Below are 128,181 nucleotides of genomic sequence, written 5' to 3'. Positions count from 1 at the left end.
TTCCTTCCTTATGTCGAAGGAACAAGTTGGTGTTCCATCACCTCTGCAAAGTGCTTTCTGATGCTGTCATAATAAGAGCATGTGATGTCCTCTGTGAGCCAGGTTTCAGAAGCTGGGCGGGAAGCAGACACCAGCTTGTCTAAGGGAAAGCAGGATATCACTCAGGGTATCTGGGAACAAGAATGAGACAGGAGATGGAGGACAAAATGTACAAAAGCACATGAGACAGATTTGTTCTTAGGAATAGAAAAAGCCAGAAGAGCACAAATCTGAGGGAGACAAGAGGTCCTGCCCACAGCTTAGATGGGATAAATGGGTTTGAATAGAGATTTAGTAGGTGGTGAGCCTAGTCAGAAATTAGTGGTGACCTTGGCCAAAGTCATTTCATTTGTTGGAGTCCTGATTTCTTGATCTATAAAATAAAAGGGTTGGACTTGATTATCCCTGAAGTCTCTCTTTAGCTCTGCCATTCTGTAATTCTAAAGAAGGGAATGAGGAAGTTAGAGGAGACTTCTCTTGTGCACCCCAGTGCATCTCTTTACAAGACACACCCTCAGATTTCACTTTTTGCATTGAATTCAACATGGTACCTAGAATCAGAAGGCCTTGGACTTAAATCTATCCTTAAATTCTTACCTATTTCCTTATAAATTTCCTCAATTTCCTTATATAATGGAAATAAAAATAGCACTCAGTTCCCAGGGATACTGCAAAATCTAAGTGAGATAATATTTATAAAATGCTTTGCAAACATTAAAGCTCTATGTAAATGTCAACCATTATTATTATTTTTGTGAACTTTTATCATCTGTATCCTAAGATATATTCTCATATGGGAAGAAGGGTACTGCAAAAATATAGCACATATATAAATAACTATAATAAAAGGTAGAGAAAGATTAAGGTGCTCCAGGAAAATCTGAGGAGTGAGCCAATGCTAATACTTGAGGGGATCATGGAGAACTTTAAGAGGAGATGGCATCTTGGTGAGGCCTTTTAGGAAAAGCTTCTGAAAGAAATAGAGAGGAAAGGAGTGTGTTTCTGTCTTGATAAGCAACCATAGTGAATGAATGGGAAGCAGTGGATATAATGGTCATTTTAGAAAGAAAAACTGAAAGCCCTAGTTGGCTATAATAGATAGAAAGTGAAAAGGAGTAATGTGAAATAGGGTTGGAAAAGTAGGATAGAACAAATCATAAAAGGCCTTAAACACTCAGAGAAAGAGTTTGTATTTGATTCTATAGACAATAGGAAACCATTGAAGGTTTCTGAGCAGGATAAGCTGCCAGGAACAAAGACTCAAACCCAAGCCTTCTGAGTTTCACTCCAGTTTTCTTTCCAATACACTGGACTGTTTAGTCTATTCCTTCAGGACTGTTTTGAGAATTAAATGAGATCATTTAGAAGAGGATTTGAAAAAGTATAAAGTGCTATACAAGGGTAAAGATTTTTTTGTTTTGGGAGTTTTGTTTTATTTTTTTACTTTTACCAGAGGCTTGGCAAATACTTATGGGCTATTTATTTGCCTTACTAACTAAAACTACCTCTTCATAAGTCTGAAAGTCCACCTGTCAGATTGTCTAGAATGACAAGGAAAAATAAAATGGAGGGGATGTGGGAAACCTGGGACACTGATACATTGTTGGTGGAATTGTGAATACATCCAGCCATTCTGGAGAGTGATTTGGAACTATGCTCAAAAAGTTATCAAACTGTACATACCTTTTGATCCAGCAGTGCTACTACTGAACTTATATCCTAAAGAGATCTTAAAGAAGAGAAAGGGATCTGTATGTGCAAGAATGTTTGCGGCAGCCCTCTTGGTAGTGGCCAGAAACTGGAAACTGAGTGGATGCCCATCAATTGGAGAATGGCTGAATAAACTGTGATATATGAATATTATGGAATATTATTGTTCTGTAAGAAATGACCAGCAAGATGATTTCAGAAAGGCCTGGAGAGACTTACATGAACTCATGCTGAGTGAAATGAGCAGTTCCAGGAGATCATTATATACTTCAACAATACTATATTGATCATCAGATCAATTCTGATGGGCACAGCCCTCTTCAACAATGAGATGAACCAAATCAGTTCCAATAGAACAGTAATGAATTGAACCAGTTACACCCAGCGAAAGAACTACGGGAGATGGCTATGAACAACTACATAGAATTCCCAATCCCTCTATTTTTGTTTGCCTGCATTTTTGATTTCCTTCACAGGTTAATTGTACACTATTTCAAAGTCCGATTCTTTTTTGTACAACAAAATAAGTATGGACATGTATACATATATTGTATTTAACTTATGTTTTAACATATTTAACATGTATTGATCAACCTGCCATCTGGGAGAGGGGGTGAGGGGAAGGAGGGGAAAAGTTGTAACAAAGGGTTTTGCAATTGTCAATGCTGAAAAATTATCCATACATATATATCTTGTAAATAAAAAAAAAATAAGTCTGAGAGTTCTTCCTTACTCACATTCAGCTTGCCATTACCATTTGCAGAATTGTCTTCTATTCTGAAAAACAATTTATGGAAAGAGGATATGGTGCTTCTGTATTGACCAGTGCTGAAATCTTGACCTTCAGTGGAGATTTCAAAATTTATTTTGATATCCCTTTAAACACCTAAATCTCTCAGAAGTTTATATCTCGGACACCAAAGGACATAGCCACACCTTAGACATCAAAAGTCATCCAAAACTATTCTACATTCATTATCTCAAACTCTAAAATTCTTTTTTCTAAAATGAGTCTATTGTCTTTCCATCTTTCCCTTTGCCTCATTCATTCTAAATCTATTTTTCATTCTCAGAATAACTTACTCTCTCCTCTTCTCTGCCAGTCTATCAGTTATCCCTTTTTCTTATTTTCCTCCTTTCAGTCATGACTTTGTAGTTAACTAGTTAAACTAAACATTGTTCTCTACAAATGAATTCATTGTCTCTTTACCTTTATTTTAATTACGAGCTGCTGATTCTTAAACTTGGATCATTCTTATTACCAAGCTTTTGAACATTATTAAAGGAAACAATGCTAAATAAATTCTTTACAAATTGATATTATCTAAGATTACCAGTATCCTAATTACTATAAGCCATTTTTAAATTCTTTTCTTATGCTCTTTTAAAAAAAGTTTTATAGATTCCTTTAAAAAAAAATCACTGTTCTTTTTTCCATGATCCCCTCCATTCCTTAAACAAATTTGTAAGAAATGTGTATATCAAACAATATGTTGATCACATGTGAAAATATGTACCTCATTCTGCATCTACTGTCTACCACCTTCTGCCCAAAGACCACAAAGCATGATTTCAACAACTTCAGTCCTCTGGACTCATGATTGAAGACTACATCAATCAGAGGTCTGAAATCTTTCAATATTATTTTCCTTTATATTACTGATGCCATTATATATATTGTGGCTCTAGAGCACTTCCTTGCCACTCTAGGCTTGTTTCTTTATCTATAAAGTGAGGTGAATGGACTGGCTTTCTAAAGTATCTTTAACTCTAATATTCTTATTCCATCCGCTATGTGTGTATCCTGCCCCCTGCGCAATGCAGATATACCTAAATCCTTTCAGAGAAGATTTTATGTGATGCTCTGCTAATGAAACCTGGAGTCTCGTTCTATTGAAGTCTTCTTCAGGAAGAAATTGCTAGTGTTTCTACTGGGCTTATACCCCAAGGAAATACTAAAGAAGGGAAAGGGACCTGTATGTGCCAAAATGTTTGTGGCAGTCCTGTTTGTAGTGGCTAGAAACTGGAAATTGAATGGATGCCCATCGATTGGAGAATGACTTGGTAAATTGTGGTGTATGAATGTTATGGAATATTATTGTTCTGTGGGAAATGACCAGCAGAATGAATACAGAGAGGCTTGGAGAGACTTACATGAACTGATGCTAAGTGAAATGAGCAGAACCAGAAGATCATTATACACTTTGACAATGATATTGTATGAGGATATATTCTGATGGAAGTGGATTTCTTTGACAAAGAGATCTAACTCAGTTTCAATTGATAAATGATGGACAGAAGCAGCTACACCCAAAGAAAGAACACTGGGAAACGAATGTGAACTATTTGCATTTTTGTTTTTCTTCCCGGGTTATTTCTACCTTCTGAATCCAATTCTCCCTGTGCAACAAGAGAACTGTTCGGTTCTGCAAATATATATTGTATCTAGGATATACTGCAACATATCTAACATATATAGGACTGCTTGCCATCTAGGGGAGGGGGTGGAGGGAGGGAGGGGAAAAATCGGAACAGAAGCGAGTGCAAGGGATAATGTTGTAAAAAAATTACCCTGGCATGGATTCTATCAATATAAAGTTATTATAAAATAAAATAAAATATGAAAAGAAAAAAAAAGGAAGAAATTGCTACTCAAAGAAGTGAAATGTATTTTCCAAGATCACACAACAAATTAATAGCAAAGGCAAGATTAGAACTCAGGCCTAATTCAGTGATCCATTTCTCTAAAAGTATGCCAGAAGATGAATTGAGGACTATTTGAGGCCTCACTCTAATTCAAGAAAATTCTCAGCTGGTGTCCTCCAGCTCTTGTCACAAAATAGGAAAGGGGGAGAGAGAAAGACTTTGGGAAGCTCATTCCTTCCCACAGCTGCAAGATATAGGGTTATGTATGCACCCCGCTCCTCAGCCCAACCCTCTCCCCTGAATCAGCACCGGCCCTTGTCAATCAACAGAAGAAAACTGCAACTCAGCAAGTCAGAGACAGAGAAATGATCAAGACAGATGAGAGAGAAACCAGGGAATGGGGAGGGGTAGCTGGATATATACTCCAAATGTTGTAGGGCAAATGGGTGACAAGTTGCCAGGACAAAGGAAGGAAGAAGCAGAGAAAAGGAGATAGATTTAATAAGCTGGAGGAGAAAGGAAAGATGGAATTTAGACCAAGAAAACAAGAGGTAAAGAGGTCGTTCAGGCTAGTTCCTAGGAAAAGCTCAAAGATTCTAATGTATTTTACATAATGGTATCTCACAAAGTATTGTTTGAGGGAATGTTTGGCAAAGGGAAGATATGCCTTGGGCGACGGAGTTGCTATTGAACAGTCCAGTCAGCAAAGTCCTCTGTATGAATATAACTATTGACATGAACTCACCCACAAGACTTACCAGTTTCAAGAAAGACCAAGTATTTCAGAAACTGGCAGTAGTTTTTCATAATAGAAAAGGCAGCCTTCATCTTTAAAATGACATGGTGGTATTAGATAATTTTCCTGTTCTTCACACTAAAAAATCAAGTGGAACTTGTAGGTTAGGTCACTACAAAAAGGCAACCCTGGGCTCAAGTGGGACTAATTTGAATCTTGGAAGCATCGCAATATTTCAGATTCTTGAGGATTTGTATTTATCCCCATTTGGAAATGTTTGAGAAAGTGCAGGAGAGATGAGGTACAAGGGAGCAAGCATGAGAGAGACTATGAAAATGAAATGCAAAAGAGAAATGGAATTGGGGATATAGAGAAAGGATAAATAACAGAAACAGACACACACACACACACACACACACACACACAGCATGATTTCATCAATTTCAGTCCTCTTCACTCACAACTGGAGACATCAACCAGAGTTCTGAAATCTTTCAATATTGGTTTCCTTTATATTACTAATGTCATTATATACATTGTGACTCTAAGGCTTGTCCTTGCCTCTCCTGGCTTCAATTTCTTTTTCTATAAAATGAAGTGAGCTTTAACTCTAAAATTCTTATTCCATCATTTATGTGTGTATCCTCCCCTTGCCCAAAGCAGATATATTTAAATTCTTTAAGAGAAGATTTTATGTGATGACAAAGTGACAGAGAAACAGAGACAGACTCTAAGAAAGAGTTTAAAATAAAGATCAAGTGTGTGACAACAGACACAATGTGTGTGACAAGGAGATTGAGCATATAACAGAAGGAAGAACATGAGAGAGACAGAAGATACAATAGGGAGATAGCACATGACAGATAGTGAAAAAATATGTGTGTGTGTATATAAGTATATTTGACAGGGAAATTGAGCATGTGAGAAGGAGACAGAGAGACAATTTATGATGAATTGTATGTCAGAGAGACTGTGAGAGATTGAGTATAAATAAGAAAGCTGGAGTATGTGACCAAAAGGCTGAGCTTGTGAGACACAAAATGACTGAGAAATTGCATGACTGAGATTCAGAATATGCAACAGTAAAATACTGTGATAAAGAGAGACAGTATGATAAGGAAATACTATGTGTGATAGAAATTATATACAACAGAAACATATGAGAAGGAAAGAGTTTTTACTCCAGAAAGATGGAGCAAAAGACTTTCTATAATCTAAAAATAATGTATGACAAAAGGATCATGTATGACAGAGGCAGTATATATGACTGAATTTGTGACAGAATAAGTGTATGACAGAAGGACAATTGTAAGAGTATGTATGAGAAGTAGTGTATGTAACAGAACCTATTGTGACAGACTATGACAAAGTCAATGTGTGTGAGACAGTGACAGAGACAGTAAGTGGTTTGATAATAAATGACAAAGTATGAGACAATGTATCTCAGGTGTGTGGTAGAAAATTCAACTGGAAAACTGTGTTAAGACAATATAAATGACAGACACTGCACATGACAGAGAAAATATGTGCAAGAAAGTATATCACAGATATTGCTTGTGACAGAGATAATGTATATAGCAGAGCTAGTATACAGTGGGCAATATATACAAAAGAGAATGTGTACAACAGATTAGAGATGGTATATGAAAGTGACAAAGACATTTTATAACAGAGGCAATTATGTAAAAGTGAGATGGTACAGCAAAGACGATGTGTGTGATGATGTATGACTTTGTGAAAGAGTATATGGCTGACTGACAATAAAAGGCACATGAAAAAGATAGCATGTGACTGATTGTGCAACAGAGTATGAAAGACAATGTGAGAAACAGTATATGATAGACTGAAACAGTGTATGAGACATGTGAGTGAAAAAATGGTAATATGAGAGAGTAGGGGACAGTATATAAGAGATATGAGTGAAACACTGTGACAATGTATGATACATGGGAGTGACAAAGATGGAATATGACAGACTATAAGACAATGTATGAGAGACTATAAATGACAGACTGGGACTATGGATAAGAGACTGAGATTATGTATGAGTGACATGAGTGAGAAACTGTATTATGACAGACTGGGACAGTGTATGAGAAACTGTGAGACATGAGTGAGACTGTATATGAGACTAGGACAGTGTAGAACACTGACAATGTATAAGAAACATGAGTGAGACACTATATATGATAGATTATGAGACAATGTATGAGATACTGTAAGACAATATATGAGAGACCCAAGTGACAGAAATAGAATATAACAGACTGTAGGACAGCATATGAGTGTATGAGATGGATGTGACAGAAACAGTCTATGCGACACACTGTGGGAAAGTGCATTAGACTGAGAGACAATGTATAAGAGACATGAGGGAGAGACTGTATGGCAGACTGGGACAGTATATGAGACTGAAATAATGTATAACAGACATGAGTGGGAAACTATGAGATAGACTAGGGCAGTGTGTGAGAAACTGTGACAATGTATAAGAGACATGAGGGAGAGTCTGTATGGCAGACTGGGACAGTGTATGAGACTGAAACAATGTATAACACATGAGTGAGAAACTATGAGATAGACTAGGGCAGTGTGTGAGAAACTGTGACAATGTATAAGAACATGAGGGAGAGTCTGTATGGCAGACTGGGACAGTGTATGAGACTGAAACAATGTATAACACATGAGTGAGAAACTATGAGATAGACTAGGGCAGTGTGTGAGAAACTGTGACAATGTATAAGAGACATGAGGGAGAGACTGTATGGCAGACTGGGACAGTGTATGAGACTGAAACAATGTATAACACATGAGTGAGAAACTATGAGATAGACTAGGGCAGTGTGTGAGAAACTGTGACAATGTATAAGAGACATGAGGGAGAGTCTGTATGGCAGACTGGGACAGTGTATGAGACTGAAACAATGTATAACAGACATGAGTGAGAAACTATGAGATAGACTAGGGCAGTGGGTGAGAAACTGTGACAATGTATAAGAAACATGAGGGAGAGTCTGTATGGCAGACTGTGAGACAATGTATGAGACTGAAACAATGTATAACAGACATGAGTGAGAAACTATGAGATAGACTAGGGCAGTGTGTGAGAAACGGTGACAATGTATAAGAAACATGAGGGAGAGTCTGTATGGCAGACTGGGACAGTGTATGAGACTGAAACAATGTATAACACATGAGTGAGAAACTATGAGATAGACTAGGGCAGTGTGTGAGAAACTGTGACAATGTATAAGAGACATGAGGGAGAGTCTGTATGGCAGACTGGGACAGTGTATGAGACTGAAACAATGTATAACACATGAGTGAGAAACTATGAGATAGACTAGGGCAGTGTGTGAGAAACTGTGACAATGTATAAGAGACATGAGGGAGAGTCTGTATGGCAGACTGGGACAGTGTATGAGACTGAAACAATGTATAACACATGAGTGAGAAACTATGAGATAGACTAGGGCAGTGTGTGAGAAACTGTGACAATGTATAAGAGACATGAGGGAGAGTCTGTATGGCAGACTGGGACAGTGTATGAGACTGAAACAATGTATAACACATGAGTGAGAAACTATGAGATAGACTAGGGCAGTGTGTGAGAAACTGTGACAATGTATAAGAGACATGAGGGAGAGTCTGTATGGCAGACTGTGAGACAATGTATGAGACTGAAACAATGTATAACAGACATGAGTGAGAAACTATGAGATAGACTAGGGCAGTGTGTGAGAAACGGTGACAATGTATAAGAGACATGAGGGAGAGTCTGTATGGCAGACTGTGAGACAATGTATGAGACTGAAACAATGTATAACAGACATGAGTGAGAAACTATGAGATAGACTAGGGCAGTGTGTGAGAAACTGTGACAATGTATAAGAGACATGAGGGAGAGTCTGTATGGCAGACTGTGAGACAATGTATGAGACTGAAACAATGTATAACAGACATGAGTGAGAAACTATGAGATAGACTAGGGCAGTGTGTGAGAAACTGTGACAATGTATAAGAAACATGAGGGAGAGTCTGTATGGCAGACTGTGAGACAATGTATGAGACTGAAACAATGTATAACAGACATGAGTGAGAAACTATGAGATAGACTAGGGCAGTGTGTGAGAAACTGTGACAATGTATAAGAACATGAGGGAGAGTCTGTATGGCAGACTGTGAGACAATGTATGAGACTGAAACAATGTATAACAGACATGAGTGAGAAACTATGAGATAGACTAGGCAGTGTGTGAGAAACGGTGACAATGTATAAGAGACATGAGGGAGAGTCTGTATGGCAGACTGGGACAGTGTATGAGACTGAAACAATGTATAACAGACATGAGTGAGAAACTATGAGATAGACTAGGGCAGTGTGTGAGAAACTGTGACAATGTATAAGAGACATGAGGGAGAGTCTGTATGGCAGACTGGGACAGTGTATGAGACTGAAACAATGTATAACACATGAGTGAGAAACTATGAGATAGACTAGGGCAGTGTATGAGACTGAAACAATGTATAACAGACATGAGTGAGAAACTATGAGATAGACTAGGGCAGTGTGTGAGAAACGGTGACAATGTATAAGAGACATGAGGGAGAGTCTGTATGGCAGACTGGGACAGTGTATGAGACTGAAACAATGTATAACAGACATGAGTGAGAAACTATGAGATAGACTAGGGCAGTGTGTGAGAAACTGTGACAATGTATAAGAGACATGAGGAGAGTCTGTATGGCAGACTGGGACAGTGTATGAGACTGAAACAATGTATAACACATGAGTGAGAAACTATGAGATAGACTAGGGCAGTGTATGAGACTGAAACAATGTATAACACATGAGTGAGAAACTATGAGATAGACTAGGGCAGTGTGTGAGAAACTGTGACAATGTATAAGAACATGAGGGAGAGACTGTATGGCAGACTGGGACAGTGTATGAGATTGAAACAATGTATAACACATGAGTGAGAAACTATGAGATAGACTAGGGCAGTGTGTGAGAAACTGTGACAATGTATAAGAGACATGAGGGAGAGTCTGTATGGCAGACTGGGACAGTGTATGAGACTGAAACAATGTATAACACATGAGTGAGAAACTATGAGATAGACTAGGGCAGTGTGTGAGAAACTGTGACAATGTATAAGAGACATGAGGGAGAGTCTGTATGGCAGACTGGGACAGTGTATGAGATTGAAACAATGTATAACACATGAGTGAGAAACTATGAGATAGACTAGGGCAGTGTGTGAGAAACTGTGACAATGTATAAGAAACATGAGGGAGAGTCTGTATGGCAGATTGGGACAGTGTATGAGACTGAAACAATGTATAACAGACATGAGTGGGAAACTATGAGATAGACTAGGGCAGTGTGTGAGAAACTGTGACAATGTATAAGAAACATGAGGGAGAGTCTGTATGGCAGACTGGGACAGTGTATGAGACTGAAACAATGTATAACACATGAGTGAAACTATGAGATAGACTAGGGCAGTGTGTGAGAAACTGTGACAATGTATAAGAGACATGAGGGAGAGTCTGTATGGCAGACTGGGACAGTGTATGAGACTGAAACAATGTATAACACATGAGTGAGAAACTATGAGATAGACTAGGGCAGTGTGTGAGAAACTGTGACAATGTATAAGAGACATGAGGGAGAGACTGTATGGCAGACTGTGAGACAATGTATGAGAGACTGAGAGACGATGTATGAGAGACATGAGTGACAGAGACAGAATATGACAGACTGTGGGACAATATATGAAAGACGAGTGAGAGGCAGTATAGGACAGACTTTGTATGAAACATATGAGTGACAGTCTACACGACAGACTGTGGGACAGTGTATGAGAGACGTGTACGACAAAGTGTGAGAGACATCGCGCTCGCGTTAGTACAGGGCGGGGTAGGGGTGTGTGTGTGTGTGCTTGCCTGTGAGTGAGTGCGAGCGCACATGGGACGGGAGGGGGAGTTAGGAAGAGAGAGGGGGGAAGAGGGAGACGGAGAGGCGTGACAGACTCTCAGGATGCGCGCGCGCCCAAGGCCGAGGCTGCTTACGCGCCCACGTGCACGTCCCCCCACCCCTCCCTGCAGGGTCTCTCCGGGCAGTCGGACCAATAGAAACGAAGCTCTGCTTTGATCCTGCCAATTAGAAAGGAGCAGCGCCACCGCGGGGTGGGGCTCGGAGCGCAGAATGGGGCCTGAAGCCTTTTCCTTTTCTTCCTGGAGTTGCGTCCCAAGCTCTGAAGGCCCCCTGGCGCCAGGCTCAGGAACTTCCCGGACAGTCTAGGAGAGCAACCCCGCCCCCAAGCGGTTTACCTGCTGCCGGCATGCAGACGGCCAGATCTGGGGAGTACAAAAGAGGAAAGGCAGGGCTGTTGGGTCGCCCGACCTTCAAGACTTCCACTATAGCATTCAGACTTTTTTTTTCCTTTTAATTTTCATTTCCTCATTAAACAGACCCCTTTCCTTCCAGCACTCATCTTTGTCCTCTGCCCATCTGGGCCTCCTGAATCCAAGCCGGCTCAAATCCAGCCTCCTCCTCCATGAAGCCTTCCATGACTATTCCAGTCCACAATACTCTCTCCTCCCTGTGATCCTATTTGCACCTCTTATTTGGCAATGAATTTACAGTTTCCCACTCAAAAGCTTCCCAGGCTAGACCTGAGTACTTCATTTCTCTCATTTTACCTAGAACATGCCAAGAGTCCAATAAATATTTGCATATTGACTATAATGTCCTTAGAATTGGAATCCCTCTCCTTCCCATCCACTTCTCCACACATAAAAGATTAGCCACCCACCACCTGGCCTGGGTGGAAGATGAGGCTCCTAACCGCCACCAGCCCATCTCAGGGCAGAAAGTCAGCAGGAGGCAAAGGCTCTAAAAAACAAAGTACAAACTTTATTTTGTATCTTTACAAAGGCACAGTGGCCTTGGTTTTTTTTTTTCCCATTTCTTAACAAAATATAATAGCTTCTCCCCGAACACAAAGACCTCAAAATTGTAAAAAAAAACAACAACAGACAAAACCAAGAAAGGAAGGAAGGAAAGGAAGGAAGGAAGAGGGAGAAAAAGAAAGAAAAAAAGAGAAAGAAAGAAAAGGACAAAGACAGCTGTGGCTGGAGGAGGGGGTAAACCTAGGGGGAAAGGTTGAGGGGGGTAAAGAATAACAGCTAATTCTAGTGCTGAGCCAGGTGGAAAGGGAGGAGGGGGCATGACAAAACCCCAAACTAAGAAGCAACATACACACCCCACCCCCACCCAGGCCCCCAAACAGCCCCAGCCCAGCCAGACCCACAGCCCCCAAATCCATTTAAGTGCTTAAAGGGGAAAGAGGAAAAAACAAGAGGGAGGGAGGAGGAAGAGGAAGGGGGAGAGAGAAAGGAGGGGAACAAGTGGTAGATTAGAGGGGATAGTCACTGTGCCAGGGCTGGCTTCTAAGAGGAGGGAAGAAATATTGGCATATTTTTCCCCTTTAAAATTAAATGCAAAATGGTTTGGTGGAGAGGGTCCAGGGAGGTCCCTGACTTCTTCCCCAGCCTCTTCTAGCCTGCCCTGGCCCCCTGGTACCACCTGAGTTCCAGCTTTGTCCTCCATCCTTCCCCAGCCTCCTCCAAAGTTGGATGTGTTGGCTTTGTTAAAGAATTACAGTATTGAAAAGAGGTCATAAAAGAGACCCAAATGACATTGTAATTTTGTAAAAATCTCGAGTGTTTCTCCCCACTATTGCCCTTGCCCCCTTGCCCCCCTGAGGGTGGAGGAAGAGGAGGGCTATGGGGGGGGTCAGGGGAGATCCCCATCCCCTGCTGGGTCCTCCTTGCTCTGGTCCATAGCATCACTGTCGGAGGCCTCTGAGTCTGAAGCTGTGTCAGAGGCAGGGGCCCCCGGGCAGGCCCGGACTGGTGGCTTCACAATCACTGCCCGCCGCTGCTCTTCTTGTTCCTGTTCCTCCTGCTCTTGTGTGCCTTCGATGTGCTGAATTGCCTAAGAAGAGGTGGGAGGTAAGAGCAAGAACACTGATCAGGCCTCCAGTTCATGAGCTCCCTAGGCGGGCCCATGACCCCCCTTCCAAAAAACCCAGACTTAAGAGATCTTCCCAAACCCTCCCTTCTCCTCTAAATCTCTCACTTGGAGGCCAAGGCCTCTCCACTTTGGTCAATCTAGATGGGATATACTTAGGAACAGGTCAGGGCAAAGGTGGCCATCTATTCGACCTCCCACCCTCCTCACCCTCATACCTACAACACAGTTAAATATGCTTTCAGGAAAACTGACAGGTAAGACCTAACTCACTAAAGAGAAGTTGAATGGGATTTAGAAAACAATGAAGTTGGTTTAAAAAGTGCTTTTACTGACCTAGGGAAGTTTTGTTAACAGACCAGGCTAGCTATTTTTCAAAGGAAAGTTTTCAGTTTTTTTTTTTTTTTAACCTCACTCCCTATTAACTCAATAAAGGTTATTTGTAACTTCTCTATCAAAACTAAAAGTCTTTCAGATTTCTTCATTTCACTCCCAAAGCTTAAGCAACTATGTAAGGAAAACCCAAATCTCTGATCAATCAAGCTTTCTCTTATATAGCAGAGCACATCTAATGCCAGCCCACTTCCTCTGGCCCTGTGGACCACCAGATGACCATGAGTGAGAAAGAAAAAAAAAAAAAAAAAAAAAAAAAAAAAAAAGCAGGCCCAGAAATCAAAGGGACCCTAAAGTAACCCCAGCACTGTTAAGTCAGCATGGACACATTCTGTTCTCACCTCCTCAAGGCCAGGAGCCGGCTAGGATCAGATCTCTCAGCTCTCCCCCCAACCTCCCCAGCATTTCCAAATTCTCTGTTTGACTCCTCAGTAGAGGGCTTTGTGTACATCCACTATCTCTGATCTTCCCAACAGATCTCTAAGACACTCAAATATTATTCTCACTTTACTGATGAGGAAGCTCAGAGAAGTATCACACTAGTGAAAATGGAGATTTATGGCCATCCTCAGCAATGAGATGAACCCAATCAGTTCCAATGGAGCAGTAATGAACTGAACCAGCTACGCCCAGCGAAAGAACTCTGGGAGATGACTAAGAACCATTACATTGACTTCCCAATCCCTATATTTTTGTCTGCCTGCATTTTTGATTTCCTTCACAGGCTAATTGTACAATATTTCAGAGTCCGATTCTTTTTGTACAGCAAAATAACGGTTTGGTCATGTATACTTATTGTGTTTCTAATTTATACTTTAATATATTTAACATCTACTAGTCATCCTGCCATCTGGGGGAGGGGGTGGGGGGAAGGAGGAGAAAAAGTGGAACAAGAGGTTTGGCAATTGTCAATGCTGTAAAGTTACCCATATATATAACCTGTAAATAAAAAGCTATTAAAATAAAATTTTTTTAAAAAGAAGAAAATGGAGATTTAATTTTCTTGCCCCAACCAAATTTACAGACCCTGTGGACCCCTGGTTAGGTCTCTCTCTCTACCTCACTCTTCCTAAAATGACAGCACCCTCACTAATCTCTCAGAGCACACCTTGTCCCTCCTTTCTTTACCTGCACGATGGTGTCCAGGTTTTGCCGGGATGTGGAGACTGAGTTGATGACTGATGAAGGACCCATGGTGACTACATTGACATGGTGTGAGGGTGGGGGTTGAGGAGCAGGCACAATCACTGTCGGATGGTGGGTGGGAGCTGGTGGAGGCCCATGATGGGGCAAGAGCTACAAAATAGAGAGAAGACAAGAATTGGCCTTAAGATACAGGCTCTGTTCCCCACCAGGGATTATTTCCCCTTCCTTTGTTCCTGACATGCAATCTCCTGCCAACTCTTCCTACAAAAATCTCTCACATCCATGAATATTTTCCATTATGAACTGCTCATGCCCCTAGTCTAAATTCTTTTTGTATCATTTCTGGCACCTCCTAATTGATCTGATCATTCTGAGACCTGGAACATGCTAAGAACTGGAAAGTAAAATTCAAACTCCTTCCTTAGCCTGACATTCAAGGCCCTCCACAATTTGTCCACCTTCTCCAGTAAGCCTTTGACAACACCAGTCCCCTGCACCTACCCCTAACATTCTAAGATGTTCTCCTCACTGTTTCTACAATCGGATATGGTGACTACCATTTCTATGCTTCTATGGTGTGTCCCTCCCAGACAGAAATCCCTTCTCTGGGACTCTCCAAATTCTAATCATCTCGAAATTGCCCAAATCCTTCAGGGAGCGTTCTCTGAACTCTTAAGACCTAAAAATCTATCCTTTAAGTGGTTTCTATCCTTCAAGTATAAAGACCTCTTTTTAAGGGGAAAAAAAATGAGGAACCCAACCCCACCTGAAACTGTCTTACTGGCTGAAAAAGGAGAATGATAGCATTTATAAAAAGTGTTTTAAATTGCAGAAAGCACTTTCTTCACAATGCTGTGAGACAACTAGTATCATTACTGCCCCAATTCTGTGGATGAGGAAAAATGAGGCTCTAAGAGGTTAATGGCTTGTCTACAGCTAGTAACTGTCTCAAGTGGGATTGCAGCCAAATTTTCCTGTCCCCATATCCAGCATTCTTCTCACTGCCTCTCAATATGTACAGTGACAATGACAGCTCACAAATCCCCTTTAATAATTCCACAACCCCCAAGGGGTCCATAATCCATAGGATGGGAACTACTGGTCTACACCACTACTAAATTAGGCCATTACAAACTGCCTTAACTTGCTCTCTAATTCTTGCATGTATGAATGCCCTGTATATATCCCAAATGCCCTGTAAATCCTGTAAGGGTATCTTTTCATCTCACTAACAAAATCACCAGTATAGAGCAGAGTTTGTAAGAGGCATCAGTAACGGCTCCCTGACTGCCAGACGGAAGCACAGGTCAGAATCAATGTAGGAAAGGACTAGATCATCTGGTCCAACCTTCTCAATATAGAGAGAAGAGATATCTGAGGCCTAGAATGGAAATCACTCAGAAGCCAGGTTGCTTAACTTCTGGCCACAGATTTCTCCATTCTGCCAGGACCTCTCTCTACAGCTGGCCAAACTTCCAAAGCTGGCCTTGCCTGGTCAGGACGGTCACAGTGACACAGACACGCACACACTCGCAGACAAGCATCTGCCACACTCACCTGTGTGCGGAGCTGCTGTTGCTGCTGCTCACGCTCCAGCTTCTCTTGGTGCAGCAATCTCACCTGCTCCTGTTGTTGCTGTAGCTGGACTTGCTGGGCAATCACCTTCAGCTTCTCAGGGTACATGTGAGCCTCCAGAGAACGTACCTGTGGGTAGGGCTGGCTCAGGAGACTAGGCTTGGGATCTTTCCTACCCCATCATCAGCTTGAGATCAAAGGACTAAGAGAACAACCCTCTCACTGAAACCCCCTGAAGTCCAAAGTTCATCTACCCTCAACCTCCAGAATATGGAATGCTACAATTGAAAAGTACTTAGAACATAGCATGGCAGAGCTAGAAAAGTCCCCAGAACAGACAACTTAGAATGTCAGAGGTAGGAAAGACCTTAGAACAATAGAACATTTAAGAGCTAGAAGAGACATGGAACGTAATACAAAGAATGCTCAAAATGGAAGGGACTGTGGAACATAGGCTATAAGAGCTTTAAGGGTACCTCAGAAGATAGAATATAAACTATCAAAGCTGGGAGAGACCTTAGAAGTCATTCAGTCCTGCCCCTTCATTATACAAGTAAGGAAACTGAGGTCCAAGAAAACATAAGTAACCTATATGACTTCAGTCAGGTGCTCTTCACTACTCCACAGCTATCTTGGGGACAATCAGATTTTTAAATGTCCCAAGCACGCTGTACAAAGTAGACAGACACTAATGCTTTTTAAGCACGAGAAGGTTGACTGACTTTGAATAATGACAACTAACCAGGTCACTGTGCCTTACCCAGCACTTAGTAGGAAAACTAACCAAGGCTCAATGTTTCTTACCTAAAGCTCTGCCCACCATAGTAAGAGGAATAACATCCTAAGAGGGGAACCCCTTGTCACCAGACCACAAAACAGAGAGGGGGGTTGGATCCCTTCACCTCCACCAGGGGGCATAAAAGGTCTACACTAGGAGGTTAGTAATCCCAGGTGGGAGCCCAGGGCTGCCCATGCCCTCCCAACTCACCTGCTCCTCCAGCATCATTCGGACTGAACGCTCCTTGTCCAGCTGCTGCCTCAACTCGATCATCTCTCGCCTCAGATCTTCAGCCTTCTCATCCTCCCAGATGTCTGGCGAGCCAATGCCCTCGTCCTTATCCTCTGCCCTCCGCCGTTTGGGAGATGAGCCACTCAATTCCTGGGCACCCCGAGGGGGAGGGGGAGGGAGTCAGTGGCCAATGCATCCCACCCAGGGAAGGATGTATGGCTGGTCCGGAGCCCCGTGGGAAGGGCTGGAGAAAGACACGCCAGCCCCCATCCAAGCTGGGGACAATCAATGTATTGGCAGTCAAATGCAGGTGACCCTGATGCTAAGCAAACCCACTACATGAAAATCCAACTTAACCTACAAGCTTTTCACCATAGGATTCCTTAAATAGCTAGCTCCCCTAGTAGAACAGTATGGTATCACAAAAAGAAGGCTGGTGGAGGATTTAGGAGAATTGGATTCTAATCCCAGATCAGCAAATAACAATGACCTCCTTACTAGAGGTAGCTAGGTGGCTCAATGGCTAGATCACTAGGCCTGAATCAAAGACAGCCTCAGCCATGTACTAGCTGAATGATACTGAGCAGGTCACTTAACCTGTTTGCTTTAATCCTCTGGAGAAGGAAATGACAAATCACTCTAGTATTTTTATTTTTTGACTAAGAAAATCCCATGGATGGTATGGTCCTTGAGGTCATGAAGAGTTGGACACAAAAGCTTCACAATAACTTGATCCTAGAATCCTAGTTCTAGGGGTAAAACGAGCCTTAGGAATCACCTAAACTAAACTGTTAATTTTTTTGTAAAATGATGAAAAAAACACACTCTCCTTTTCCACGTTCCCCCACACATCTTATTTTTCCTACATCAAAACAAACAGTATCTTCAATAATGCCTGGAAAGAGATCTACCTAATGCAATATAGTAGCAATATTTACAAAAATCTGATTTATACAACTTCATGGGAATATAGCTCTCAGAGATAAACAATTGAGGCACTCAACAACCCACCTCCTCCCCACACCCACATCCACACACCCAGAACCAGGTCTCTGATTTACGTAGCCATTTGGGCTATGCTTCTCACTTAGGACCCTGCTTCAGAGGACTCAGCACGGCATCCATTCACATGCAGGGGCCAATGTTCTTTGTAGAGACAGGAGAATGGGTCAAGCTTAAGCTTCACCTTCTTCAGGAAATCTCCTGAATCTTCCACTCTAATTTCATCTTCCCCTTCTCTGATCAGCCTCAACTCAATCCACTTAACTAAGTTGATCGAGTGCTTCAGATATGAACCACTTTCCTGGGACTGCTGCTTTCCCTAACTTCAACAGAAGCTCCATGAAGGAGAAAACTGAGACCCAGGAAAAAAAGAAGGGACAAAGTGACTAATGTCAGGGTCAAAAAAAAAAAAAAAAAAAAAAAACCCAATCTCCTGACTTTCAGGTGAATCTCCCTAGCTTGTTGATGAACTTTTATATCCCTGATCAAACTTGGTCCCAACTAGCCAGGGCATATACTCTATCATATGAAAAGCAACTCCTTTGCTGTCCAGTTATGGGCAGGCTGATCTGCCAGCCAAGTGAAACTTATTCCTCCTTCTGAGGTGTTCCCAAACTAGTAGCAATTGTGCCCTTGTAAAGTAGAACCATCCAGGATGCTTTTAGCCTATGAAGGATGGTGACATGTCCAGAAGAAACATTCCCATTATTCAGGAACATAGTGGATGAACCAGCAAGGACTTGAGGTGGAAGCCACATGCCCAAAGTGCATCTTACCTGGATGAAGCGTTTGAGTTGTGTGTTCTGTTGTAAGAGCCTTGTTTTTTCCTGCTCCAGGGAAAAGATGTATTCTGCTGTCTGTTGAAGAATGGCTGCCTGCCAAGAAAGGAGGAAAAAGAGGGTGCAAAAGGTTAGAATTTCCATCCTATCCTGGTCAAAACCAATCCACAAGTATTGATTAAGCCTTTACTAAGGTCAGGCACTAGGGAGCCAGAATAAGCACTCTCAAGGAGACTATATTCAAATGGGGAAAAGGTCACACAAATAAATTGGTACAAACAAGATCTATTCAGTCAATGGAAAAGTGGCTTTGGAGAGCTTCTCGGCTGTTTGCTCCCTTTTCAGCCCCACAAGTTCCCAGGAACCAAGACCCATTACACCAAACTGAGCTTCTTACTTTGAGATTTAGAGTCATTTCACAGCATCATAAGATTTAAGGGTTAATAATAATGAGTGATACTCTTAAAGACTATCTCTAGTCCAAATCCAAACCCATTCTTTTTTTTTCCCCCTGAGGCAGTTGTGATTAAGTGACTTGTCCAAGGTCCCACAGCTAGGAAATGTTAAGTGTCTGAGACCAGATTCGGGAAATTTTGAAAAAAGAAAATTGATCTGCCCTTCTTGTTGTCTCCTGCACACACACACACACACACACACACACACACACACACACACTCACTCACTCACTCTCATCTCCTACCTTTGTTCACCCTATCTCTGCCACTTAAAATACTTCTCCCTTCCTCCCTTTCTCTTGGAATCCTAAGACTTTAAAGACCAAGTTCATCTTGCCTCCTCCTCCAGGCCATCACCATTGCCCACCCCTGGTCTTCCCCCTTATACTAGACTACTATGGCCTTCCTGCCTTTATAAACATTTTCTAGGAGAGAGGCCGAGTCGCTTTCTTTATTCCTCCCCATGTCGTCATGCACAAGACTGGGCAGACAATAAGCGAATAGACCAATACGAGTGCTGAAAACCCATTTGCTTGCCCTCCATTCATTACAAAGATGGGGTACTACAAGGGCCAAATACTATTAATGCTGTAAGAGACTACCCCTATAATGATTAGGTGGTTTTACTTGCTTCTTACAACCTTTGTTACAGGGGGATAATTTGCTAGCAAGAGATTGGGGAGTTCTGGAAACAGATGTGAGATAAAAACAAAAGGCATCAATAAAAATTAAACTTTTTTTTTAACATAAGAAAACCCATTTACTGGTCATTCAGACTGAACAATTTTAACAAGCTAAAAAATTAACTACCTGTTATGGGCAACACACTGTGCAAGGTGCTGTAGAGCAAAGACACTGAAACCTATCCTACTATCAAGAAGCTTATAGTTTAACACTCAAGAATCATAAAAATCAGATTAACAGCAACAAAAGTTTTCATTACCACCTCCCTTCTCCCTGTTCCTTCTCTTCCTTGTCCAAAGAAAAAAAAGAAAACTAGTCAACAGACTTAAAAAGAATTACATTTTGAAAAACATTTGACAAAACTGGCATTGATTCCCCTTCATTTCTGGCCATATTTTAATAAAGGATTCAGGAACCTCAAGTATCTTTCTTCTCCTCCTCCTCTTCCAAGTTGGCTCCTACTCACCTTGCTGAGTTTCTCTCCATCTGTGTGTGGGATGAGGGTTTTCAGGGATTGGAACCCCGCATTAATGCTCTGCATTCGCCTTCTCTCATTGCTGTTGGCAATCTCCCGACGTATTCGACGCTCCTGGTCCCTCTGGGTCTCTGGGGTCAATGGAATGTTGGCCAGGCTGCAAGGGGAAAGAAGTCCATCTGTCAATTAGCAAGAGACTTTCCAGGGGGAAGGAGAGAGGGACATAAACTGATACATCTCCTTTAGCATTCCCATTTCTGTCAGGCCTCCTTAAATAGCTCTCCTTCCCCTTTCCTTACATATTTCCATCGAAAAGGAGAGGAGGACTAAGAGAAGAACACAAAATCCCACTTCCTGTCACTAATACATTCCAGAGACATAAACATAAACCCATCATCCATTTCCATCTGACACCGAGGCAAGACAGCCAAGCTGACCCAGTACCCACTTCTACTTCTGGTGTGTCCTCTGATCCAAAGAAGACCCAAACCCAGAAGTTCTGGCCACAACTCTTAAGTCATTTACAATATCAGACACTTAGAAGGATCAGGTCTCTGAAAAGAGACTGAAAGACAATTCCCAGTAAAACCACAGTTACTGTCACAGGTTGGAAACTGGCTTCAAAACCCTCTCTGAGTCATCTGGGATTGATGTTTTTATAAACCTGTTCTTATGTCTAACTTGTACTTCAATCATAGAATTTAAGTAGAAAGGGCCTTAAAGATCAATTAGTCCAACCCCCACCCTTTTACAGATGAGAAAACAAAGAAAGTGAGTTGAACTACACATGAGGAGGCCCCCAAAAGAACACCAGCTCTCCTATAGTTCAAATCTGACTTCTGAGAAATACTAATCATATGATCTTGGCCAAGTGACTTTTACCTGCTCGGGATAATGAAGGTTCTAGATTAGGAGGACTCTGAGAATCATAAATCTATGATATAAGGTCACAAAGCGTGTCAATGGGAGGTAGGAACTAAAACTTCACGATCCTGGTTATTAAGTGAATTGATGTAGACAGAGAATGTCCCAAAAGTCTTAGTGCAATGAAGTTATTCAAAGCTTTGGACTGCATTGAAACTTTCTGCATACCCAATATATACTCCTGATTTCTTTGTCCTAAAACATCTTGCTTCCAGTTTCAAAGGAAGGAGGGTCCTCAGTCAAGAATCTGGGGACTTAGTAATCCACCTTAAGTCTTCCATAGTTCTATATATTTTCCTTAAATCTGGTATTTCCAGAATAAAACTGTCTTGTTCTATGTCTAGTTAGCCCACCCCCACATCCATTTCTTCCTTCCCAACTATCTCACATCATTCAATCATCCCAGAACAGCAGTCACCCTCCTCCTCAAAGGGGATTTCCTCTCTGCTCTAATTCCCAGGGAACCCACTGTATCATCTCAGAGTCATATCCTGCTGTACCAGCTTATTGTAGGACAGGACCCCCAGCATCCTTTGGGGTTCTCCTCACTGTTAAAGAATAGACAGCAGAGCCCAATGGGGGAGGACAATGAGACTTTGGGTGAAGGAGAAGAATGTTGGTCATAAGAAGCTGGGGGATAGGAGGAATAGAAGAGAAAATTTAACAAGCAAAGGGGACAGATGGACAGAGTCTGCGTAACGAATGCCACCACTCCCAAGGGGCCTGTGTGTGTGGCCTAGAATGAGAAGTATCCCCCCCCAGTTCCTCTTCTGGGTCCTTTCCCCCCTTCTCCCCTAAAATAATGGCTTCCAGATGCTGGGATCCCAGCAGAGGCCAGCTGGCCCCACCCAAAACCACAGCTCCTGCCTGCTTCCTGCCAAGCCCCCTCCTTAGGCGACCTGCCCCAGGGACAGGAGAGTGGGCCCCAGTCCCCCTCTTTTCTCACAGTATCCTCCCTCAAACCTTCAGCCAGGAGAATCAACGGCAATCCTGTTGCCTCCAATCCCATCCCTGGGAAATTCTACTGAATAAAGAGGCTGGGGGGGAAAGCAGGTCCTAAGAAATCCTCAAAGGAGGAGATGAATCTAACCCTAAAGTCATTTTCTCCATTAAAGAGCCCTCAGAAATCTATCACTTACCTCCTCACATATACAATAATAGGAAACCCAACATAGTTCTTTAACTTAGCATGAGTTAAAAAAAAGAATCATCCCTGGCTCCTTTCCCCATTCTAATTCAGAAAGAAAAAAAAAAAGAAAGAAAAAGAGGGAAGGGGGGACTTATCACCAAAACCCAGAAAACAAATACAACATCTAGAATAGTTTGCTCCTGTGACAAAGAAGAAAAAACTGATGATAACATTCAAAAAGTACCAGATGCACCACTATCTCATTTGGTGACTCCAGCCAGTACAGTTTTGGTTTTCCTCTACTGTCAAATGAGAAAAATCATCCCTACTCTTTATGAAATAATTTCCCTCCTAAACGACCTCATATGTGTATATTATATTTACTAACTGTTTACATACACATATATATATTATACACACATATGCTATTTTTGCATCTTTGTTGCTTCCCCCATTAGAACATAAACATCTTATAAATAAAAATTATCTGATGATTATAACTGATAATAATAGTAAGTTTACAGAGTGTTTTAAAGTTTGCAAAGTACTTTGCATACATACATTACGTGATTTGAGCCTCCAAACAAATTCTGTAAGCTAAGTACTACAGATATCCCTATTTTGTAGATGAAGGAAACTGAAGCTCAAAATGGTTCAGTAATTTATCCATGGTCACACTAACCTATTGAATGTAAGAAGAAGGATTCTAATACAATTTCAAGTCTATACCACAGCATCCACTGTTTATAATCCCAGGAAAGAAGTCAACATTTACAAGTTTCAAGCTATTTCTCACCCAATAAAAGCACATACAATCACACATATACAGATATGCTCAATTCTCTCTCTCCTCACTGAAGACACTGTACCACAGATAGCATAGAAAATGACAAGATGAATTTCTTTCTAGAGCCTGACAACTAAACAGTCTATTTATCCCCAAAAGTTGGAAGTTAAATCTTGACTTCAGGTATAGTTCTAGAACAAGATAGTCCTCCTCCAAGAAGGACAGGATCAGGTCCAAATTTTCTAGACACAGGACATCAGAACCAGAAGGAACACCAACTCATTCATTTTGCAAATGAGGAAAAGGAAGCCTAGATGATGAGCGACTTGATTTTCACTTCTGTCTTTGTAGTCCCAGGGACCAGCACATAGCAAGTAATAAAACATATGCTTGTTAAATGAATGAATGAACATTGATTTAGATTTGCTGAACTGAATCCCCCAAGGGCACATAATAAATCAGTGGTATTGTTGGTACCACTGGGTTTGTAATCGTATCTCTCCTGTTTCCCAGTCCACTTCACCATAAATGAATATTTTGTCTTAATGGGGAGGAAGGGGGGAGGTGGGGGGAAAGAGACAGAGACAGAGAGAGAGAGAGAGACAGAGACAGAGACAGAGAGAGAGAGACAGAGAGAGACAGAGACAGAGAGAGACAGAGACAGAGAGAGAGAGAGAGACAGAGAGAGAGAGAGACAGAGAGAGAGGTTTTTGATGGGAAGGCCATAAATGGGAAGCTATGGATCCTTGACCAAAGTCAGTCATAAGATGATAGTAGAAGCACAATGACCTGAATGGATGAAAAGCAATGGATTTTGGAGTCAGAAGGCCTGGATTCAAATCTACCTCTCTCTAGTTGTACAACTTTAGGCAACCCTCCCCTCTCCAAGCCTCAGGGAAATCATCCGTTGGATCCGTTGTAGATCTTTCCTTCCAGCTCCAAATTCTTTGTTCCAAAGACTCTTCAGGGTGTCAGCCCCACCCCCCAGCCCTTTCAGGAATAGCTACAATCTCGAAACAAATCTTGGCCCTTCAACTACCATTAGCTGAGGTTCGGATACAAAATTTTCTAAGGACTCCTAAGGCAGGAGAGTAATAATGGAATAGACCTAAACTTCTTTGGCAGCCTCTGAGATCATTTGATAGTAGGAAGTCAACACCTTAAGAGGATAGTTTTGGGAAAGGTCAAAGCCCAGACAGCTGATCAGAGCCAACGGCAGGGCTGGGGAGGTCAAGGGCAAGAAAAACGCTTTTTGATTCACAATTAGCATGTTCCTTACCCCCAGGAAGTCCAGATATTTCCTTCGCCTGGGTTCTAGTACAAGCTCCATTACATTTTAGGGACTGTTTCCCCAAGTGAGAAATCAAATGGGGAGAATCTCAGAGCAAGTGCTCTGAAAATCATAAAGCTGACAAAATATGCTGTAAAGAGACCTGGCCCCAGATTTGAATCTCTGACATTTACTGGCAATGGGAGAGGACTGATCTTTTCTTTAGTCCTAAATCCAAATCAAAAGGACTTGAGTTCAAATTCCACCCCTATTGCTTACTACCTACTTGACATTGAGCAGATTAGTTCTCCTCTTAGGACTTCAGTTTCAAAGGGGAAAGCATTCTGGAACCCTTAAACCCTGGAACCCCTGTATAAATGTAGGTTGTGATTATTTTCAGATCCATTCTCTCACTGATCCTTCTAAAACTGCCAGGAAGGCAACAGTTGGGGTTGGGATTATTCCCTCCATTTAATAGATGAAAAAGCTGAGGGGGGAGGAGGAGAAGAGTCAAACAATCTATCCAAGACCAACAAATGAAGTTGAAAAAGAAAGACCTTTCTGCATGCCCAGTACTTAGCACAGTTCTGGGCACAAACATAGTAAGAGCTTAGAAAATATTTTTTGAACAATAATACTCCTTCCTGCCCTTCAGTCCCAAATGATTTTTCTGAAGCTAGGTGTGTAACTTCTATCCTGACCCCTTAAATCTGGGGTCCTTCAAAGCTCATAGATAAAAAGGAGAAGCTAGTGTGATTTGTGGCTATTCCCAAATTTCTTCCCCTCAGGAAGGGGTCAGGACCAACCTCAATGCTTCTTAAATTTTTATTGGTTATCAGGAAAAAGATCTTGGGACAGTTTTGTAATCACAATAATAACCCCAGTCTTGAGAGAGGTTAGGGGAATAAGTTTCCCTGGAATCACATCAAAATTTAGAAAACAAGACAGAAGACCAACAATGATTCCCATCTTAGGAGCTACTGTGATTTGTTCCATTCAAATCCCCTTCCACCCCTATACTTTCCTACCACTTCTGCTCTCACACTATTTCCCTATCATTTCTCAGCCAGGCTTAATAGAAACACTGAATTGGAGCTAAGAGAGCTAGACTCAAAGCTAAGCTCTGCACTTTATAAACTGTGTGACTCTGGATAAGTGACTTCCTTTCTCACGGGAAGTAGTGGACAGAATATCAGACTCCAAAAGCCAGAAGACTCACTCCTCAGGTGCTCACATTATCAATGTAATCATGAGGCAATTCACTGAATGTCTCTCTGCCTCTCAGTTTCCTTCCTGGTAAAATGAGGATAATAATAACACTTATGAGGTTTTTGTGAAAATAACATGAATAGATATAAAGTCATTACAAATAGTAAAGCTATATAAATATAAGTTCATTAAAATGAAAGAGTGGAACTAGATGTTTTCTTTAGTCCTTTCTAACTCTAAAGTCCCTAGAGCCCCTTCCAGCTCTGGCTGATGGAGCATTTTGATTTCTATGATCCTCACCTAACTCCATCATGGGAGCATGATGAGGTAGGGGTAAAAAGGTAAGGCTACAATCTAGCTAATTACATTTTTTGGGGGGGGGGGAGGGGATTCTCAGAAATCTAATTGAAACACAGAAATAACTCCTGCTTCTTAAAGGTCATGACAAATGCTGATAAGTTTTATTGCTCAATCATCAAACATACTTTAAATGCCTACTGTGTTCCAGGCTAAAGATACAAATATATTGAAACCATTTCCTAAGGCATGAAAGAACTATGAGCCAAAGAAGTGGAGAAAATCCATAGATGAACTGCAGATCCTTGAATCATCAAAGACGTTTCTATGTGTCCCTTTCAAAGGAATTAGAGCACAATGCAATGTGCCATATTGGACTGAACATGGCCTGTCCTCAAATACAAGCTGGATAACTCTAAAATGAAATATTTTTGAAAGAAAAAAAAAATAGCTACGTATACCATTTAATGATCACACTCAGGTTTTAAATAAGGCAGATAACAAAGGGAGTGGGGAGAGAAGGAGGGACCATCCCTCTATTCAGTCAATACAACACAACTCCATCAAATCCAACAACAACAAAGCTCCATCAAGACCAATTTAATTTTTCTTTTATGATTCATAAGGCACTTGAGGACTTTACTTTGCCCAGGGAGATCAACATTGTGAGCAACAATTATCACAGTCCTTTAAATGGACCAGAATACTGGTCGCTATACAGAATATCAGATAGTAGCTTGAAGCACAGTGCCAAAAAAAAAAGCTACCTTTGGTACTTACATGACCAACATTAAATCTGTGTGGAAATATATTCATGGAAATATATTTTGTTTTAAAGTTGGGAAAAGGTAGAGGGTGCTATGGAAACACAGCCTGCCTGGTGAGATGGAACAATAGGAACTGTGGTCAGTTTCCCCAGACTTCAGTTCTTAACAAAACGAAAGGTATGGTATAGTGTGGTATAGTGGATAGTGCTTGACTCGATTGAGAAAATAGTCTGCCTCTGATATAATTAATTTCTCTAAGTCATTCAACTTTTCTGAGCCTTAATTTCCACATCTGCAAAATAAGGATAATAATACATTTAGTACCTTATTTTATAAGTACTAAATGTATTATTATCCTTATTTTACAAGATTGCTTGGGAGACTCAAGAGACATAAGGTATAAAAAGTCCTCTGTCAGACTTTAAAGTGCGACAGAAACAGAAGATAGTATACTGGAGACAGCTTCAGGGAGCCAATTAAAATCTTTTAGTGTGAGAATTTACACTTCAGAAATTGGCAAACCCTAAATCAGGGCTTGATTTATTGTTTTATTGATTGTCAAGACTTAAGAAAGTGATGAAGAATGTTAATAATGAAGATTAAACTAGAAGTGTCGGAGAGAGCCAACTGTTAAACATTTACCAGCATATCCCTGGATATAAATGTCAGTTAATAGCATCTTTCCCTCTAATTAATCACAATAATCCTGGTAGGCAGATGGTGTATTATTCTGCATTTTACAAATGAGGAAACCAAGGCTCGGGAAAGGCCATATTCACAAAAGAAAATAAATCCAGATATTTTGATTTCACAAGTGTCTTCAAACACCAATTCTTATTTATTTATTTATTTTTATTTATTTGTTTTGCTGAGGCAGATGGGGTTAAGTGACTTTCCCAGGGTCACACATCTGGGAAGTGTGAAGTATCTGAGACCAAATTTGAACTCAGGTCCTCCTGACTTCAGGGTTGGTGCTCTATCCACTATCCCACCTGCCCTCAAGTCTTTTTTTTTAATCACCAATTCTTTGAAAAACAAATAATTCACAAGCATTTATTAAGGACTTACTAGGTGAGCACTATATTAATGCTGGAAATAGAAACTGATGGTGGACAATACGTATCCCGCTGAGTAAATATTAATTTACTCAATTGTAAAATGGGGACAAATCTTGCCCTATCTATAGCACAGGTGTGGCTCAAGTGAAGGAAAAAAAATTATAAATGCATTTTTGCCAATTACAAATCATCATACAATACAAAGGATCATCATTATTTAGCAGATTCTTAGGGGGCAAGAGTAACTACCTACACCAAGCAAAACATGAGACACAAAATTAATACTGTTTAGCTTTATCACAAAAGACTTGGTTTCTACTCTTTTTTTTTACCATACAACAGTCTCTGAAACTCTGAAACCTTCTCTTCCAGGACATTTCCTAGGTGCTAGTAGTGTCAGAAGCTTGAAGACCCAAGGGAATGTGGAAGCTTCTAAATTTTAGCTTCACCAAGACTTCATCTTATAAAGGATGCTATATCCAAAATCTCTGTCCTGAGTTTCTTAGCTTCTACATTTATATTTGGGATTACAGAATTAGTCCAAATCTCTAACAGAATGAAATGAGATAATTATAATGTAAAACACTTTGCAAAACCAAATGCTATCTAAATGCTGGATTTATTATTTTACAGAAGAGAATATATAAGGCCTAAGGAAATTATGTTACTTGCTCCAAAACACATACAGTTAAGTAAATAGTATCCATATCCAAGGAGTCTCAGAACATGACTCATATCAACCTGAATCAAAAAAAAATCACTTATTGTCTATGTGGATATGGGAAAAATCAGATGTATTTTGAACCTAATTCCCTTTCATCAAATGAGACCAGCATAAGCTGGAAATGTATTGGAATAGGAAAACTCAATGCTATTTATTTTGTAATTTTTCAAAGGCTTATCTGAGCAATTCACATCCAGAGTTGATTCTACTTCCCAATAAGGAGCAACCCAATATTTCCCAGATGAAGAAGATACTGCTTACTATAATCAAAAGTCAAAGAGCATTACTGCTAGAAGGGATTTTAAAGATTCATTTCCAAATTCTTAAGCCTGACTTTCAAGACCTTTTCTTGGGCATATGACTTAACTTCTGCTTGCCTCAGTTTCCTCCACTGTAAAATGTGGATAATAATATTGCATCTACCTCAATGGATAACTTTAGTAACAACATTAGTAAAGTACTTAGCACATGTGTAACAAATAGTAGATACTTAATACTTATTCCCTTCCTTTTCCAAAACCTTTCCCCACCTAATCACTTAACAATGATTAAAAATATATATGTTTATACAGTGCTTCTAAGGTTTACAAGAAGGTTTCCACTTATGTTTTCCACCCATGCTATTAGTAGTATAAGAATTATCCCTCTTTTACAGATGAGGAAATTGAGTCTCTGAGGTGGATAGATGATCCCTTCAAATATCGTACAGAGCAGAGAGTTGAAATTGAGGATCTGAAACCCAGTCTCCATTCCAAAATTGGTGCTTTCCCCCCCCCCAACCTCACTCTTAACTTCCCCTTAACAGGGTTCTGATCTGGTTGGGCCATGGTATTAGAGGCCAGATGATACATAGTAGAAAGAATACTGAACTTGGAACCAGAGCAAACTTGGGCCCACATTTACTAGTTGTGTAGCCACATATTAGTTAGTGTATCTGTCTTGAGTCTCAATTTTCTAAATCTGTGAAACTGAAAGAATAGCTAAAACATCTATCTCAAAGGGCTGTTGTAAGGACCAAATGAAAAATCATGTATATAAATTCCTTATAAACCTGAAAGCACTATATAAACCCCAGCCCTATTATTATTCCAGAAACACACTTAACCAATTCCTATACAAAAGAAGATTCCCACCATATCCTCTCTACATTTCCAAATCTTACCCTTTCTAGAAGTCTTCCTTCAAAATTGGTGTAGTAACCACAGCCCTAAGCTAAAAGCAAAAAAATCTGAGTTCTAAAGATCCATTCTGCCATAAACTCATTGTATATCATCAGCTAAGACATTTTTCCACTCTGGGTCTGTTTCCTATAAAATGACAAAATTGGACTCGATCAGAGGTTAAGATTACAACTTAATTTGTAGTCCACTACTTAATATTGCAATAACTGCATTTCAATATAATTTTCCTTTACAAACCTTGCTATTTTATTTTATGTATTTAAAAGCATAATTTTGAGAAGGCTTCTTCACCAGACTGCCAAAAGGATCCACAAAACAAACCAAAAAAGGGTTAAATAAGACCAATTCTAGCTTGGACATTCATTATTTCTCTGACCACGATTTTCTCCCTATTGGTAAGTATCAGCATACCACCACAATTTCCTTCTGTATTCCAAACCTATCATCAAAAGTTTTTCCTTGCACCTGGCCTAAATCCTCTTTGCTACAGTTCATGCCCATTCCTCGATGTCAAGGACAGGTTTTGCACCTGCTTTCATAGGATACACAGGTTAGACAGAGACTGGGTTTACATAAATTCAGGGGTATGTTCTGACCCATAAGACACTGAAATGTAAGAGTCAGGTCACAAGCTCATACCAGGTGGGCAAACAGCTGTTCTGGACTGGTGTTTCTGCCGTATCTCACCTTTTCAAAAATTAGTATAAGGAAGGTATCCCTTATTTAAGATTAGAACAGACACTTTTAAGAGTACCTGCCAGCACAAACAAGGATTCCAACAGGCCCGTAAAAGCTTCAGACCCTGGGTTTCAATTTGGTAAAATGCCCAGGAGCCTCATAGGGAAAGGACTGCCAAGTGGTCAAAACAAAATTCCTGGGAATCCCATTCTCCACATGCTCAGCCCTGGCTGACTGGACAGCAGCTGCCTCCTGGCTGATTCTGCTTCCTTTCCTAAATCTCCCTCCATATTCCTCCTTTCCTATTAGTTTGGCTTGGATGCTTGGAATGCCCTCTATAGTTTTATCAATGCATACTTAAATCATTCTTCCGGGACCAACTTAAAACCCCCCTTTTCTCTTCCCCTGAAAAGTATACAACTTTCTCAGACCCTACTGATTATCTTCCTATATCTTTACTCAAGTATACTCCTGATTTAGCTCCCAAAGTTCAAATAAAATCGATGGCTAGAACTTCAATAGTATTTGATCACTTTACAAAACACTTCCCTCAATAATCTCAAGAGACACATAAAAATCCAAATTCTCATTTGACATCTAAGGAAGCTGAGGCTAAGAGATGGGTTAAGTGATTTGCCCAAGATCATTACGTCTGTAGCTTAATCGAGTACAGGTCTCCCGACTTTTAATCATTACTCTTTTCGATAATTCTGACTCAGAACTGAAGGGTTGTTTGACCTTAATATATCCCTTTCATTTTAGACTGAGATAAAGATAGTGGGAGAAGTACTTTGCTTAAAGTCACTTGTCATACAGTATCTTTTCAGATCTAAATGTTAATCCTATTTTGTAGACAAGTTTTTTGAGGGAAGCCATCAAGTTTACTCATATTAACTATATGCTTACATTTTTTAAACTTTCAGATGTTTCTTCAAACTTGTGAAGTAGATAATTCAAAGGTTTCTATCACCATTTCACAGAGAAGGGGGCAGCTAGGTGGTTAAGTAGAAAGAGTATAGAATCTAGATTCATCTTCCTGAGGACAAATTGGCTTAAAAAAATATTAGCTGTGTGACATTGGGCAAGTCACTTAACCCTGTTTGCTTCAGTTTCCTCATCTGTAAACTGAGCTGGAGAAGGAAAAGGCAAACTATTCTAGTATCTCTGTGCAAAAAACAAAAACAAAAACAAAAAACCACCATGGGTCCCAAAGAATAGAAGAGACTGAACAACACAGATAAGGAAAGAGGCTCAGAGAGAACTAAAATAATATCACCAAGGTCAAACGACTTATTAAGAGGTCTTCTTCTAAAGTCCACATCCACTTCCACTACACTATGAGGATCTTCTATCCACCCCCAATGTCAGTTCTGGGAAAGTTTATCACATGACATTAGCATTGAGACCTCTGAGACCAACTGGTTATAAGCCCTTTATTTTACTTACTGATTGTGATCGACAGAGCTGGACAAACAACATGAATGGAAGAAAGCTAGCGACAGTGAGTTTGGAGTGCAGATACAAGACAAGAACTGATTAAAGTTCCCTCATTTCCTTTGCTCTCAAGACCCCCTCCCCATTACCCAACCGATCTTAGTTCCCTAAATAAAAGTTCCTTTACCCGTATACCTTTCCACTACCGGACTCCTGAGAGAAATCGGGGTATGTAGGGTTACACTACAACTCTGCAAAGGTAAGTTAGTGGGGGGGTCTGGATGTGCAAGGGCAGAAGAATCCAGAAAAATCTCCCCACTGATCATAAGGAAGTGAAGAAATAGGGTTCACATGCCATTTCTTTTAAATCGTGGTCAGTCAATTTATCCCACTAAGCCCCTAGAGTTTTTTGGGGGGAGTCTGGGTTGGCTGCTCCTAAACAGCCACCTGCCCAGATACATGGCATCTGTGAATCATGAAGTCTTATTGGGGCAGGCGGGAGAGCAGTCTAACACCCCCAAAACCAATCGCAGAAAGTTAAGGGCAAACTTCCCCATCCCCAAATGGGGGGGGGGGGGGTAGTTAGGGCCAACCCTACACAAACACAAAGTGCTTGGAAACTAAATTCTTTCACTTTCTGCCTGGGGGTTGGGGGGTTGGCGGACGTGCTGTCTGGGAGTTTGTGGCAGAGACCCACGTGGAAAGGCACAGAACGAAACCGGAGACGAGAGGGGGGAAGGTGGCCCCCAGACTGGGATGGGGGGTGGGGAGAAAGTAGGCCTACCCCGCAACTCGTGGTAAATCTGTCCGTCCGGAGCTCCCCGCCCCTCCCCCTCCCGCGTGGACCATGCTTTGTGCATGGAAAGCGTGGCCAGGGCAGCGCCTACAGCTCCCACAATCCCGCACATGAGGGGCCCGCGAGAACTACATCTCCCAGGAGACGGCGGGCGGAGATCCGCCTACTCCAAGAGGGCTGCAGAGTCACGTCCAGGCCTCGCTGGTAAACAGCGCCCCAGCGCTGGCGAGCCGCCCCCAACGTGCCCAGGGGTCAGCGGTGGCTCCATCCCGGGAGACTCGCTCCAAAGCGCCCGGCTCCCAAAGCCCCAAACCTACATGCACACACAACAGATACATGCACTCGCACCACTCACCCCCCACACACACATCTCCACATACATACATACACACAGAAGGACACCCCCATTCCTACCCGGCTGTTTGCAAACACGCACACTGCCTCCCTTCTTTCCCCACCCCCACCCGACCGGAGCAGCTCGGAGGAGCAGCATGGCTGCATTGTAACCACCGCTGCCTGCAACCTGGCCCCGTGCACGCCCCAGCCCCGCAAGCCAGCACCCCGCGGAGTCCCGTCCCTCTCTCCCTCCCCCCCAGCCAAAAAAGGGGGAAAAAAGAGCCCATCTCAGCGCCAAGCGAGAGCCAGAGTGAAGGGGAGGAGGGAAAGGAAGCCGCGGCGGGAGAGGGGGAGGAGGAGGAAGAGGGGGAGAAAGCGACCAGCATGGCCGGGACTGCTGCAGAACCACGTGGGTCTGTTTGCAATTTACAAACGTCGCGACTCGCTCGCCTGCACCAGACAAAAGTAGCTGGGGCGCGCTCAGGGGCTGCTTGGGGTCCCGGCGCTCTAAAGGAGAAGCCCCTGTGAACCTCCGCACGCGGTGCAGCAGCCCCTCAGCTCCCGGCGGCGCCTAAGAAAGGAGTCGGGCCGGTGCCATGCCATGCACACACATGCGCTGAGGGCAGGCTGGCCAGGGGTTGCATTAGGAAAAAAAGAGAGAGAGAGAGTGGTACACACCTACAGAGCCCTCCTATCACTTCTTTCTCTGTTTTCCTGAAATGTTGCAAAGAGGGCACCTTCTGAGCGGGCACCATGAAATACTCCATAGCGATCGGGCCCCCCCTCCTCTGCAAAAGCCAAGTCCGTGGTCCCGATCCGCAGGAGAATGCAAAATGGAAATCCGAATCAAAGGGCAGCGTCGGAGGTGCTGGCTCTCCCGGTCCCAGATGCTGGCGGCAAGGGGGGGTGGGGGGGAAGGAGGGAGGGGGAAGTCTCTCCGGCCTGCCTCCCCGTGCGTGTGTGTGAGTGTGTGTGTATGTGTGTTTGCAGCTGATCAGATGTCTGTTTCAAGGCGGGAAACAGCTGGTGAAAACTCAGCACTCCCCCAGCCTCCTTCCGCGGAGTAAGGAATTGCATGTAAACAAAGGACTATTTGCAGCGCCCCCCCGGGCTGGCGGGAGACTGGGGCGAGAGGGGAGCGGAACCCTGGGGATAGCCTTTGGCTAGGGGCCGGCACCACTTCTTTTCCGCCAAGGGGGTGTTGGGGGGGTGCGGTGGGCAGGCTGGGAAGGACTGTGTGAATGAAGCAAACTGTCTGAGCTTCATGCGCCACTATGGGTGATGAGGTCCATCAGCTGACAGGTTGGCAAGCATTGCAAAAAAAAAAAAAAAAAAAAAAAAAAAAACCCACCCCAGCAAATGAGAGAAACGCAGCTCGCCCCCGGCAGTCTGGCCCCGAACCTGCATTAGGTGCTGGAGGGCTGTGCATCCCCACCCCTCTACGCGGTAAGGGGAGAAGAGGAAGAGAAAGGGGATTAGAGGTTGGAAAGCTTTGCAGCAAGCAGCAGCAGCTGGAGCGAAGAAACTAGCTCTTGGGTACGTGGTGTGTTGGGCAGTTTTCCTCTTCTTTTCACATTGCAACTGCACGAAGTCCAGCCCGCTCCGGAGAGCTCCCTCGTAGTGAAGGGGCCCCTGAAAACTTGCGTCACTCAACCACCACTTCCCACATGTAACTTCGGGCTTACTTCAGAGGCCGGTTGGTTGTCCCAGCCTGCTGGCTGGCTGGCTCTGCCACCAGAACTCCTCCCCTCCCGCGGCTCTGGGCGCTACCTGCGCCGCCGCGGCTTCTGCGGCTGCTGTCCTGGGAATCCCAGCCTTGCAGCTGGGAGAAAGGAGCTTCTCAGCTGGAGAAAGATACAGTGTGGCTTTGGATTCCGAACCCATCCATAGGGAAGCTGAGCCTGAGCTAGGCAGACAAGACCGGAGTGGTCTGGGAATGGGAAGTGAATGGAGGCTGCAGACCAGCTATATATCCCTGGCGAGGAGAAAGCAGCCTAATATATCCCGCACATGCAGTCTTATCTCTCACACTTACCTCTAGGGTGCCGTGTCCGGCTTCCTTCTGCTTGAGTGGCCGGCCCTTCATTCGTATAAGCGTTTCATTAGGAAGTTCTTAGAAGAGCGAAGACTGAACCAGTCAAGTTAAAGACTAACTCTTATCTCAGTGCGGATTTGTAAAGAACAGAGGGAGGAAGGAATCCTGTTTGCTCTGTAGTGAGCAATTGAAATTGTCGCCTCTAGTATTTCAACATTAACTATGTGCTCTATTCAGGAATAATCAATCAAGAGGCATTTATATTAAGTACCTACCTCCCGTGTCCCAAAGCGCGGTATGTGTACAAAGAATTGAAACGATCTCTACTTTCAATGACCTTACACGTGGATGGGGAAGACAAGAACATGATAGAATTTCTGCAGCATACATTACTAGGTCTGTATCCCAAAGAAATCATAAAAGAGAGAAAAGGACCCATATGTGCAAAAATGTTTCTAGGAACTCTTTCTTTATGGAGCAAAGAATTGGAAAACGAGTAGATGCCCATCAGTTGGGGAATGGCTAAATAAGTTATGGTATATGAAAGTCATAGAATATTATTGTTCTATTAAAAAAAAATGAACAGGCTGATTTTCGAAAGGCCTGGAAAGATTTACATGTACTGATGCTGAGTGAAACAAGCAGAACCAGGAAAACATTGTACACACCAACAGCAAGGTAGTGCTATGAACAACTATGACAGACTTGGTTCTTCTCAGTGGTTCAGTGATCCAAGGCAATCCCAATAGAACTTTGGATGGAAAACCCCATCTGCATTCAGAGAGAACTATAGAGTGAATAAATCAACACATGCTATGTTCTATTTTTCTTTTCCATTTTTTCCTCTCCTGATTTTCTTTTTTTATTCTGATTTTTCTCTCTCAACATGATTCATAAGGAAATAGGTTTTAAAAATGTATGTATATATATATATATATATATATAACAAAAATATATTTTACATATAACTGGGGAAAATAAAAAATTTTTTAATTTTCTGTAAAAATTTCTGCAGCATAAATACTAAGGTAAATATTTATAAAATAAAGTTTGTAGGGGAAGACATTACTGGGGGAAGACACTAGATGTTTGAGGGCATCAAGAAAGGATTCATACAGATAGTATCTGAGCTGAATTGTTAAGGCTGAGAGGAACTCTGAGAAGGGAATGAATTCCAGGCATGAAGGATGCCAATATATAGGCACTGAAATGGAAAATGAGAGTGACCAAAATGAGGAAGAGGCCAGTTTGGATTACAGAATTCAAGAGGAGGAGTAATGTCTACTGATGGCTTGGGACCAGGTCCACATAGTACCCAGAAACACATCTACTCATTTTTATCTTTACCACTTTAAATGTGCTGACTCCCCTTTTCATCTCTTAGCCTTAATTCATTTTCATAACCCCAAATCCACCTCCTCGAAATTTAATATATAGGCTGCACTATTTATTTCATGCTTCTGTGAATATTGCTTTAAAACTGCTTTCTAATTCTTCTCCCCTCTTCTCAGTTTGATCTCCCTAAAAAGATTTCAAGTCCCAAGAGGGCAGGGACCCGTGCCTATTTCTTGTGTCCCCCTCAGTAAGTACTCATTATTTAGGACATGTTGAGTACTTCAGAATGTTTATTGAGTTGAAATCATTGGAGCAAAGTAATTCGGTCTCTCTAAGGCCTTGAAGACTTGGAAACGTGATGAGCTGAGCATCTGGAGAGCCTTGTCCAATACCTTCATTGAGAAGCAGCAACCTCTCTAATAAAAGTGAAAGAATCGACTGTGGACTGTGATGCTCAAGTTCACACAGTGCCCAGTTTTGTAGTAGAGTGTAATGTAGGTGAATAACATAAATCCCTATGATAATTGGTAGGGGGGGGCGAGAAGAGTCTCCATGGAAATTCCATTCCTACTTTGGTCAGGGTTAAAAAGGGCACCTATTCATTGACTTCTGATCAACCTTAGGAAGCTTCACAGATGAGGCAGAATTTAAAAGCTATTTGAATAAGGGGGAGGGGAGGAATGGGAGAAGAAAGAAAAAGAGATAAGCTCCAATTTCCTGGAAGCTATGTCCAGACCCAAAATAACCTTGACCTCTCTACCCTCAGTACTCCTGGCATGTTCCCCATGGGATTGAGAATTTTGTCACTCATCAAAACTGGGACAAACTTGATTCTAATAACTTCCTTTCTGTTTCAGACAGTGATCCTTATCTTTTTCTGTGATATCCCTCCCCTTTAAGAACAGCACTTCAACACAACACTGGGGAATATGAAAAAAATGTATAAGACCTCATAGAGTTCATGGTCTCATTGATCTGTCAGAATACTCAGTAAGCAGGTTAACAATAATAACAGTGCATAGTTAAGTGCCAGATAGGTGCTATAAGTTCATCAATCAATCAGTAAACATTTATTCAGCACCTACTATGTGCTACATATTGTGCTAAGAGATCCTCAAAGAGAGATCAGATAGTAACAGTAAGAAGTGGGAGTCTTGAATTAGGCCTTAATTGAAGGGTAAGATTTGGTGGGTAGAAGAGAGAGAGAAGGTACTTTAGATAGGAAGAATTGATTCTTCACATTGTCCTAGCCTATTCCCTTTTTAGGTATCTTTACAGCCACTGCCCTAATCTAAGTGCTTTGTCATTTGTTACCTGGACTATTGCAACTTCATTCTCCCTAGATACACCTTTTTTAGGCTCTTCATAACACTATTGCTAGATCAACTCCTCCTCCCATCAGACACACACCTTGAAAGCCTTAATTTGGCTTTAAAAACAATAACAATGTAAATGGAAAGAACAACTATCAAAAAATTGAAGGTAAATGTAACAAAATGACAAAGAACAAACATGGCCCCAATTAAGAGATATGAGAAGATACCTTCATACACACCCACACACACACTTTTTACAGAGGTGAGAGGTCCACAGTGAAATACTGCAAATATTTTTAGATTTTCTTTTTGATGTATTAATAGGTTATGCTGGGATTTTTTTCCTCTTCTTTTTTTGTTTTAAATGTTCTCTTTTTAAAAATGGCTTTCTGATTGAGTGGATGCCCATCACTTCCATCAGTGGAATAAGTTATGGTATATGAATGTAACAAAATAAGAAATGATCAGCAGACTGATTTCTGAAAGGCCTGGAGAAATTTACATGAAATTTACATGCTCAGTGAAGTAAGTAGAACTAAGCGAACATTGTACAGCAACAACAAGTTATATGATCAATTGTGATGGACTTGGTGATTCATCTCAGTTCCTTGTGATGGAAAGAGCCATCTGCATCCAGCAAGAGGACTATCAGGACTAAATATGAATCACAACATAATATTTTAACTTTTTTTGTTATAGTTTGCTTGCTTGTTTTTTCTCTCATTTTTTCTCCTTTTGATATGATTTTTCTTATGCAGCATGATAAATATGAAATTATGTTTAAAAGAATTTCACATGTTTAACCTATATTAGATTACTTGCTATCTAAAGGAATAGGAAAGGTGGAGAGGAAAGAAGGGAGAAAACATGAAACACAAGGTTTTGCAAGGATGAATGTTAAAAACTGTCTTTGCATGTATTTTGAAAAATAAAAAGCTATTATTATTTTTAAAAAATAAATAAAGGTAGAGGTCCTCTCCCCCCCAAAATTGCTTTTTGGATGGGAAAGAAGGTGGGATGGAGAGGGATATAAAAGGCATGTAAAAAGGAAGAATATCAAGCAAAATTTATTTTTAAAAAATTCTAAAATAGTGACCTACATTATTTCTTAAATGTATGTGAATGGTAAACTTAAGAATGAATTCTTTTCATACTGAATAGGGGAAATTGTTTTCTGAAGGCCAAGGAATAGAAGGGCTAAAAAAGTTAGGAATCTCATTCTAAATAAAGAGAGGAACTATATAGAGGAAGAAAAACTGGTTTTAGATTCAAATTACCTAATTTCAAACCCTAACTCTATTATTAACCATCTTCCTATACTATATCTCAATTTCTTCATCTGTAAAATTAGGAGGAATCTGACTATTTGAAATTTACATTAGAGGGATAAGGGTAGAATACAAGATGTAAATAGAATTTGAGGATAGAGAATTTCCTAAGAGGTGAATCTTGAAAGAAGTTATCCTTTTTTTAATAGTATTTTATTTTCCCAAATATATCTTTACATATATTTTACATATATATTACATATATTCAACATTTATCTTTGCAAAACCTCATGTTTCAAATTTTTCTCCCTCCCTTCTCCCTTTCCCACTCCCCAAGACAGCAATATTCAACATATGCAATTCTTCTAAATACATTTCCATGTTTGTCATGCTGTAAAAGAAAAATCAAATCAAGAGGGGGAAAACTAATAAAAAGACAAAACCAACAACAAAAAGATGAAAATACTATGTTTTGAACATTCGATCTCCATAGTTCTCTCTGGGTGGGGATGACGCTTCCTATCCCAAATTTATTGGAATTGCCATCTCATTGTTGAAAAGAGCCAAGTCCATCACAGTTGATCATCACATAATCTTGTTGTGTGTACAATGTTTTCTTGGTTGTGCTCACCAGAAGTTAGGTGAAAATAAGTTTTCAGACATGAAAGTAAGTTAGGAGCACATTCCAAGAATGCAAAGGTATAAGGTATGCAAGGACATGGACAAGGGAAATAAATTGCAAAATATCAGACAAACAATATTAGTTTGTCCAAAATATGATGTGAGTGCATTTAAGAAGAGAAATGTTCAGAAACAGACCCCACCTGGAGTCAAGGAGACATGATTTGAAATCTGAACTTAAACAGTATAAGAAGGGCAGGGGTCCTCAGACTTTTTATATAGGGGGCCAGTTCACTGTCCCTCAGACTGTTGGAGGGCCAGACTATAGAAAAACAAAAACTTTGTTTTGTGGGCCTTTAAATAAAGAAACTTCATATCCTTGGGTAAGGGGGATAAATGTCCTCAGCTGCCGAATCTGGCCCAAGGGCCGTAGTTTGAGGACCCCTGGAAAGTGTATGAGTATTTACTGAGTTACTTAACTGGGTATGTGGATCTAGTCAAGTCACTTCTGTTTGCCCCAGTTTTCTAAATGTACTGTGTCTGGCACTTAGTAGGTGTAATATATGTTGGCTATTAATATTATTATTAAAGAGATAGGCTAGAGTCAGATTGTGAAAGGCTTTAAATGTCAAGCTGTGGTATTTGTATTTATTCTAGAGTCAATAGGAAGAATTTTCCCTAGAATTTCTTTAGAGAAGAGGAATAATGTGATCAGACTTGCCCTTTAAGAATATCATCTGGTCAGTTCTATGGAGGATGGATAAGGAGGGATGCCAGACTGGAAGCAGAAAAACCAGCAAGAAAGTTATTATGAAACTCTGAGTAAGCTATAATGAGATAGGGGCTAGAGACTTCACATTTTATTAGGTTCCTTCCAATTCTACACCTCATGATATTGTCATAGCTAGGCTTTTTATGCTTTTTCCCAAAGAATTCCTAGGCCTTTGCCTCAGGCACACTTCCTAATTCTTTCATTCCATTAATTTCTTTGGGGCAGGAATACCATAACTATCACTTATATTTTAAACTGTTTCTTTGTCCATTTATTCCACTTTACTTGCTCTAGAGGGCAAACTCTACTCCTCAGGGTGGGAATCATATCCAACATCCACTGCAATTATTTACTGATAGTGTCCCTTATACTGTCAAATGTAATTAAATGTAGTCTTTGGTTACCACTAATTAGCTAGGAAGTCTGTGACTGACTCAGATTTTATTTTCCTAGAAAGTACATTTTCTTTGGATATCACCTAGTATGAGGTCAAGAGCAATTTTTTACATCACTAATCCTCACTTAGAATGATGGTGAGAACAGTATCACAGGGTATAATGGAGAGAGATCCCTCCTAAATCAGAAGGTCATTTAGCAGTCTATTATAGCCTTCTTGGTTTGGGCAGTGAGATGCTTCCACTTACATGTTTAGAGTTTTTCTGGCAGAAGCAGGGCCTGAGATGATCCAGGAGGTGGAGACAGAATCTAAGCCAGTCAATGTTACCATTAAGGATCCAATCCCTGCCATTTGCCAGTTTACCAGCCACCTTCAACACCAGAAAAATAACAATAGGAAAGAGATCAGTCAGAAACAATTTATAGCAGGCCTACTATGCACAAAGTACTATTGGGACTATAAGGTTTGGCTGGGAAGAGGAAAGAGGAAAAAGATACAAAAGATCCTGCCCTGTCAAAGCTTATACTCTGATCCAGAAAATAGAACATACATACACAAACACAACAGATTTAATGTTTATGAAGCATTGATTCCCTTTCTATAAATATAGATATATGTATACAAATGTATATCATACATAAATATATTTGTATAAATATATATACATAATATATATGTATATGTATATGTGTGCACCATCACAGAGTGATTCTAAGGATACAAAGACACTCTTTAGACACTTACATTCTATTGAGAGGAAATGTAACATGCATCCAGAAAGTAAATGTAAGTGATTTAGAAGAAAAGAACATTAAAATCTTTGGGAATCAGGGTAAACTTTTTGGAGGAAGTGTCCTCAAGGTATGACAGGGATTGGGGGAGGTAGAGTTCTTGATTGGGAGGAGAAGGAGGGTAGGAGAACATTCTGGCTACAGTAATAGGTAATGGGGTTTGTACACATGCATGGAATAAGGAAATGGGGAATATACAGCTAGCTGTCCAATTTGGCTACCACATAGAAAACTGTGAAATAAGCTTTGTCCTGGATTATGGAGTGTCTTAAACAACAGCTTGAGAAATTTGTGTTTTATCATAGAGGTACCTAGGAGATATTGTGATGTTCAACACAGTTGGACCTTTACTTTAGGAAAATAATTCAGAAGTAATTGCATGAAAATGTCCATTTAAAAAACATTGATCAAACATGTTGTCAGAAGGTAACATAGAAGAAGAATCACACCTGCACATTAAGTAGAACTCAACACACTTTCTTTAGGCAATGGGCATGTTTTTGGAAAGTTATATGAATAATACTCTTACTTTAAAAGCCCAAGAGAGCTTATCATTCAAAGGAACCATACAATTAATTCCTTTCTTAAGTGAAAAACTCCTTTGTAAATCAAATAATCATACATACCCCTAGTTGATCTATTTCATAAATCTGACAGGCTGTATTCTAAAGTTAGCAGTTGGAAGTATCATTGTCCTGATAATATATATAGTAAGTGGAAAATAGAACTAAAATTAGAGGGACAAGGTATTTGCTTCTCATCAATCTAAGGATGTTGGTATTGATCATACTTTTGCCAATAGTGACGATCATGATGGTGCTAATAGTGGTAGTCCTGACATCGATGATAATAGTGGCCATGATCACAATACTGTGGTGGTCACAGTGGCATAATTCATTATTGTGATCATGATGATTATGGTGATGATAATATAGATGGTAGTAGTCAAGTAGTACAAATTTGGAAGTTATAGGCCAAATGTATTGAAATTTAAAAGTATTTAAAAAGAAAAGTAAGCTGTGTATAATAGATTCACAATTAAATAAATAATATTTTTCTGTTCTACTTTATAGAAATGTACATTTTATTCAATATTTGTTGAGCTCAGAATTTTAAAAATATTTTAATTGTAGTAGAGAAGATTTGCTAAGTAAGAAAATGAACTACTAGAAGGGATATAAAATATTCTTTCCCAAAGGTATCAGAATATATATTAGATTAGATACTTGTCTAGAATGAGATTTCATAGTTTTATTCAGTATTTATAGTTGTTTAGTTCTTTGCATTTTTACAAAATGCTTTAAAATATATTAACTTATTTGATTCTCCAATTCTCCCTGTGCAACAAGAGAACTGTTCGGTTCTTCAAACATATATTGTATCTAGGATATACTGCAACATATCTAACATATATAGGACTGCTTGCCATCTAGGGGAGGGGGTGGAGGGAGGGAGGGGAAAAATCGGAACAGAAGTGAGTGCAAGGGATAATGTTGCAAAAAAAAAAATTACCCTGGCATGGATTCTGTCAATATAAAGTTATTATAAAATCAAATAAAATTAATTTTAAAAAAACTTATTTGATTCTCTCAACAGTCCTGTGGGAGAAGCAGGGCATCTATTGTCCCCAAATGGTGAAAATGAAGCCCAGACATGCCAGAGAATCTTGTCTAATTAGTGATAGAGCCAATTCTTTAAACCAAGTAAGAAAATGAACTACTAGAAGGGATATAAAATATTCTGCTTCCTACTTTGGCGCTTTTCATGGGAAAAACAAAAACCAACTTGAAGGCAAGGAAATGGGCAAATGATCCCATAAGTCTTTGGGATGGTCAGAAACTAAATCCAGATTTACTTTAGAAACAATGATATAGGTAACATGGGCCTATGTTTTGGATGGGCTTAAAAAGCCAAAGAATCTAAGTCTTGCAGAAGTGCAAAAGAGCATTAGGTTCCAGTCTGGATCTGTTACCATCAACAGGTATTTACTAAGCACCTAATTTGTGCCAACCACTACACTTAGGCACTAGGGTACATACAAAAAAGTCAAATGGATACTACCCTCAAGGAGCTACAATCTTATAGAAGAATACAGCACAGAGAAGTCAGTAAAGGAAGTAAAGTCTGAGCAGGTAGGGATTGGGAGTAAAGCTGCAGTAGATGAACATAACCTTTCCATAGATGATCCTAGGTACTGATTTGATTGTTATATAATCTGCCTAGGGCAACTAAGTGGCACCATAGTGCACAGAGCATGGAGTCTGGAGTCCAGAAAACTAATCTTCCCAAGTTCAAATCTGACCTCAGACATTTATTAATTGTGTCACCCATTTAATCTTATTTGCTTTAGTTTCTTCATCTATAAAATGGACTGGAGGAGGAAATGGCAAACTACTCTAGTATTTTTGCCAAGAAAACCCCAAATGGAGTCATAAAGAGTCAGAATAATTGAAAAATGACTAAGCAACAACACAACCTTTGTAACTTTGGGCAAAACACTTTACCTCATTAGGCCTCAGTTTCTCCATCTGTAAAGTAAGGCTATTAGGCCAGATGATTTTGAAGACCCATTCTTCTTTAATAATCTATGATTCTTGGAATAAACATTAATATAATGAAAAATCTCAACTCTGTTTCCTGCCAAAATTGACCCAGGAACAAGAAATAGAATTCCTCATGGCTCTAGGATACAGCGACTTTTATAGCTCCATAGAGATCCAGGATATGACCCAGATCTTACCCTATTTTTCTTTCTCCCTCTCCTCCTACAGCCAACTCTTTTTAAATAGGGTTCAGGTCCTACATGGTTGGGACTTCCCCCAGCCACTAGGGGGCCCCTGTTGCATGTATGATGATTTGGGGGCAAATTGGGGTCCAAATTTTTGTTAAATGAATGAATGAATGAATGCCCATGATCTCAACTACAACTTCCTTGAGTGCCCCACACTGGAGCAGGAAGTTTGAGGTAGCACAAGGATTATTTAATGCCCATGCAGTTAACCCTCCATGGGCAAGCTAAAGTATCTAGCAATGGAACTACTAACTCTAGTTCAACTCTTAATTGACTGAGCAGGGGCAAATCTTCTGGTTTCAGTTTTTCTGTCCTGAAAATGGGAGTGCTGAGCTTGAAAGTGATGAAAGACAACCTTTAGGTGAAAACTCCCATAAACTGCTTCCCAGAAAAACTTAGATAAAGGAAAGAGAGAGAAAAAGAAATAGAGACACAGAGATTGGAACTGGAAAGGGCAACAGGAATTAATCAATGACCTTGTCAAGATAATAGAGACCTGAAGGTAGAGAAGATATCTGTACAACAGGTGAAATTGAGGTTGTTCTATGGAGAAAAAAGGGGAATAGACAAAGAAGTTCTATCTTTCACTAAATAAGAGGAGGAGCCCAGCATAATCCGGCTAGGTTTCCCCCTTCCTTGAGACTGCTTAGAAAGCATACTTTGATAGATAGATAAATAGGGACTAGGCCCTTCTAAACCGGCTTCTGAATTAATTCTACAAACCTAGAATAGGCTACAAGGAATTGTAGGAATGGACTGTATTAGTTCCTGTTTAAATTTGTATCAGCCACTTATTGGACTATAACCTCCAAGAAGACAGGGACTGTATCTTATTTCATCTTTGTGCTTCCCTGACAACTGAACCTAGTGCTTTATATACAGTAGCTGCTAAATAACCATTGATTGAAATTAGAGAATGATATAACTATTGCCAAGTCATTGAGTATAGTCACTAAGTGTCTACTTTGTAGCCAGCACTATGCTTGATACAATGATGTACAAATTAACTGGGACAGACTAAAAATAATTAAATTTATTGTCATATAATACATCTTTTAAAAAAAACTTTTAATATGTGATATATCCTTATATAGTCATTTGTTTTACACAATTTAGTAGTGATTTCACAAGATTTTGATGCATATTTTAAACTTCTTTTTCATGAAATCACACTTTTATCACATCAGATATTAAGCCTCTCTTTGGGGAAAAAAAAGTCTTTTTCTAAATATAGCCTTGATTATAACCTTTAGTTTTTCAATGAACTTTAAATCAGGTGAGTTCCCAGGTCACTGAAGAATGTTTATCTTCATCTCTTTGACACATTTCTTAACTTTTCATAATGTATGAGGTTATATTGTAGGATTCCATTTCCATTTGGGATTTCCAAAATTCTGGAAGGATTGTCCTTCTCAGTATGTCACTATACTTACAAGAGTTAATTATCTGAATCCAATTCTCCCTGTGCAACAGGAGAACTGTTCGGTTCTGCAAATATGTATTGTATCTAGGATATACTGCAACATATTTAACATATATAGATAGGACTGCTTGCCATCTTGGGGGGGGGGGTGGAGGGAAGGAGGGGAAAAACCAAAACATAAGCGAGTGCAAGGGATAATGTTGTAAAAAATTATCCTGGCATGGATTCTGTCAATACAAAGTTATTATTAAAGAAAATAAATTTTTTTTTAAAAAAGAGTTAATTACCTTAAAAGGATAGTTTCAGTCATTCAAATAAAAAGCAAAGCACTTTTGGGCTGTGTGTGAATATTTTGCAGGCTGATAAGGATATCCAGATCTTGTAGAATCACTAGGACTTCTTGAAAACAGTTTTGGTAAAGCTTTGAACAAAAAAGTGAATTTTACTAGCAAAAATCACTTTTTTCCTTTCTTTATTATTTTCACATTTTTATTGTTTTGCCCATGGTAAACATTTTTTGTTTATAGCAATGATTTGTAGCTGGGTTTTTTGGAGTTGGTGGGTTTTTTGTTTTAGTTTTCTTGTCACTCTACTAGCTTTAAGAATCACTATGGAAGCACTATAAAAGAATTGAGAACTACCTCTTCAGCTACTAGATCCCTTTAAAGAAAGCTCACTGATTGTTATTGACAATAATTTGTCAGTTCTTGGTGGTGTTTTTTCACTTTCTCCTGAACTTTGCACTTTTGTGTGACATTTCATTTTGAGCTTGAATAATTTTCATACCAATAACAATTTCAATATCTCTAACAGCTATTGAAGTGTGTTCTTTAAGAGCTAAAATTTAGGCATATTTCCTTGAAGTAGTATTTTATCTTAAAAAACACAAAATTAAAAACACAACCAAAGAAAGCAATAAAGCATATGTGTATAGTCTGAAATCCAGCATTCAACTGATGGAATAGTATAATAAAAGTAGGGAAACAGAGTCAAATTTGGTTTTATCAAATTGGAAGTTAGTATGGCAGAAACTAGGCATTGATTGACCCCTACCTAACATGATACATCAAGATAAGGTCGAAATGGGTTCATTATTTAGACATAAAAAGTGATACTATAAGCAAATTAGAAGAATAAAGGATAGTCTACTCAGATCTGTGGAGAAGGAGGGAATATGTGGCCAGTGAAGAACTAGAATACATTACGGAATGAAAAATGGATAATTTTGATTATATTAAATTAAAAGGTTTTTGTACAAACAAAACCAATACAGACAAGATTAGAAGGGAAGCAGTAAACTGGGAAAAAATTTTACATCTAAGGGTTCTGATAAAGGCCTAATTTCTAAAATATATAGAAAATTGACTCAAACTTACATGAACTGATGCTGAGTGAAATGAGCAGAACCAGGAGATCATTATATACTTCAACAACAATACTATATGATGATCAATTCTGATGGACGTGGTCATCTCCAGCAATGAGATGAACCAAATCAGTTCCAATAGAGCAGTAATGAATTGAACCAGTTACACCCAGAGAAAGAACTCTGGGAAATGAGTATGAACCACTACATAGAAATCCCAATCCCTATATTTTTGTCCACCTGCATTTTTTATTTCCTTCACAGGCTAATAGTATACTATTTCAAAGTCTGATTCTTTTTGTACAGCAAAATAACTGTTTGGGCATATATTGTATTTAATTTATACTTTAACATATTTAACATGTATTGGTCAACCTGCTATCTGAGGGAGGGGATGGGGGGAAGGAGGGGAAAAATTGGAACAAAAGGTTTTGCAATTATCAATGCTGTAAAATCAATGCTGTAAAATTACTCATGCATATAACTTGTAAATAAAAAGGTATAATAAAAAAAAAAGAAAATTGACTCAAATTTATAAGAATACAAGCCATTCTCTAATTGATAAATGGTCAAAGGACGAAGATAAAGAAATTTAAACCATTTGTAGTCATATGAAAAAAGGCTGTAAATCACTATTGATCAAAGAAGTACAAACTAAGACAACTCTGAAGTACCACTATATACCTTTCAGATTGGCTAAGATGATAGGGAAAGATAATGATGAATGTTGGAGGGGATGTGGGAAAACTGGGACACTGATACATTGTTGGTGGAACTGTGAACTGATCCAACCATTCTAGAGAACAATTTGGAACTATGCCCAAAAGGCTATCAAACTGTGCACACCCATTGAGCCAACAGTATCCCAAAAAGGTCATATAAAAGGGAAAAGGACCCACATGTGCAAAAATGTTTGTGGCAGTCCTTTTGTAGTGGCAAGGAACTGGAATCTAAATGGAAGTCCATCAGTTGGGGGATAGCTGAATTAAGTTATGATATATGAATGTTATGGAATATTGTTGTTCTATAAGAAATGATCAGCAGGATGATTTCAGAGAGGCCTGGAGAGACTTAACATACACTGATGCTAAATGAAGTGAGTAGAATCCTGAGAACATTGTACACAGCAACAAGATTATGTGATGATCAACTGAGAAAGTTGGCTCTTTTCAACAGCAAGATGATTCAGGCCAGTTCCAATGTTTCTGTGATGGAGAGAATCATCTGCACCCAGAGAGAGGACTATGGGGACTGAGTGTGGGTTACAACACAGTATTTTCACTTTTTTATTGTTGTTGTTTGCTTGCATTTTGTTCTCTTTTTCATTTTTTTCTTTTTGATCTGATTTTTCTAGTGCAGCAGGATAATTGTGGAAAGATGTATAGAAGAATGGCACATGTTTAACATATTTTGAATTACTTGCTATTTAGGGGAGGGAGTGAGGGAAAAAGAGGGAGAAAAAAAATTGGGACACAAGGTTTTACAAGGGTAAATGTTGAAAACTATGCATATATTTTGAAAATAAAAAATAAAAACAAAAACAACAACAACAAATTTGGTTTCATTTGCTCAAAATTAGATATCCTGAATCAGCTTAGTATAAATAGAGGCACACAGGCTTTTGTGACCATCGCTATCACAGAATGAAACCACATCAAAATGATTGCCTATTCTGAATAATATGAGTAATAATATAAAAGGTTTGGGAGATGCAGAAGAGGAAATAGAAATAGTCCTTGCCCTCAAGTGGTTTGCTATCATGTAGTAGGAAGTAAAACTTTTCAACATGACTTGGTAATGTAGTGTTAAGGAAAACTACTGCACTGGTAGGCTTGAAACCTGGATTCAAGTTTGAGTTCCACTACTTACGAAGTCATGTAACCTCGGATGAGGAATTTCCTTTAATAGGACCTCAGTTTCAGAACAAGATGATTAGGTGATTTGTAAAGTCTTTCCCTCTCTCTGTTCTAAGGTTCCTTCAAACTCTATGGTTGAGTTCTATGTCCAGGGTCAACATGGAAGAAGTAAAATGAAGACTAAGTGGCTCCAGCTTTCTAGCCATCTCTATACCGTACCTTCTCCACTGAGAACATCCTCTCTATCTCCTCCTCATTCGATCTTTAGATGTTACTCAGGAGTATGAACGGTGAACTTTTGCCTTATCTTGCCTGGATTTGAGTCTTCACTTCCCAAACATTGCCTCCAAATGGAGGGAAAGATTACTATAGTCTGAAGTAATAAGGGAAAGCTTCATGGAAGAGGAGGGCCTTAGAGACTAAGTACAAACTGGATCTTAGAATCACAGACTTAGTACTTAAAGGAATCTTGGAAGTTATCTAGCCCAGCCCCCTGACTTTAAAAAATGAGGAAATGAATTCTAGAGTAGTTAGACTCATCTAAGATTATACATGTAGGAAGGACCAGAACTTGAACCTATATTCTCTAATTGAACCAAACTATGGTGACTAGATCCCACTACAAATCCATGCTATATAATCTCAAGGGGGTCTTCACATTAACTATCCCACTCATCACAATAGCTTTTTCAAGTTTTTTTTCATCCCTACTGAAAGTTTCCATGGTTCCCCCTTCCACTACTTTCTCAGTTGAGAACCTTATATCATATTTTACTGAAAAAAAGACCTCATTTGCCAAGAGCTCCTTCTTCCCTCTTCCTCATCTCACATCACTCAGATGCCTTCTGTCACTATCTCTCCCTTCACTCAAGTCTGACATAAGAAAGTAGCCCCTCTTACCAAGGCAAACTCTCTACCTGCACAAATGATCCCATTCCATTTCTTTTTCTCCAGAGAATTTCCTACTTTATTATTCCTACTCTCTCAATAATCTCCAGTCTCTCTATCTACTAGCTTTTTCCCTAATTGACCACAAATATGCCTATCTCTCCAGTATCTTCCAAAAAACTCTCACTTGATTCATCTCTCTCTCTGCCAGCTATCATCCTATATCTCCTCCCTTTTTTGGGTAAACTTCTTGAGAAGGCCATCAACAATAGGTGACTCCTCTTCCTTTCCTCTCACTTTCTTTTAAACTCTCTTTAGTCTGGCTTCTAACCTCATCATTCAATGAAAACTTTTCTCTCCAAAGTTACAAATGATTTTTTAAAATCACCAAAACTATTAGCATTTTCTCAACCCCTATCCTTCCTACCTATCCTTCCTAATCTCTCTGCAGCCTTTGAAACTAGCTATTATTATTATCATTATTAATGGTATTTTTCTTTTCCTGGCTCCTAAGGTTCATCTCTTATTGTAACCCTACTTTGTCTTTCCTAGATTACTCCCTATGACTAGAAATAATTATGAAACCAGAGAAAAGGATGAAATCCAGAAATGTCTTTGGAAATTCAGTGCTCAAATAAATAGTTTTGCCATAATGTTTCCTTGTCCTCCAATTGGAGGCCCCTTCTCTTACTTTCATATCATCTCACTGAAACTCTTGAGCCTGATGATTTCTTAAGTCCTTTCCACATCTAAATGCTGTCCCTGCCCCGATTCCCTGGCAGTTTGCCAGGTATCATCTCTCTGTCCCCAGATGGGCAGGCTGCCCATTTGACCAAAGGCTCTCAATGTTCCATTGGTCAGTGGATGTCTCAGGACAGTTCTTCCTACACAAGGTCTGACTAGGGTCTGATGTTTTTTCTCCTGAGCCTATCTTGGGGGAAGTGAAGGAAAGGGTTAGGAAGAGGGATGCATCCTTTTCTCTGGCAGACAGAGAGTCTGGCATCTGCCAGGGAAATCCTCTCTCAAGCTTAGTCTTCTCCAGGCTTGCAGCTCTCCCTAGCTTCTCACATTTCAGCTTCTGAGTTACTGGCACCACCTCATGCTGCTGCTGCTGCTGCTGCTGCTGCTGTGGCCACTGCACCAACCAGAGAAATTAACCCCCAACACGTTGGAAGTAATACAACTCAGGCAGTCAGGGAAGTCTGTGAACAATTCACTGGGGAACCCAAGAGGAGAGAAAGGAATTCCTATCTTCCTCCCCCATCTTCAACATGCTGTTTTCCTACTTCAGAGTTCCCTTCCTATATCCTGAACAGATCTGATGCTTCAGTGGTAAGAACATCGGAGCTAAAGTTAAAGTCAATCAATTCATATTTATTAGGCACCTACTAAGGGAAAGACACTGTGCTAAAAACACAAAGAAAGGTAAAAGACAATCCCTATTGCCAAAGAGCTCAGAATCTAATGGGGTGAGACATCATGCAAACAACTATTAACCAATTAGCTAAAGACAGAAAAAAATGGAGATAATCAACAGCAGGAAGGTACTAGAATAATGGAGAAAGAAAAAGTTTCCTATAAAAGGTGGGATTTTAACTGGGACATGAAAGAAGATAAAGAGAAATAATATTCTAAATATGGGGGAGACAGCCAGTAAAAATGCCTGGTTTGAGATCTTCTTTGAATTGCAGCTAGAAGGCCAACATCCTTGAACTGCAAAGTATATGTGGGGTGGGAGTGCCCAGTGATTAAAGTGTAAGAAGAAGACTGGAAAGGAAGGACAGGATATGAAAGGCTTTAGATGACAGAAGATTGTTTGATCCTGGAAATGATTGGAAGCCACTGAGTAAAGGGATAAGATGGTGAGATCTGAATTCAAATATAATCTCTAACATTTACTATCTATATGACCCTCCACAAGTCAGTTAACCTCTGTTTGCCTCAGTTTCCTGATCTGTAACATAGGGATAATAATCATACCCATATCCTGGGTTGTTTTGAGGACCAAATGAGATATTTGTAAGGTGCTCATCAGTGCCTGACACATAGTCGGTGCTATATGAATCATTAGCTATCATTATTATTACAACAGTTAACAGCCCTAAGATTTCTGGCATGCCTTTTATTGTTAATAACACGTTTATATAGCACTTTCTGTGTTGAAGGCACTGAGGTGACTTGGAGACCTTAATTTACTGTAAGACACTTTAATAGTTTAAAGCTACATTAAGGCTTTTGAGGATACTTTATTTTATCAAGAAAAGGAGATGGAAATAGAGCTCAAAAGATGAAAAGCGCAGAGGAGAAATGGGTCAAGTTTATAAATTCACAAGGGGAATGCATAAATTCAACCAGACTTGTTCACCAAATCTGGAAATAAAACAATCATGGGACATTCCTGGTAACTGCCATGCCTTCCTCTCTTATTACTATCTTTAGCACAAACTGTTCCTTATGCCTAGAATGGCCTGTCTTCTACATCCCTGCCTGAGGAAATCCTTCCACTCCTTCAAGGTTCAGGTCAGGTACCACATCCTCCATGAAGACTTCCTCAGCAATTATAAATTTTATAGCATCTAGAGTTATAAGTGGGGACATTCTGGTAAATGTTTATTAGTAGGGGAGATAGAAGTGAAAGATGTCCCCAAACCACACATTTTTAAGTATAGTCTACATTATTAGCATATTTTTCATCACTTTCTCGAATCTGGACAATCAACAAAACAAGATACAAACCTTGGTTTTTAGCATTTGTTGATTCCTGAAGTTTAAATGCTCATATTGTAAATTTAACAATCAGCTCTGCCAGTTTGAGCTGGCTCCAACACACTCTTAGTCTCTTAGGGATCATAGGGTGCAACCTCTTCTTTTTACATATGAGAAAACTGGGGTTCAGAGGGGTGAACACACTTGCCGAAGTCACACAAGTAGTAATCATAAAAGTCAAAATTTAAAGGTTGCTTTTCTGGCTAGAAGTCCAATTTTTTTCTACTGCTTCATATGATGATCTCTTCCTACTCTAATATCTTATCCTACCCTGTACAGACTGCTCCTGAGCACTTATAGCTTGTATTGTGTTTATTTGTGTAATTGTCTTATTGCTTTCAACTATATTGCGAGCCCCTTGAGGACCAAGCCTGTGCTGGATTATTTCACAGACATTGTGTTATTTCATTTTTCTATTCCCAACACTGTGCTTTGCACAGTGTAGGCACTTAATCAATGTTTTGTTGAACTGAACTGAATTGACAAATAAAAGTATTTGTATGGTGGGTAATAAATAGATAGGATTTGTTATCCCAAAGGATGGGGGTAGAGGTAGGAATGATGAAAAGAATAAGACTGAAAATGTAAATAGCTTCAAGGAGTCAGAGAAATCCCGGTTAGTTAAGAAAGCTACTTAAAGAAAACAAGAAATGTTTGGGAAATAGATTGTTCATTTTTTGAAGCTGACATTCTTTTACTACCACAAAATCCTTGGTCAGTTATAGGGAGGAATCTGATCCCCTATATGGTATATGGTAGATCCTAAGCATGATGTCAGAATAGTTTCTTTTGTGAAGTTTGCTTTGCTAAGCATTGTAAACAGAAGAAAGATGGTAGTATAAATGGTTATTGCTTCCAAGAAATTTACAGTTTAATACAGCAAACTGGACAAACAATTGAAAGAACATATAACTACCCTCACCCCATCCCTCATCCCATCACTTTTTTCATGCAAAATAGGAGCTCAATAAATTAATCCAGAATGTAACTAGTATCAGGTTTAGAAAACTCCATATATACATTAATGTAATGAGTAGTTGATGAGACTGGAATAATCACAGCTGGATGGGGTCAACGTGGTAAAGTTTCTCAGAAGTGATTTTTTGTAAGGGGATGTAGTTGGGTGGAGAGGAGAGAATGTATTTTAGGTAAGGATAGAAAGAATAACACCTTCCTGTAACACTACAGAGTTACATAGTGAAAAGAATATGGGGACTTGAAAATCAGGACAACCAAATCTAAATCGGCTCTTAATGATTAGTAATTGTGTGAATATAAGCAAATCATTCAATCCCTCAGCCTCAGTTTCTTCATCTGTAAGATGGGAGATAATAATACTTGTACCATCTCCCTCACAGAATCTTTTTGCTAAAAACATAATGTAAATTGTGTTATTTCCTCATAACAATGAAAGGTAAATTAGGTGAAATATTTGTAAAAAACGTTTTACAGAATAGGAGACTGAGATTCATAAAAGTACAACTTGCCTGGGGTCACACCTCTAGCATGAATCAAAGCCAGAACTCAAGCACATCTGGCTCCAAACTCATAGCTCTTTCCATTAAATGGAATAAAATGCTGGGGTGGGAGGCAAGCAAGCTGTGTACAGATAGCCAAGTGTACCTAGCTACTACAAGAAGTTGTACAATTAATTGAATATTTAATACTTGAAGTTCTGATAGTTCTTTAAATTTAGCTTGCAAATATAGGCTGATGACATAGGCAGCTCTTAATTAAGATTAAGATCAAGAGGTTCTGCTGAAAGTACCCAAGAAACTTCTTCCACAGACATTTTTGACCTGGAAAGCTGGGTAACAGAGATGTTTATGCCCCTCCTAGTCCTTATTCTATAATTAATACACAAATTCTCCAGGAATTAGAATATCCCTAGCTGAAAGGATTTGCTAGGAGGGGCAGGGGCATCAGGGAGACAAGGAGAACCTATCGTTCTTCCTCCAGCCACCTCTGCATTGCAGCTCAGGTGAGCATGGAGGCATGTCTGTACCTGCTACTCTAGAGGTCTCCCACATATCCTGGGCAAAGGGTTGTCAGATGCACCACTTAAATGAGTTGCTTCCTTTGAACAGTTTAACCTTCAATCCCCATCTCTTCTTTACCTGGAAGTCCCTTTGCAGTATAAGCAAGCAATTTTGTAAATCTTGGGGAAATCCTACAGTCCCTCTGGGTTGTGTTAGCTAGCTGCTGGTTTTTCTAACACCATATATGGCAGAGAACAGATCACACAGAGCCATGGATCTGAGGACTTCAGGCTATGGCAAGACACTGCCTCGGTTCCTATAATGGCAAGAAAAGCTGGGGACTTTGTACTTTGCAGATCAGGTGCAACAGCTGGCCAGTATCCCAAATCCTCCACTAGTCTCTCCTTCCCTGCCCCCCATCGTGCCCAACCACACAGCCTAGGTACAGAAGGTAGACTGCCCTTTCCCATCCCCCAGATTCGTTTTCTCTGCTTGACCTTCAGCACTGGCATCTGACTGTAGGAATCTGCTTCTTTCTACAGGAATTCAGCCTTCCAGATGTTAAGGGGAAGGCAGCAGCACATGGCTCCACTGGAGTGAATCAGCCACATTCCAAAGGTGGAAATGCAGACAGGGCCCCGCCCGCATCAGCCTACCAAGGCAGCGCCTCCCCGCCCCCCCAGCCAGACCAGGGTTTGGGCTTCCATTCAGCAGACATTCTCTTGGAACTAGAACACAGTAGACAGAAAGCCACTGGAATTGGGAGACATCTCTATCTCTTAATTTCCCTCCTTGATTGCCCCAATAAATAGTTGTTCACTGACCGTACTAGTTGCCCCTCTCGGGATAAACACTATCTCTTCTCTTTTCCCCATACAGGGCAGTGCTTTTTTTCTATTCAATTTGACTAGTATTTATGAAGCACTTACTATACATGAAGAACTTTAACTATGTATTTGTTGTTTTTCAGTTGTTTCAGTCACTTCCAATTCTGTGACCCCATTTGGAGTCTTTCTTGGCAAAAACTTGCCATTTCCTTTCCTAGCTCATTTTACAGAGGAAACTAAGGCAAACTAGGTTAAATGACTTGTTTATGGTCACACAGTTACTAAGTGACTGAGGCTGGACTGGAACTCGGATCTTCTGGATGACAGGCCCACCATTCTATCCACTTAGCCATCTACAGGCCAAACCACATAAATAAAGACAAAAATAAAAAATAGTTCCTGTTCTCAAAAAGCTTATGTTTTGTTGGTGAATGTATTAGAAGTTAGACTGAGAAGCTGCTGGGTTCCAGGATCAAAACCTGTGGCCTTTGACCCATTTGTCTTCCTGTTTGAGCTTATTCCATACCTTTAGAGTAGAGGCCTCCTGAGTGATTTGGACCCTAAAAAGGAATATGGATCTCTTGGCTAAGCCTGAGGCTGGGAATCAAAAAGGGATGCAACCTGTGACCTTGTATAGTTTCTCCTCCTCTGTTCTCTATGTTTGTCTTTTTCTGTCTTCACAAGGATCTCCTCAAGGCTCTCAAATGGAAATAACCCAAGAGGAGGCAATGTCTCTGGGAAATAGATACACAAACGTTAAGCCAGGGTTTTTGACTTGTGACCAGTAAATTTGTTTTTAAAAAAAAATATGTAGATACTTGTTTGTTTCAATATAACTGGTTTCTTTGTAAGCCTATATGTATTTTATTTTATGCATTTAAAATCATCAGACAACCAAAGGGATCCATGACGAAGAAAAGTTTAAGAACCCCTGCCTTTTAACCAGTTAGTATAATTGATATGGAAGGTCAGGAGAACCAGAGTCACACTTCATTTTTTGAGGTTCAATAACAAAAGTGGAGTAAAATGTTACCTATTTATGTTGGGTACTAGAGTACTGAAAACTAGGAAAAGCCACCCCCAAATGATTCCCGGCCAAGTTCCACAGTGCTGGAAATTCCCATCACTTAGTTCATTCCTTTGGGTTAAACACTGCCTTCTTTTTGAGTTCTCTTTAAAAATTCCTCTTTCTTTCCAAATATTTATTGAGAACTCACACCAGGTGTAAGCCACTGAAATGGGGGGAAAATAAATACATAACAGTTATTGCCCTTGAGGAACTTCCAATTTAGTCGAGGAAACAAGATGAACCAGAGAACAATTCTGCTTAGAGAGGTAGAACATAGTAAGACTTAGATATAGTACCTCCCTGTGGCCCACACTAGTAGTGTGACCACACAAATCATATAACCTCTCAATGCTATAGCAGCTCTCAATAGGTAAAGTTATCCCTCAGATGCTGATCTGCAACCTGGGAATTACAAAAATAAGTGAAATTATAGATTTGAGTGGGGAAAAAGTGCTTAATTATCAGGGTAATAGTATAAACCATGTGGACATGCAGGAGAGAGAAAAGGAAGAATCCCAGAGAGAGAAGGTAGCCTATAAAGCAAAATTTTCCTGTTGCACAACTGTGCCTAGGGGCCAGCATGCTCAGTCAGCAGCAAATCTCAACTGGATTTGCCTCCCAAGAACTTGGTAGGAAGTGCTATTCAATTCAACTCCTAAAAAGGCAAACATATGAGAATGTACATTATAAGTAATAGTTTACAATTAGATACACTTTGGTGCTTTGTATATGTTGCCTCACTCAAAGGTCACAAGTGCCTTAAGAAGCAAGTGGTATAAATATTATCTCCATTTCATATCTAAGGAAACAACTTCAAAAAGACTTGCTCAAGGATTATGACCCAGGTCTTCTGAGGTTAAACACAAGGGAGGCCTTTTCCAAAACAGCTCTGCACAGTACTAGTTGCCATAGATAGATAACTGGACAAAAAGAATATATAATCTCAAAGAGCTTAGTTTGAGAGAGAAAGAACACATCTGGGGTGAAAATGCACAAAAACAGTTAGATGTTGCTATATTGTTAATTTCAGTGTAACTTGTGTATTATATGCCACAAAAATTAACTATCATAGGACTTTCCCTTGTCTATCATCAAAATATTTCAACTCTTTTCTTCAAAATGTTAGTCAATATTTACTTTGAAAAAATAAATTAACTTTAATAGTAGCCTAATCAAAAGAAAGGGGAGGCCAATAATCTTTAAAAGGGGGGATGGTAAAATGTAGTAGATATAGCAAAGTATCAGAAATCAAGAAGACCAGAGTTCAAATCCTATATTAGCCACTTACAATCTCTAGTAACCTGGACAAGGCATCCTATTTGCCTCAGTTTTCTCATCTGTAGAGTGGAGAGAGCAATAGCATGTATCTCCCAGAGTTGTTTTAGGGATAAAATATGATATCTATAAAGCATTTCACAAATTGCAGAGATAAATAAATGTGATGATGATGGTGATCATGATGACATTTTTATTGTCTGCCCTCAGTACAGATGATTGGAATGGCTTCAGGACTAAAACTTTGTGCCCTCTTTATGAAAGAAGGAAACCATTTGTTTAATTCCTATTTCTCTTCTTCATCCTCTGACATCCATTTTTGCTAGACCACACTCTGCTTTCTTCATTGGTCCTCACTGTCAGAGTTATGCTTCAACCAAAAGCCAAGAAAGTTTAAAGGTCTTTCAAAGAGTGGTAAAATTGGTTTAAACTCAAAGGAAAGGGATAGGAAATCAGTGTTAATGCTGTTTCCTGTTTCATACAAGGTCCAAGCCCTCTCAAGAGATGCTGGAAAGAACCCTGGGAGAGTTATTATATCTAACTGAATGAGAAACTAGTCTTAGAGCCTTAGGGATTTCCCTGAGCTGGTCTGGGGAAGGGAGATAACTTGGGACAGAGAAATGATAGATGATATAATATTTTGAGAATAGAACGTAAGACAAAAATTATTGACCCCAAACCCACATTGCTGGAATTTAATTAGGTGAAGAGATTGTCCCTTGAGACAGCAAACAGATCTTCTTCATTCCACAATTCATTTTTTCCATGTTGTCTTATGACTTTTATCTCAGTGCTTCAGGTCAACCATGCAGGAAAATGGTAATATTGTAGCAACCTACCAACTCTGCACCTCTGCCAGATAATCCATAAGTTCAGAAGTATCTGTCACATTACCTGGCAAGAGGCCAACATTCTGGTTCTTCATCCTCACTTCAAATATAATGGGATACCTTTCTGACAGATTGAAGGATTCTCCTGAAGAGGCAGGAACTGTATCTCCACACAGCTAATGCCAAATGGTAGGAAGAAGATATAGCTGGGAATTAAATAATTAACTCAACCATGAACTATCAGTGAGGTCTTTCTGATACTTGTGTCCAAGTTGGCGCTGGAAATTATGCAGAGATGGTGGACGGCATCATTCTTACTATTTAAGTTTTGTAGTAACACTAAAGATGTGACATACCCTGAAAGGGATGCATTTTTCCCCCTCAGACTAAGCTCCTTGAGGAGGATGGACAACACATATTTTTCTTATCCATCTACATATCCTGAATCTTTTCAGCAGCAAAAGTGGTACTCTTATTGACTTACATTCCAGTAATTTGACAAAAATTTATTAAGTCATTACTATGTGTAAGGCCACAAAACAAATGCAACATAGGATCTACCCCTCCAGGAACTTCATGAAATGCAAAACAGGAAGAAAAAAATGTCATCACCCTCTGGTCACTATCTATCCTTCTTCTTATGCCCAAAAGAGGATGAGACAATGACAACATAGAGAGAGGGAGGAGAAATGGGATGATGTAATTTGGTAACAGTTGATAAAACACAAATTATTTGGAATGATAGTCCTTTGAAGGAAGGGAATGGAATTTATATCCTGAGCATTTAGAATTCTCAAGGAATAAATGGGAGTGAATCCTATATTTTTATAGTAGGAGTGACCCAAAGGTATGGGAGAGTCATTTACTGCCTAGTCCCTTAGAGAAAGAGAACCGTTCTTGAGCTTAATATCCCAAGGAATATCTAACATGTCCTGAAGACAAAAAAATAGGAGAAAGAAGAAGAAAATACCAAGTCCTGAGTCTCATAGGATCCAAACCCAAGAGTCCTCCCAAGAGCGTTACCATTTTAACAATCAGGACCCAGATTTATCACCTCTGTGACCTTTGACAAGGCACCTAAACTTTCAGTGATTCAGTTTCTTTTTCTGTAAAATTTTGGGCTTGGATTTGACTACCTATACAATCTCTTCTGGATCTAAAGCTGTGATAAAAAGTTTGAGAGAGGTGCAGGAGGTGATGAATCTGAGCAGAAATTTTACAAATTTGTCCTTTACTGTCAATTTTTGTTTTGTAACAATTGTGAAAAATTTAGTACAATATCTTTGATCTATTGACGTATATATATAAAATCAATAAAGTCTCCATAAATCCTAGCCCCTTAAAAAAAATCAAAACAAACAAACAAACAAAAAATCCACCAACAATCAGGATCCAAGTCCTGCGATTAGTATCAAACAATCAGAAAACAAAAACTAAGATCATAGGAATAAGAATGGAAAGGACCCTTATAGATCATCTAGTTTAACACCCCTCTTTTTACTGAGGACCAAGATAATTGTCTAAGGTCATATGTATCAGAGCTAGGATTTTAACCTAAGCTCTCAGACTGCAAGACTAAAATCAGATTTGGATCTGATTCTTTTTATTACATACTTTTATTACACATAAGCACTCAAGAGTGCTTAATACCTAACGTTTGTGGTGTTTCAGAATCCCCTGGTACCTACCCATGCTTAGATGTTTGGGTGACTGAATCAGTCTACCCTGAGAACAAGTTCTGCTTCTTTTTTGGTTGGGGTGTAGGCTGCAAGCTCTTCGTAATTCGAGGCCTGCCTGGCTGACATATCCTTTGTTAGCTCTCCTGAGCACTCAGCCATACACAGCTTTCCCCACTACACTCAGCAGGAATGGGCCTCATTCTTCCTCCCTCCCTACCCACTGCCACTCAAATAGGCTTCCAGGCCCTGGAGGGGTGACAAGTGCTTCCCAGTAGATAAAAGCATTTCCCTCTGGAGCAGATGTCAGTGGAGTTTCCAGGGGAGTCACATTCTCAAATGCATTGAGTGTGGATTGGACTGGGGATTTTAGAGCTTAAACTTCAGTGCCTGTAGCTCTGAGTCTGAGCAAAGGGTGTCAGGAATTTGTTTCTCTGCAGAGATGGCCCAGAGCATCTATGTGCCGGGTGTGATGCGTGCTCTGCAAAGTGGGTCATTGATTTATAGAATGTCAGAGCTGGAAGGGGCAGTCTTATGAAAAAGTCTCCAGGTTAAAGAAGAAACTTCTGCATGGGAAATGGGAAGATCTTAAAGTGATCACCAAGTGTGAGATAGTGGCACTGAGTTTGGGAATAAGAAGACCTAGATCCCCAATCTTGACAATCACTGTTTGACCCTGGGCAAATCAATTGACGCTTTTCTGGGTCTCAATTTCCCCATTTGTAAAGTAAGAAGGTAGAATTTGATGATCTCTGAAGAGAAAGCCACTCTGAACACTGTCCTAAGAATCTTTCCAACTCTAACGTCCTCTATTCTAAAAGCCCTTCTAACTCTGACAGTCAGTGCATGTCCCACGGTCCCTTCCAGCTGAGTCGATCAAAGGTTAATCAGCAAGCAATTAACCAGCAATTGCTGAGAGCCTACAACGCGCTAGCGCCCCACCATAGGGTGCGGACACAAACGAGACAGGCCCTCTCCTCAAGCCGCTTCCCGCCATCACAAGGACACTCGGTGCCCCAAGTCCCTAGCCAGTGCGGGGCAGTGGGGGTAGGGCGGGATAGGAGACGCGAGAGGCGCCGGAGGGGGTCCGTGCCCATCCTCTGGGCTTAGCTGGGCAGTCTTATTAGCGTATCCCCCGTCCCCGCCTTCAGGGTCCCGCTTCCCGGTCTCACACGTGCCTCGGCCGGGGTGGGAGGGGGAGCGGGAACGCTGGGGAAAGGGGTTTTCGGCTCCTACAAGGTCAAGTCTCTGGCCGAGCCTCCCGCTGAGTCGGGGGCCCGCCTGGGTGGAGGCCCCGGGGATGATTTGGGGGGCGGGGTAGCGTGTTGGCGGGGGGACGGACTGGCAGAACGCTGGACTCGCTCCCCTCTTGCCCACCCCTCCCCCCTGCCAGGCGGGCCTCCTACGTAGGGAGGAGCGGGGCGCGCGGCCAGCCCCGACCCAGGGGACGCCCCGCCCTTCCGCCCTCACCACCCCCCTTCTCCTCCCTCCGGCCCAACAGGGAGGCTAGATCATTAATATTCATGAGGCGCTGAACCGCGGCCAAGCGTGGGGGGAAGGGGTGGGACGTCTCATTACCGGTAGCCGGGGGAGGGGGAGCGGAGTAGGGGGTGAGGAGGAGTCTGGGAACAGCTGCGGTCCTCTCTTCCCCGGAGATCCCTCCAGGGCGGAGGAGGGGAGTCCAGAGCTCCGGGTCTCAGAGGGGGAGCTCCCTGTTTCCGCCTCCGGGAGGGAGTTTCCACTTGGTCACGTCTCAAAAATGTCCTCCCACCCCACTCTCCACTCCCCAAGGTGGTCTCCTCCCTCGAGGCCCGGGCGGATGGGAGGGGCTGTCCAGAGGGAAAGCGAAGGAGGGCGGGGGAGCCCAAAGAGGGGGCGGGGCGGGACCGGAGAGGTGCCAGGTTGCGTCCCCAGTCCTCCTGGGGTGTGGTCCAGGTTGGGCCAGACCCAGTTCTTTGGGGCGGGAATGGGACCCTTCAGCCTCCCACTCACTTAGAGGGGCGGATGCAGTTTTGCTTGTGACCTGGGAAGGTCTCCTTAGGAGGGTGTGATGCATTTCTGCGAATTGGGATTTTAATTCTGGGCATACCCATCCCCCTCCTCATCCCACCCCACTCCGCTGCCCCTCTGCTGAGGGACGTGAACTAGGTGATCTCTTCTATCCGTGACTGAACTGGGCAAAGGACAATTAACTTTGTCAGCCATGAAAGGAGACAGAAGTTTTCCCCCAGCTATAAAAGCTTTCGTCAACAGCGATTTTAGATTTACACATTGCTTTCTTTAGAACAACCTCTGCGAGAAAGGTCAGCTATTTGTCTTCATTTTTTAAGACAAACCACAGTCTCCGAGAGGTTAAATGATTTGCTCACGGTCACACAGCTATTCCGAAGTGTGGGAAGAAGGCTAGGCTTGAACCCGAGTCTTGGGATTCCCAAGTCCAACGTCCCCAATAAACCACTAGTCAACCATACTTTATCCTCGTGGTGGATAAAGGAGCTTCTCAACTTAACCACTCCACACGAGGTCTTTGAAATCCCCTGAGGATAAGTTTCCTCTGATCAGGTGAGCTTGGAAGGAGGGTGGAGACCCAGTAAGTGAAGCAGGCTGGCATTGCCAAGCAGAGCCGGTGCTTCTGGGCACACCCAAGCCTTGGGACCCATTCTATTGGCAGGTGGAGCTGGGTCATAAATGCTAGCCCCAGAGCAGTTCTCCGCTCTGACCTGGAGTCCTTGCTGGTATAATGTGTAAGGAGCAGCCAGGACTGAGAACTGCTTCCCAGAATAAACACCACACCCATTCTACAGCTCCCAGCGCTGAATATGGCAAGGACCCCGGGACACACACACACTCACAAAATGCTTCAAGGACTGGCTGGCCACAGGCATAGATATACACACACACAAACACAAGTGACCAGCCAGCACAAGGTTGATAAGTCACCCTGATCTCATTTTACTCAATTACTCTTTCTTTGGCATGGGCTCAGAGCAGGGGGGAATCTTTATTACAGGTTTTGATTCCTATTTGTCTCATATTCATTTTACTGTATTTTTCTACAAGCTACTCTGTCAGGAATGACTTCCCCGACTTACAATTTATCAGTTAATTATATTGTCTCCTCTTACTCACTGTTCTGTGTGTGTCTCATTTCCCCAACCATTCTAGGGGAAATAAACCTCAACTGGGAGTCTGAAAACTAGGATGCTATTCATCACTCTTCCATCAGCTATCTGCAAAATATGGGTGTGTGTGGAAGAGGGGGGAATCATATTCCAACATCTCCAAGCCCCTCCTGGCTCTGATATATTTTTCTCTCATTTTTGATTATAAACTCCTTGAAGTTAGAGACATTGTTTTCTAATCCATTTATCCCCAACCATGAGAAGCATAGGGTAAATTACAGAGTAATGTTGATGTGATATGATTTGGACACAAGTATACAAGAACCAGGTAATGAATATTTTCTAGATGGTATTCCCTACAGGCACAATTCTCTTTACTTTTTTATTGGGCATTTACTTTGTGACCTGCCCTATAGGGAGAAAGGGTGGAAGTAATATACTATATACACAGATATGTGGAAAAGGTCATTTCCAGAGGGAGAGAATACTAATAGGAGTATAGGAGAACACTTTAAATTTTGCAAGGCACTTTACAAATATATCTTCATTGTATTCTCATAACAACCTTGGAAGATAGTGCTATTATTGTCTTCATTTTACAGATTATTATTTACTATTTACAGCAACTGAGGCAAACAGAGGTTAAGTTCCTTGCCCAATGTCATACAGCAAATCAATTTTTTATAAAGAGATATAAAACACAGCTTTATTTAAGAATAACAATAATACAATATTTCTAAGGCACTGTGCTAAGTGCCTTACCAATACTATTTCATTTGATCTTCACAACAACACTAGGAGGTAGACTGTTATTTTCCAATTGAGGAAATTGAGGCAAATAGGTTGTATGAACTTAATCTCAAGTATTGAAACTCAGGCATTCCTGACTCCTGACTTGGTAATCTTTATCCACTACACCATCCAGCTGCCTACACAAAAGTGGGAAGTTAGAATGGAGAGCAATCCATTTTAATGAGAATGGAGAATATGTGAAGAATAGTGTGAAATAAGGTTATAAAGTCAGGTTAGAGCTAGATTATTGACCTCTTTGAATGCTAGACTAAGAAACTTGTGTTTTAGTCTAGATGTTATAGGGAGGCACTGGTGCTTCTTGAACAAGAGAAGGACAAGGAATTCTTTCCATATTATTTTGGCTTCTTTGTGGAGAATGAATAGGGAGAGGGAGAGACTGGAAGAAGGAAGTTCAATAAGGAGAGTCCTATAATAGTCCAGGTCAGGGGTGAGGAGACCATGAACAAGGATAAATGGGGAAAAAAGGATTGGATGGAGAAACCATATGGAGGTAAAACTGACAGGACTCGGCACCTGAAAGGGTGTAATAAAATCAATGATGATCTTGAGGTTATAAACCTGAGTGATTGGGCGAATGATATTGCCTCAACCAAAATGGGGGCAACCAGCAAAAGGGATGGTGGAGGTAGGGAAGATGATTGGTCAGAGGCAGTTTCACAATCTGGGTAGAGATTGAAGCCGGAACCATTTAAGCAGAAAGAATGATGAGATAATTTCAGTCTGATCAAGTGGGATCTATATAGAAGAGAGAGGGAGAACAACAACAAGCTGCTTCCTTAATGTTCTCTGAAGCCAGTAATAAGTGTCTGTTATGCATAAGGTGCTGTCCAGTGGGAAACAAAAAGATTAGTCTCTTCCCATATGAATAAGACAGGTAAGTAACTAAACAAGAATGTTCCAATCTAGCAGTTTGAGCACTAGGCATTCTGGAGACAGAAGGAAATAAGACTGGAAGGAGGAGGAGTGGTTCTTGAACTGGCTACTGAAGGCTGTGTCCTCCTCCTTATGTCACCTTGGGTCAGCAGGGGAAAAGGGCACTGCCTCCAGATTCCTAGTGCAGATGGTTACTTCTTCCAAACAGAACGAAAGCCTAGAGCACCCTGGGAATGGATAAAGATACACTCTAATTGCCAGATCCAGTTTCAGTGTTTAGTAATTTGGTGTAGAAGGCAGTGCCTTAGCTTTAGAAGTTGAGGAGCCCTGCATTTGACTCCTGCTTTTTTGATCCCAGGCTAGTTATCCTTCCTCCATTTCTTCAGTTTTTCCGTTTCAGATGCCAAATCTTGTCGATAACAGTTCCTGAGTCTGTTCACTTCTCTCCATGAGCACTGCCACCATTCTGATTCAGCTCTCATCACCTTTCTTTCTGTCTGTCGGTCACAGTCAGACATTGATGTGACATTGATGTGATCTATAACTTGGGGTTTGTCACCAAATGATGGCAGACACCAAAAGTTGGGGTTCGCTCATGTAAAGAATTCAAAAGATAGATTTGGCAAAAGGTAGATTTATTTAGGGAAGAGGTTATAGACAAAATGCAGGGATACAATAAACACCTGGAATGGTAAATATGGAATAGAGTGGGAGAGCCTGTGAAAGACAAGTTCCTCAGTGGAACTCACAATTACCCAGTAGAAAGGGAGCATGCCATGGGGGTGGGTCATGCCCTTAGCTGGCAGGTTAAATCCTGAAATGGACTTAGCACCCTAAAATTGGTTGGCTGTAAGAAGTGGGGTTGAGAAGCATAATGGAGATAGGGGAGGTACCACTAGGCAAGGAGGGGGATAAAAGAGAAAAACACAAGTCAGTCAGAGTGCTGTGGCAGGCTGACCCAAAGGACGATAGCAGCCATGGGATGACCCATAAGTAGATTTTATAGGAACAATTTAACTTCATGGACATGGCTGGGATTCCTGACAGGACATGCAAGGTGAGACTGCTTGAGACCCCCTATAGAGAATGGGTCTCAGGGGTTTGACCTAACTTGGATTTCAGATGGGAGATGGGACCACCTCCCCAAAGGATGGCAATAAACTGATTTCTATCAGAACCTTTTGTCTTTTTGCCTCAAGAATCAATTCTTTAGTTTCTCTTATATTCTCAATTTTCAGGGTCTCAACATCACGGAAATAAAATTATGACATGCAAGTGAATTGGATTTCAGTGGGGGAGGGCTGTGCAAGGTCACCTGCCTCACTTTCCCCTCCAGAGCCATCTGAGTCCAGTGGCCAGATAGAGATCAGGACCACTGAAGATGGCCCTGGACACAATGGGAGACCTTGACCTTTTTAAGCTAAGATCTTCAGCAGGTTGCAGTTTGAATTCATAAAGATGAGTCTTCTTGATTCCAAGCTCAGTGCTCTATTCACTACATCACCTAAGTTGCTCTTGTAGCTATATCTGGTGTCTCTCAAATAGAACATAAGCCTTTTGAGAACAGGATCAATTTGTTTTTCCAGCATTTAGCACAGTGCTTGGTACCCCATGGGCACTTAAATGCTCGATTGGTTCCTCTTCTCTAAAATGGTGATCATAATAATACCTGAAGAACTTCTTTTGCAAGGTTGCTAGGAAAGTCTGGTGAGATAATGGATGTAGATTGCTTTGTAAACCAAAAAGGGTTATGTAACTGTCAGGTCTTATTATTAATGTTATTTTGAAGGAACATGGTCTTTCCCCTGCCATGGCCTAATGAAAAAAAGCCAAAGTAGCCTCCAATAGCAGGCAGTGTTTGGGGCACAGGAAGTACAGGTTCAGCTAAGGATTTTGAACCTCCTGTTGCTGGCAAAGTTATTGGAGCTGGGCCCTAGCAAGGTTCTAACAAGTTCTCTGCTCTGAGGTTTCCCAAATGCCAAAGAGAAACCCTGCTGGGGGTACACACAATAGCTCACAGTTAAGGAGAGCAAGCAGCCTGACTATGGATATGGAGAAATGGTTGGCAGTAAAACAGATCCTATATCACCAAGTTTAAGTGTTGGGTTTGGGAAGGGATTTAAAAATCTGGTTAGTCTCACCCTCTCTTTTAATTAAGGAGGAAACTAAACCCCAAAAGTAGTCTCTAAAATCAGAAGCATGTTCATGACAGAGCTGAAACTAATTCTCTCTAGGTTGCGTCCACTTTTTTCCTTATGCCTCATAGAACTACTTCTTAATGCATTGCACATAAAAATTGAACAGTCATCATTTATAATAATTCCTTTTGTTTATTTAGAAAAAGTTTCTATTTTTAAATTTTTAAAAAAATAATTATTGCTCTTTTGTTTTTTAAAACATCACAATAGTTATCCCAAACATCTTTCCCTTTCCCCTTCCAAAGAGCCATTTCACATGACAAATATAATTTTTTTTTTTTTTTTTTTTTGCTGAAGCATTTGGGGTTAAGTAACTCGCCCAGGATCACACAGCTAGGAAGTGTTTAATGTCTGAGGCTACATTTGAACTCAGGTCCTCCTGACTTCAGGGCTGGTGCTCTATCCACTTTGACACCTAGCTGCCCCTCTGAAAAATAGAATTTTTAGAGAAGAAAAAAAAAAAATCAGCAAACTTATTGGTACACTGAAAAAGTCTGAAAACATGGAATATATTAAGTTGTGGACCTCCCATTTCCATGAAGGGGTAGGTTGGGAGTATTTTCTCATTGCTCTTCATTTTAGTTTTGCTTAATAGTTATGACCATCACATTTATTTATGATTTTTTGCTATGTAGTTGTTCTTTCCATTGATATTGTTATAGTCACTGTGCATACTGTTTTCTTGGTTCTGCTTACTTTATTTTGCATCAGCTCATATAAATCTTTCCATGCTTCTTTGTATTCATCACACAGAGTAATATTCTATTGCATTTATGTGCCACAATTTATTTAGCTATTCTCCGAGCTCTGAGAATCATTTGCACAGAGATGATATTGAACCCCTGGGACCTGATGACATCATTGAGTGACAGAGTGAAGAAAAAAAAAAGAGAAGGTGCAGGATACAACCTTAGGCTTGGATACCCATGGTTAGTAGATGTGAAGTGGATGACCAGCAAAGGAGAGGAAAGCAACAGTCAGACACAGAACCTGGAATGTGTCAGTGTCATGAAAACCCAGAGATGTAGGATGATATTGTGCCAGAGGTCAAGAAATATATATTTGAGAAAAGACCATTGGATTTAGCAATTACGAGATCATTGGACAAATGAGGAACCAATTGAAGAGAGGTGAAGGGAACTACCCATTATCACACAATGTTAGAAGTAGGAGTCAACACTTATTTACTAGCTCCAAGTTCAATGTTCTTTCTACTTCAAAACTGTTCCTAATGATAAATTTCTGTTCATTTTCTTATTTGGTTATAAATATGTTTTATTTTCCACAACTGTTGAGTCTCTAAAAAAAGGTTACATATTTAACTACTGTATGACAAATACTACTTTAAATGCACTGGAGTGAATAGGTGATACCCATTCATAGGAAATCTATGAAATATCTTTTTGTAAACTGCAACCCAATCCTTCCCCCAAATTATTCTCTTTGTTAACTCTAAATTTACAATTTATTTCAAGGATGGCTTGAGGGGGAAGGGGAAGAGATTTACCTTCATTTTGATTCCCTCTCAGTTATCAAATGCTTTACTTCCTATTGGGGGAAAAAAAAAGATTCCTTATCAGGACGAATTTTTTGTTCTCATTCCTCAGGGTTCCAAAATATGACTGCTGAAGTACTCCCCAGTCCACCTGCTGAGGAAGGCCATAAAGGACAGTGAAAATACTGGTTGATTTCCAATGAGGTTTTAATTGGGTTCAAATCCTGGCTAAGTTATTTATAACTTGTGTTATCTTACTTAAATCTCTTTACTTTGCTGGGTCTTAATTTCCCTTTGAAATGAAGTATTTGGACTAGATAAATTTCTTTCAGTTCTAAATTTATGTTCCTTGCATATATTTCTAGCCATTTCTTCATTGTAAGCCTATGCTATCTCTAATGTAAATGTGGATTGGCTAGGGGGGAAAAGGTTAATTATTTTAACATAACCATCTCCTGCTTACTCCCAATAGTAAGAGGTGGTAGGTAGTCTATAGATAACACAGATAAACCCATTCACCTTTGTTTTTCCAATACATTATGATTCTGATTGGAGAGTCTTTGGATTTGAGATTCATTCCCTGGTAGCTGTGTGACTTTGGAGGCCTCAATTCATTATCTATAGCCTCAATTTGTTTAGCTGGAAAATGGGAACACTAATTGTATTACATCAAATGAGGGTGGGGGTGGGGGAACGACAACTTTCCACTATTACAATCCTCAATAAAGTATAATCTTGGAAAATGGTCTGGGTCCCAGTCACCTGCCCATTGTCACAGTGACATAAATGTCAGAGATACAATTCCAACCTAGGTCTTTCTGACTTGGAGTGCAACACAATATATGTACTTCTCCCTACTTTAAAGTGTGTATCACTTGCCATTCTTAGGCGATCTCCCATCTAGGTACTATATTTGAGCAAAGTGTTATAAATCTTAAGTAATTCTCCTAAGGTAGGATATATCTTCCTAAAAAGCAGTATGAATTGGGGGCAACTAGATAGGGGCAATGGATAGAATGCCAGACCCAAAGTCAGGAGGAAATGAGTTCAAATTTGGCCTCAGACACTTCCTGGCTGTGTGAATAGTATGATTTGTTTATGCTAATATCAAAGCATGCTGTATTTTTCTGAGTCCAAGACTAAGGAATATGGGACAGGGAGTGGGGAAGTATACTGTGGAATAAGGGTTTAACAAAAAGGGGTGGTGGGGAGCTAAAGCCACAGATAATAAACAAAGTAGTTAATGAACATGGAGATGCCTGGAAATGGGCTATATCAGTTCAGGCAAAAGCTGTTAATAAATATAAACATGCATAAATATAATACATAGCAAACAGAAATTTTTTTTAGAAATTGTTTTAAATTGGAGGGAGTCAGCCCCAAAGCTCCCTCTATTGGCTTGGATAATGGAAAGTTATTGGCTAATTTCTCTTAAAGTCAGTCACTTCAACTGCTAGCTCCTTCCTGAATGTAGGGTGAGGAAGCACTGCCCTCAGTATAGAGGTACTCTATTGTGGTCAGGTCATAGGAGGTTCCTGGAAGACAGCAGACCAGAAGGGTACACAATGGGGAAGTGCCAGGACTGAAGAAGAGAACCTCAAAGATGAACAGGAGGTCACAGCTTCAAAGCCAACAGGGAGGAAAAACAGCAACATCGCACCAAAGATTTTCCTTCACCGATTAGTGCATTTGCACAGAAAAAAAGGCCAGAAAGCATTGGCTAAGTACACGACATACTCATTCTGTGACTTCATGGATGTAGGAGTTCTGTAGAACCTCCTCCCCACATATGCAGTGGGCAACAAGTGTGGATAATTTATGATCTGAGCTCCCTGGGGCGCTTAGACGTTAGACAAGTTGTCCATGGTCACCCAGTAAAGGGGGTGGACTTTCTCCCTGGGTCAGCCCTGCAACTATTATGCCAGGCTGTCCCACACATATACATATGTATATGATATTAAAGATGAGGCACATAAAAGTGATTTATCTCATATAGGTATTTGTATACACAAAGAGATATGTGTGTATATGTATATATGTATATGGAGAAAGATAAGGTCTCATTTGTTCTGGTGCCTTATTTTGTCTTAATATATTTTCTTTTGCTCTAAGTGTTATGGCTAGATCTGTAAAAGCTGAAGTGGCCCAGGTCTCTCTGGTCCCCCTGATTACCGTTCCCTGCCCCCACCCCTCCCCCTCTGGGTACCTCCTCTTTCAGTGCACACTGTGGGGCTGTTTTCTCCTGAGACCCAGACTGTCAAAGCTCCAACTTTGGGAACATCTGGCCTTTTGCTCTTCACTACCCCAGAGGCACAGAAGGTTTCCTGTCCTGATAAGATTATGGAAAATTAAAGCTCACAGGAATTCCTTCCAGACCAGACTCGAGACAAGGAAACTGAGGCCTGGAGGAAATAGGGAGGTAACTGGCCAAGGTCAGAACCCGAGGAACCAAAGACGCCTCAGTGTAAGACGGCTGGACCCATCTCCTCGTTGGGAGGAGTAAACAGTTTTTGCCTGCCTTTTCCCAGATAGAGCTAACCCCCAAGGAAAACAGTATGATGGAAGCTGCGCTGTTCCAACCCATACCTTCTCCCCTCCCCCTGTCACCCAGTTAGGGGAACCACCCTCCCGGGGCTCTCCCCCCGACCCCGTCCCGTCTGATCTCCCATCCCAGACAGCTCAGCCGCCGCCGCCCGCAGCCACCGCCACACTCAATTCTATCTAAGCCGCTGCTGCAAACCTCCAGTTTCCTCCTCCAGCTGCCTGACTGCCTCCTCCTTCCCTCCCACGGTCTTTTCCTCCCCTCTCGGGTCCGCTCTGGGGCTTTTCTTTCCAGTCTTTTCAGATGTTCCCTCCCCACCCCGGCCCCCGCCAGGCCCCTTAGGAGCTCCTTCCCTCCCAGATCGCCCTATACCCCTTCAGCTCCTACCTAGCCTGCCATCCCCTCTTTCCCACCCTTTCCAGCTTCCCTCGAGGTCTGAGCTCCCCCGAGTTCCCCCACCCCATCTGGCCTGCGGACCCCCACCCCCTAGCTCTCCAGCACCCGGGTTTCCCTGAGGGTGGGGGCGGTGCTCTGGTCCCCACCCCCTCCCCCCTGCTCCGGGCAGTACCCGCCTCTTGCCTGTGTCCTAGCGCTGCCCTCCGGCCGGGGGCGGGGCTCCAGGGTGGGGGGGTGAGGGGAGGGACCTTCGAAGAAGTGGGGGGGGCATGCGCTGAGCAGCCCGGGGCGGGCTCTGCCGGGCCTAGGAGGATGGGGCTGAAACTGATCAGAGCTGGTCCATTTCAGACAGCTCTGCAGGGCTGTGATAAATAAGGGGGGGGGGGGGAGAAGAAAAGCCCACTCCCCTTTCTCTCTACCACCTCCCCCCACCTCAAACAGGCAGGCGCCTCTAATTCACACAAACCCCCTTCCCCTTAACGACGCTCTCTTCCAAGCCGGGAAGGGGGAGTAAAGACCCCAGCACCATCAGCACCAACAGCCCCAGCACCAGCGCATAGTCGCCCCCGCTTCCTTCATTCCCAATCTCCAAGCTCGGCCGCGGGCGTCTTCCCTGGCCAGCCCAGCCTCCGCTGCTCGGGCCACTGGCCTGGGGAAGACGGGTTTGCAAAGAGGACGCCCCCCGCCTGCCTGCCTCCCTCCCTGCGTCTCTCTCCTTCCCTCCTCCCTCCTCCTCTGTCTCTCCCTCCCTTCTTTCCTCCTCCTCCTCCTCCCCTCCGTCCCTCCTCCCCTCTCTCTGTCTCTCTCCTTCCCTTCTTCCCTCCGTCCCTCCCTCCCTCCCTCCCCTCCCCAAGACATCCCCTCACGACCGGGCGGCTGCCACCTTTCCCCAGCCCGAGCTGCAGATGTGGCGGAGCGGCGGGGCGCCGGGCGGCCGTGCCAGGGGAGCCAGCAGCGCCTTCTGAGCCCCGCGGCCGCCTTGCCCCCCGAGCCGCCATCCTCTCCCCCCTCCCCCTTCCCTAGCTCCCCTCCCCGACCGCAGGAGCCCGCAGCCCAGAGAGAGGACCTAAACCCGGCTCGCCGCCGCCGCCCGGGGTCCCTCCAGCTAGAGGTAAGACACTTTATCGGGCAGGGAGAGGCTGGGTGGGGGGCGGGCGGGAATCGGTCCTCTTTCGTGCTGCTACCTACCCCCAAGCCCCTCTCCGGATCGAGACCCCTGTCCCCCTGGAGCGAGAGCCTGGGCGCTCCAGGCTTTTTTCGGACCGTCGGACTGGGGACCCACGGAGCTGGCCCGGGAGGGGAGGCTGCAGTCCCGGAGGGTCGCCTCTCCTCCCCCTCCCCCTCTCGCCGCTCCTCACCTCGGGCTATTGTGAACCCTCACCGAGGCCCCTTCACTTGCCGGAGCCGCTGCAAACTTCGGCGGGGAAGTTCAGCGCCTCCCCCCCTCGCCCCACGCTGTGTTCGGGGGACGGAGGGAGGGGACACGTTTTGGGGAAGAAGGGGGTGGTGGCAGGGATCGCAGGAGGGGACTTGGAGTCGGGTCAAGAAGTTGGCTGGACCCTAAACCAGCCCCTCCCCAGGGCAGTGAATGAACTGCTTTTTCCAGGAAGCGTTTTTAAGGGTTTCTCTTTTTCTTTGGGGGAAAAAAAAATCTTAATCCCCCAATCTTCCTCCCCTGCCATTCTTCTCTCCTTTTCCCCCCTCCTAGTAGCAGCCAGATGCCCAGGCTCTGTACCTTGCTTTTCCTTCCATAGACTCAGACAGGCAGGCCCCTGGGGACCGTCAGGACCCCTCCGGATGGCCAGCTGAGAGGGGCCCAGGGGAGGGGGAAACGGGGAAGCGTTTTCTCCAAGGGATTAAGATGAAGTAGAATTCTGCAGCCCCCTTCAGCGAAGAAAGCCGGAGAGGGAGAGGGAGGTGGGGGTAGCTGTGCCAGGCACTTGTTCAGTCACCGAGATTTCGGCTCTCCCTTACTAGGCCAGGTAGGGATGGGAGCTCTCCTGAGCTCTCTCGGGGCTAGGGCCTGGGTACCCTTTTCCTTCCCAGCACACCCTGGGATGCAGTGAGGGGACTGGAAGCCGAGGAGGAAGATCGGTCGGTCCCGAATTGCCTCTACCTGGAAATCAGTGTATAGGAGAGCCAAGAAGAGGCTGGCTTGGTCAGGGCTGGGGGAGAGGGATGAGGGAGTGTGGCAGGTGCATACCCAGTGAAGGGAGGTACCTCCCCTGTTCCTGACTTACCCCAGGTGGAACCGAGGTGGGGATAGAGATGAAATTTGGCTGGCACCTGGAGTCCCTGGCTGGTTGCCCTTCCGGAACCAGGGAGTCCCCATGGCTGATTTGGAGCTCCAGAACATTAATTAGCAAGGCAGTTTTTTTCTAAAGAGAGAGACTGGCTGTGCCGTGCCTCTTTGTGTCTGTGTATGGGAGTGTTGCCCTTGTGCCTGTGCTGGGCCACTCTCCGGTGACATTTGGAGTCGGGCGATGATGCTGGGAAGACACCTGGGCCCGCTGCCATTCCGACCCTATAGCTGATCTCCTCCCAGATTAACCTGGCTCTGGCCCCAAACTTGAAGATCAAGGAGACGGGCAAGACTGAATGAGAGTTTGACAATAAATCTAACTCAGCCAGGCAAGTGCTGGGTCCTGGCAAGGCCCCGGAGGCTGGGTGTGTGGGGTTTCTCCCCAGTTCTTTTGCAGACTGGGTGGCTGGCCCGGTCCTCCGGGTATGGGGCAGCGGCAGAGCCTGAGCAAGAACCCGACCCCCTCATACCATTTTCTGAACATCCCATTCTTCAGAATTTTACACTGACATTCGGAGGAGGCGGAAGCTTAGGGCTGTGTTGGCAGGACCGAGTCAGAGCTGGAAGAGACCTTTAGCAGTGCTCTAGGCCAGCTTCGTCCTCTTACAGATGGGGAAAACTTTGACCAAGAGCAGTGGACGGACTTCCCCGGGGCCTAGCCAGCCTTCTACTCTTCCTCTTCCCCAGCCCCTTCTGGGCTTCCCATCCAGGACTGACCACAGCTGTTCAAACCCAGATTACAGCAGGAACCACAGGCCCCAGAAACCAAGCAACACCCTCCCCCTAGTGACCTCCGTGCACTCTCCCTTCCCCCTGCCTCTCCTCCCCAGTCTGGGCCCCAGCCCCTCTGCTGAGTGACCTGACCTGCCTGCTGCCCTCGGCAACCCCTTGCGGGAGGATGGGTTAGGGGAGGGGCCGTACCTGGTGGGGGGTGGGAGGTGGTCCGGCCTGTGGGGCTCCTGGGGCCCTGGAGCACTTCCCTCTTTACCCCCTCCCCTCCCCGTGGGCTCTATCCCAGACAGCCTGTGTATGGTAAGAGTAATGAGGTGCAGCCTCGGTCCCCCTATGTAGGGGCCAGTCAGGGAGCTTCAGCTGCCATCTGGGCAGGAGAGGGAGGAGCCTTTCGAGGCTCCAAGGGCCTCCTGGAGCCGGGCTTTGACCCTACCATGGGACACTGAGGAATCCTGTGGCCCTCAGGTCCGGCTCAGTGAAAGCGGGCTCTTCTCCCCCACTCTATCTCCCAAAGCTGCTGTTAGTGCTGACCCCCTGACACCAGCCCCCTCCCTCCCTCCCGCCCCTCTCTTCCTTGCTGTCTCTGACCTTTGACCTTCAGCTTTAAATCCCTCCAGCTGGGGCTCCTTAGCCCCTGAGTGAACCTGGCCAAATCCCCCTGGTGGGGCCTCTCCCAGCTCCCTCCCTGGCTGCTGCTTCTCCTCGGAGAGAGGGACACCTGCCAGCCCCTCCTACTCTGATTGAGGGGGGAGGGAAGGCAGAGGAGGAGAGCGGGCTGCCAGGGAAGCCAGACAGTGAGTCACCCCCACTTCCAGGCACCGGTCCCCCACCGCTTCGGCAGCAGTGGCTTTCGGGGCCAGGCCATTTAGGGGAGAGGGCTCAGGCAGCAGATGTGGGGAGGAAAGAAAAGGGAGGGCATTGTCAGAGATACCCCCACTTCTCAGATATCTGTGGGCTGGGGCTGAATCACAGAATCCAAAGGCCTCATTTAAACTCCAGCCCCTTCCTCCCAGGACCCCCTCCTCAGTTTATTTTAAAAGTCAGAGCTGTAAATAAATAGATAGGATTCCCTCTTCCTCTCTGGGCTCTGAGGGGGAGTGTCTTCCCCACCCCCAAGCTCCCAGAGAATTTGAGCACTATCAGGGAAGACTGTTTTCCTGACCTGTTTTTCCAAAGCCCTGAATTTCCCCAAGGAAATGGGGGCAGAACTTGGGACAGGCCCCCCCAAGGCGCAGGAAGCTAGGGAGGGTCTTTGAGCCCCGCTGGAAGGGGTCTGCTCCCACGGATGAGGTTCCCCGAGGGGGCCCTGCCCTGCGAGGAGCTCTCCCCCAAGGTCCCCGGCCTCGAGTTTGGCACCTTTCCCAGAAGTCCAAGCAGGTGTCAGGGGCCTCCTCCCCTCGTGGGGCAGAGATCCAGGCAGCAGGGGGTGGGGTGGGGGGGAGAAGGAAGAGGGGAGGGGGAAAGAACTCTGCCCTTTCCTGCCCTTCCCTCTGCAGACACACACTGGCAGGAACGTCCCTGCTTTCTCTCTTCCCCAGCCGTGTGGTTCAGTGATGCTCCGGACGGGGCACTGGATTCACAGGCAGGACTGGGTTCAAGATGCCTATAATTGGAGAGAATATTTGCCTTCCCTCCCTTAGAGGGAGGGAAATTAAAGGGAGAGGTCAAAGGGGGATGGCATAAGTCCTTCATAAAATGTCAAGAAATATCAGCTACTATTATTATTATTTTGCTGAGGTAATTGGGGTTAAGTGACTTGCCCAGGGTCACACAGCTGGGAAGTATTAAGTGTCTGAGGTGGGATTTGAACTCAGGTCCTCCTGACTCCAGGGCTGGTGCTCTACCCACTGCGCCACCTAGCTGCCCCCATTATTCTTTACCTACAATGCCCCAGCTTGGGATAGAAGTAGGGGACCAGACATGCCATTGGGCTGAAGCTTTGGCCTCTGGGGAAGACATACTTGACAGGGAGCCCGAAGGAGGCTGTCTTCTGGGTTCCCTGCCCTTTATCCAGTCCCACTGGCTCTGCCTTGGCTCTTCCTCCATAAGTCACTCCTGTGCCTCCTCACTCTTGCTCCCTAGCAGAGTTCTGTTTTTGCCCGCTTCCCTCACTTTTCCAGCCATTCGGTTAATTCTACAATTATTCCATTTCTCTGCAATATCTTTCATTTGTCCCCTCTCTCATTCCAGTGGCCACCACCCGTGGCTAGGCCCTCATTAGTGCCTGACTGGACTATTGCAATAACCTCTTAATGGCTCTCTAGCCTCCACTTTCTTATCCCTTTCTAATCTATCCCCTATCCAGCTGCCAGATGAATTCAATTCAATTTAACCAACATCTATTAAGCACCTACTGTGGTCAGAGCACTTGTGCTACAAGTAGATGGGGCCGAGTCCCGGGGCTCGTATGGCATTTATATTCTAGGTGGGCGTGGGCAACCCATCCACAGATAATTTGCTATTCCTTCCAGGATTTCCATCTCCTATTTCCAGGGCTTCTTCATTCCCCCTCCCTCCTCATTCCTATCTCTGGAACCCCTAGTTTCTTTCAAAACACCATCCAACCATCATTTCTAGTGCTTGGCCCTTTGTAAGTGCTTAATACATATTTATTGATTATTGACTATTTTTTGACCTTCAAAGGCTCTTTTCTGATGGTTTAGTTTGTGTATAGCTCCTCTTTTCTTTCCACAAGTAACTTGAATAATTTTGTTTATTTTTATATGTATACATGTCTCCCCCAATAAAATGGGAGCTCTTTGAGTAGGTGGAATTCCATTTTGTCTTTGGATCCCTGGCTCTTAGTAGAGTTGGTATAAAAAAGGTGCTTAATAAATGCTTAATGATTGATTGTTATGAGAAACAATTCAATGTGACAAATAATAAGCTCTGGAAGAGATACAAAATTTGGATCTGACGTGGTCTCTGCAAGTTAGATGGGGTAGTGGGTAGAGGGTGGAATTCAAGTCAGAAAGATCTGAGTTCAAATTTAAATTCAGACACTTAGTAGCAGAATGACCCTGCACAAACGGCTGCCTGCCTCAGTTTCCTCATTTGTAAAATAAGGATAATAGCACCTCCCTTTCAGAGATGTCAGGAAGATAAAATGAGATACTCTATGAAATGCTTTGCAAACCTCAAGGTGCTCTATAGATGTTAGCTCTTGTGGAGCTTATTGTCTGGTAAAGGCATAGGATAGAAACAAATCATTATGATAAACATTATAGTAAGTCCACTAAAATACAAAGCAAAATGCTCCAAGAGATCTGAGGGGCAGGGGGATCTGAAGGATTTGTGCAGGAGGTGCTACTGGAGTTGACTTTTAAAAGATGGGTAGTAAAGAAGGGAGGACCCTGGGAGCTAGCAAACAAGTAAATAGTCCCATGTAAAGGAATATTGACAAGTAAGGAAGACCTGAAAGTGTGATCTGTGCCTGTGGCTGAGAATCCACTTTGTCTGGAGTATGGAGTGCATGGAGTGGTACAGAGTGTGTCGGCTGGGGTGATCTCGTAAGGGGGGACCTTGAGTGCCAGGATTTTACTTCATAGTCAGGTGGGGAACTTTTGAAGATTTTTGATCAAGGAATTGCATGGTCTGATCTTCGAGTAAGGAAGAACACTGCAAGAGTGATGTGGGAAAAAATTCTGTTTCTCCTGTATAAATCTGATCGGGCATCTCCACCCAACCCTCCCCGAGTCCCCCATTGCATGCAGAGGAAAGTGGTAATACACTCACTTGTCATTCAAGGCTTTCTACAATCTGTAGGCATTCTGCTTTAATAGCTTTATCTCACACCACCTCCTTCCCTGTATTCCAGCTCACCTGGACTACTTAACTGGCTCCTGTGGGTGTACCTGGCGCCTTCCTATTCATGAATTTCTACCTGGATTTAAGACCCAATGCAAACCTCATTTCCTCCAAGAAGTTTCTTTTTATTTCCTCCAGTTAGTGCTGACCTTTGATTATCCTTTTAGAATATATTCTTTCATATTATGGCTACCCTGTTTACAGATTACCATGTTCTGGTAATCTGTAAGCTTTATGAGGGTAGGGAGCCCGCCTTATCTAAAATTTATATGTCCTCCAGCACCTAACATAGTTTCACCTAGGTCCTTATCAAATATTTTTTTATGTCAATAAAATCTTAAAGTTTTAAGGTGCCTCAGATTATCCAATCCTTCTCCAGTGGGATATATGTGTGTATATATAAATATATAAATATATGTTATCTCTCCAATTAGATGTCAACTTCTTAAGGACAGATAGTTTCTGCTTTTTCTTTTTCTCTTCATTGCATCATTGAAAACAACCAAAGAACAAACATTTATTAATAAGTAATAAACTGACATGAGTAAATTAATAAACAATAAATTTATTGCTAATAAACAATTTATTAATAATAAATAAATTGATTAAGCCTGTGCTTAATAAATGCTTGTTCTTTGGTTGTTTTGAATGATATGTTGCTGCTATTGAGTCAAAGACAGAAGTGACAATTTAAAAAAATTTGGGGGTACATTTGTCACAAAAGGGGTTTTTAGCCTGAGATCCATGGTTGCCATAGCCTTTTGAGGAAGCAAGACAGAGCTTATCCTGTCTGACAGAAGGGGAAACTGAGGCTCGCTGAGGTGTACAGGGCTAAACAGTGGTAGCAAAGGAGCCCTTGTGGCTGCCTACCAGCCCAGGATTCTTTCCATAGCCTTTCTCATCAGGCGGAGAAGGGGCTGAAGGGAATGGTGTCTGGATTGTGTCATCCTCTCAGAAGGAGAGACCCAAATCCCTTAATAGGTCACTGAGGGGTTTTGTTCTTCACCTTCTTTCCCAGAAACCTTTGCCTGCCCCATCCCGATTGAGTTTTTCTGGGGGAAAGGGAGGAAAAGAAAAAGATGAAAGGAAAATGGTTGGGATCCAGAGTAACCAGGCCCTTTACTAGTCAGGTCTCCCCAAGACACCCAGTGACAGGAAAGAAGCCCAAAAATGAGAATAATAAATTCCTAACGCAGTAAAACAAAATGCTTTCTCTCTATCTATACATGCACTGGGCTCTTTGATCCCCACAACAGGCCCCTGAGGGAAGCAGGATAGCAGCAGTTCTTATGCTGACTTTACAGTTTTGGGTTTTTTGGTGGTTTTTTTTAAACCAAAGGATGGGGGTGGGGGGAAGTTGAGTGACTTGTTCAAAATTGCACAGGCAAACAAATAATAGCAGAACTGGAACTCAGACCCCAATTCACCAACTACAAATCTAATGTCCAACACCATGTGCTTCCCCAGCTCGTGACTCTGTGACGCAGAGAGGGGAAGGTAATTTATGTGTAGGTACCCACAATTACTGAAAAAGATGTAGGATCCGGGACTCAAGTCCATAATCCTTCCCTTAGTTATATGAGTATGTCATCAGTAACATGGGGGTCTGGGGGTGCCTTCCTGAGGTCCTCCTGGGTGACAGCGGGCTGTCCGCTGGCTTTCTCTGAGGCCCTCGGCCCTGGGACCCAGGTCCAGCCCCTTCCCCCAGAGGGTCAGAGCCGGCTTCTAATTCTTCTCCCCCAGCCAGAGAGGGGTAATGTCCCGGGAATTAAGGGCCTGCTAGGCCATCCTCCTGCCCCGGGGCCGGAGCAGGCTGGGATTCAGGGACTCCCCTTCCCCAGGGAGGGGGACTGCCTCTCCCAGCCCGGGGGGAGGGGGCTGGGCTGCGGTGAGGAGGAGTCGGTGGGCTCTCTGCTGTAGGCCCCCTCCTGCTGAGCCCCCCAGGGGGCCCACTCCCTTCCCAGGCTCTGCTGCTTGCTGCCCTGGACCATTCAAGTTTCCAAACCCAGTAACTGCTCAGAACCCATTTTCTTCCTCCCTCCTGGGGGTCCCGGGGAACTCTCCTGATCCCTTGTTCTGGGGGAATGAGAACCTCAGGAGGGGCTGGGATCGGGGGTCTGGCCCTCAGCCCCGAGCCAGGCCGGGCTGGGGATGCAAGGACTCTGGGGATGGTCCGCGGAGAGCCCATGCTGAGGTATGGATGGGGTGGCGGGAAGGCGCCCGCCTCTCAGGGTTCCTCAGACCAGACTGGGGGCAGAGGGTCAGTATCCCCCCTTACCACTTCCTATTTATATGGCCCTAGGCAAGTCACTGCCTGCCTCTGAGCCTCAGTCTCTCCTCTGTAAAAGGAGAGGGTGGGATTACAACCCCTGATTCCGGCTCCGAATCCGGGAATTCTAACTGTGCTCCTGTGCTCCCGGCTTCTTGTTGGGGGCTACTAGGGGAGGGGGCTTTGTTGGGGTGCGTGCAAAGCCGCAGTCCCTGACAGAAGAGAGCCGAGGATGCCCAGGGGGGCACAGATTGGCAGGCAGTGCCACTTCCTTTTGTTACTTGATGGAGGGCAGCGAGCACTACAGAAAGGGGAGAGAAGAGGGAGACTGGTGAGTGTGAGAGTGTGTGTGTAATGCAGTTGGACAGATGGCTGGACAGCTGGGTGGAGGGGCGGAGACAGACATACAGACCCCACCCCGCCCCCTCCTTCCATCCTCCCTTCCCATGTGCCAGGACTGACAAAGGACCCTGCTCTCCCCCTCCCCCACCAGCCCCTCACCCCTTGACATTTCTGCCCCAGACACCCTAGGGGGTAGGGGGTGGGAAGCAGGGAGAGGGAGGAGGGGAGGGCTGAGTGTCTAAGTGGACTCCCAGGGCCCCCTCAGGAAATGTCTGCTCAGCCAGGCCCCCCATTCCCCGTGACCCCTCCCCTAAGGCTTCTCAGGCCGGGCTGGACATGAAGAGAGCTGGTCCCCGGGGACGCTAGCCGGAAGGAGTATATCCTGAGAAATCTCTCCTCCTCTGCTCCTTCCCCCGCCCCCCTTCCCCCAGCCAGACACCTGGTTGGTGCTCCATGTGGCCAAGTGGTTAGGGAGCAGCAGCCAGCCAGCTCCCCCTCCGGACTCCAGCCAGCATCTCCCTTTGTCTGAGGGCTACAGATGCCTGCCTGGGTCAGCCCCTGCTCCCTTCCCCCTTCCCTCCAAAGGAAGAGCGCGGAGCCTGGGGGCCTCCCCCTGCTGCCCTGCTGGAAGGGATAGCTGTCTGCCAGGTCCCCCCTCCCTAGCGCTAGTAGGGACCCCCCTCTCCGTACACACAGGCTGCTGAGGGGCTCGGGCCCAGGGCACCCAGGAAGGACCGGGCCCGGATTTCTAGGCCCCCCCCCCGCCCTGGTGCTGGTGGGGACCCCCCTCTCCATGCACGCAGGCTGCTCAGGGGCTTGGGCCCAGATTTCCAGGACCCCCCCTGGAGCTGGTGGGGATCCCCCTCCCCGTGCACGCAGGCTGCTCAGGGGCTTGGGCCCAGATTTCCAGGACCCCCCCCCCCGGTGCTGGTGGAGATCCCCCTCCCCGTGCATGCAGGCTGCTGAGGGGCTTGGGCCCAGGACACTCAGGAAGGGCTCGGGCCCGGATTTCCAGGCCCCCCCCCCGCCCTTGTGCTGGTGGGGACCCCCCTCTCCATACACACAGGCTGCTGAGGGGCTTGGGCCCAGAGCACCCAGGAATGACTGGGCCTGGATTTCCAGGCCCCCCCCAGGTGTTGGTGGGGACCCCCCTCTCTGTGCACGCAGGCTGCTCAGGGGCTCAGGCCTGGATTTCCAGGCCCCCCCCCCCGCCCTGGTGCTGGTGGGGACTCCCCTCTCCATACACGCAGGCTGCTGAGGGGCTTGGGCCCAGAGCACCCAGGAATGACTGGGCCTGGATTTCCAGGCCCCCCCCAGGTGTTGGTGGGGACCCCCCTCTCTGTGCACGCAGGCTGCTCAGGGGCTCAGGCCTGGATTTCCAGGCCCCCCCCCCGCCCTGGTGCTGGTGGGGACTCCCCTCTCCATACACGCAGGCTGCTGAGGGGCTTGGGCCCAGAGCACCCAGGAATGACTGGGCCTGGATTTCCAGGCCCCCCCCCCAGTGTTGGTGGGGACCCCCCTCTCTGTGCACTCAGGCTGCTCAGGGGCTCGGGCCCAGGACACCCAGGAAGGACCGGGCCCAGATTTCCAGGCCCCCCCCCCCCGGTGCTGTTAGGGATTCCCCCCTCTCCGTACACATAGGCTGCTGAGGGGCTCAGGCCTAGATTTCCAGGCCCCCCCCAGGTGTTGGTGGGGACCCCTCTCTCCATGCATGCAGGCTGCTCAGGGGCTCGGCCCAGGGCACCCAGGAAGGACCGGGCCCGGATTTCCAGGCCCGCCAATGTGGGATCCCAGATCTGGCGGTAATGGGGATGGGTGGGACAAAACCTCTCCGAAGGAGATTTCTCCTTTTCTGTGCGCGCCCATACCGCTGAGATTGCCGTGCTTTATGACAGTAAAGTTCTTTAGAAGGGTGAGTAGCAGTGCCGGGTCCTCGGGTACGCGCCTGAGCTCCTGAGACTCAGGTACAACTTGGCTGTGAGACCCTCACCAGGGCGCGCGTTTCTCCAGTGCTTTAAGGTGGCCAGGGACTTTGGGAGTGCCCCTCTTAGCCCCTTACGATAACTCTAGGGGAATGGGTGCTATTGTTACTCGCTTTATCCTACACGGGGAAACTGAGGCAGACGGGCCAGGTCCTGGGCCAGCCCGAGACCGGCTCTGGCACTTCCCCACAGCCCCCGCTGCCGGGAGATAGCGGATCATTCGGGACTGAGGTCGGTGCCCTCAGTCTGGGGGAGTGCAGAAAAGGCGGGGTCCCTCCTCCCCCTCTGAGGGGTCCTATCTGGGTCAGGAGCTCACCCTGGCCCACCCGGCTGGGAATGAGCCACGGTGGGTGCCCCTTTAAATGGGAAAGAGTTCTGCCGGCAAGACCCCCGCTTAACTGCTTGCTGGGGAAATAATCTGTGAGGGGCTGAACAAGGTGATTTTTCTTGGGGAAGAGGAGAAATACAGAGCTGACCCGTTTGCTTCTGCCCCGGGGAGGAGGGGAGGGAAGAAGAGGTCTGAAAGCGGGATGGGAGGGGGCCCCCAGAAAGGGGCCAGCCGCGGCCCGAGGCAAGGCAGAGAGTCCAGAGTTCACGCCTGGTACTGCCCCGCTCTCCTCCCTCCCCCCTTGCCGCTCTGTGGCTGGGTGCCTCGGGCACCGGAGAGGGCGAATGGGAGGGAAGCCGGGCTCGGTGCCCAGCCACCCCGCCGAGCCGCTCTGCACGGGCTCCTGTCTGGGAGGAGGGGGCTGTGCGGCCCAGGGGAAGGAGCCGGGGGCTCAGGCAGCAGACCCGCCACTCCCTAGCCTTGGGATCCGGAACGCGGCCGAAGGGCTCTGTCTGGGGACGAGAGGCTGCTCCAGAGCCAGCCACCTTCTGTTCACAGTCAGAGTTGGGGCCTTAGAGTATAACCCCTTCGTTTTACAAACGAGGAAACTGAGACCCAGAAAAATGAGATGCCCAAGGTCATCGTATGTCTCAAAGGCGGGATTTGAACCCATTTCTTCTGACTGTAAAACCAGCGCCCTTCCTCCCGCCAACAGGAGGTCGGGGCCAGAGCAGCAAGCCTTGCAATCAGGGAGACCTGACATCAAGTCCTTCCTTTGACATGTACTGACTGGCTTTGTGACCTGGATAGGTCGCTTACCCCTTCAATGTCTCAGGCTATTCTTTTCTTTTTTTTTTTTTAATTTTCAGTAGTATTTTATTTTTCCAAATACATGTAAAGACAGTTTTCAACATTTATTTTTGTGAGACTCTGTGTTCCAAAATTTTTTCCCTCCCTTACCTTCTCCCCTCCCCAAGTATCGAACAATATGATATAGTTAAATATGTGTAATTCTTTTAAACGTATTTTCAGGCTACTCTTAAATATTATAAACAATAGAGGGTTGACCTGTCTACATGGAGTGGAGAGACTTTTGCACATTAGGTTTCCACATGCTAAAGTTTCACCCAGATCTAGACCCAAACCAAAACTGATAAAATAATAGATTACTTAAATCATAGCTTTCTTTTCTTTCTTTCTTTTTTTCTTCCTCCCTCCTCCCTTTCCTCCCTCCCTTCATTTCTTCTTCCCTCCTCCTCTCCCTCCCTCCCTCCCTAGTGTTCCAAACCTTCCTCCTCTCCCCCACCTCCTTCCAAAGCCAGCCAGCCAACTGATATAGGTTACACAAATCAAAGATTTTATAATTAAACTTTTTAATGATTTTTTCATCTGCTTTCCCTCCATTACAAACATGTATAGTCGAGCAAATTGAATTCCCACATTGATCGTGTTTACCAAAATGATATCTCAATTTACACTCTCACTCTCTAGCTTTTCTCTATCAGGAGGTGGGCAACCTTTTCTGTCACGGATTTGTGGAATTGTGGATTTTGTTTGTCATGATCAGAGTTCCCAAGTTTTTCAGAGTTGATTGCCCTTTGTGATATTGTTGTAATTAAACAAATCGTCCTTCTGGTTCTGATCGCTTCACCTTTTGTATGAATTTCTGTACAGAAACGATAGTTTCTCTGAAACGATCTCATGTGGGTTTTAATTGAATATTAGATTAGGTAATAGGGGAGCACATAACACTTCTGAAAGTTGGTATTGTGTAAATAGCAAGAATTTTACAGTGACAGAATAGGGCAGCTGGAAGAACACTATTACTCCTTGAAGGGAGGAGGTTCCTTTTTTTTTTTTTAAATAGATTTTACATGTATAATCATTTAAAACATGTTCATATTAGTCGTGCTATGAAGGGAAAAATCAGAACGAAAGGAAAAAAAGCCACAAGAAAAAAGAGCAAACAACCAACCAAAAAAGGTAAAAATAGTATGCTTCGATCTGTATTCAGTCTCATGTTTGTTTCTCTGGGTGTGGATGGCATTTCCTATCCCAAGTTTATCAAATTCTCTTGGATCACTGTATTGCTGAGAAGAGTTAAGTCTATCTTAGGTGATCATCCTATAATCTTGTTGCTATGTACACTGATCTCCTGGTCCTGCTCATTTCACTCAGCATCAGTTCATGTAAGTCTCGCCAGTCCTCTCTGTATTCATCCTGCTGGTCATTTCTTACAGAACAATAATATTCCATAACATTCTTATACCATGAATCTATAATTTATTCAGCCATTCTCCCACTGATCCTCTCAATGTCTGTTTCCTTGCCACTACAAAAAAGGGCTGCTAGAAACATTTTTGCATATGTGAGTTCTTTTCCCCTTTTTTGTGATGTCTTTGGGATGCAAAAGGAGAGGAAGTTCCAGCATAATCCCGGGGCTGGAAAAGGTAAGAAGACAATCATAAGATCTTGAGTTTAGGGCCTCTTAGTCCAGCCTCCTTTTTTTTTTACAGATGTTGAAACTGAGGCCCCAGAGATTAAATTACTTCCCCAAAGTTAGCGGCCAAATCGGGATTCAAACCGAGGTCACTTCATTCTAAATCTGGCAGTTGTTATACCAGGATGAGGGAATAGATCTTAGAATAAAGAACATCAGAATTGCAAAGGGCCTGGGATGTCAGAGCTGGAAAACTGGCCCTAAAACATTATATGTCGTGGCAGAAAAGTCCTTAGAAATGTTTTATTCTTATTCTTTGGTTGTACAGATGAGGAAACTGAGCCCCAGAGGAGTGATGGGATTTTCACTAACAAGGCTAGTTAGTGATGGAGCTGGAGGGGGGAGAATGACAGCTGCTGCGGGAAGCCCTGGAAAATTAGGGAGGAAGATCTGAGTGAGATAAGATGTGTAAAGCACTTAACCCAGTGCCTGGAAGGAGTAGGTTTAATAAATGAGCATTTCCTGGTTTCTTCCTCCTTTAATGCTTTAGAGGAGTCTATTTAGCACTTAGCTAGGCCGGTTCCCATTGGCTGTCCCTGAAGGAAGGCCCTGGAGCTTAAAGAATTCATGCACCCAAGAAGCGGGACCCCCAGGGCAGCCAGAAGCCTCCCAGGGTCTCAGGGCCATTCAGGGTTGGGGTGACCCCGCTTCGGCTGGTGTGAGAGGATCTCCCAAGTCCCCAGCAAGGGGAGCTGGGGCAGAATGCAAGAGCCAGGTGATGGGCACAGTCTGTGTGCCACAGTCAGCCCTGGGCACTAAGGTGGAACACGGAGAGCCTTCATTGTGTAGGGAACCTGGGGCTACGTGGCCACCACCAAACTCAGCCCCTCACTGCCTCTCCCTGAATTATTGTAATAGGTTTTAACTGAACTTCATTTTCAGTCTCTCTTTTCTTGAATCGTTTCTTCCAAGGGCTATGGCAAATTTCCCAATGGACAGATCTGATGATCTCACTTTCTTATTTGCATGTTCACAGATAAAACACTTTGAAATCTTAAATCATTATATAAATCCATCCTTCCTTTCTTTCCTCTTCCCTTTTTTACTTCCTTTCCTTTCTTTCTCCCTCATTTCCTTCATTCTTTTTTTCTTCCTACCCACCTTCCTGCCATCCCTTCCTCTACTTCCTCCCTTTTTTTTCCTCCCTCATTTCCTTCCTTCTTCCTTCCCTCTTTTCCCTTCCTCTCCTTCCTTTCTCCTTCCCTCCCTTCTTCCTTTCTTTATTTCCTTCTTTCCTCCATACCCTTCATCCCGCCTTCCTTTTTTTATGTCTATAGGAAAAAGCCTTATATATTACAAACTGGCCCCCATCCCTTCAGGCTCTGATTGACCTCCTTACTTTTCTAGTCTTATCTCACACCATCTCCTTCTCATATTCTACATTCTAGCTAAACCAGAGCCCTGGTCATTATCCCCTCTCTCTCGCCCTCTTTTGCATCAGTGCCTTTGTAATGGCCATGCTCTATATCTAAGATGAGCTCTCACTCTCTTCCCTGATTGCCTTCTCTATTATGTTCTTCTCTCCCTTCAAGATCCAGCTCATCTGTTACTCTTTTCATAAAAGCTGACCAGATCTCCCTATCGGAAGTAATACTTTTACTCTTCAGTCTTTCATCCTTTTTCTGTTTGATCTCTCTAAAATCCAACTGTTTCTTTTAAAATATATATGTTTATTTAAAATTTTATTTTCTCCCAATTACAAGTTAAAAATAATTTTAACATGTGTTTTTAAAAATTTTGAGTTCCGAATTCTTCCTCTTCTCTCTCCCCTCCCTCAATGAGAAGGCAAGGAATTAAATTTAACAATTTCCAAAATACTTAGACCCATGACTTTGCTCCTTTTACTCTTTTAATCTCTTTCTTGGATAGGCCCTAGGATTTCTTCATTAAAGGGGACTAATTTCCAAAGAGGAAACTTCTCCTCTCAGTGCAAATTGGTACCCGCTCTGCAGTTGAGAGTATTGCTCTCAATTGGGATTTACTCAGTTTCCCATAACCAGTGTGAATCCAACACGGTGTTTGTATCTAGATTTTCTTAACTCAGGCCAGCTCTTTACCCACTAGGCCATTGCCTTATATTTTATCTCTTTTTAATTTCCTTCCATTAATTTAATTAAATTTCTTTAATTTCTTGAAGGAATCAGCTTTGGAGTAGTGGCAAGAAAATGGGACTTGGAGTTAGATTCAAATCCAGATCAAAATCCCTAACTATGTGATCTTGGGCAAGTTATTTAACTTCTCTGGACCTCAGTTTCCTCATCTGTATGATGAGGAATCATACTAATCATATCCCAAAATACTTACTTTCTAGGGTAGAAGTAAGATAGTATATAACTATTTTGCAAAACTTTAAAATACTATATCTGCCAGCTCTGATTTCTTTCCTACCTTAAATCCTGGCACAGGACTTAATATTATTTATTAATTGAAAAAACAAGTTGATTCTCTTTCCATGTGAAACCATGGATGAATAGGGATAGTGAAGATAAAAATAGTAATAACATGGGGAGAGCATTTTGTGGTTGATCAAGTGCTTACTTTTCGTTATTCCATTTGGTTCTTTTAGCATCTCTGGGAGGTAAGTATTACAAATAGTATCATTCCCGTATTTCATCTAAAAAAAAAGTGAGTGTAGGGGCAGCTAGGTGGGACAATGGATAGAGCCCCAGCCCTGAAGTCAGGAGGACCTGAGTTCAAATCTGGCCTCAGACACTTAACACTTCCTGGCTGTGTGACCCTGGGCAAGTCACTTAACCCCATTGCCTCAGGAAAAAGAAAAAACCGAGGGTAGATGATTTTGACAATGTAACTACTATGTTTTCCTAATTTTTTTTGCACAGGGAAAAAAAAAACCCACCACAACCCACCAGAGGGCTTATTTTCAGGGGAGGGCTTATTTTAGAGGAATCTTACACAGTAAGGGGAGAGCTTATTTTCGGGATAGGTCTTATTATCGGGGAAACACGATAATTTAGTCACTGTCCCGGTTATTAGAGTCTCAGTCGTTGCTCAGCTGGCCCAAGGTACCCCCAGGAAGCCGCAGGAGCCCTCACAGAGTGACCGCCTTTGATGTTAGCCATGAGAAACTTCGGGCTTGATGTGTTTGGGTGGGCTGATCTGGGAAGATTCCTGGAGGAGTCCTCAGCAGGAGCTAGAGCTTTCTATTTCTGGGTAGGGTCCCTGGGTGGAAGCCGAGCCATGATGTCGCCGGGGGAGGGGAGGCTTGGACATGTTGGGCTGGAATGATGTATCTGTGCCAAGGAGCACTGAGAAGGGAGTTGGGGTGGGCGGCAAATGAACTTGACCCAGAATTCTCGCAGCCAAAGCCGTGGGGGCTGGGATGAGGAGAGAGGCCGAGCTGGAACCGATGGAGTAATGCAATCGGGGCTAATGGGAGGAGGCCCAAAGGAGCAGAGGTGGAAGACCAGAAGGGACTTAAGCCAGTTAATCCACCCTCCCTCGTTCTGTGGGTGAGGGGAAATCGCAGCGGGTGAGATTGGAACCCATGTCCTTTGACTCCGGAGTCTGCCCGTTCTACTGAGCCAAGCTACAGTTGATAAATGAATGTAATAAATAACACTACTGTTAAGAACTGTTATTGTCGGGGCAGCTAGGTGGATAGAGCCGGCTCTGAAGTCAGGAGGATCGACATTCAATTCTGGCACCTTGGGCAAGTCACTTAGTCCCTGTGGCCCTGCCACAACAACAACAAAAAAAGAATTGTTACTGTTCAGTCTGACTTTTTGTGATCCATTTGGGGTTTTCTTGACAAAGCTATTGCATTTGCTTGCCATTTCCTTTTCCAACTGATTTTACAGCTGAGGAAACAGAGTCAGACCACCTAGTTGTTACCTGCAAATGTCTGAGGCCAGATTTGAACTTGGGAAGATGAATTTTCTTGACTCTCATTTCTCTGCTACTGCATGATCTTCACTCATAACACTCAGTGAGCTGGGCCATATAGCATGAAAGAGCTGGCTTCCCAAGGGAGGCTGGCAGCTCACCGAGGCGGGTCCTTAAGTCTGGGGTTCTTTTTACCGGAGTGGAAGGAGCACTTCTCTTCAGCTCTTCAGCCCTCCAGCCCGCGGTTCTATTTATGTGTAAAGTGAAGATAATTAGGTTTCCTTGAGCTTGAAATCCAGCAGCCTCCATTTTTGGGTAGGGGAAGAGAGATCCAAAGTCTGCCGTCTTGGTGATAACAGCGGGATAATACTAGATCGGACCGGCCACCATTCGGCGGACCTTTGCTGTTCTAGTGAAAGATCATAGAATCACAGGTTTGGAGCCAGAAAAGAACGTTAAAGGTCATTAAGGGCGGCTCTCATTTTCCAGATGGGTAGGTTACGGCAGGGAAGTTACTTATGTCCCCAGGATCACAAAGTTCTGGCCATGGTGCTCTTTTGCTGGAGAAGGTTCAGTAGCTCCTGATTGCCTTTAGGTTAAGCTGCAGACTCCTGTTTGGCCTTTGAAGCCCTCTACAGCCTTTCCAGACTGAATTATTGCCCCCCCTCGACTCCGCCACAACTAGCCTGTTCTGTTCCCCCTGCCCAGTGGTCCAGAGTATCTCCATGCCTTTGCACAGGAGGCTCTTTGTACCTGGAACGCTCTTCCTCCTTACTTCTGTCCTGGTCTGTTTCGAGTTTCAGTCTTTTCTGATTCCTGTGGCTATCTGTGCCCCCTGCCCAGTCATTATATATATATGTATGAATCTATACAAATATACATATATATTACTATATACTCTGGGTGACATGAGCTGCTAGGTGGTGCAGTGGATAGTGTCAGGCCTGAAGTCAGGAAGACTCTTTCCTGAGTTTATCCCTGGCCACAGACACTTAATAATGTGTGATCCTGGGCAAGTCACTGAACCCTATTTGCTTTGGTTTCCTCATCTGTAAAATAAGGATAAGGAAATGACAAACTATGCTGTCATCCTTGCCAAGAAAACCCCTGACTGAACAGCTAAAATATATCCTTCCAGTGGAATGTAAGTTCTACAACCTCATTTTATTTTATTTTATTTATTTTAAAAAATAATAATAGCTTTTTGTTTTTCAAAATATGTGTAGAGTCATATTTAACATATGTTGGATTATTTGCTGTCTAGGGGATAGGATTGGAGGAAGGGAGGGAAAAAATTTGTAACACAAGGTTTTACAAAGGTAAATGTTAAATTATCTATGTGTAGGTTTTCAAAATAAGAAGCTAGGTGGAACAATGGATAGAGTGCCAGCCCTAAAGTCAGTAGAACCTGAATTCAAATGTGGACTTCTAGCTGTGTGACCCTGGGCAAGTCACTTAACCCCAATTGCCTCAGCAAAAAGAAATAGAGACAGAGACAGAGAGAAAGAGACAGAGAGAGAGACACAGAGAGAGAGAAACAGAGGAGAGAGAGAGAAGGAAAGAGAGAGAGAGAGAGAGAGAAAAGAAAAGAAAAGGTTTAATAAAAAAGGAGGAAAACCACAAAATATATCCAAAGATAGTTTTCAACATTCATCCTTGTGTAACCTTGTAGTCCAGGTTTTTCTCTCCCTCCCCTCCCCCTAGATTGCAAGTGAACCAATATAGGTTAAACATGTGTGGTTCTTCTAAACATATTTCCACATATGTCATGCTGTGTGAGAAAAATCAGATCAAAAGGGGAAAAGAACCTGAGGAAAAAAACCACACAAACAAACAATAACAAAAGGTGAAAATACTATGCTTTGGTCCACATTCAGTCCCCCAAGTTTCTCTCTCTGGATTCTGATGACTCTTTTCATCATAAGTCTTATTGGAATTGTCTTGAGTCATCTCATTGCTGAAAAGAGCCAGTTGGTCATCATCTAATCTTGTTGTTGCCTTGTATAATGATCTCCTGGTTCTGCTCATTTCACTCAGCATCAGTTCATGTAAGTCTCGCCAGTCCTCTCTGTATTCATCCTGCTGGTCATTCCTTACAGAACAATAATATTCCATAACGTTCATATACCACAATTTACCCAGTCTCCAATTGATGGGCATCCATTCATTTTCCAGCTTCTAGCCACTACAAACAGGGCTGCCACAAACATTTTGGCACATACAGGTCCCTTTCCCTTCTTTAGTATCTCTTTGGGATATAAGTCCAGTAGAGACACTGGTTACAACCTTATTAAATTACATATATGTATATATATATGTATATGTATATATATATATATGTATATGTATATGTATATATATATATATATATTTCTGTCTAGAGTGCCTGGCACATAGTTTAATAAATAATAAAGGTGTTTAATAAATGTTGATTGATTAGAGTAGCCAGTGGGATTGGGCCCCTGCTGCCCCAGGGAGAAAGGAATGGAGTCCTGGCTGATGGCTGGTAGAGGGAAGGGATTTCCAAGGTGCCCGAGATGGAACTGGAACATCACCAGCTTGGGGCAGCACAGCCAGGTCTGAATAATCAGTTTCCAGTGTTGGGGAAGGGGAGTTTCTCCCTTTAACAGTGAAATCACAGGACCCTTGAGGTTTTAAGGGAAAGGAAGTGGAGGAGTTTCTCCTATTCTTTAGGGAAAATCTTTATTTAAATCTTAACTCTGCCATTTAAATACTGTACTTGCACAAATTCTTTAACTTTCTTTAGTTTCCTCATCTGAAAATTGGGTGTAATGATACATCATTGTGAAGAGAGCACTTTGTCAACTGATTCACAAGATAAGAGAACTAACCATTCTTATTAGGAGCCAGAATGGAAGTTGGGGTAGGTTTAGGGTTTGAGAGGGCCTCAAGGCATGAAAGCAGATTGTGAGGGAGTTGGGAGGGGAGCTCTCTTCAGAGCTTCAAAACCCTGGGAATTCTTAGGACTGAGAGCTATATAGGATATAGAAAGAGCAAGCTGGAAATTCAAGTCTAGCCAGCTATTTTTTTTTCTTTTGACATGATTTAAGGATGCTGTTTTTAGAACTGTCACTGTTCCTTCCCAATGACAAGTGCCCCCCTCCCAACCCTTCCTTGCAACAAATAGTCAAGCAGAATAAATCAGTGCACTGTATATGTTCTTTATAAAGTGAGGGAATCAAACTTAATGTCAAACTTTTGGGTTTCAGGAGCCGTGAACACTTCAAAATTTTTGAGCAACTCCCCTCATACCAAGAGTTTTTATTTGTGTGGAGGCTTATGTTCATATGTCTGTTGATGTTTACCATATGGAAAATAAAATTTTCTTAGTTGGATTATGAAAATAGTATTGACCTCCTGAACCCCCTGAAGGGTCCCAAGGAATCCCCAAGAGTTCCCAAACCCTACTTGAGATCCTTTAGACTAGTTCGCTTTTAGACTAGCTCTAAAAATCAATGATGCTGTGATCCTGTTTGAAAAGGCAAACCTCTTTCTGTACCTGCAGCTTACTGTCTCTCTGTCCAGAGATTAGAGGTTTCACCATTAGTTCTTAGGAATCATAATTTGCTACTGCTTTGATCAGAATTCTTTTTTTTAATTTTAAAAACAGACATAGTTTTCAACATTCACCCTTACAAAACCTCATGTTCCAAGTTTTTTTCTCCCTCTCTTCCTCCCCATTAGAGGGCAAGTAATCCAATATATGTTAAACATGTGCAATTCTAATATACATATCATGCTGCACAAGAAAAATCAGATCCCAAAGGGAAAAAATGAGAAAGAAAAAAATGCAAGCAAACAACCAAAAAAGCAAAAATACTGTGTTGTGATACATACTCAGTCCCTACAGTCCTCTGGGTGCAGATGGCTTTGTTCATCACAAGATCATTGGAACTGGCCTGAATCACCTCATTTCTGAAAAAATCCAGGTCCATCAGAATTGATCCTTGTATATTCTTGTTCCTGTGTACAATGTTCTCCTGATTCTGCTCATTTCACTTTGCATCAGTTCATATAAGTCTCTCCAAGCCTCTCTGTATTCATCCTGCTGGTCATTTTTTACAGAACAATAATATTCCATAACATTCATATTCTATAACTTATTCAGCCATTCTCCATCTGATGGACATCCACTCAGTTTCCAGTTTCTTGCCACTACAAAAAGGACTGCCACAAACATTTTTGCACAGCAGGGTTTAGATCAGAATTCTAAAGTCTTTCACTGGTGTTTTCCTTTTTGCTATTGTGGATGTTACATGAATCGTTCCCCTGATTTTGCTTATATTTCTATATCAGTTCATGGGTTTCTTCCCATTTCTCTGAATTCTTCATTTTTTATTACTACTGATGCTGCAGTGACATTCCATTCTATTCAGATCCTCCATAAATATTTATTAAATGCTTTTTGAGAGCCTGGCTCCATGCTTAGTGCTGAGGAGAAGAATATAAAAAAGAAAGGCAGTCCCTGCCCTTGAGGAGCTTATTGTCCAATGGGGGAAGACTTCCCACAAAAGGTGTCGGCCGAGGGGGAGGAGAAAGTATGAGTTGGGGGCTATTGAAGTTCAAAGAGTTTCTAACCGGTGCTTAATGGAGAGGAGGCTGTCCTGAGTTCTCTCTTTGCGTGGAAACGTTGGAAGGAGATACCCACCGTTTTCCAGCCATTTCCTCTTGGGTGAGCACCCACTTTCCTTCTAGGTTTTTGCTAGATATTTTTATGTATTGGAGACTTTTCTCTCTAATGTTTTTGACTTCCTTGGGGTATATTGTGTAGTAGGTGTATATTACTGGATCAAAGCAGCTGTTGCTTATTAGACTCCCGGTAGAGGTAGATATGTGTCTGGCTTTTTGGTGACATTTTGAGGTTTTTGAGACACTTCTCACAATGATCCTGTGAGGCAGTGAGGATTATCTCCATTTTATAGATGGGGAGACTGCACCTTAAAAAAGGAGAAGCCTGAGGGGAGAGTAAATGTCTGCCCTGGTCCTGAGCCTTTGGATTCAAAAGCAGTGTTCTTTTGGGGGTTTAAGACTGCCCTCAGGAAGTTTGTAGTCAAATTGGAGGGACTTCTAGAGCGTATTTTTAAAGGGAGGATTTAGGAATTCTTGGGGAAGGAAGGAGGATCTTTAAAAAATGGCCTGGTAGTCCTCTGAAGATAGGGACTGTTTGATTTTTGTCTTTGTATCTTGAGTGCCTAATAGTGCTTGGACATATTAATGCCTATTGATTTACTGATACAGAATAGGAGATATTATTGATCAGTTTCATTTTTTGACAAGGTTCCTGGACTGGTAGATAAACACTGGTGCTGACTGGATTTCACTAAGGTATTTAACAAAACCTCTCTTGATAGATCTGTGGACAAAATAAAAGCTATAGAGTAGAAGATCCTAAGTACATTTCGAGGAATTTGTGACTGGGACTGGGCCCCCAAAATGGCGATTATTGTTTTGAGATCAGCTTAAGAGGTATATCTTTATTAGAATAGCACAGAGTTCTGTGTTGGATGCTTTTCCAGCATCATTTTTTCAGTGACCTAGATCATATATATCAAATTTGGATGATGCAAAATTAGGAAAGATGTTGTATACTTTAGATAGTATGATTGGAATCCAAATATCTCAACTGCTAAAGGGATGAATGTGTCTAATAGGATGAAATTTAAGAGGGACAAATACTTATGTTGAAACAAAATTAACTGAATAAGTTGGGGAATGTGTGGCTGGACAATTAATTGTTCATGTGGAAAAGATCTGGAAGTCCTAGTGGATTGAGAACTCACAAAGGTAATAGCATAATGTAGTAGCTCATGTGAGCTCAGGCCGCATTAATAGGAGCAAAGTGTTCAGAACAAAGGTGAGAATCTGAACTACTATTTGTCTTTTTTTTTTTTTTTGCCTTGTGTTTCTATTTGTCTTTTAAGTTTGGTGTCCAGTTCAGGCACCATATTTTGAGAAGTCTCAGGATAACCAGGATGGATGACAGGACTGGACATTGTTACACTAGGACTATTTAAAGAAACAGAATTATTGTTGCTAGTCCTTCATTTTGAAAGAGGTAGGAGGTAGCTGCCTCCAAGTATTTGGAGGGCTGTCATCATCATCATTGATGGAGTTTATAAAACACTTTTAAGGTTTGCAAAGTGCTTTTCCTTTTTTCTTTTTTTCCCCTCTTTTCTCTTTTGACCCTTCCAACAATTCTGAGATATAGAGTATTTTTGTTGTTATCGTTCAGTTATTTGAGTTGTGTCTGACTTTATGACTTTATTTGGGGTTTCTTTACAAACAAAGATACTGAACTGGTTTGCCATTTCCTTCTCCAGCTCATTATTGGGTTAAGTGACTTAGCCAGGGTCATAGTAAGTATTTGGGGTCAGATTTGAATTCAGATGAGCCTTCTGACTTCAGGCCTGGCATTCTGTCTATGTGCCATTTATTACCTGCCCATTAGAAGCTATTATATATATATATATTTTTTTTCTTTCTTTCTTTTTTTTTTCCAGAAGAAATCGAGGCTGAGAAAGTTAATTGCCTTGCCCAGGGTAAAAGCTAGTAAGTTTTGGAGACATTATGTGAACTTAGCATCTTGTCATGTGCAGAAAGAATTAATTGTATTCAGTTTTGTCCCAGAGGAGAGAGAGAGGAGCCATAGTTGAAACTTAGGACAAGGAAGATTTCAATATAGTATGATACAGCTGGACTGGTTTTTATACCAAGGCTGGGCAATGCTTATGCTCCATGGGTACTCACTCAATGTTTAAAAAAGGGGGAGGGGTCCTCAGCATATCAGGTAAGCTTTCTGGGAAGGATTTACTGGAATGTTTGGGCAAGAGACTGAGAAGGCATTCATGAGGCCATAAGAGTCATTGAAATGTTTTTTTTTAAAAAAGCTCCAGTACTTATGAAGTAGTGAGTTCTCCGTCACTTAGAAGTATTCAGACAGAGAATGGCTGATCATTTTGGTGAGATGTTGAAGATGGGATTCTTGTTCAGGTTTAGATCATATCAAGTAACCATTGAACGCTCTTCTGGCTGTGAGTATTGAATTAAGATGAATCCTGAGGGAACAATGAGAAGACATCCCTTGAAAATTCTCATAAAATCCCCGGAGCAGTAGTGCCATTGGGGGCCACATTGGGTGAAAAGTCATTTTATTATAGGTTAGAGTACTTAGTGAAGGCTTCCTGTGGGAAAGTGAATTTAAGATGTATATCTCATGAACACAAATTATTTTTACATAGGCAAGGTTCTTTTCCCATAGACCCCTACCTCTATTGAGAAGATGGGAAATGTTTTCTTTATCAGATTTTCAGTACCAAGATTGACCATTGCACTAAATTTATTTCCACTTCCAAGTTAGTACTGTTGTTTTATTTGTATAATTGTTTGTAGTCACTGTGAATCTTGTTCTTCTAATTCTCCTGACTTCCTAATATCAAAAATACATTTTTTGACCATCTCTATAAAATTCTTTCGTTTTCCCTTAAGAAGATGTGATAAGAATACTGCTTTTTTTTTTCCTTGAGGGGATTGGCTTTGGTCATCATAGATTTCTCCATCCAAAGGTGGTCTAGAGAATTGACAGTGGGGGGAAGGTAGGGGTTCCCAGCTCCCCACAATGGGGAAGGAGGGAGAAAAGACGGAAGGAAAGAGAGAAAGCAGCAAGGGAGGGAGGAAGGAAGGAAGGAAGAAAATGAGTATTTGTTAAAGACCTTCTATGTGCCAGACACTGCACTGACTGCTTTGCAAATATGATCTCATTTGATCCACACACCAACCCTGGGAATTACAGTTATCTCTTTATAACCAAGTAGGACCTTATTAGCCCCTTTTTGTAGCTGAGGAAACTTAGACCTGCAGGCCAGAGGAGGCTTTGGGGGTGAGCCCAGGCCCAAAACCATTTGAGTGGATTCTCCTCACGGCACACCTTTTGTGTCCAGTGTGACTTGTGGCCCTTTTCCTACCATGAATGAGGCCCCATTGCTCCCTGGCACCTGCCACAAGCTCTAGGTTTCCCCAAGACTAGGCTATAAAAAGAATCTTGGTGGAAATCACAAGATCTGGGTTCAAGGCCTAATCTTATTACAGAGTCATGTGTGACACTGGGAGAGTCACTTAGTTTTTTCAGACTTCAGTTTTCCCTTTTCGAAAACAGACAGTTGGACTAATCTCCAAAGTTCCTTCCAGCATAGGAAGTTAAACTCCATTCCGGGGCTGAGACATTCTTATTTTCTAGGCATGGGGTCATTAAGTATTTTTGTTAGGAACCCCCCCCCCCCCCCCCCCCTTTAGCAATTTCTGAATGCACAAAATAAAACAGTACGATTTCAAAGGAGAACAATTCCATTGAAATAGGATGACCAAAATGTTAGTAAGAAGAAAAGTTCCCGCCGCTCTGGTTCAGAAGGCTGTCTCCCAGTGCAGGTTCTGAGCTCCGGGACGACTCCCCGTTGTGCTGTTTAATGGCCCTGCTCCTTAGTGGGACGGGGTCTGAAGGAGGGAATGTGCCCGATCCCTATGCAGGGACTATGTCTGGAAGCAGGTGTCTCCCGGGGAGAGGGAAGGGTGTGTGTATCTCCACATGTCCTTATTCCTCCGGACATGTGTGCACATGCAGAGGTGTGTACCTTGGAGAACTGGGGAGAGACGATTCTTGCGGATGGGGCCTTCCCTCCCCAGCCAGGGCCTTCCCTCCCCAGCCGGGCCTTCCCTCCCCAGCCCAGGCTTTCCCTCCCCAGCGGGGGCCTTCCCTCCCCAGCCGGGCCTGCCTTCCCCCAGGAGTGGTGGCGGCGGGGACAAAGCCCCGGCCCCGGCCTCTCCATCTGCCTCTGGCTGGCGGGCCGGTGTTTGTCCCCGGGGCCGGGGTGTGCCCATCTGTCTGGTTCCTGTGGGGGCAGGAGGGCCCAGGGGCCTCTCAGCGGGGGCTGGCTCCCCCGTCTGTCCCCTTCCCCAGGTTCCTGCTATTCCTGGCCGGGCTCCGGGCTCTCCTCCCAGCTGCAGCTGCTCGGCACAGACAGCTAGGGGCCTGGCGGGCTCCCCTCTGGCAGGGGCCCAGGTGAAACACTGCGCCGAGAGCAGAGCCCCTGCCTGCGGCCAGGCAGCCCGGCCTCCCTCCTCGGCTCTTCCTCCGCCCCTTCCCTCCCCAGGCCCAGAGGAAAATACCAGACATAGTTGTGCAAAGGTGGCTGGGGGTGGGGGGCAGAAAGGAGGCCCAGCCGGGAGCAGAGCCCGAGAGGACCCGTGCTGGGCGGGCCTGCCTGCTGGCCAAGAAATCCCCGCTCAGCCGCAGGGGCCTGGCCTTCCCGGGGGCCGAGGTCCTGAGGACACAGCCCCACCTGAGAGGGAAACCTCGGGACTGCTCGGGGCCCTGCCCCCGAGAACAATAGCACTCCTGAGCTCCAGGGTCCTCCGGCCCCCTCCTCGCCCCTCCCCCATCTTGGCCTAAAGAACCAAGCCTGCGGGCCTGTTCTCTCTGGACAAAGGACTGAGGACTGGACACCGGTGGGGGGTCCTGCCGTCCATTGGCCATCTCCCCTCTGCATTGAGCCAGAAGGGGCGGGCGGTTTGCTGTAGCCGGAGGGGGTCAGGTTAGGTACTGGGAAGAGCTTCTTGCGAGGAAGGGTTATTTAAGCCCACAAATGGGTTGGGGGAGGGGGTGGGTGGGTGAAGAATCCTCCCATTCTGGGAAGCTTTTGCAGGAAATGAGACTCCCCTCTGTCCCAGGATGGTCCCAGGGGCTGCCCAGGGCTGGGTTGGAGGAGGGAAGTAGGCCACCTTTCAAGCTGCCTTTGAGCGGTCCCTGCCTGAGGGAAAGGATGGAGGAAGGAGGGAGGAAGCGGCTGAAGGCCCAGAATCTGGGAGCTGGGAGGAGGGGTCCCCGAGCCCTCTGGGGAGCTGTGGAACGCCTAGGAGATTCTCCACCCCGAACTAATTGTTAGGAACTTTCATTTCTGGAATCGGGTCCAGGCGGGCCAGTTACTTTTCAGTAGCATCATTAAATCTAGAAAAGAACCAAAGGAAATCCGAGTACAGTGAGGGGGAGAATTCCGGACTGAGCATGCGGAGAGAAGACTGGGTTCTGTTCCCAACTACGTGGCTTACTGATCGTGATCATCCGGGCTTTCTTTGGGGACCCGAGTTCCTCTGTCGGGATGGTCTCCCGGGAGACCGCCGGCCCAGGGCAGGTGGCTTCTAGCAGGGTTCTTGCAGGGATAACCACCCGGCTTTATGGTACCCTTTCAGCAAGAAGCGAATCTGTAGAGCAAATAGTGACGGTAGTTGGGTGGAAGTGGGGACCTCTTTATAGTTCTCTCCACCCATCTGATCTAGGACCCAGCGTGTGTGTAAGGGTCAGACCGAGGGAGAGGTCAATAAGGTTTGGGGAAGGGCACATTTAAAACAGGAATATTTGACCTGGGGCGGTAAACTTAAAGGGTCGTGTTTTGATATTTGTATTTCAATATATTTGGTTTCCTTTGTAATCTTATGCATTTTACTTTATGCATCTAAAAACATCGTTCTGAGGAAGGGTCCTTGGACTTCACTTGACTGCCTAGGAGGGAAACAAAAAAGTGAAGAGAGAGCGATTTAAAGGGAATCCCTCCTATGCATGACACACAGGGTGTTCTACAAGGAGCGTTTCTGCTTCGTTGGACATCCGGGCTGAGCCTTGCTTGGGAGCACTGGGTGAAGGATTCCCTGGTCTGGGTCTGGTCAGGGTCCTGGGCAGGGGGGAGCAGAAGCCCCAGAGAGATTCTTGCCTCTTGGACCGGCCTTGGGATAGTCCCTGGGATAAGCCCCAAGGGTTAGCAGGTGTCAGGAGAATGAACAGAGTTGGGCCAGCTTCCCAGAAGAAGGGGCTGCTGTCCCCAGGCACCGGGTGGAGGTACCCACAAATGTTCTACGGCACCTCAGCCAAGCCTCCTACTACATGTGGGACATGGGAAAGAAAAGGGTTTCAGGCCGGGCTCCCTGGGACCCCGGGGGATGGAGAGCAGGAGGTGGGCCGGCTTCTTAGGGGAGGAGCAGAGAGACCTCTGGCCCCAGATTTCACAGCAAAACACCAGTGTGGGCTCAGAAAGGACCTGGGAAACTGGCTGGGACTCCCTGCTGACAGCTATAGGGGCTCCTTTGAAGATACTAGGCCTCCTAGTCCAGCCCCAGTCACTGTGCTGGTGAGGAAACTGTGGCCTAGGACAGCTAAATGATCTGCCTCATAGGAAACGCTTCATAAATGCTTATTGATCAATGAGTGACTGGTCCAGGGTACCGCTGACAGCAGGTAGCATAACTGGGATTTTCCTGTACTCTGCCCCATTGTTGTCCCTTCCTATTTTACCAGGGAGGAAACCAGCTGGTCAGAGGTCTTGTTATAAATTAGGAGCAAAAGAGAGATGGTTGGGAGGTCTGGATTAGGGGAGAGCCTGGGGCTGGATGCTGGCGGTTGGGGAGGGGGTGAGGTAGAGTTACAGTGAGAGCCAGAGGGGTTTCTGGATGGTAAGGGGCCTGATGGCTCTTTCTGGTTTAGGTACCCAAAAATTCCGAGGGTAGTTTAAGAGCTTGGCACCCCTCCCTTTCAACACACCTTTAAAGGAACATAGAAAAATGGGCATTTGGGTTATCCTAGAGTGGGAAAATTCCCGGAGACCTTAAAATATTATCAGAGCAAGAAAGGACCTGAGAATCTACCATACAATGTCAGTGATAGAAGAGGATGATGTTATAGCATAAAATAAATGTTTAAATTAGATTTTTTTATTTTAATTTTTTTAAAAACTAGAATATTGTGAAAAGATAGTGACCTATCCTTTCCCCACCTTTTTGATTCTGAGATTTCAATTAACAAGCATTTTTCTGTCCTATTACTACCTCCCGATTTTAAAGGAAAAAGATAAAACAAATAGTCAAGTAAAGCAAATTCTCACATCATCTGTGTCCAGAAATCTATGTCTCATCCTGAATTTTGACTCAATCAGCTCCCTATCATGAAATAGGTAATAGATATTCATGAATCTTCTGGAATCTTGTATAGTTATTGCATTAATCAGTCAAGACTTTTAAATCCAACTATCTTTACAATGTTATTTTGTGTGTGTGTGTGTGTGTGTGTGTGTGTGTGTGTGTGTGTGTGTGTGTGTAAATTGTTTTCCTGGTTCTACTCTTAATCGTATAATTCTTCCCAGGTTTCTCTGAACCTGAGAATAATAGTTCTATTACACTTATACCCTGTCACTTCTTTAACCACTCCCCAATCGATGAGCATCCCCTTAGTGTCTTGTTCTTTGTCATTATAAAAAGAGCCATTATAAGTATTTCTGTAAACACGGGTCCTTTTCATCTTTCTTTGATCCCTTTAGGGTATCGGATTAATAGTGGTAGCTGTAGGTCAAAGGGTAAAGGTCACTTAAGTGACTTTTGGGGAATCGTTCCAAATTGCTTTTCAGAATGGCAGGACCATTTCACGGCTTCACCAACAGCACATTAATGTGACTTTTCCTTCAGACCCTTCCCTTTTATTTTACAGATTGAGGAAACCCAGACACAGAGTGAGGAGGTCACAAAATTAATGAATCTGGGGGCTGAGACTAGAGGAGACTGCCCTGGACCTTCATCTCTATCCCAGTAGCTTGCTCTGGTTGTCAGGGAAGGATGTCTGCCATTGCTCAGTCACCACACTAGCCTGGAGTGCATCCTTCCTTCTAGATGAAATGTCACCTTTACAGATAAAGAAATTTGAGCCAGGCTGGAATACTACTATTACTAACAAAACATAACACTTTGAGGATCTGCGATTGTCATTTGTGTGTGTGCTTTCTGCACCGGAGCAAATGTGACCTCTGATTTCCTCTAGTCAGTGGTTCTCAAATTTTTGTTCTCAGTATCTTCAAAAACTATTGAGGATCTGTTCAAAGAGTTTTTGTTCCCATGGGTTATATTTATAGCTGTTTACTATATTAGAAATGAAAAATAATGTTGAATTTGTAGACCCTCTGAAAGGGTTTCAGAGACCCCAACAATTCTTTGAGGACCACTGCGATGGTCTTTAGGATTATATTTACATTTATGTATATATGTAAATTTCCTTATCCTGAGGGCTGCCTTATGATGAACCCTCTGGGATTGTAACTGGGGGAAGTTTTTCGCCCTTGCTAGAAGCCGGAAACCAGGGTCACCACCCCAAGATGAGCCAGAACTCTTGGGGGACCAGAACTGTAATTTCATTGGGACAGAGATGTTCCAGTGAAGAAACTCCCTCTTCCAAGGCACATCAGCACCTGTTCAGCGCTTGCCTTAGGCCGGACAAGGGGGCTGAGTAGTGATTTACCCAGTCACACAACCAGGGGGAATTTGAACCCGGCTTCGGGAAACGGAGACCCAGTCTCAGTTCGAGGATCTTTTCTATAAGCTTTTATTAAGAGCGTACTGAGGGCAAGGTACTGTGGCACCTGAGGAAATAAAGATAAAAAAATGCAATAAATAGCTCCCAACTTCAAGAAGTTTACTTTCTACTTGGGTAGGTGGGGCATAAAACACACCCAGGTAAGCAAATCCAAATTAGTTTGAGGAGGGAGATTAGGACTCCATGTAGGCCCGAGATGCCTGAGCAGGCCTGGAAGGCAGGCCATAGGGATTCTAGAGGCCGGGACGCCTCCCTGCCCATCCCCAGAGGGACGGCGGATGCTGCAAGGCTGCCGGGTACCGCGGGGAGACCTGATTTCATGCATTTTCAGTGTACTCTGTTGGGGAGAGGAGTGCCTGAAAGACAGCCTCTTCCTATTCTAGATTAGGACCAAGATGGGGAGAGTATTTATTAGGGCCCACACGGTGAGGCAGGAGCCAGGCTGGCCCTGACTCATGGAAGACTTTCCCCCCCTGGCTCTGGGGGCTAGAAGAGGGAGCCCAGTTCTTTCCCTTCCCTTCTCTCCCTCCTTCTCCTCTTCCTGCCCTGCGGGCCCTGTCTTGGGCTGGTCCGGCCTGTGGGGTGGAGTCCTTGGCTGAGCCTGGGCCTCTGAGCCCGGAGTGGGGATTGGAGTCGGTTCCCAGGAATGCTGGGCTGTGGGGCCTTCTGGTTTGGCAGAAGCTCCCCTCCCCTCCTGTCCCTTCTGGCCCTACCCACATGGCCTCCCCATTACCTCCCAGGCTTGGCCCTGCAGCCCAGGGTGTGTGGGGAGGAACAGAAAGGGGGAGGCTGGCCCTGCCCACTGGCCTGCCCCCCCCCCCCCAAGTAGGCCTGGGGAATAGTGCTACGCCCCTTTCCATCCGTATCTCTCTACAGACACACACGAGTTCGCTTCTACCCATACACCCAAATATTCACACAGACAGACCGAAAGTCCCCGGCCAGGAAGTCAGCGAGCGGCGCTGTGGACGGGTCCCTGTCTGTTCAGCTGAGATCTGGCCACCTCCCTCTCCGAGCCTGAATTTCCTTATTTGAAAAAAGGAGCTTGAACTGGATGACCTAAGATCCCTTCTTTTCTTTCCTCCCAGCTCTCTCTTTATTCGATTTCCTTTTATACCTTCCCGTCGTTTCTCCAAACGAGATGCTAAATCTTTACACAAATGTTGGGCAGAGTCAGGGAGACTCTTGCCCCCTCCACTGACTCTGGATGGCGAGGCTCAGTTTCCTGATCTCTAAAATGGGGATAATAACAGCACCTGTCTCCCGGAAAGCACTTGCAAGCCTTAAGGTGCTTCAAAACTACTAAGCGCTTAGTGTTAAACGCTAGCAATTATTAGAGCTGGAAGGAACATAAAATGTCAGAGGTGGAAGGACAGTTAGCCAGATGTGCAAGGAATCGGAGAACACGAGAGGGTCGGGCTGGAAAGGATCTCTGAGCTCATTGAAGGAGGGGGGTGGCAGGTGTGATGGTGGGGGACCTGCTACTGGGGGTGATTCTCTGCATGCTAATGTTAAATTGGCCACATGCAAATGATATGCAAATGTGCGCCAGATTGACATCTGTTCTATTGGAGTTAGCAGGTCCTGGCCGCGGTTATAAAAAGGCTCCAGGTCTGAAGGCAGCCTCGGAGCCAAAATAGCAACCACCTCCAATACCTGGTCCGTCGGGGCAGCCGGGGCTGCAGCTGGGGAAGTGCCTGCCCCGGACAGACAATGATCCCCATTGTCCTGGGGACTGAGAGGCGTGGGGGGAGGTGGGGGCCGGGAGAGGGTCGGGGGTGTTTGTAAGGGAGGTGGCCTGCTACCGCGGGACGCGCCATGTGGGGGGTCGTTTACCTAGCTCTGCGGGATCCCCCTCCGCTCTCGAGATGCCTCCCTCCCTGCCTCCCTCCCTCCGCATTCATCCCTCCGACTCTGCAGGTTCCCCGTCGGAGGGAGTCTCCGGGGCTTTAGCCGCGCGGAACAATGGGAGGTCCTGGTCTCTGCTCCCCTCCCCCTCCCCACCTAAAGTCTCTCCCCCCGGCCCGGCTGCCCTCTCCCTTTCTCCCCCTGCCCTCGGTGGTGTGCGTCTCTGGCGGCGGCTGCTTCAGCCCTCTTTTGTAAAGCCCCCACTTCCTCCCTCTCCCCATCTCTCTAATTAGTTCCTTTTGCAGCTGGTGAGGGAGGCTCCGGAGGGGGAGGTGGGGGTGGGTGTGGTAGATTCCGACCACCTCCAGTGCCTGAGAGCCTGCTGCCCCTGGCAGGGGCCCACACTGGAGGGGAGATGAAAGCCCCCTCTGTCTAGGAACTGCTTGTCTGCTCCCTCCCCAGCGGAGCTGGGAAAGCGCTCTCTGTGGCCGAGCTGCTGCTCCATCCTCTTCTCCCTACGGCTCCTCTCCGGGGATCCCCCGGCCTGAGGGCAGGGGTGGGAATAGCCACTGGGCTTGGCAGGAAACCGATGGGAGGCTGGGAGTTAGGAAACTTGGGTTTAAATCCCGGTTCGCCGGGTCATTTAAAGCGTGGGGGGGGGGGGGGGAGCAAACCAGCAAACCTTCGTGATCTGCTACTCCAACTTTTATTTTGCACCCCGGGAAACTCGGAAAAGTGCGAGGGGAGAGGTGTCTTCTCCAAGGGCCCGTTCAGGGACTTGAGCCCAGGTGTTCCGAACCCGGAATCTCGGGTTCTTGGTGGGCCATCTCTGGCTTACTCGGCTTAGAACTGTCAGGTGACCTCGGGCAAATCCCGGCCCGCTTTCCACATCTGCCTGATGGGGAGAACAATCCCTGCTCTATCTGTGTCTCTGGAGGATGTGGATGTGAAAACTTTGGAAAGAATAAATCCTAGGGAGGTCTTATTGGCCCCGGGCCTACCTCCTCTGTACACACACACACTCAGCCTCCCCTCCCAGCCAGGACAGAGAGAGCCCAGGGCCCAGAACTGGCTGCCACTGGTTGGGGTGGGGTGGGGGGAGCAGCTGCCAAGGTCGTGGCGGGAGGGGGGAGGGGGGAGAGGTGGGGTCACTTCCTGTCTACCTGGGGGAGCTAGCAGGAGGCAGGGAGGGAGGGAGGCTAGGGAGGGGGAGCCGAGCTGCCAGCTAGGACCCAGGGAGGCTTCTTCCGGCTCCCAGGACTAGAAGGAGGGAGGAGGGCCCCAAGGGCTGGGTAGGGCTAGCCTCCTGCTCCCAGCTTAATGAACCCCTTTGGCCTCTGCTGCTCTGGCTTGCCGGGACTTACAGGAAGTTGGGGGTTGGGAGAAAGGACTGTGTCCTTGTAAACCAGAGAGTGGGGGACATCTGGGGACAGTGGAGGGTTGCGAGTAGCTTTATGCTGAGAGGTTTGCTAGGGGGACATTCTGAAGAGCAAGAATTCTTGAAGGATGTCCCTCTGGGGATCACTGGCTTGGATTACTTGGGGGCGAAAGGGAAAGGGCCAGGTTCCTAGGGGAATGCTATTTGTTCTCAGGGTTATTGGGAGATGTTATTCTGGGAGGGGTTGGGAAAGGTTGCTTCCTGGGGACTAGTTCCTAGGAACTCTTCCTTTCCAAGATTTCTAGAGGGGATTACTACTGTGTTATTGTGTGTGGGTTAATCCTAGAGATAGTAATCTGGAGTGAAGACTAGCGGAGGTGTTATTAATTGGAGATGTTATTGGTAGGGAATTTGAATCTATACCCCTTCCCCCCCAAGGAAAATTTTGCAAAGCCTTCTCAAAGGACCTAGAAATGTCCTGGTCCTCATTAGAGCTCGTGGTGGGGGCCCTCTGACCTGGGACCCACTGGGGTGGTTAGATTAAGGTTGTGGCTGGAGGCCAATGGAGAGAGCAGTAGGGGGTGGGAGGTGGGGGCACCAACCTTCCCAGGCCTTCCTGGCTCCTGAATTCTTAATAAGCATAAATATTTACTTCCTTCCTCCTCCTTCCAGGCTCCCTGCCTGCCCAGCCTGGGCCCCCAGCATTCAGGGGGAGCTGCTGGGAGGTCCAGAGCCTAGGGCTAAAAATAAACAGGTGGAGGGACAGCTGGCCAGAGCGGGGAAGGGGCAGGACCCCACCCTGCCTCTCCCAGGGCCCTGGAGATGTCCTGTGCTTGACCCGGGAGCTCTGCCCAGGGTCTGGAAGAGATCTGGGCCCCAGCTGGTGTGTGTGTGGGGGGCGTCCATCCCTTCGAACCACCTTCCTGCCTGCCTCAGTATCCCCATTTTTAGACCGAAGCTTAGAAGGTACCACAGTGGCAAAGTCAGTCTATAGCACTCATAAGTAAAGTTGTTATTATTATTTTTTTAATGGGGGCTTTACCTTGAGCCTTCCTGGTCCTGGATTTGGTACTCTCCAAAATAAAGGGGAAACAGGATGGAATTAGTGGAAAGTACCAACCGTGGGGCATGTCCAGCTCTTTGTGACCCCGTCTGGGGATTTCTTGGCAGACACTGGGGTGGTTTGCCCTTTCCTTCTCCAGCTGGTTTGACAGTTGAGGAAACTGAGGCAATCGGGGTAAAGTGCCCAGGGTCTCACAGCTAGTTCTAGTCTGAGACCAGATTTAAATTGGGGAAGATTAGTCTTTCCGACTCCGGACCCTGCCTGTGCACTAGGGCACCCCTCTCTGTGTAGCCCTGGGCAAATCACTTGAAATGGGTTTCTGGCTCCGCCAGTGTGTGGGGGTCCCCAATCCTAGATGGCTGTGGCTTTTTTCCTCGCTCACCCGCCCTAAAGCCCGAAATCCCCATCAGATTGTGGCCTCTCCTTGGCTCAGTCTCGGAGAGGCTCCCCGTGGGAATACCTAGTGCTTACGATCCGGGGGGCACGGGCGGGGACCCTGACTCAGGAGGGCCCCCCAGGGGAATGAGTTTCACCGCCTAGACCCACTGTGGCCGGTCTGATCCGGACGGTGCCGGGAGGGGAGGGGGGGCCGCCCCCGGAGAAGGCAGCCGCACACCGTGCTTCCTCCCGGAGCGGCGCTCGCGGCCAAGGTCTCTCTGCTCGGGGCCTCCCTGAAGCCTGGAGCTCCCCGGGAAGAGTGCCAGTCTCCAGCTGCCCCCTGCTGGCGGGACGCGGGAACCGGCTTCTCCTCCGCACCCCCTGCTTGGGCGGCCGCCGCGTGCGTCCTGTTCCCCGCGGCTGCCCTTGGCCCCTGCGGGACGCTCCCCGTCTGGCCGGGACTTTTCTTCAGGCTGGCGGACTTGGCTGTTGGAGGATGGGCGGGGCGGTTTGGGCTCTGGCTCTGGTCCCGATTGTCTGTGTGGTCTTGGGCAAGTCCCGTACTTTTCTCCCTGCCCTGCCCCCTTCAGGAGGGTGGGGGTGGGGGTCTCGGGCGGACCTGTCCGCAGGAAGTCCGCGCCGTGATATCCTGATGGTGAGCGGGGCAGGCTGTCTGGAAGCCCTGGCGGGGAGGGGGGCTTCCGCGTCCTCCCTTAAGCCTTGAGTTCCAGCAGGTGTACCTTGACATACAGGGGGGAGGGGGGAGGTAACTGCGTGGTTGCAGAGGGCCTCGGGGACCCTGTCACTGACCTGGCAAAGGTTCCCTCCCTCTGCCTCATCTTGCCGTTGCCAGTAACTGCCCAGCTCCGGTGCTGCTTTGGGAAGATGGATGGACATCCAGGCTTCACCCCTGCCGCAGGTGGCCAGAGTTTGGCACATCCCAGACATAAATGAATGTGGTTACCCCTTCTCCTGCTCACCAGGTTTCACACACAAATTCTCTGGGCTGAAAGACAGCTTAGAGACCATCTAGTCCAACATCCCCGTTGTACAGATGGGAAGACTGAGGCTTAGAAGGAGAAAGTCATTTACTCATGGTTACACAATTTTAAGTTTTAGAGCTGGGACTGCAATCCAGTAATTGTTCTAAAATGATTGAATGGACAGGCAAGTCAATGAGGATTAGAACTGTATAAAGTTTGCTTCAGAAATGTTCTGATTGGGTTCTGACTGAATGGATTCAGTTCTGTGTCTGTGGGATTGGTTTTGTTTTTTCCCTAAGACTTGAGTTGGGCTTTATGGCCCAAGAAGAAATAATTTGGATTTGGGCCGTGCCTGTGTTTAGTTCCTGGATGGCTGATGGAGCTGACCCAGTAAGATCGAACTCCCTTCAGTGGGATAAAGACTGAAGTTTTTTCTCTTGTCATAGGTTTGCACTGAAGTTCCCTCCCACCCTTTTCTCCCTGTTCTTCCAGGCCTGGTTGAAAGGCCATCTCCTTCAGGAAGCTCTCGTTTTCTGTTTTGAGTCAACCTGTTTCTCAGCTAATCTGTTAGCATTTTATGCTCTGAGACCCATTTTAATTTATGTGTACATGTCTTATCCCTCCCTGTAATTTTTAGATTATGGAGGCAGATCTGTATCATTTTTGCCATTCCCTCTTGTTTAGTAAATACGTAACGAAAAGGATGATGGTAACTTAGCTTCCCTGGGGAACACCTGAACCCCAGGCTCCCTAGTAACCTCCTTCACCCCGTGCTGGGAAGGCGGGCCAGGGGAGCATGTCACTGCCCAGAGGAGGTGGGAGTTCTGACTTGCTGCCGGCTTCCCTCCACAGGTTCCTGCCCACCCCCACCTGTCCCCTCCCTCCTCCCAGGGAGCCGCTCCATTGCCTCCACACCAGCCCCTGGCTGTTACCATGCACTCTTTGGACGAGCCGCTGGACCTGAAGCTGAGCATCACCAAGCTCCGAGCGGCGAGAGAGAAGCAGGAGTGGGCTCTGGGCGGCGTCCGCCACCGGGCCCTGCACCGGGAGCTAGGCTTGGTAGATGATGGTCCTGCCCCCGCCTCTCCGGGATCCCCCCCTTCAGGTATTGTGCGCCAGGGGGCAGAGGATAGAGATAGCCTCTCAGGAAGCTGCTGGGCCTCCACTGTGGCCTGGGGTCGCAAGCCCAGAGCTAGATAAAGGCAGTCACCCAGCCCGGGCAGGGGTCCCCAGAGGGGTTAGGAATGATGCTGTTGAGACTGGCTGCGACAGAAAACCTGGAAGCAGCAGTCAACTGGAGGAGGAAATCCGGAATGCACCCAGCTCTAAAGTTGAAAAGAAACTCAAAGTCTGAGCTGGGAGAGAGCCCCTTGGGCGCCGAGCCCGGGAAGTGATTTGCCCCAGATCTGTGAGCCGGGGTCTCAGGCAAAGCCTCCTTCACCAGGCTTTTCTTCAGATGCTTCATCTTGAGGAAGTGGGTGAATGGCGGCAGAACCAGTCTCTGAGTCTGCAGCCTTCCTGACAAGTAGTTAAGTTATCTGGTCTTGGCTTGGAGACTTTCAGTGGTGGTGAACTCACCCCCTCCCCAGAACCCCGCGTCCACTCCTGGGCATTTCTGATCAAGGCAGACAGGAATGTCCGGTCCTGAGTGGGCTCCCTTCCCCACACCCCCATTCTTGAAACGGCCCTCTGATCAGTGAGGCGGTCTCTGGGAATCATTTCCGGGGTCACTGAGGCGGGAGGGAGAGGACATCTGGGGAGGGCTCTGAGAGAGAAGGGCACTGACTCTTCACTCTCTTCCCCCTTCTTTCTAGCCTTGGGCCACCCTGACTTCTTCCCCTCCCACTCAGGATTCTTGCTGAACCCCAAGTTCCCCGAGAAGGGGGATGGCCGCTTCTCAGCAGCACCACTTGTGGATCTAAGCCTGTCACCCCCGTCAGGACTGGACTCTCCCAGCGGCAGCACGTCCCTGTCTCCCGAGCGCCAGGGCAATGGGGACCTGCCGCCGACTCCTGCTGCCCACGTGAGTTACCGGGAAATAAGATGGGGGAGGAGGGAGGAGGGGCAGTGGGCTGATCTTGGGGCAAAGGCAGAGGCCTAACGAGGGAATGCAAGGCAGAAAGAGGCCGTGCTGGAGAGGGTTCCCTGACCCTAAGCATCAGGAGCCAAACTCTGCCTTCCTCCTCAGGACTTCCAGTCGCTTCGTTACATTGATGGAGTTCCTAGTTCCTTCCAGTTCTTCTTGCCCCTGAGCTCAGGAGGCGCGCTGCATCTGCCCTCCTCTTCCTTCCTTACCCCACCGAAGGAGAAGTGCCTCTCTCCAGATGTGCCCCTGCAAAAGCAACTCGTCTGTCGCTGGGCCAAGGTGAGGATGGGCGGCTGTCTGTGGGGCAGAGGGGAGCCCGCTGAATCCCAGGGTCTCATGGCTCCTCCCTTCCCTCCCCCCAGTGTAACCAGCTCTTTGACCTGCTGCAAGACCTGGTGGACCACGTCAATGACTTCCACGTCAAACCCGAGAAGGAGGCTGGCTACTGCTGCCACTGGGAGGGCTGTGCCCGCCACGGCCGGGGCTTCAACGCTAGGTGTGTGCGCGGGGGGGACAGGGAGGAAGCGGGGGGCTTCGGGGCCGGGCATGGTCTGTGGGGACCCTCGGTAAGGAAACAGATTGTCTCTAGGCGTTGGGAAGTGGCTGAAGGAAGGGCTTCTGGGGCCCAACTTCTCTGGCCTCGGCTCACCCAGGACTCTTCCTTTCTCGGTCTGAAGGTACAAGATGCTGATCCACATACGGACGCATACTAATGAGAAGCCACATCGCTGTCCCACCTGCAACAAAAGCTTTTCTCGCCTAGAGAACCTTAAGATTCACAACCGATCACACACAGGTGGGCCTGGGAAAGATGCAAATGAGAGGAAGGGGAAAGTGGGGCTGGAGGAGGGAGTAAATCAGGGGCAGGGAAGACTCCTTTATTTCACTCAAGCATGAGAAGGGGTAGGGAGGATGAGGAAAGTCGAGTTCACGTCAAGATAAATTGTTATGGGCAACGCACAATGCCGAACATTAGGGAGAATATAATGATAAATGAGATACTGTAATTTCACTGTACTGACCAGTATAAATCAGGAACAAAACAAGATAATATGATAATTATGAGACAGGCCCAAGGTATCCTGGGTGTTCACAGGAGGGAAGGATCAACTCAAACTTCAGAGGGGAGATTTCAAAAAGTAGGTAGCACCTGAGCTGGAACCTTGAAGGACAGTCTAAGATTTCCTATCTCTTTGTGTCTATGTCTGTGTAAATGAGGTTATAATCCAAGTGAGCAAAAGTCTAGTGGGAAGGTCAGCGTTTGTCTGAGGAAATTATAGTCCCCTCATATACATGAGGGGAGTGGTCAATAAATTAGAAATTAGAAAATTAGAAAAGCAGGATCAGATTCATTCCCTCATTCTATAGATGAAAAAAGAGCTCTGGAGAGGAAATGACTTTCTCAAAGTCAACCAGTCAGTGTGCATTTATAGAGCACCAACTGTACACAAAATCAAAAATGAACTTGCTCCTTGTCCCCAGGGAGCATACCCTTTTGCAGGTGAGATGACAAGCCTGGATACAGATCAGTTAGGAGTCCTTGGTGAGGGTGAGAACCCAGCAGTTGTGGGCCCTGAGGGGAAGGTGATGCTGCTGAGGTCATCCCCAATAAGGGATTTCCTAAAAAGTGGAGGTTGGGCAGAGGCCGAGATGGAAGGGCCAGATATGCAGGGTGGAGTGTCATTCACAGGAGCTGTAGAAAGGCCTCCTTGACCAGATCAGAGCCAGGAGGCAGGGGAGTAATGTAAGAAATAGACAGAAGCTAGTTAAAGGCACAACAAGATTCAAATGCAGGATTCCCTGCCTGCCCCAGGGGGAAGTCCAGTTTGTGGAGTGCTTGCAAAGCCCAGCTAAGGAATTAGGCAATGGAGAGGGAATGGTTTTGGGGAGGAAGGAAGGGTGTATGTGTGTGTGAGAGACCAAAGCTGTACATTAGGAATACACACGGGGGAGTCAGTGAACCCCCACTGCTCACCCCTTTGCCATTGTCCTTTTCCCCCAGGGGAGAAACCATACATCTGCCCTTACGAGGGCTGCAACAAGCGTTACTCCAATTCAAGTGACCGCTTCAAGCACACACGCACCCACTACGTAGACAAGCCCTACTACTGCAAGATGCCCGGCTGCCACAAACGCTACACCGACCCCAGCTCCCTGCGCAAACACATCAAGGCCCACGGCCACTTCGTCTCCCATGAGCAGCAAGAGCTGCTCAAGCTTCGACCTCCTCCCAAGCCACAGCTCCCTGCCCCAGACAGCCCCTATGTCAGCGGGGCGCAGATCATCATCCCCAACCCTGCTGCGCTCTTTGGGGGCCCCGGCCTCCCCGGCCTGCCTGCCTCTCTGCCCCTGCCCTTGGCGCCCGCCCCCCTCGATCTCAGCACCCTGGCCTGCGGTGGGGGCAGTGGTGTAGGGCCTGGTCTTCCAGGCCCTGTCCTCCCCCTCAACTTGGCCAAGAACCCACTGCTGCCCTCGCCCTTTGGGGCCGGTGGCCTGAGCTTGCCTGTTGTTTCTCTCCTTGCGGGCTCTGCAGGGGGCAAGGCTGAGGGTGAAAAGGGGCGAGGGGTGGTGGGTGCCAAGGCTCTGGGCACCGAAAGCCGCAAGATTCCCGGGGAGAGGACTGAGGGTGGCCGGGCTCGGTCTGGCCCAGATGGACTTTCCCTGCTGCCAGGCACTGTGCTGGACCTATCCACAGGTGTGAACTCGGCAGCTAGTCCTGAGGCGCTGCCTCCCGGCTGGGTGGTCATCCCGCCAGGCTCTGTGTTACTCAAGCCGGCTGTGGTGAACTGATGTTCTGGGGCCAACCACGGCCAGGGAGAGGGAAAAGGACTGGATAGAGACTCCTCCCCTCTTCCAGTCACGACGAACGGAAATTCTTCTGAGAAATAGCAATAATGTCCTGCCTCAGGGCTTGGCCATCCCCTGGTCCGGTCCCAGCGAGGTGGGCAGGAGGTAACCAGGACACATGGGAAAGAGGCCTTGGCCTGGGGCTGGCTTCATGTTTGTGTGTAGAGATAGAACCCATGTGGACAAAAAACAGGTCACTCCAGGGTCTCTTCCCCTCCATGGCCTCTGGAACAAGGGCATGGAAGGAGAAAGATAAATCCCATCAGATTAAAAAAAAAAAAATGAATTTTTGACCCATAGGAGTGAGCACCTTGGATCCTATTGACCTCACTCCCAATCCAGCTCCTCTACCTTCAGCAAAGGGTCTGGTCCCACTTCTTTTTAGAAAGGGAATACCGCTGTCCAGTCCCTTTTCCCATGCTGCACCAAATCTACTCTGCTCTCCCTCGGTTTCCCTTTTGGAATGCTGCTCCTCAGTCTGGCTTGGCGTTCAGGTCTTCCCTCCTATGTTTATCTGGTGCCAAATGACCACTGTCACAAGGCTCCATCCCTTTCTCCTTCCAGCCAGATACGCTGCCTTCATATCCTGACGGTGAGGGAGCTGGGTCAAATAGTCTTCCACTCTCAACGGTGGAAGCCTCATCCCTGACGTTTTCATCCCGTGGCTGCCGTGAGCTACACAGGGCCAGGAGAATCCCAATGGCCCCCCACAAAACCTCCCCTTCCTCTTCAGTTGGCCCCTACCCAGCTTTGGGAAACCACAGACCCCTCTCCTATTTTTTTCAGAGGGAGAGCTAGACAGACACAGATCTTGACAGTGGCCATGGAGAGAACAGGTCCTTTCCTTGCCTCCCTCTCCCTGCTAATTGACAAGGTATCTCCCACCCTGTGGGAGGGCTGCTCCCCCTAGCTGTTATCTTTGTGCTGAGGAAGAGGAACAAGGCAGGCCTGTCTCCCTTCTGCCCATAAAAGCTGTGCACCCAACTCAAACACCAGGCAGATCCTTTTTTTCCTGGCTGAACAGAAAACTTGAGACTCTAGAGCTAAGGAGAGCTCACAGGGCCAGGGCATTCCCATAGCAGGTAGATGGCAAATAAGGAGAAGGCAGGCCCTGGAAATTCCTGAATTTGCCTCTCCTGAACCCCTTTTCTTTTGAGATTAAATTAAGAATTTGCCTACAGTCCCTCATGGTCATCCCCTTGATGGTCTCAATTCAGGACAGGAATATAGGCACCTGATCCACACTGAGGTGGTTTTCAGACCATCCATGGTGTTCAGCTGCCAAGTTGCCTAGTTCCCTGCTGTTAACCTTTTGTGCAGTACCTCAGCTTAGGGAAAAGGATGGTTGCCGCACTACCGCTAGAATTCTGTTGCTTTCCTTTGGTCATCTATTTCCTGGGACATCCCCTGAGCCTATAGTCTTAGAGTTGGGACGTCAAGGAGAGGAGAATTCAGTTCCAACCCAGTTCAGCCTTTGCCGGAGCAAGCAGAAGACTGCAAAGGCATTGTCTGAACATTAGCTGGGAATCCTGGCTGCGTTCTCACATTACAGAATCATCAAACAGAAGACAGCAGGAAGGTTGTTGGAATCGAGAACCAGCAAGGAGACAGAGCAGGAGCTAGGTAGCATGTTCTAGAGGCAGCCAGAAGTGGGGTGTGTGTATGCCATATTCTGGGACCAGAAGGAAAGGGGAGATGTCACGTGAAGGGGCCATACCTGCATTTACTGGGGTGGAATAGGGCTAGCTTGCAAGAACAGGTTTTCCCAAGATAACTGTGGTTTGAGGCAGCTGGTTGAAACTTTGAATTCTGGGGGCTGTGGTCTCAAATAAGCTTGCATGGGAAGAGCTTAACTGTCCGTGACTCTGAGGAACTTGAGTGGCAAACAGCAGCACATGAAGAATTTGGGGCTGCACTTTAGGAAACCTGCATTCTAGCTCCACTAATGGGTCAGCCCAAGCTATTTCTTTTCTCCCTCTTCCTAGCCCCGTGCCGCTCTAAACCCCTTGGCCTTGTAAAACTTGGGAGATGTACAGCCAGAGAAAAAGGGACATTGCATGTGTTATTGTAAACCCTCCCCTCCAAAGGCTGGGGAGCCTCTTGTTTGCTCCCCCCAGTGTGCTACCCTCCTATTTGATGATGGCTGGAATTGCCTGACCTGCACCGTAAGTACTGTAAGCTCACCTAGATCCTACAGAGCCAGAGAAGCCTGGCCTGTACTGCAGGCACGAATAAGCTAAAGAAATCCCTTAGATGAGGGGGCACCTCAGCAGGATGGTGGAGGTCCTGGGTGAGGGTCCACTCCTATAGCTACTTTTCCCATTCTTATCTGCCGGTCCCCCCTCCCTCTCTCAGCTGTGAGACAGTAGGACGGCTCTCCCAGGAGAACTCAGTATTGGCTTGCTCCCTTCTCCAGGGGGCCCTTTACCTCTTGCCTCTCGGGAGGTAACCTGGTGTCATAGAAAGAGCACTGGACTGGGAGTCAGGAGATCCATATACAAGTCCCTGCTCTGCCACTGACTTAGTATGTTTTGTCCCGTAAGCTTGCTATGATGGTAAGCAAGCCGCTTCTTTTGTATGGGCCTGTTTGCTCATCTGTAAGACGAGGGGGCTGGACTACGGATCCCTCAAGTCCCTTCCAGTTCTGACCTTGTTAGATTCTACTTGCCTCTTCTCAACTGGGTGGCTCAGTGCTACCACCTCCCCGACTGCCCTTCTCTTCAGAAGGGTCACTCTGTCCTGGCCCTCACCTCTGCTGGGCTTTCAGCCCCAGGCTGTGATTAGGTTACAGCAGCCAGGGTTTCCCACTGAATAGAGGACCCAAATATGGAAGGAGGGAGCTGGTCTCCCTCTTTCTGTCCTCTACCAGAAACTAGACACCCCACCCTTATCCCACCCATCTATGGGCCCCAGGCCTTAATAACTGGCTGGCTCAGTGCTAGGGCCCCCAGTCACCCCTAGAATGGGCCATGTGCCCTTCCTGACTAGCAGGAGTGACCATCAAGGGTTGGGGGGTGGGGGTGGTTTGAGATTCAAGCCCATGGAGAATAGCAACATGGCACTCAAAGAGTTAACATTAGCTCAGCATGTGATTTGGTGATAGACTAGGCTTTAAAGGGCCGGTGTACTTTTTTTGTTGTCATTGTTGGTTTGTTGTTGCACATTCCAAGATATCAGTATTTTAACAGTTTCTAAGTGCCTTTCTATTGTAGCTTATGTTTTTCCTCCTCTTGGCTCCATTGCTGTTAGCATAGAGTTTTAAAAAAAAAAGAGAGATAAGCTAATGACTATAACAATATATTCCTCCATGTGAGAGGAAGTTTATAAAGAAACAATAAAAGTGAGTTGCAAAGATGGCCTGCATGTACTGAAGTATGCTGGGAAATGGGGTCCACAATCAGACCAAATAACACATGTTCTTCCCCACTTAGGCCCACAAAACTAGCCGCCTTAGAGACATTAGCTACCATCTCTGCTGTTTACCAAGATCCACCTCATCCATGGGATCCAATCTAGCTGGGTCTCTGAACTCTCTCCACACATAACCACCCAGCACTTTAGAAATCATGAATTTCTCAGATGGGAGATAATCCTGAGGTTTAAAGTCCAACAAGAGAGCCCTCATGGGACCCATCCCTGGATAGGCTATTTTCACAATGCGTAAGTTTGCATTCTCCTTTCAGCCAGACACTCTGGGTCCAGGGAAAAAATGCTCCTCTTCTTGTAGGAGTCCAAGGTGGACCTGGGACTCAGAACACAGAAACCGGCAAAGTTGAGCTATAACCCCTCCCCACAAGAGGATCTTGAGGTATTATTGAGGTACTTATTAGGTAACAATATATATGACATCAATAGCCTAGTTATCATTCACCTGAGACTATATGGGCTCAAAGTAGGCTAAGAGTAAGATCCAGCAATTAGCCACTGGACTACAACTGGAAGGGAATAGAGGCCCTTTGAGGCAAGACACAACCCAACAGAGTGTACTCTAAATCTGCCATTGCCTGGATTACAGTTACCCCTCTCTCCTGTTTTCTACCTTGAATGACTGACCTCCTTTTACCTCCCTCCCTCAAGCTGCTCATGTCAAATAGGGCTTAAACCAACTGCCCTAATTACTTTTTAGTGCTTTGTAATATCAAGTTAGAATAGTAAAGAAAAGAACATCACAAAGTACTCAACTTCACTATACATTTGTTCAGAGGGAATTTAAAACTTGGAATGAAGCAGAAGTTGCTCCTTACACAGACAGAAGAGACAAGACTTTCTTAAGATCTCCCCAGGTCTGAATTTAATTATTCAATAAGTCATCTTCATAGAGCCTCTTAACTCTTTTCATGTCATAGACCCCTTTGAGTAGGCTGGTAGACTCCTTGGAATAATGTTTTGAAATGCTTAAAACAAATGCATAGGATTACCAAAGAAACTAACTTATAAAAATACAAGAAAAATCAAGTTCATGGACCCTGGAATAAGAATTCCTAGTTCATACATAAGGCCCAAGAATATTCTTAAAACATTCTCTGGGATGTACCTGAGGTAATCATTGGGTAAATAGTAAGACGATGACAGAATGAAGCTCAAGCAAAAACAGAGGTAAACCATAAACACTGCTAACCAGTATTGAGCATGTCTGTTTTGCCAGCCGGGGGGAAAAAAACAAATGTCTTCACTCCTTCTGTTACTCTTAAGTTTGAGGCTTCAAGTTGAACAAAACAGCAATGACTTTCCCATCAGCCCTGGCAGAGGATGGAGCTCTCTAGCTTCTTTTTAGCAGCAACTACTGGCTCCTGTTGAGATTGTCAATACACCATTATTTGGAAGTAAATGCTTCCAATTCCTTTTCTAATCTAGAGAGTCCTGGTCTCAACCTAGGCTGGCCAAAAAAAAAAAAAAGAATGACTTGCCTTTTAGAGTCTGAGCACATGTACAAAAAAATGCAGAAAAGATATTTATTACCGAGCTATAAATTATTCACATTGAGGCAAAGATAGGCAAGGATAGGTGGTCACGTTTTGGGCTGCTGCCCTCTCTCACTCTCGTCCTGGGCCTGGATTTTGAGTTCTTCATCTAGCCGTTCCTTAGCTCGTACCACCTGGGAAAGGATGGGGAACCAACATTTCAGATGCTTGCTTTTACCATTTATCCCCACCCAAGGATAGACCCAAACAGATAACACAGTGTTCTTTTTCTGGTTCTAAACTATGTCAAAAAGACACCTTGAATCCCCATCCATTAACCCTCACAGAATTCTGGTTTCCTATGGCCAGTTTCCTGAAGAATTAGGGATACTGCTTTCATCTCATGAGTAAACGCCAAGTGTGTCCAGGGGCCTTCTACTATAGTTTGTTTTTGTGTTGGCTGCTACCAAAAATGGCATCGTACAGGGCAAAGGCTACAGTCTGTGCTCTAATACACAACTAAAGGCTAGTTTAGAATTTAGTCTTAAATTCTAATATAGTGAGAACAGAAGACCATGTCTAGGAGATCTATCAGTTATATATAGGCTAATTAATACACAGGTGATCAAAAATGTCAAGACTTCGAGGCTATAGACTCTTCATGGCAAGAGTTTAACTTGAATTGTGAAAACAAACTATTGGAACAGAAGTAGAAGAAATATGTTATGTCCAGCCATCAGTCACAGATAGGGATGTCAGGATATAAACCCCAAAAATTGCTTTATTGACTGTTTGGGGCTATTTCTGTTGACTGGAAATGAATGACCTTTTTAGCCCTGTCTGCAACAACCCCCACCAATGGCAAAGCTGGCCCTGCAGTTTAACTAGGTTTCCATAAACCTTGAGGCCACTCAGTTTAACTAGGTTTCCATAAACCTTGAGGCCACTCACCTTTGACTGCAGGTAGAAGGAACCACCCACTGATTTATCATTGACCTTAAATAAATGATCAAAGTTCTGTGGAAGAAAAAAGGAGAGCAGGATTTATAATAAGTTTAATGTTTACTGGAAACAAAGGGGGCTGGGATCTCTTCCTGATTGCAATTGGATTAAATGGTTTTGAGATGCCTTAAAAGATGTGCTGGGGTAGAAGGAGAATTCCAATGCTTCTACCTGCCCAAAGATGGGCTGTAGTTATACAATGACAACCCAAAAGAAGCCATCGAGGTAGGAGCTCCTGCCATGATTCCCTCTCCAGATGTGTTTTGTCAAGACTTCCACTCAGGAGAAGGCAGAAACATAAGTGGTACCCTCTCCTGAATAGCTCAGAGGTTTCCTTTGCCAACTTTCCTTCCCTTTACTCTGGACATGGGCTGGGCACCCTGTACTAGATTTACCTTTTGGATCTCCTCTCGGCTCAGCTTGGAAACATTGAGGATCTGCTGGGCTTCCTGAAGACTAAGTCCAGAAAGGTTAGATGCGGCTGCAGACTGATGACCGGCTCGCCCACGAGCATCTGCTGCTGCCCGGCTGGCTGTTCAGACACAAAATGAGCTCCTGGCCTCGGGCAATCGCTCCTCTGGCAATCCCAGAGGCCAGCCTAATCAGTCACACCCAACTGGGAAGCTCATACTATATGGCCAGGAAATAGAGGGAAACCTAAGAACCGAGGTAGCCAGGAAAAAGATCATTCACCAGAGAATGACAGGGCTAGTGTTTCACAGCAGGGACAAGGATTCCCAGATGCTGCCAGCTAATTTTGGCAACACTTATGGCCACATAAATTGGATCCTTTCCAGTTCTATCCCACTCCCTTTCCTTCTGCCAAGAGTCAACTTTTGTATAATCATATTTGCTCTGCATAAAAAGATTAGGGGAAATGAGAAACCCCAAAGTGTAATGATCTATCTTGAGTTATTAGGTCGTGCCCCCCAGGCCAGCCTTGATTCCCCCTCTTTTATCTGAAGACAAATCAACTTGGAAGCTTATAACCCACTGCAATGCACAGTCTGCCCTAAATCCTTTGCCATTATGAAATAAAGCACCAAGAACACCACTCTACAAAAGGACTTCCTCTTTTTCCAGCCTCTTATGTCTTGTGGCAGCAGCTCAGGTAATCACAAGTGGTGCAGGTGTCAGTGGGTCTCAATTAAAGAATATGTTCGAAATAAGGGAGATTTTAAATGTATGGCCTCAAACTCAAGAGAACATGGAATAATACTGATAGCTTACAAGTTTTCCTCACACAACTCTGAGACAGGGAGTGCAAGGAGCAAGTATTATTATTTCCATTTTACAGAAGGGAACACTGAGGCTGATAGGCTAAGTGACAGTTTATGGTCACGTTGAGAAATGCCAAAGCTGGGATTTAACCCAGGTCTCTGACTTCAGTCCAGAGCTCTGTTTTTCCATATCCTACAGCCTTTCAAGATTAAAAACCTGGTTCGGGGATATGCTGCTTACCTGCAAATTCCTGCCGGAGTGCCCGGGCAAAGGCCCTTCCAACCACCTGCACCCCCATCACGATGATCTGAGCTAGGTATTTAGCCTGTGGGCAAACCAGCAGTCAGTCAGCAAGGTTCGATGGGCACGCTTACTCTGGAGCCCAAGTCTGTGGATGCTCTCCACTGGGCATCCATCAAAGAGCTGCAGCCAATGAATTCAGGTTAAGGATGAGAGGACAAGCTTTTATGTGATCTCTTCTCTAAGTGCTGGAAAGACCACTACTCCTAAATGTCTAAGTTTCCTGCATCAGCTGTCTGTTCCAAGTAAATCAATGGCAGATTCCTCATAGTAATGTGAGGCTTAGTGGGAGAGGAAAAAAGGAATTCTACTCTGTTGCACAGTGCAACTTAACCAATTACCAGAAATAAACAGAAAATAAAGATGCAAAGCTCCATTATAAGGTGGAGGAAGGAAGACAGATAACTCAATCCTTTATAATAATGGATCCCGGTAAGCCACAGAGTGAAGATCACCCCCAAAAAACTTAACCATTTGTGTGTCTGACAAGCTTTGTCTTAATAAATGAGTGTTTGGATTTCACAAGTAGGTCTGATCTTCACAAGTCTTCTACTTCACACCAGGAAGTATGGCTCCATTAACACTTTTGGTACTTACACCTCTGATCAAAGCACTAAGTAACTTAAACAATTAGCTAATTTGTTAAAGAGAATAGTTTATGAATTTAATTGTCCTTCCCAAGCACATACAGACATAAGAGTGTCACATACTTCAAGGATTTATGATTTCAGCTGGTATTCTTGTATTCCTTCTAAAACGTGATGAGTTTGGCCAATGGACTCATCACTCTGTGGCTGACCTAGAGCTGAGATAAGCTGGTCTTTGGATGACAGACATACCACCAATGGGGATTGCCTTCCAAGGCAGACCTGCCAGAAAGATCTGCCAAAAACATTCACTGACATTTTCTTAGAGAACCCATGGTTTCCTTCTCAACAAAATGAGATTTTCAAATAGATTATAGATCTCCTAATCAGGAGATGTCCTCATTCCTTCAAATAAGACTAGATTGAATACTCTCTAAAGTTCTTCCTAGCTCTAAAATGTGATGACTATGACATTATCAACATTGATTACCACAGTAGAGGATGGATGAAAAATTATACATTTGACTAAAAATCCTTCCTATGCTATACAGCTAAGATCATCCTTCTGTGTAGTGAAGACAGCACTAAACTTGCAATGAAGAGCTCTGAATCAAAGGAATCCAAACCAACTCCCTACTTTACAAATTGAGAAAACTGAAGTAAGGCAAGTGATGTGTACTAAGTCACTATGACTGAACTATGGCCTATGAACCTGGAGGTTCACAGTGAAAGCAAAGAAAGAATACTTAATTTGGAATCAAAGATGTCCTTTTAAGGTCCCTTCCGGTTTTGGAGGAACCAAGGGTCCTAAATCCAGGTCCTACTTCCAAATCTAGCATTTTTTCCTCTGCATCCTTTGCTACTATGTGACTGGAGTAAGTCATCGTCCCTTTTAACTGTAAAATGAGGTACTGGACTAGATGCTTCTAAGATTCAGCTCTAAGAAAAAAAAAATTTAAGCATTGTGGAGCCCGTTTGAGTTGGGGTGATGCAGCCGGTGCCCACTGAAGAAGATTTGGATTCAAATCTTAGCTTTGCTACTTCTATCTTTATGATAGTAGGCAAGTCACAAAAAGGTTAAATTTCCTCATCTGTAAAATTATCTCGATTGCCAAATTTTATGGTCTTTCCTCAAGTCTTCTATCTTCTTGGCAATATGACATTATTGATCACTGCTCTCTCTTTTTTCTCTTCTCTTACTGCTTTATCTTAGGCTTGTCTGCTGCAGCATCATCATCTATGACCCACTCCTTTGCTTAGACATATTCCGGGACTGTGTCCTGGGCCCTTTTCTCTACTTTCTTCTCTCTCCCTCTTCTCAGTGATCTCATCTTGGAGCTCTGAAGGGCTCATTTCTATGAAGACAATTCCAGATTTTTAAAAATATAGAGTTCTAGTCACTCTTTTGAATTCCAATAAATTCAACTGACCACTGGACATTTTCAACTGGACATCCCATAGCTATCTCAAACTCATCATGTCAAAGCATCACTGATTACCTTCCCCCAAACCCTTCCCTTTTCCTAACTTCCCTATTTCTGAAAAATGCCCACCACCCACCATCCTCCCAGTCATATGAGTTTATAATCTGAGTTATTTACTACTACTTGTCATTCCCACTCATCCCTCATATCCAATAGTTGCCTTGTCTTGTTGATTCTACCTCTGAAATATTGTTTGTATTTGTTCCCTTCTCTATGACCACTACCTGGTCTCCATCTAACTGGTCTCTCTACCTCTAACTGCCAAATTGATATTTCTGGAGCAAAAACCTCACCATGTCACAATTCTTTGTTCAGAAGACTCCTGACTCTAAGATAAAATATTAATTTTGATTACTTTGCCCACACATAATGCATATGAAATTCCCTACATCCATTTGTTCTATCTTTGTCTCTATGCCATTCCACAGACTTTACCCTAAACCACATTTCAGAGAATCAATAGATCCCTTCAAAGTTTGGTTCAAGCTTCATCTCCTACAGAAGTCTACTCTGATCCGTGAGGTTGCTGATGCTTTCCTCTAGAAACTACTTTATATCTATTTTGTAAATGCTTTTTTCCCTACCTGTTGTTATCCCCTAGTGGAATGTATGCTCTTTGAGAACAAGAACTGTCTTACTGTATCTATCCCTAGGTCTTGGCACAGTGCCTAGCACATATTAAATACTTAAGGGATTGAACTGAACTCAAGAACTTAGACAAGATAAACTTCTGGGGATCCTTCCAGCTATAATTCTGTGATTCTATGACCCCAAGTCTGTTCTTTCGAGCTTTGAGCTTCACAAGATCCATCCCTTACAGTTGCAAGCCAAACAGGTCTACCAGGTATTGTCCATAACTACAATATATTAAAGGGTGGATTTTACTCAATCTTTAAAGTTATCTTTTCAGCCCCAGAGGCTCCCAGCCTTCCTCCTATCTGGGGCTTTTTGTTATTCCACTTCAGCCTGCCAAGTAAAATGAGGTATTTGATCTTTACACTTATTATTTTAATATTTGAAAAAGAATTATCATTCTACCATTTCTTCAGTGCAGGTATTACTTCCACTCATGCAGACAGCAAACTCCCCATCAGAGGGTCTTCAAAACTTCTTCCAGTTCATTATTTGGCAGTCAACATTTTGATAGATCTCTGCCCTTGGCTAGACTGGTCCTCATCTAAGACACCGTTTGTCACTGGGTCATACTCAAAGCCCTTCTAGTTTAGTAGGATCTGCCAGCCCTTGAATACCATTTGCATAACCTTTGAGAACCAGTCAGGGTTATAGACTAGAATAGACTTTCAATGCAAGATATACATATTACCACTAATACTTTTAATGATAAAGTGGGTGCTATAGAAATCAGAATGATTAAATCACCTTCTATTGTAAAAAACTTGATGCTTTTCAGAATATTGTCTATTATCTGATTTGATTAAGGCCATCATTTGATGGTAATCATTCTAGTGTGAGTAGCCTGATTATATTCCAGGACCTTACAATCCAGTGGTAATCCTATGTTCTAGTGTCTAATAGCTCACCAATGAGATACATGAGATTGTGACTAACTCCACTCCTGAAGCACAGAAACTATGCAAGTGCACCATATACATAGTATATGTATTCTGCAGAAGTGTTAACGCATGATATAAACTGCCAATAAACCTGCTTCAGAGATTTTCATTAGTTGACAATGGCCACTGAATTCTACATCATAACAAATAGGTCAGATTAGAGTCTGGGAAATGTGGTACCAATGAAGCCTCAGACTTCACACAAGACTAAATGTATACATCCAGAGATAATATTTAATTGGAGGCAAGCCCTGGAACCTGGACAATAAGCTGCACATGTGGCTTCTGATCAGTAAGAAACAGCCTTCTGTTCATTTTCCCTGACTCACCATGGAGTTCAACTTTTGGAAGCATAGCCAACAAGAAACCAACAAACTAGAACAAACGTGGAGGGAAGGAGGAAAAGGTGGCCTTCTGGGCAGTGAAGGAGCATCCTCCAACACTGAATGTAGTTCTAGGTAAGAACACAGTCATGACAGTGAGCCTGAGTGACAGAAGGAAGAGGTTAGAAGGAAAAGTGACACAGCTTGTTTCATTCAATATTTCCATCTTAAAAGTGAGATCTACCAAGGGGCCTGTGGTCCTCTCTCCTATTCAAGCAGTTTAGGCAATTTCCACAACGTTAAATCCCAACCCTAAAGGTGAATCAACAGCATCTTATATTAGGAAAGTACAGGAGGTCCTTGTTTATTCTCTTTCATCAGCTCTTCCCATATTCAGAAGCCTTGCTGACTTCCAGTCTCCACCACCTGGAGACAACCAGGACCGACTGTAAGGGGGGATCTGAGATGATCTCATCCCACCCCTTAAGAGGCAGTCTGGTTCAGCAGATAGGCTTCCGGGAAAACGGACTTCTTCAAACCCGAACTTGGACACTCACTAACTTAAAGTCTCTGGCCCTTGATTTCCTCATCTATAAAGAAGAGACCAGGTCTTTATTCAGGCCCTGCACCCATCTACCCCACGGTAGGCCCTGGAGTGGGGAAATAACCTGAAATTGGCGTCAGGGAGCCCTGGGTGGAAGCCAGCTCTGTGAGCCTGGGCAAGCCCTTCTCCTCAGTTTCCCCAGGGAGACAATCATACTTGCACTGCCCCATTCCAAAGGGCTGGGAGGAAAGCTATTTCTCCAGCGTGCGGAGACCGCCGTTCTCTGCCAGGTGACAGCCACCCGCCCCCACGCCCGCTACTTCCCGAAAAACTCCGGCCCTGCCTGGCATGGGGCAGCCCCCTTTGTAGATGGGTCTGGGAAGCGGGGTTCTGGCGAAGCCCCCGAGACTCCCACCCCTTGCCTCTGGGACGGGAACGAGTCGGGCAAAAGGGGACCAAGGAAAGGTATTAGTGATCAGGCCCAGCCCCCGTAACTAACAGGTGAGACTGAGACCCCGAGGGGAGTGTGTCTGTGTCGGGGTGCAGAGGAGATGAGGGGGAGCCTGGCCCCGAATCTGTCTCCCAGCTCTCCACCCTGGGCCTCCTTCCCTCCGCCCCTGAGAAGGTCGGAAACAGCCCTCTGGAGCTCCTTGCTCCCCGCGGGACCCTCGCCTCCCGACTCCTTTCCGGGCCTCGAACTCACCATGGTGGCAAGACGCGGCCTTCCGGGCTGCGGCGGCCGCCGCGACTGCGGCGCCGGCTGAAGGGCGGAGGGTCAGAGGTCGAGAAGGAGAAGCAGCTCCGGCACCCCAACTCCTTCCCTCGCGGGCTGACGCGCATGCCTACAGAGCGCAAGGGTCGCGGGATTGCCGGAAGTGACGCCTTAGTCGGAGAGGCGGGGCTTCCGGCAGGCTGCGTCTCTTTTCCTCAGCCGGCCGCTGGTCTGGGGAGAACGGAGGTGAACTTGGATTCTTCTCCCCTTGACCTAGCGAGATGCTAATGCTCTGATCGGGACAACTCCGATGGCAGAAATCGGTCGGCACGGGCGGTGGGAGGGAAAGGAAGGGGAAGCATGGTGACCGGGAGCCCATTATTTCTTTACGACAAGAGAGGGTCGTGTACTTGTTTTTTAAGTATTCCAGTAACTTTGACTTGTAATAACGATAGCTACCATTTATTGTTGTTTTTTTCTTAATTGCAGAAAAAGGTTCTAATACTATCTGTTAAAAACTTTAGGAACCATAGAAATAGGTTTTTTTTTCCTTTTTAAAAAATTAATGTTAAACACACATTACTTTATGAATCATGTTGGGAGAGAAGAATCAGAGCCAAAGGGGGAAAAATAGGAGAAATTAAAAAAAAAAACAGAAAAAAGAAGTGAACTTATATATAATGTGTTAATTCACATTCAGTCTCCATAGTTCTTTTTCTAGATGCAGAGGGCATTTTCTGTCCCAAGTCTATTGGGATTGCTTTGGATCACTGAACCACTGAGAAGAACCAAGCCTTTCAGAGTTGATCATCTCACAGTCTTGCTGTTATTGTGGACAATGTATTCCTGGTTCTGCTTATTTCACTAAGCATAATTCTAGTAAATCTTTCCAAACCTGTCCAAAATCAGCTTGTTGATATTTTTTATAGAACAATAACATTTAATTACCTTCATATACCACATCTTGTTCAGCGGTTCCCTAACTGATGGGCATCTACTCATTTTCCAATTTTTTGCTATCACAAAAAGAGCTCATAGCTACTATTTGTATAACAATAATTTAGGGTTTGCAAAACAAATATATTCAAAATAGCCCCGAAGGAAAGGGGGCTATTATTAACCCTGGAGCAGAGAGGTTGGGTGACTTGTCCAGGGTCACAGCTAGTAAGCTCCACTTTTGAACTCTTAGGACTGAACGGCTGCGGCTCTATCCACTGCACTATCTAATAGGTTTCTTTTGATTTTGTGCTTTTAAAAACATGAGGAGTCAATAAGCTTCATGAAAGCAGGCTGCCAGAAAAGTCCTTGATACACAAAGTTAAGAGCTCCTCTGTTTTAAGATGTAATTCAGGAATGAATGAGTGAATTAATGAAATCTGCTCTTAAGCACTTAAACAGTACATTTCCCACGAGGATGAGACTCTT

At 44.5% G+C, this 128,181-nt stretch overlaps 3 protein-coding genes and 1 long non-coding RNA gene across 5 annotated transcripts; 1 reads left to right on the top strand and 3 right to left on the bottom strand.

Moving 5' to 3' along the window:
- Positions 1–12,034: 12,034 nt before the first annotated feature.
- TFAP4 (transcription factor AP-4) lies at positions 12,035–35,047 on the bottom strand. Its single transcript, XM_051967677.1, has 7 exons — positions 33,962–35,047; positions 20,685–20,850; positions 19,077–19,175; positions 17,278–17,448; positions 16,272–16,418; positions 14,697–14,864; positions 12,035–13,139 (listed from the first exon to the last, which is right to left on the bottom strand). Exons 1-7 carry the CDS (start codon positions 34,048–34,050, stop codon positions 12,939–12,941), a joined length of 1,041 nt encoding a protein of 346 aa, XP_051823637.1. The 5' UTR covers positions 34,051–35,047; the 3' UTR covers positions 12,035–12,938.
- A 32,635-nt stretch (positions 35,048–67,682) lies between these two features.
- LOC127542123 (uncharacterized) lies at positions 67,683–71,158 on the bottom strand. The gene is made up of 2 exons (XR_007948549.1): positions 69,078–71,158; positions 67,683–67,997 (listed from the first exon to the last, which is right to left on the bottom strand). It is a non-coding gene; the product is annotated as an uncharacterized LOC127542123 (long non-coding RNA).
- A 957-nt stretch (positions 71,159–72,115) lies between these two features.
- Positions 72,116–117,464, top strand: GLIS2 (GLIS family zinc finger 2). 2 transcript variants are annotated; one of them, XM_051967643.1, is made up of 7 exons: positions 72,116–73,114; positions 110,028–110,280; positions 110,990–111,198; positions 111,364–111,540; positions 111,624–111,757; positions 111,939–112,057; positions 113,264–117,464. In XM_051967643.1, exons 2-7 carry the CDS (start codon positions 110,109–110,111, stop codon positions 114,049–114,051), a joined length of 1,599 nt encoding a protein of 532 aa, XP_051823603.1. In that variant the 5' UTR covers positions 72,116–73,114; positions 110,028–110,108; the 3' UTR covers positions 114,052–117,464. The 2 variants fall into 2 exon arrangements, with proteins under 2 accessions (XP_051823603.1, XP_051823593.1); XM_051967633.1 differs by having other exon boundaries at positions 72,534–73,114; positions 111,026–111,198.
- Positions 117,465–119,046: 1,582 nt separating this feature from the next.
- On the bottom strand, positions 119,047–126,892 carry PAM16 (presequence translocase associated motor 16). Its single transcript, XM_051967656.1, has 5 exons — positions 126,748–126,892; positions 121,473–121,557; positions 120,407–120,543; positions 119,961–120,026; positions 119,047–119,203 (listed from the first exon to the last, which is right to left on the bottom strand). Exons 1-5 carry the CDS (start codon positions 126,748–126,750, stop codon positions 119,117–119,119), a joined length of 378 nt encoding a protein of 125 aa, XP_051823616.1. The 5' UTR covers positions 126,751–126,892; the 3' UTR covers positions 119,047–119,116.
- Positions 126,893–128,181: the final 1,289 nt, after the last annotated feature.

Source organism: Antechinus flavipes, chromosome 1 (assembly GCF_016432865.1).
Source record: "Antechinus flavipes isolate AdamAnt ecotype Samford, QLD, Australia chromosome 1, AdamAnt_v2, whole genome shotgun sequence".
In the NCBI taxonomy this organism is placed as follows: Eukaryota; Metazoa; Chordata; class Mammalia; order Dasyuromorphia; family Dasyuridae; genus Antechinus; species Antechinus flavipes.
This window is presented reverse-complemented; position numbering and strand designations above follow the sequence as displayed.

Excerpts from the sequence above, each read along its gene's own strand:
- TFAP4 (XM_051967677.1), bottom strand. The coding sequence starts at position 34,050 with ATGGAGTATTTCATGGTGCCCGCTCAGAAGGTGCCCTCTTTGCAACAT. Across the intron at positions 19,176-20,684 it reads ATGGAGAGAAACTCAGCAAG|GCAGCCATTCTTCAACAGAC; the intron begins GTGAGTAGGAGC and ends CTTTCTTGGCAG. Across the intron at positions 17,449-19,076 it reads AACTCAAACGCTTCATCCAG|GAATTGAGTGGCTCATCTCC; the intron begins GTAAGATGCACT and ends CGGGGTGCCCAG.
- PAM16 (XM_051967656.1), bottom strand. Across the intron at positions 120,544-121,472 it reads ACTCCGGCAGGAATTTGCAG|CCAGCCGGGCAGCAGCAGAT; the intron begins GTAAGCAGCATA and ends GTGTCTGAACAG. Across the intron at positions 120,027-120,406 it reads GCCGAGAGGAGATCCAAAAG|AACTTTGATCATTTATTTAA; the intron begins GTAAATCTAGTA and ends TTTCTTCCACAG.
- GLIS2 (XM_051967643.1), top strand. The coding sequence starts at position 110,109 with ATGCACTCTTTGGACGAGCCGCTGGACCTGAAGCTGAGCATCACCAAG. Across the intron at positions 110,281-110,989 it reads TCCGGGATCCCCCCCTTCAG|CCTTGGGCCACCCTGACTTC; the intron begins GTATTGTGCGCC and ends CCTTCTTTCTAG. Across the intron at positions 112,058-113,263 it reads TCACAACCGATCACACACAG|GGGAGAAACCATACATCTGC; the intron begins GTGGGCCTGGGA and ends CTTTTCCCCCAG.